The 144,179-nt window shown below is 34.6% G+C and overlaps 1 long non-coding RNA gene across 1 annotated transcript; it reads right to left on the bottom strand.

Moving 5' to 3' along the window:
- Positions 1-64,486: 64,486 nt before the first annotated feature.
- Positions 64,487-127,814, bottom strand: LOC118200360 (uncharacterized). Its single transcript, XR_015041531.1, has 3 exons — positions 125,684-127,814; positions 64,888-65,211; positions 64,487-64,770 (listed from the first exon to the last, which is right to left on the bottom strand). It is a non-coding gene; the product is annotated as an uncharacterized LOC118200360 (long non-coding RNA).
- Positions 127,815-144,179: the final 16,365 nt, after the last annotated feature.

Raw genomic sequence — 144,179 nt, 5'->3', positions numbered from 1 at the left:
TAATAAATAATATTTTGTTGATAAATATTGTTTGATGTTTTGGATAAATATTTTGTCGAGTGTTGTTGTTACAAAACATAAATGTTTTGTAGTTTTAAATGTGTAATTATTCTAATATCCTTTAAGAATCAGTGTCATAAATTACATGTATTTTAAACTGTGAAATTTTATTAGATTTAGATTTTAATAGGATCCATAATGACTAAGGTTACGTATTCACGTAATTTGATAATTTCTAACTAACTGCTTACCCTTAAAAATTATCTCTACATATTAAAGCGAGTTATTGCCTTTCGTTAATACTCACTGTAGTCGCAAGATAAAACACAAAAATGTAACATATTCTTTGCATCTAGTGAGACTTAAAATAATACAAAACAACTTATCACCTCTGGTGCTTTAAATGGCTTATTGGAACCTAAAAGTATATTAACTGGGTTACAACCCCTGGAACTCTACACAAAGCTATGACACTAAACTGCATCAAACAGAGCCTGATTAACTTTCAACACTTGCCAACCGTGCCTACACCAGGCCTTTCAGGTTTGTTCTAATCAGCAGGTCTCTCTCTAAACAAGCAGCGGCGGTGATAACATCAGTCCTTTGTTATGAATCATGCTGATTACGATCTGACTTCTCATTTTAACCTATGCCGTTTGACATAAAATCTACTTGCTATTTACTAAACCTCTGGACCAGCGATTCTCAGCCTTTTGACTAACGTGTATCATCTAAACAAAAATTGAAAACCTGTAGTACCACCACCACAAAGTACTACTACTACCACCACCACCACTCTCGAACAAAGCTCAGATCGCATAAATTTACGAGTGTTAGAGAAAAAAACTCAATCAGGATTTTGGGGTTTTAATTTTTAAAATAAATAGTTAAAAATACTTTGCTTCTTTGTGTACCACCTATTTTCTTCTTACGTACCACCAGTGGTACGCATACCACCGGTTGAGAACCTCTGCTCTAGACTGACCAAGTATGTGACAAAATGAGACAAAAAAAAAAATTAACATAAAGCTAACTATTAGTAAAACGTAAATGTCACTTATCTTCTTTCAAATGTGTCCTACCTATTACAAGTGTAAAATATTTAATGCTACTTAATATACTGTATGTAGTTTATTTTATTCTCAAACTTATTAATAATTATGTTAATTAATTCATGTTTAGTAATAATTTATATTACTTAGGAATCTATTTTATTTTTAGGATGATATTACAAGAGTGAAATTCAGGCATAGAATAATATTTTTAATTGAATTTATTCTGTTCCCATTTGCTTATAGATCCTTAATTTTTTTCATTAATGGTCCTTAAAAGTACTTAATTTCCATGTGTGCAAACTTTGTATACCATTCAATTTCAGTAATATGTTTTTGTATTGTGTTCATTACTTTTGCTTGTAATAAGTCTAAGAATGAATCAGTTTGATGCCAACGAGGTAGGTAAGAGTCATGCAGGAATAGTTAAACTATTACTGAATAATTCTAATATTCAGGCAAATACAATAAACAATTGTGGTTGGACCCCACTTTATTGGGCAAAACAGAATGGTCATTGCTAATAAATAATTCATAATTAAAGTTTTACACAGTATGAAATACTAGATAATCGAACAAATTAAGACATTCAGATTTTGGGCCTCCAGGTGTCCATATTCAGATAGAGGACTACGTTACTCAAAAGTTGATGGTTCTAGGTACCGTTGTTTTTTCACAATGCGAGAAACATACAGATTCTTCATTAATTTCTTTAATATATTACAGGGTGATAATATTTGGTGGCAATAAGTCAGACTTATGATGAAAATATTAACACTGCCATTTAAGTGTGAATTAAGTGTAACGTACCGAACTGAATGCATAAAGTAATTCAAATTAATGATATGGCGTCGTTTACAGCTCTATTTACTATTTAAAACTATGATTATTATTAACTTACTTATCAAAAAATTCTCACTCATTAAGTGTCATTCGACTAGTTTTGATAATGAGAAATTAAGGCCAACAGCCTGTTTCACAACTGATACTCTAACTCATACTGAATTTTTTACCACTAATATTTATGTTATAAAAAGAGACACATCACTTGATGGTGTAATTAATGTAGACTCGGGTGAATACTCGTAGTTCAATTTAGACTGGATTCTATTGCAGGCAAACGGGCTAGCTGGGATTCGGCAAACCGACTAGTTGGGAAACCCATTTGAACAGCAAAATGGCTAAACAGTTAAAAGTAGCACATGTTTAGAATTCCCTGTATACAGTCTCCATGGCTGGGAATAAATATATTTTATTTCATACTTTAAAAATACAGATACTTAAACCACGCATCTTTGTTATGTCTTCATTTTTAGTTCCCTGCAAATGAATCTTGACAGTTTTATTGTTGTCCTTGGTACTCCTTAGGCCTCAATTCAATCATAAATAATTAGAGATGGTGAATGTGCAGCTCACTCGGCGAAGTTGTAGACGGAATGTCAGTTTGTGTTCGCTTCCCAGAAAAATAAAAATCGCACACTATTTAAACTATACAATTTAGATCTCTTATCTTTTATATATTCAGCGTATAATACCATCATTTTTTTCTTACGTCTTGCATGTAAACAATTAGCGTATTTCTCGCGTAAATCCCTTTTCTCCCTTGCGTATATTTCCTCTTTGATCTTAAGCGCCAGATTGTTAAATTTTTAAAAATATTCGCGTGATTTTTCTCCTTTCTCAATGCGTTCAGAAAACGAACTCCCTTAAATTCTAAAATGAATTTGTTCATATAGTGATTGTTTTCATCTTACTAACAGAAAAACTCTCGCAAAATACTTGCGAAGATACCGCCGAAACGTTCCTATCTAACTGTTGAATTTTATGTTAGTCTAATTCAATAACCGACGAGACAGAGCGAAGCAAACACCAACTGACATTCAGTTTACCATTTCGCTGAGCCAGCTGCATAGGTATTTTGAGGAATAACAACGGCGAGATCTATGTTACAGGGATGTAGACATGAAGATATCATATTAGTTAAACTAATGTTAGTATTACTACTCATTCTTGTTGGAATAAAGATTACTTAAAAAAAGTAATATTGTGATAGTTACATGTAGGTCATTCAAAGAATACTTTTCTTTTCTGATGTTCTTGCTGTAAACCACGTCCTTTGGAAATTAAGGTATTCGCATAATTTTTCCCTCTCGATTTACTTACGAAACATTTACTACAAAAAGGGGGGAAGTGCGTAAGGAAATACGGTGTTCCATTTAACGGCCGACATCTCTCACTTTAATATCTTCTAGCCCACCAGCGGCCGAGCGGTAAAATCGCTGAACACTGGTAGTTCGATCCGAGGTTCGAATCCCGCGAACGGGCTGGCTGCATGAGCGTTTTCGAGGTTATTCCCATGTGTAACCTGTATAAGAGCCAGTTTCCCTTAAAAAGTCCTCCACGAAAGCATCAGTCCTCTTAGGCAGATAGTCCTCGAGGCTTTACCATAATCACACACACACACACATCATCTTCTAAACAAGGGTTTAATTTGCTACCAGAAAACGTTTTGACTGAATGAACGCTGAAGTTAAACTCTGAAACTTTAAGCTTGGCTTAGAGCATTTGTTATTCCATTTCTCAATACCTCATCATTTTATTCAGACTCTTAGGAACAGATTGACCAAGTTCTACTCTATACAAATTTTTACTTTAGCTTTCTTCTAATTGCATGAAACATTACTCATATTGATTGCATAAATAGTATTAGTTTTATGTATGAGATATAATTTTGGGCCAAAGCGTATTTTGTTTGCCTATCACATTTCTATCACTATTGTGGTTTACTGCCCTCTAGAACATCGGTACATTTTTAGTTCAAACTTTAAAGCCTGGGTTAGCAGAGAATGATATATTTCTTTGCAACAAAAATGGTCAACATCCATATATATATATATAATTCTAAAGAGAAACAATCTACCTATCTATAAAACTCTTGCCACAATTATATGCCTCTTATAACACAGTATTAATAAAATGTAGAATAATTTGGTTTGTTTGGTTACTGGAAAATATACAAGGGCTGTCTGCATGAGGGAGGCCTTCGTGGAGGTCTTTCTAAGGAAAATTGCTCGTATACAAATTACACATGTGGAAAACTACAAAAACGAACATGCAGCCACCGAACTACCAGCGTTCGGCGATTTTGCAGCTCTGCCGCTGGTAGCCTCCCCAAAAAATTAAGTAGAATGAAAAGGTACTACATGCGGTAAATTTGAAATGAAAGAGCATTTGGGCTCACGGCATACCTTAGAATTTCCAATAGACAGTCTAGCGCGCTGAAGATAAAAATGTTTTATTCTTTATAGTGTTGTCATTGCTCGCTTTGAAATCGTTGAGTTTGTTAAAAGTTTTACAAAATAAGAAATAGACGATAACACAAATTCCGAATTCAGCTTCTAAGTGCCCACTGTTCGGTTCGAGAATTACGTTATTCAAAATTGGATGGCTGTGGGCACCGTCGTTGTTTCACAATGCGAGAAACATACATACGTTCAAGTAGATAATTTATTATTTAATTTCTTTAAATATAGTGCAGGGAGATGGTATTTGGTGGCAACAATTCGAGAAGTGAACCAACATTTATAGTGAATCAACGCAAAATGCCAAAACGAAATTGACGGTCCTTCTAGGTGGCAAGAATTTGAATAGTAATTCAGTCTTTTGCTATGATTCAACGGAAAATCCTCTTTTGAGACTGATAGCCCTTCTTAGCTAACGCCATTTGGGTTAATATTTCGTAGTTTTTTAAAGAAAAGTGTAAAATATAAGAGAAAAGACAATTTTAAAATCCTTTCTTTTATATTTTCAGAGAAATCGGCATGGAACAGAGCAGTTATAAGCAAATGAACCTTAAAATATCTTCTGAAGATTATTTCAGCCGCGAAGTATCTTCATCATTTTGTCTCTTTCACCACGATTCTCGAGATTCGTATCTAGTTAGCTATAGGGCATTTTCTCCCTCATTCCTGCATGCCTTCGTGGTGTAGCGCTATGAGGGCACTGCTTATTTTTCATGTCTTCTGCTCCTAAATAACCTAATTTCTCTTCAGTGGCGCCCGAACGAAAAGGTGGAGGATGATGATTCTTCATTACCAGAATTTGGCGATTGGGTCCGCTAATCACCAGTCACTGTTTAAAAGGGGATTTTATAAATTAACGATTTCAAAGCGAGAATTGGCAACGTTGTACAGAGAAAACCTTTTTATCTCCAGCGCGTATCAGATCCTGCGTATCAGAAATTCTAAAGATACACTCAATAAAAAATTATTTTGCGATATTGGTCTTAAAATGAATTTTATGGTTTAAGTGCGTAGAACACGATATTCAATAAATAAAAGTAACACACAAAATTTAAAAAAAAAAAAAAAAAAAAAAAAAAAACGCCCCTTTGGAAGTAATTTAAAATCTGGAAACTTTCAGATGTTCTTAATTTCTTTAAATATAACACAGGGCGATAATATATTTTGACAAGACATTAGACCAACGCTGAAAATATTGACACATTGTGTGGCTTACCGAATTGAATGCATAAATTAATTCAAATTAATGATATGGCATCTTTTATGGCACTGGTTACTGTTTAAAGCTATGATTATTATTAAGTTACTTAACAAAACATTCTCCTACATAAAGTGTATTGCGAAGTAATTCGACTGGTTTTGATATTGAGAAATTAAGGCCGATACCCTGTTTTACAACTGATAGTCTAAAACATGCTGAATTTTTTACTACTAATATTTATGTTATAAAAAGAGATATATCACTTGATGGCATAGTTGGTGATACGTTACGTAAGGCGTTACGTTCGAACAATGGCTAGCTCAGAAGGGATTCGTAAGTCATCTACCCGATGAATTAACAGCTATCTTGTCATAAATGGAGTACTTCATTTAAACTTAAGCAAAAAGATTTATTTACACATAAAGACAAGTTAAAAGAATAAAAAATATTTATCTAGCTACAATATCTATCTAATCACATCATGCAAACATCGTCCTTAGCTAACTAAACCGGAACTGTTCGTTTTCCTCTGGCGTCCCATGACGTCAGTCTCTATCTGGCTTTTTATTCGCTGGCGTAGTGATGCCATTCCCAACAGTTGGTGTAATCGACTCCTTAATCAAGGGGAAGTTCGAATAAGCAAAAATTGTGCATACGTTTTATACATGTTTGTATCTGCGCATTATTTTCTTGCAAATAAACTATGAAAGTTTTGAAAGAAAAAAATGGTGTAAATCTTATTAGTATTTCTAGTGCGAAATGGGAGAATTGTAATGTTTCAGACCCATATCCTCCCCTCGGAAACCTTTCTTTACCACTACAGCCTTCCCTCCCTCACAAACGATGCAACACATGTTTATCCTCCCATAGCTATAAATTTCCAGGGCAGTGAAAGACATTCTGCAGGGAGAACTCCACAAGGAGATTGTGGGCGAATTCCTTGGTAAAAATGATTTTACAACTCTCTCGCTTTTAATTGCTATGCAACAACTGATAATTTATTTATAATTTTTTAACACTGTAATGGATTTTTGATTAACACACTTAAAGATTGATTTGATTAACACACTCAGCGTAACACTATTCCAAATAAAGCATTTTCCCAGAGCGCCAGAATCTCCAGAGCTCCTAGAGACATTTGTCATTCAAAAAAAAAAAAAAAAAAAAAAAAAATGTGAGATAATTATCTTTCGATCTGTGCTAACAAATTCGACTCTTTGAAAGCAAAGTGTTGCAGCGGCCGGAATTAAATATTTTTATCTTCTACGTGCCAGCGTGTTGCCATTCAGTAAAGCTTAAGATACTTTCAAATTTGTTCAGGAAGGTTATCGAGTAATAAATGAAGCGGTTTAAAAGCAATTAACAGAGTTCTTAAGAACAGTTTTGTGTACTTTTTAATGTGATTGAATTAAATACGTTTTAAAATCTTGACATGTCTAATTAGAAATATTCAATATTTGTATAAAATTACACTTCACCGACTCATTAAAATCATCATATACTTTTTTTATGATTACTGTTTTAGGCTGCTGGTTACATGAGTGGTTAGTTTTTAAAGAAATGATCTAGCGAATATAATAATGTGCATTGTGCGAATGTAATATAGTGCTAACACTCTATCAGAAAACTTAGATATGCTGTTTTTATGTATTCTCTTCCTAGAGAAATTTTAATGGCAATTTGCAGTATTTGAAACTGGCTAAAATGACCTGCACCAGGTAAGCCTTTAGTTTTTACGTATAAATATAAACTCACGTATTTACCATCAGTTTCCAATAAACCAAATTCCAGATCCGGGCTTTCAGGTGCTAAGCTTCCGGTGGAAGACTACGTTATTCAAAATTTGATGCCTTTAGATACCGTTGTTTTTTCTGAATGCCAGAAACACGTGGTGGAAACAGTTTAAAAAATGTAAAACACATGTAGTGATTTTGTTCGTGATTTTACGCGAATTTTAAGCCCTTTTTATTTCATTTACAGACACATACATGTTCTGAGAGCATTTGGGCAAATGTTCCTTTGTGTTGAGACATTTAAAAACAGTATATCTTTAAAATATTCGATAGACAGCCACCCAGCTGGAGATTTGTTTTTCGTACATTGTTACCGCTGCTCGCTTTGGAAGCATTGAGTTTGTTAGTCCAAAATTCATTAAAGTTTTACAAAATATTAAATAGACTATAAAACAAATTCCAAATTCGGGCTACCACGGCAACCGTAATTGAATCATGAGAGGTAGTCAACTATTTGTTGCCAAGACACACTAGAAATTTGTTTGGTAACAAAAAATACTAAACAAACTGTTTCTGTTTTAGCGATTTTACATTTTTAGTGAATTTTTAAGCGTGTTTTTAATTTACGCAAACATAAGCATTTCAGATCATTTGGGCTAACGTCCCTTTAGGTGGTGGGGTGTATACGGCCAACTAGCGGCTGAGCGGTGAAGTCGCTGAACACTGGTAGTTCGGTCTCAGGTCTTAATCCCGTGAACATGCTAACTGCATGGTCGTTTTCGGGGTTTTCACCTTGCGTAACGTGTAAACGAGCCATTTCCCTTTGGAAAGTCCTCCACGAAGGCATCCTTCCCCTGAGGCAGATAGCCCTCCAGTTCTTTGCTGTAACCTAATAAACCAACCAAAAAAACCAAAGGAATTTTTCCAAGAACAAATAAAGGCAAAATAATTAGACCGCTTGGCTTAATAATGAGACCAAATTAATGACCGCATGTAGAGTCATTAGGTGTGCAGGGCTCTAATATTGGATGGTTACAATTTGAAAAGTGAAAGGACATAGTGAATCAAAGTAAAATTCCAAAACAAAATTAATATTTCTTCTGGGAAATTACCCCTTTGGAATAATTTTGTTAGCGATTATAGACGCTTTTTACAAGAAATATAGTGGACTGTATTTTAAAAATTAGCGATTTTTTTATTTAATTTTATTTACCTTCATTTAGAAAACACTCACTGCACTTTTTTAACTCTATTCTCTTAAACCGTTAGATTGCAGAATCTAAAAAGTCATCTGCGATTATTTATTTTATTTTTATTCAATTTTAATCAATCATCATTATTTTATGATTGTAACACGATGAGAAGCTTTTCTTATAATTAGCAAACAGAAACAAGACAAAAAATTCAGGAATCTTTTGTACAATTGGAGATTTATTTCTGAAATCTGTAGTTGCTTAAATTGATGCCTCATTCTCTGAATAAATGTTGATAAGTTTCACGTTTCGCTGTGTTGCTCAGATAATTGCTCGTTTTATAGCATCAGCTCGCCTCCGAACACGCTGTTATATTCATGCAGGTGGCTTTTCAATATTTTCTCTTCATGTTCTGAAATTAGAATAACATAAGCACTCTCGAATTTGTTGTTTATTTTCGACTCGTCCCTACAAGGCCATGGAGTATTTGTTCGTTTGTTTGATTATATGATTACGGCAAAGCCTCGTGTGCTGTCTGCCTAAGGGGAGGGAAGCCTTCTAGAGGACTTCCTAAGGGAAACCGATTCCTATACACGTTACACATTGGGAACACCACGAAAACGCTCATGCCCGTTCTCGGGATTCGAACTTCGGACCGAACTACGAGCGTTCGGAGACTTTACCGCTCGGCCGCTGGCGAGCCATTGGATACTTGATTACGGCATTAATGTTTGGTTCTGCGCATGCTCGGCGCCATTGCTGTCTCTGGTTCTGCGAGCTCTTCAATTTATCATTATTTTTTGGTAATTACATAGTGTATTTGAAATTTTGCGTTATATTTTACATTAAAATGCGATCTGAAGTTGTTTCAGAGATGTAGTGTGTATTTATAACATTTATTTGAAGAGCTACAAGCATATTCATCGGGTTTAGCATAAGCGGAATGGTTTGTTTATGTTTTGATTTGAAGTCATTTGGCCTAAAAGCTGTGCGTGTTGGTTCTCCTCGAAGCGATTCGGTATGTATTTGGTTTTGCTTCGTTATTTTACACATTAAACTGATTTATATAAATTTCACAGGAATTTGTGAATCATTTTGTTTCGTTGCATATGATAGTGAGAAATTCCACATTGCTCAATGTTTTGAAGTGATATTGATGAATGCGTGTGTAAACTGTTTTGGCAAATCTTTCTTGAATAACTTTCTGTCTATTTATGTGCGTTATTTGGAGGAAAACATGATAATTATTTATATCTGATATGTATACATGAGTACGATTGAGTACTGAAATTATTACCGTACTTTTAAAGAACGAATATTTATTTGTGTTTTAACAGTGCTTAAACTTATTTTTACACCCTATACACAGATTTACACTCTGTTATAACCTTATTATATTGTTTTGAAACTAAGAAACAGATATACGTCTAAAAACTACTTCATTGTGAAAAAGAATTTTATGAGTATTAGGAATGTGTTGGAGTATTTTCACATTCTATGCACGGATTTATATATTGAATATTACCGTTGAAATGGTTACCGTACTTTTAAAGAACGAATATTTATTTGTGTTTTAACAGTGCTTAAACTTAGGTTCACACCCTATGCACAGATTTAATTTCTGTTATTACCTTATTATATTGTTTTGAAATTAAGAAACAGACATACATCTGAAAACTGTGCTTCATTGTGAGTAAGCTTTTTATGAGTGGTTTCTGTGTATTAGGAATGTATTGGAGTATTTTCACATCCTATGCACGGATTTATATATTGAAAATTACTTATATATACTGCACTAAAATTTTGGGGCAGAGCTAGATTTTGAATACCGTGTCATTGTGCATACATTTTCTAAGAGTATTCTCAGTTTATTTAGGAGCCCACCAGCGGCCGAGCGGTAAAGACGCTGAACACTGGTAGTTCGGTCTGAGGTTCGAATCCCGCGAACGGGCTGGCTGCATGGGCGTTTTCGTGGTTTTCCCCATGTGTAACGTGTATACGAGCCAGTTTCCCTTAGAAAGTCCTCCACGAAAGGCACCCCTCCCTTTAGGCAGATAGCCCTCGTGTGCTTTGCCATAATTAAATACACCAACACCTCAGTTTATTTAGAGCAGATCTCTTAAACTGTAGGTCGCAACCTGCAGCAGGAAGTCGCCAAAATTTTAGTAGTTTTGATATTTCTTTAACTTATAATAATAATTTTACGATTAACAAATATTTTTACACAATATACCATACAGACATACAGACAAAATCGAAAAACGAAAACGTTTTGACGCATTCTTTTTACAATATAAACGTTCATTTTACTTGTTTTGCACGTGACGCTGTCATTTCGTCTTTTACTTGTTTAAAATGTTCACATTGTTCTATGTTTTAAAATTAGATTTAAAGTTAATGACTTAAAATTGCAATAGGGCTTGCGCAATGCTTATGGTGTTGCGAAAAACTCTCTGTGGAAAAAAAGGGGTCGCAACTGAAAAAAGTCTAAGAAGCCTGATTTAAAGTGTCTAAAGTCATTTAAAAAGTGTGCTGGGGTATTTTTACACACAATTTGCACAGAAACACTAAAGCAAGCGCTTCAACTCGCCAATGAAAGAAAAAAAAAAGAAAAAAAAAAAGAAACACATGTATGTTACTTTACTATATTTTCTGTATTGGGAGGTAGCATGCAACTTTTATAAGATGTAATCCTCGCATGTAATGAGTTTGGGTAAAAAGGATACGTTATAAATATAAGATAAACATATAGCTGCTCTTCTTATTTATATCAGATGAATAGGTAGGTTTGCAGTTCCTTTTATTTAACTTCATCCATCGTAATAGATTTATTGCAGTATTTGCCTACAGAATTTTTTTTAAAGTAATAGTTGAATTTTTAATTACTAAATGTCCTATTCCCAATTGCGTTTTAGTCCAAAGGGCCTTTGTCCTTGAAGCTTGTTTTCGTTTTGCGATTTTGCGTTGGTTCAGTATCAATGTCCGTTTCACTTTTCAAACTGTTGCCATCAAACTTTACAGTCCTGCATTATATTTAAAGAAACCAAACAATGAAGAATCTGCATAAATGTTTTTCGCACTGTGAATAAACAACAGTACCTAGAGCCATCGAATTCTAAAGAACCAAACATGGGCACTTGGAAGCTCAAATTTTGAATTTGTGTATATGAGCCAGTTTCCCTTAGAAAGTCCTCCACGAAGGCATCCCTCCCATTAGGCAGATAGTCCTAGTGTGCTTTGCCATAATTAAATACACCAACACCAAATTTTGAATTTCGATTTCGTTTTATAATCTATTGCAAATTTTTAAAACTTTAATGAATTTTTTATGAACAAAATCGACGCCTTCAAAGCGAGCGATGGCAACACTCTGCCCCCCAAAAAATCCTTTTTATCTCCAGCCCGCGAGACTGTGTATCGGAAATTCTAACGATATGCTATTTCGCATTTTTTTAAATATTCATTGATATTGTTGTTGAATTGAATTTTATGTGGTTCAAGTGTGAACAAGTGTGTTTTGTTTATTAAATAAAGGTAACACACAAAACGTTTGAAAAACACCCTTCTGGGCGTAATATAAAATCTGAAAGCTTTCAGATTTCATTTTTCTTTTTTCTAATCGAATGTAGTAACAATAATTATGGTGTTAATTTGTCCCTACACAAAAATATGTGGAAAAGAAATAATTTTCGAATCTTGCACGCTTTCTTAGATACTTCTTTCTTCGGGAAAGACTTTAAACTGAATGCGTTTCTAAAGAAGCTTCGTTCTAGTTGCTTTAAGCTCCTACGATTGGAAACAATTGACGTATGGTACAGTGCGCTGGTGGCCAGAAGGAGATTTTCTTACAAACTCGTGTGGTAGTCAACGTGGGAACGCGATTAGTTCCAAATTATTTTCACTTAAAATGTGAACAATACACATGCAAGAAAGTAGGAATTTCCGGAGGACATCGATTTCAATGCAAGATGCTATGTGATTTGGTTTGGTTTGGTTTGGTTTATGCGATTAAGCATAGAGGTCTATATCTGCCTAACTGGAAGGATGCCTTCGTGGAAGACTTTCTAAGGGAAATTGCCTCATATAACACCATGCCAGCGTCCATGCAGACAGCCCGTTCGCGAGATTCGAACCTCGGACGAACTACCAGTGTTCATCGACTTTACGGCTCAGCCGCTGGGGGCCGCATCATGCTAGATAAAAAGTGTAGATGCGTTAGCGAAGTTATTAAGGTTTACTTTTTCCAGTGTCAACAAAGGCATATATAGATCCAAAACCAAAGATCTGAAGGTACAGGCGTTTGCATAGAAACATTTGTATTTTTATTTATGCTTCGAACAAATTTTAATAGTTAACAGAAACAGGCTAGATTGTAATTTTTTTTTTCCAAGTTATGTCCCACTTCCAAAATTTTCATAACTCATTTATTTTCAGATTTCCAAATATTAAATGGGCAATAAATCATATTGTAAATTCGGGCTTTCAATTGCTCATATTCGGGTGGAGGACTATTTTTTTCAACATTTGCTGGCTTTAGGTACTGTTGGTTTATCATAATGAGAGAAAAGCATGGTGAAAGCTATTTTAAAAGTGACAAAACGCTTTTAGTGATTTTTTTTTGCGTGATCTTGAATGATCATTTTTGTAATTTGTTAGTGGTATTTAGGCATGTCTTTCATTTACACTCTCATACATAACATCGAGAGCATTTGCGGTAATGTCGGTTTGGGTTGAAAATGTTTAAAAACAGCATATCTTGATAATTTCCGATATCTAGTCTCTCACACTTGAGATATATTTCTTTTTTTTTTTTTTTTTTTTTCTTTCCCCGTACTGTGTTACCACTGCTCACTTAGGAATCGCTGAGTTTTTTAATCAAAAATTCGTTAAAACTTTACAAAATATGACATAGACCAAAAAAATCCTGATCCGTGCTTTCAGGTGCTCATAATCGGGTGGAGGGCAATGTTATTCAAAATATGATTTCTTTAGCAACATGCTGGAACCTGGACTCTCTCCAATAAGCACCGAGTGTGCTATAGTTTACACAACAAAGGCATACAGGAAAGAGGAAGTAAATAACTTATATAATCTCCTTTTAAAGAGTGACTGGTGATTAGCGGACTCAATCGCCAAATTCTGTTGGTGAAAAATCATCATCCTCCACCTTTTAGTTCGGGCGCCACTGTAGAGACGTTAGGTTATTTAGAATCAGAAGACATGAAAAATAAGCAGTACCCTCGCCAGTACTCGAACTTGGACCTCTCGAATGCCACGCGTGCTAGCGTTACACCACGAAGGCATGCAGGAAGGACGGAGAAAATACCCTATAGCTAACTAGATAAAAATCTCGAGAATCGTGGTGGAAGAGACAAAATGATGAAGATACTTCGCGGCTGAAATAATCTTCAGAAGATATTTTAAGGTTCATTTGCTTATAACTGCTCTGTTCCATGCCGATTTCTCTGAAAATATAAAAGAAAGGATTTTAAAATGGTCTTTTTCTCTTATATTTTACACTTTTCTTTAAAAAACTATGTAATATTAGCCCAAAAGGCGTTAGCTAAGAAGGGCTATTAGTCTCAAAACAGAATTTTGCGTTGCCAGAACACAGTGCCAGAAACATACATACATTCATGCAGATTCTTCATTATTTAATTTTTCCAAATATAATGCAGGGCGCTAATATTTGGTGGCAACAATTTGAAAAGAGATTCGGACTTTTATAGTGAACCAACACTTCTGGGCTCTAACAGCCTTTGAGCTGAAAAGGGGAAGAAAAATTCTTTATGTACCATTATTGACAGCAAATGGTGTCAAAAATGTATTTACTCTTCTTTATTATTAAAATTATTTTATTTTTGAGTTTTACGATGTTGCTTAAAATGCATTATAGAATCTTAACCCTTGTTTTCTGTAGAAAGGTACAGGGAGTTCCAAAATTCGCTTTCATCAAATTCACAAAAATTTTGAAATTACAAAATGGATATAAATGGCAAATCATTTCATTTAATGACCCCCTATAACTGTTTTATTTGGTATCGATTTACCGAAGAATTTTTATGATTGAGCATTTTTTCGCAACGCGTAGATTTGATTGCGAGTCCATTTTGTCCGAACTCGAAGGAGACTGGCGGCTACTTCGTTTCTTATAGTGAACGCTTGCTTTAGTTTCTCGAAATTAAGTTACCAATCGGAAACTTATTGTCTTGTTAAATTCACCAACATTTGGGGAGGTAATCTTTAAAAGCTTCAACAGTTTTTCTGTAGGAATGCGTTGCGAAGTAAAGCTCAATCATAAAAATTTGTCTTGCAGCAAATCAATGGATTTTTAAAGGTTCTAAGGTATTTCTTCCACCTTCTTAGCATGCCTTCGTGGTACGTTCACACTTCGTCAGCGCGTTCGGCGAGTATTCGAGGAGTCCGAGGTTCGATTCCCAGCGAAGGCATTGCACATTGTTCACGACTTCTGCTCCGAAACAACCTGATATCTCTACAGGGTAATGACATAATGTACAACTGAAGTTTCATCCATTAAAACGTTTTGCCTTTAATAGCCATTTCGGAGTTTAGAAAATTTTTGAAAATTACTAGCAGCTTTTCTGCCAGCCTTCGTCTGGCTTTTAATTGTACCGGAAAAATGGCTGAAGGGAACACCAAACGTTAAATTTAAAAACTGCGTAGAATTTTACTCTGCAGAACAACTTCATAAAAAAAAGTTATTACGTATAACAAAATTACAGTGAATTAAGCTATATCCCTTAATGCAAATATTAATTATCCTATTAAAAAAATTAATCAACTTTCCGTTGAAGAAGAAGAAAAAAAAAAAAAACATGCAAAACATTTCAATATCTTACAAACAGTGAAATAAGCAAAAAATAACATGAAAAAAACTCAAGAAACATAAAATTCCGCGCAGAATTTTACTCTACAGAACAACTTTATCAAAAAATCAATAAAAATGTATTTTATATACATATATAAAAATAACAATGAAATATGCCAATCTCTTAAAAACAGTAACATAAGAAATACGATGAAAAATTGTTGCCAAACCCATATTTCTAAAAGAATGAAACTATTCAAAATGATGCGATTTCATCAAAAATCTATCAACAACAATAAAACGGGAAAATTGTTGCCAAAATCACATTTTTAAAGATGTGAGAAGTGTACTCGGAAGCTTCATTTAAAAATTTTTTTAAAAATACAAAATATTATCATTTTTCCAAAATTCTTTTTGTAAAAGCAGTCGCAAGGATGAAAGTTTAACGTGCCCAAAAATCAAAGAAAAATAAAGTGTACATTTTTAGACATATTTTTAGAAAAAATCCCGTTGAAAAGGTGTTAAGCTCTGTTAAATAAATTCATATTTAATCGATTTATTGAAACGCGAAATTTATTTTAATTTCGTAAAATAGCTATGTGCCTACATTTCATGACGATTTGAAAATGGAGTGCGTAGAGTAAAATCTCGCTTTCCTATAGCCCATTATGTCTCAAAATGACGCGATTTCGTCACAAAACATAAAATAAATATTAAAAAAAAAAAAATTCGAATTCGAATTTTGAAAAAAAAGCGCTTCGAGGTGCACTGGCTTTTGTCTACATCAGTGTTTCTTAACCTTTCTAGCGAGTCGCACCCCATTGAATCTGAAAATATATCTCCGCACCCCATTGAAATAAGTGTTTTAATTTTTTAGTCTAGAAAAATACATTTTTTGCGAAACTTATTGTTTATTGAAAAACATTGTACATTTTATATAAATACAAAATAAAATTTAGTTTAATTAGAGCTGTTATGCCTTAATTTAAAAAGATGCTTTGATCATCAGATTTAATTGTACAGAAGGCTGAAAATGTAAACACAGTGCAGTAAAAAATTATTATTAGAATTGTGGCAAAATATGCCACCTAGAGGAAGAATATGCCTTCATGGAGGGTTTTTTGATAAAAGCTGGCTCGTATTCTCACGTCACTTGTGAGGAAAATCACGCAAACTTTCATGATGTCAGCCCATTCGCTTTGTGTTAACGAAGAGTTTGAGTCAAAACTATTAATCGGAAACTAACTTACGTTTGTGTAAAATGCAGTAAATGCCCCTTAATATTATCATTTGGATATTGTCATCGAATTGCACAACTCCCTCCAGTTTGTATACGAAAACAAGGAAAATTCGTCGCTTATTGTGATCAACAGTTCTGTTAATACGATCTAAATATTACAAATACATTTTTTTTAAACAAAGGTTCTTTTAAATATTAATATGGTTTATCAGTAGAGTTTATGTATGGACATGGAGCAAGTGGAATAGCGACACATTTTATAGGACATTAGGTGACTAGATATTGATAGATATAGATTTGTAGGACATTAGACTAACATATAATATAACATCTTTCATGTATTTGGAAAAGAAAAAGATTGGTAATGTAATTCTATAAAAATACTGAATGTTTTTAATTAGACATAGCGTTAATTAAATGTATTTTATAGTCAATCCCATTAACAGTAAAAAAAGGAACTTTGTATTATATCTATAGAATAACTGGAAAAATGGGCAACGCTCTCGCCGAGAATCGAACGCCGGACCTTCCGAATAACGCGTCGAACATACTTCCACTTAGAGCACGAAGGAACGCGCAGAGAATGGAGAAAAAACTTAAATGCTTTTAAATAGTTTAATTTGTTAATTAATAAGAGATTGAAAAAATAATCCTCGGAAATCGTAACTCCGAAAATCGTAATATCTTACGTTTTTCCGAGTGATGACATATTCGAATGAAAAATTAAACAATGTAAGATTGTGTTTCGAGGCTAAAAGCCCTTTTGGGCAAGGAAAAAAGAAATAAAGAAAGAAAAAAAAAATTTGAAAGCTTTCAGATTTTACATTACGCACAAAGGGGCGTTTTTTTTTTTTTTTTTTTTTTTTTAACGTTTTGTGTGTTACCTTTATTTATTAAATATCATGTTCTTCGTCCTTAAACAATAAAATTCAATTCAACAGCAATATCGCAAAATATTTAAAAGAGCACATCTTTCGAATTTCCGACACCCAGTCTCGCGCGATGAAGATAAAAGTAGTTTTTCTTTTTCGTACAGTGATGCCATTGCTCGCTTTAAAATCTTTGATTTGCTTAATCAAATCAAAAATCTTGAATGATAGCGATAGCCCTTTTCGCTTGGTTAGATTTTCTTCAATTGCCAAGGCTGTCTTAATGTCAATATAAAATAATATTGAATCGCAATATAACCCCAACAGCTTAGAAAATTTACTAGGCCTAATTTGCGTGTTGTCCCTGGGTCAACAAATATTGGTATTAAGAAAGGTCATTGGCTCAGCACTTTCTTTGTTGAAACCTCTTTTTAAGTCCTTTAATTTCTTTAGTCACCCATTCCTTATTAGATTCCAATTCCTTATTCCAATCTGCCCATCAGCGGCCGAACGGTGAAGACCTGTTAGACCTGAACCATACCTGAACCATAGACGGAGCATTGCAATTCAAAATGGGTGAAAAGGCGGCACAGGAATGAGTGGAATGGAACTGAACCCAGACTTTGGCGTACTATCTCGCCATGGCTGGCGATTTCCCCCCCCCTCTTTTCTCTCAGTTCGAAATGCGAACTTGGAAAGATGTCATTTCGCAGAAGCTGGCGTGGAATTTGCAGAAGAGGTTAGATCGATAAACACCAGCCAAAATTAATAATTTCCCTAAAATTGGACACTTTATTTTAAAATTTAAGCCAGACAAATAGTCATACGAGCTTAGCAGCACAAAAGTAGACAAAGAGAAAAAAGTCAAAAACAGAATGAGACGAAGCAGTGTACAATAAATACAACATATCGGAAAAATGGTAATAGGAATAAATAAAGTACAAATAAAATAAATATAAAAAAAGAGTTTTTTTCATTTAAAAATAAATAAATAAATAAAAAGTGATTTAGGCAAAGTATTAATACATACTAAAGATAGATGAATAAATAGATAGATGGATGAAATAGAATGAGATAGATGGATGAAAAATAAAATAATTAAAAATAAATAAATTCATATATATATATATATATATATATATATATATATAAATAAATTCATATATATATATATATATATATATATATATACTTATTGTAATGCATAAACAAAGAGCAAAGATAATTTGAGAAATGATTCTGAGTGAAAAGGGGATTAAAATAAAACAGGAAGATTATAAGCCTAAAAGGAAAAAAAGGGGCAGGGAAAAAATAAATAAATAAAAAAGAAGGTTTTTTAGTACTTAAGACAGAATAAAAAATAAAATAAAAAAAAAATAGATAACATAAGAAAAATGAGTGAAAACAGAAAAAAGTACAAAAAGGAAATTTAATATTTATACGAAAAGGAAATTTAATGTTAATACGGTGTATTACAGAGAACTATATTAAATTAAATGTGAGAAAGAAATTAAATGAACTAAAAATGAATGTCAGTATAGCAGATATAAGTTAAAAAGGAAGAGAGAGAGAGAGAGGTAAATCACTAAATTATGAAGCAAAAAAGTGGTAAATTAAGACTTCCTTTTAGCAAAAAGTATATATATATATATATTATGCACGTTGCACAATGTAGTCGCACTTATTTTAAATAATTTTAAAAGGTAAAATTTAAATAATGTTCATTATTTTTAAAAAGAAACTTAAAACTATTAAAGTTTTGAAATTTAACTGCTATATAATTACTATTTTCTTAATACTCAACAAATTCTTAATATTTGAATAAATGCCGGAAACATGATATAAGAAAGAAAATACGTGATTGAAAGTAAACATATTTGTTATATTTGGATGCAAGAAAAGGGGATAAAATAAAGTCATTCATGTCCCCTTCCAAAAAAACATAATTTTATGCAGTTCTTACACAGTGTTACATCAACATTACCAAGTATTAAATACATGCATTACTACTTCGCACACGTCCGCTTGAGCAAACGCATACAAAGAATATATAAACAAACGTATTCAAAGCAGTCTGTTGGCGTATAAAAAATGTCGCCAAAGCAGAATACTAGACTAATTAAAATTATATTGTATTACTAAAATTTAAAAATTTTTTTCAGAAAACAGTTATTAGAAACATACATATATATTAAGATACTTTTATTTAAATGTTATTTCAAGTATGCATATATTATATAAAATTAGAAAATCTATTTTTTATTAGAAAAAGGCAAGTAGAGTGGATAATAAAACCTCTACATTTTATAAAAGTTAGGTTTTAAAACATTAGAAAAAGCTCTCCTGTGAAATGTTACTCCTCCACCTTTCACGTATCTGGAATTACATCCATATGCGGAGCACGAAAGTACCATTTTTGAAGTCCGAAACAATGCGCGTACACGCAAAACACTTGCTTCTCACAAATTCTCCATAGAACTGTAATGGTAAGGAAGATGCGCGGGAAATACGATCTGGGAGATGTTCCAAATGTCACGTGGTTCGCATTCCTGTTCCCCTTCAGGGTTGCCGTTTCTCTCTCTAGTACATTACAGCTCTATGCTTTGAACACTGGTAGTTCGGTTCGAGGTTCGAATCCCGCGAACGGGCTGGCTGCATGGGCGTTTTCGTGGTGTGTAACGTGTATACGAGCCAGTTTCCCTTAGAAAGTCCTCCACGAAGGCATCCCTTCCCTTAGGCAGATAGTCCTAGTGTGCTTTGCCGTAATCTCAATAAACCAAACCAAAACCTTATTCCAATCTAATGTGATCCTCATTATGTTTTTCCCAAGTCCTATATAAGTATTCATTTCTATAAAATAAAAGTGTTTTTGTATATATTTTCTTAAATTTCGTTACTGTCATGCATGAATTAACATTGTGCGATATCGGTATCGGTAATGTAATGCCGCGATATTGCGAAGCTTCTTCTGCTTAAAATTACATTAATGTAAATTTTGAATGAACCCCTGATCATTCGGGGGCGGGGGTAACTGAATTACAGGGGCCAAATGGCGCTGTGCGTCTGAATTTCTTTGAGTTAATTTAGTGCTTTTGAGTCTACAACAACGTTGAAGGATAATTTTTTAAGTGGAAACTATGACTGGATTTATACGTGTTTCCTTCATTGCCGTGTATTGTTTGCGTCGTCAATAAATTGGATAAAATATCGTGGATTGAATTGATCTTGTCTGTTAGATAAGAGACTTTAATTGTTTTATTTGTTTTGAATATTGAATTGAATCTAAGCGGAACTGGATTTAGATGCAATTCTAAGTTACGTCAGAGTGTAAAATTTGTATCTGATTATAGTTTTTACGCTAACGAAAGTGAGAATTATGAGTAACGCGAAAATTTCAACACCACCTGCCAAAATACCACCAGCGGCTGAGCAGTAAACTAACTCAGCACTGGTAATTTCTCCGAGATTCGAATCCCGTGAAATCGTGGTTTGCCCCCATGCCGTGCCCCATGCCACGTTTATATATGATCCAGTTTTCCGTAGATAGTCTGTCCATGAAGGCATCCCTCCCCTTACGAAGGTAGCCCTCAAATGCTTTGCCGTAGTCAAATAAACAAAACAAAAACTTCCAAAGTACTTGTCTTAAAGTACCTATGGTTGAGAATTGGCTAGAAGAAGGAAAAGAGACAAGACTAGTACAGGCTGAATCAAATGCGAACTGAGGACCCACAAAACAGATTTAACAAAGTTTGGTGCTGTTTACTTATTACACAGAAAGGGCAGTATGCCCCAATGGAGGTGGCTCTTATCCATGTTACACACGGGAAAAAACCACGAAAACGCCCATGGAGCCCGCCCGTTTGCCGGGACTCGAACAACCAGTTTTCAGCGTCTTTTGCTACGCCGCCGCTGGTGGACCAAAAGCGTGGTACTTCTTTAAAGAATAAGAAAACTCTTAACAAATCGGGCGTTGGAATAGAATAAAAACTGGTTTTGTGAAAGTGCACAACAATTATGAGTTTGCTTTCAAATTTCTGCATTTATTGCTTGCCATATCATCATTTGAGTGAAAACATTTTGCTTTTGGTTTATAACGTGAGCAAGATAATAAGTTTTGAATGGGTCATATTTCTGCGCATGTTCAAGTTTTACTCTTGAAAGTTGAATTTCGACTGGGATGAGTTTAGAGAATACTAACCTAGATAAGGCCTTAATTTAGAAGTCAATAAGTACCCAATATAAGTTAAAATTAGGTTTTGGCTAACTTTGCATAAAGAATTTTTCTTAACACGTTGAGTGCCACGTCAGCCATCTGTGGCTGACACTAGATTTTCCGTTTAGGCCGCGTCAGCCATCTGTGGCTGATACTAGATTTTCCGTTTAGGCCGCGTCAGCCATCTGTGGCTGATACTAGATTTTCCGTTTAGGCCGCGTCAGCCGTCCGTGGCTGACACTAAATTTTCCGTTTAGGCCGCGTCAGCCATCCGTGGCTGCACTAAACTTTCCGTTTAGGTCGCGTCAGCCATTTGTGGCTGACACTAGATTTTTTCGTTTAGGCCGCGTCGACCGCCGCTGGCTGACAGCGTGTAACATGATATATAACTATAAAATTTACACTGTTTTATGAAATGACACAAAATTTATTTAAAATTTACTTAATTTTGATTCATTATTTGATTTTGATTCGTTGGATTTCATTGAAACACGGAAAATATAAAAACGGTTCTCCATTACAGCTATTACAAAATGTGACAACACTCTTTTAGTCTTTTTTTCTAGCCATTACTCTATCAGCTTCTGTTGCATTTTTATCATAACATAATTTACAATATTTTCGTACTTCAGAGGCTTTTCCCAGTTTTCTTCGGAGTTTATGTGGTGGTTTTCTAGATATCCTTGCATTTTTTGTTCGACGGAATATCTTCTTTTTCACAACTGCCGCGATACGAATCACTGGCCCTACAATACCAGCGCTTTTAAGCGAAGCGCGTGGCCTGAACGGGATGCATGTAAGCAAAATGTACACTGCTAGGACAACGGCTTGAGTTTGGCCAATGACAATCCAGATAATGGTCACCATTAACTCCGCCCACATGAGTGATGTCACATTTCTGACGTTACATTCTGCTGTTCGGCGTTACGAAGTGAAAAGTTTCAATGAAAAACATTTTCAATCTGCAATGTAAATTTGCTCTAGTGATGCTATTTTTAAAATTTTTCTTTAAAGTACTATTTCTTACTGTTCCAGAAGGAATATAAATTTATGTCACAAACTTTACAAAATTTCTTTCTATATGCATGCATGTGTATACACACACATGCATATATTTTCAATATATAATCATATATGAATTATATGTATCATTATATGTGTGTGTATGTATATAAATATGAGTGAGTGTGTATGCATTTATTCATTTTTCAGGATGTCAGATTTCTAGCGAATAATCTTTTTCACATCTAGCTAGGGGGAAAAAAAAAAAAGCTTTTTTTTCTCTTAATAAAAACCTTTTCTTTTTTTATTAAGAGAAAGCTTTTTTCACTTAATTTTTCACATCTTTACATTCAGTTTTTTTAAATAATTAAGATGAATGTATTCATATTTAATATTTCTTCACAATTTGATTTATCACTTAAAAATACATTTATTTAATTTTGGATAAAGTGGGATGTGAATTCCAGCACCATTTTTAATAGTAGAATAATTTCTCTAAAGAAGCTTTTGTTTGTTTTTATTTTTTAATTCCTTTAAAAGAAAATTACTTAATAATATTAGAAATAATTAATCTATTACTTCTTACACACGTCTTAAATATGTTAATGGAAATTTTCATTCAATAGCTTTATAAATTTATTTTATGCAGTATTTTAATTTAATAAGAACTAGTATTGATAAATGAATTTCCATTGATTTCCTTATACATTTAGTTTAAAATTCAGTTTTCAGTGCATAAGTTATTCTCCTTTTATGGTCCTCTACGCACAGCCCAAAAGCGGCTGACTGAAACGCTGATAGTTCGATTTGAGTTTGATTCCAGGTGGATAAAAGACATCTCTCCCGCACAGACCCTGCATGCTTTCCATAATCAAATAAAGCAAACCAAACCAACCCTTCAAGCAAAACAGCACCTCAATAGAAATTCTTCTTATCTGTCAAGCAAATGACATTCACTAATATAATAAATTGTCATCATACACACTAAATCAAACTCGAAAGTTTTATTAATTATGCTTACAGAAACAAAGTACTTAATACCAGATTTTGTTGATTAATTTGCATTTTTAAAAATAGTTGAATAAATTTCTTAACTTTAATAAATAGAGCGAACCCTCTCTAAAATGACCACCAGCAGTTCTACATGGTTTTAATTTTGTGTAGAGCTTGTCGTCTCAAAGAGAAGATGTTCAGTACCAGAATTTTTTGCATATTGAGGAGAAGTGTCAGTTTCAGAGGTGATCACAAAGAAGAGGTTTGCCATGTTAAAATGTTAATCTGTTCCTAACTTTTTCGCAGGGTTTGGTTTATGTGATTATGGCGATGCCTCGAGAGCTATCTGCCTAAGGAGAGGGATGCTTTTGTGGAGGACTTTCTAAGTGAACTTGTTTGTATACACGTTACACATGGGGAAAACCATGAAAACGTCCATGCAACTAGCCTGTTCGCTGGATTCGAACCGCAGACTGAACTACCAGTGTTCAGCGACTTTACTGCTCGCCGCTGGTGGGCACCTTTTTTGCAGGAAAGGAAGTGTTTTCTAAATGTAGGACATAACATATCAGTCTAAATGGTTCACATTAAGATTTGATCTAGGAAATGAATAATTTTGAAGCTGAAATTAAAATTATATAAATTTGAATGCCATGCATGCATGTAATGTGAATCTCAAATTTAGTTTCCTGCGATGTGATTTTTGTAATGTAAAGATATTGGTATATTGATATATATAAATATATATATAAATTTTAAATATAGCATGAAGTTACTGAAAAATAATAGATATATGAGAAAATAAATGTATGTTTTATTCACATATTATGGAATATTCATTCCTGACTTAAGGGAACATGAAGTTACACAATTTCAAATACACTAGAAAAATGTATGATAGTCACAAGTTTGATAAAAGATTCTTTGCTCAAATGATAAAAGGCTTTGGGACTTTGAAGAACATAGATGCTAATTAGAAATGCGTGCTAAATACGAGACCATTGCCATCCACATAAATGCACTGCATTAATTTTAATACTGTTTAGGTTCTTCCGCATTATCCCTTTGATCGGCCAAGTAGCATGATTTAGTGCCAATTATGGATGACTGTACCCTTTAGTAATTCCATAGAAATGATTGGTGCTTGGGTACCATAGCTCAAATTTCCACATCGTTGCTATTAAACTAAAATTCATCATCACACACTTTAACTAATAAACGAAAATTCTTCTGCTTTAGTATTGAAATCATACATATCAAAGGTTAGCCTAAGTTTCATATACTATTCCTGAATATGTACCTTTACAGTTACTTAGATTGCTCAAAGTGTTACAGCGGTAGCCATTAATAGCTAGACACATAGCACAATAGCAAGCAGTTATTTGTACAATGTTTAGTCGATGTGTCTGAGGGGACTTCATAATTTTTTGATGAAGGACCTGTAGCCTCACCGATTTACTATACTATACAACATCCCTCCAAATTCCTTTTGGTTCACTGTCATGTACCATATATATGTGAGAGTACCAACATGTTCAGAAAATATCATACTACATATTATAAAGATAATTCAACTTTGAAACCTATATATAGATATCATCTGTTAGAGTCTGTATGTATTTTTCTCTCATATCCTGTATGTGAAGTTGTACTTTTCATTAGTCCCACCTTTTAATTAACGTAGAGGTATTACTGTACAGAATATATATGAAACTGAACTGATAAATTTTCATATCTATCTCTTTCATTTGTTTGCTTTTCGTATATTTTTTAATAGTTTTATTTTTTATGTTGCTTTACATGACGTCAATTTAAACATAAGAAAGCAGAGAACAAAAGAAATCACACTGAAACTAAATTTAAAATTAGTCTGAAGATTACTGATGTAAAATAAATAGTGGCTAATTTATCAAAATTACATAAAAAGGTAAATGAATAATTAGCATTTTAATAACTAGTAAAAATTTTATATTCCTAACAGTAAAAATGCACATATTACAATGTTATTCATTTATTACTCACAACCAACTCAGCAGAACTCGTCAAATTTTTAAAATGTGCCAAACTCTGCAACCATGCTCATAACAATCCTTTAATAGGGCAATGTCGCCGTTTTCGTATACATTATTTGGGTTGTATTCCAAGTTTCAACATTTTTTATGAACAAGTTGTGATGTTTTTTGCCTTAATTTTAAAATATGCGCTTTGGAATTTGCCAACAGTGGAAAAAACTGCGATGAAAATTCTACAGGAATACAAAATTTTGCCAACAAATTTCTAAAAGGTACAAAAAGGAAATACATTTGGTAGATACCCAATGCTGAGGTTTGTGCGATGCCGAGTGTCTGAAATTCTTTAATGCTTTTTCAAGCAAAAATAAATCGCTCATGGAAAAGAATAGGGCAAAAAATTACAGAAAGATTTGGAGATGAACGTGTTTTAATTTTAATGTATTATGTAATCCTTATTTAATAATTAATAATTGAAATTTATATTTCAAATTGCTAAAATATGTTTTCTTTTCATAATTTGATAATGTTAGCCAACTTTTGGGTATCTGTTTAAGAAAAGTTGTGAAAACCATCAACTTGCACCCAATGAGTAACTTTTACCTTTTCATGTGTTAAATCCAAATTGAGCCAAGGTGGTTGTGTTAATATGTACCATTAATTTTACAGGTAGTATATTGTATTCTTTTATATACTGCAATATTTAGTTTGTACTGAAATTATGTAGTGACAATAATTTTACTTAAGATAGAAATTTTTCAATATTACAAGTTTACATTTTGGTTATTTTTTATTATGAACGATACAAAAAGTTGCGTAATCGGATTCGTAGATGAGCTCAAAATAGGATCACCAGTAGTCGAGCCCACCAGCGGCCGAGAGGTAAAGTCGCTGAACACTGGTAGTTCGGTTCCGAGGTTCGAATCCCGCGAACGGGCTGGCTGCATGGGCGTTTTCGTGATTTTCCCCATGTGTAACGGGTTAAGTACGAGCCAGTTTCTCTTAGAAAATCCTCCAGGAAGGGATCGTTCCCTTCCGTGTAGGGCGGAATACGTTGATAATAATAAGAGCTCAAAATGGCGGTCACGCGTCGTGTTGCACAGTTCACTTCGGGGAATGAATGACTGGCACAATAGCATGTGAACAGGCATCTTCTTATGCAGCGTTAGTGAACGCTTGTGTGCCTCATGGTGCAGTCATTGCTGGGGCAGTGCCCATTAATTAGTGCTACAACATCTTGTTGCTTTTTTAACAGTGTTTTTACTTACTTGTACGAAGTAAAAAGGAAGTATTGTAATCGCGAAAAGTTTCAGGCAGCATATTTCAACGAAAATATCCATTTTCACCGCTATCGAATGCAATTTAACGATGTTTTTGCGTGCTATCTGTACGTAAGGACAGAATAAAAGACTCTTTTCCTCCAAAAAAATTATAAAACTGCCCTAAAATGAATTCTGAAGAGAATTTTTCGTGGCATCTGTACGAACGTATGTACATACGTATCTCGCATAAGTCAAAAACGAGTAGCCTCAGAACGTTGAAATTTTGTATATAGGACTGTTATAAGATGTAGATGTGCACCTCGTGTTTTGGTTGCCATCGGCCGTGCCAAACGTATATAAATATATTTATATATATATCCACTCTGTTACCCGGCTCAGTGATCTGAGTTTCTTTACTCTTATATGTTTGTAAATTGTACATTTTTTGCTTTAAAAATGATTGAATTATGTGGTTTTTATCTTCCGGTTAAGGTTTTTATGCCTTTAGTAAATCTGTATGCAATATTTTTAGAATTATCAACAATTTTCGAGGAAATAAGTGTTTAAGATTTACTTCGTAATTTTTAATACAGATATTATGAGTTTTTATGTATTTTTTCCTTGTCGCGAAGGGAGAATTAAATTAATTGAATGAGAAATACTAATCGTCTGTGAAAACTGTTTCTTTTTTGTTTTGTTTGCTTAATTTCTTTTATACATCATTCTAGCTTTATTATAGTATTTGAATAGAACATGTGGCAACGATTAGATAATTCTATTCTTTAAAAATTTTGTGCATTCTGAGTTATAACATGAACGAAATATAATATTGTTAAGTGAATCTAGCGCCAGAGTGTCGCTATGGTAAACAAATACTAGAGTGAATTTTAAAGAATGCATTTATTCTATTGTGGTTTATGCAGTGTCGGCGAAGTAGATTTAATTCAATCCAATCAATTTAAGTGAAATGCAAGAAAAAATGCGTCTAATTTAATATTCCGTACAAGGAAGTCATGTGGTGTACACATCAGATTTTTTATCTATGTTTTTAGCGACGCAACAATAATCAACGCCTTAGCAATCTAACTGCACTCTTCTGCACACATGAGTATTCATGAACACATCATTCAGCATTCAAGATGTACCTGTATTTACCTACACTAACATTGTGCTCCAGCTATCATGTGACTTCATGTACTGCATTTGTGTTAAACTACTTTTCTGCCACTCTCTTTTTCACCCACGCTTTTCATGCCAGAATTTAACGAGCGTTTATACAGATTGAATGAGAAAGAAGTGAAATTGATGAGAAGGTTTCGCAAGTTAGTTTTAAAGCATGTTCTGCCTGCCTACTTGAGACCACGCTGTACCGGGATTTATTAGCGATTTGATTCTGTGGCTTTGAGTGCTTTTAGCCACTAGACTTGTCTCGCCGGTTTCCTACAAACCAGAGCCTTTTCTGCGCGTTACTTTATACTGTGAGCCGTTAGGCTAATCTATTACATTTGAGTTAGTTCAACATTACGTATTTAAGTTAACCCAGAAGTTGTGGCTTGTGTAAACCTAAGCTGGGTCATTGTAACTTCTTTTGTGTTCAAATAAAAAGGTCTTATAGACCCTTCCTCTGACATTCTGTAATCACAAGACTCGAAGATAATTTTTCTATAGTCTTTTTTTATTCCTTGTACGAAGTAAAAAGGAAGTATTCTAATCGCTAAAAATTTCGGGTATCGTATTTCAACGAAAATATCCATTTTGACTGCTTTCGAAGGCAATTTAACGATGTTTTTGCATGACATCTGTACGTAAAGACAGAATAAAAGACTCTTTTCCACCAAGAAAATTATAAAACTGATTTAAGATGAACTCTGAAGAGATTTGTTTCGTGGCATCTGTACGTATCTCGTATAAATCAAAAACGAGCAGCCTCAGAAGGTTGAAATTTTGTACATAGGACTGCTATAACATGTAGATGTGCACCTCCCATTTCGGTTGCAGCCGGCAGCATCCAGTTATATATATTAACTGTATATATATCCACTTTGTTAGTCGGCTCAGTTTCTTTATTCTTATATGTTTCTAAATTGTGGATTTTTTGCTTTAAAAATTACGAAATTATGTGGTTCTGGTTACGATTTTTATGACTTTAGTTAACTTGCATGCAATACTTGTGTAATTATCAACAATTTAAAAGTTTTTTGAAGTGCGACTAAGCCTCGCTTCTGATTACCATGGCAGCCATGTTTGTTTTCATTTGAAACATAGAATAGCCGATTTGTTGCCAATCTAGAGAAATTAAGCCTCGCAACAACAAAGTAACGTCTTCTTTTATTATTGCGAATTAAATTATGCTTAATTCATTCTGGAATTATCATTTAAATTATTACCTTGTTTTTGCGTAGAAACTGTAAATTTTAATTTAAAAATTGTTTTAACTGTACTTGGAGTTTTATGTTTGTTTATATCTTTCAAATTTTAATTTTCAAATTTAGTAGCGCATGCGCATTAGTAAGCGGCTCCGAATGGTTTGCGAAACACTGTTTCTTTTTTTGTTTGTTTAATTTCATTTATACATCGTTGTAGATTGATTATAGTATTTGAATAGAACTTGCGGTGACTTCAGATGGTATAATTTTTCTGCACTCTGAGTTATAAAATGAATGAGATGATGTGGTCTCTGTGCTATCGGCGAAGTAGATTTAATTAAAAAATTCGTTAACCATTAATTCAATATGTTTAAATGAAATGCAGGAAAATTAGGTTTAATTTAATATTCTGTACAAGGAAGTCATGTGGTGTACACATCAGTTTTTTTTATTCTTGTATGTTGGTAAATTGTGAATTTTTTGCTTTAATTAAATATAATGCAGGGCTCTAATATTTGGTGGCAATAGTTTAAAAAGTAAACTGATATTTATAGTGAATGAACGCAACATGCCAAAACGAAAGTAATAGTCGTTCTCGGCCCATTTTGGACTAATAAAACATTTCGTTGCTGATTATAGACACTTGTTACAAGAATTTCAGTGGACTGTATTTTAAGAAGAGCTCATTTCATTTACTTTCATTTAAAAAACACTCACAGCACTTTTTAACTCTATTCTCTCAAACCGTTAGAATCCAAAATCTAAAAATAAAAATCTGATGTGTACACCACATCACTTCCTTGTACGGAATATTAAAGTATACACATTTTTTCTTGCATTTCATTTAAACTCATTGGATTGAATTAAATCTACTTCGCCGACAGCGCATAAACCACAATAGAATAAATGCATGCTTTAAAATTCACTCTAGTATTTGTTTACCATAGCGACACTCTGGCGCTAGATTCACTTAACAGTATTATATTTCGTTCATATTATAACTCATAATGCACAAAATTTATGTCATTTAAAGAATAGAATTATCTAATCGTTGCCACATGTTCTATTCAAATAGTATAATAAAGCTAGAACGGTGTATAAAAGAAATTAAGCAAACAAAACAAAAAAGAAACAGTTTTTCACAGACGATTGAGTATTTCTCATTCGATTAATTCAGTTCTCACTTTGCGACAAGGCAAAAATACATAAAAACTCAAAATATCTATATTAAAAATTACGAAGTAAATCTTAAATACTTATTTCCTCGAAACATTTACAGAAAGGATTAAGCATGATTTAATTGGCAATAATAAATGGAAGCGTTATCTTTGCTGTTGCGAAGCTAAGTTTCTCTAGATTGGCAACAAATCCACTAGTCTCCTGTTTCAAATGTAAACATCAATGGCCGCCATTAAAAACAGGCTTAGCGGCAATTAAACAACTTTAAAATTGCTGATAATTCTAAACGTATTGCACACAGATTTACCAAAGGCATAAAATCCTCGTTCTGAGGCTACTCGTTTTTGAGTTATGCGAGATACGTACGCATGTACGTTCGTACAGACCATAGACCTGTTATATACTAGACGGAGCATCGCCATTCAAAACCGGGTGAAATGCACAAAACAGATTTAACAAAGTTTGGTGCTGTTTACTTATTACACAGAAAGGGCAGTATGCCCCAATGGAGGTGGCTCTTATCCACGTTACACACGGGAAAAAACCACGAAAACGCCCATGGAGCCCGCCCGTTTGCCGGGACTCGAACAACCAGTTTTCAGCGTCTTTTGCTACGCCGCCGCTGGTGGACCAAAAGCGTGGTACTTCTTTAAAGAATAAGAAAACTCTTAACAAATCGGGCGTTGGAATAGAATAAAAACTGGTTTTGTGAAAGTGCACAACAATTATGAGTTTGCTTTCAAATTTCTGCATTTATTGCTTGCCATATCATCATTTGAGTGAAAACATTTTGCTTTTGGTTTATAACGTGAGCAAGATAATAAGTTTTGAATGGGTCATATTTCTGCGCATGTTCAAGTTTTACTCTTGAAAGTTGAATTTCGACTGGGATGAGTTTAGAGAATACTAACCTAGATAAGGCCTTAATTTAGAAGTCAATAAGTACCCAATATTACTTTGTATTACTTTGGGTTTCATGCAAGTTTTGGATATCTACTTTTAAAGCTTGTTGTTGCTTATGTGTTACTTCTCCTTTATACATATACATTATAGACTCTCTGGATAAAAAGCTACCGTTTTAGTACCATCGGTGAACTTTAGATTCTTGGAAGCATTTCTAGTTTAACATTTTGCTACACGCATCTATATTCATGAGATGTGAATCTCATATTCATGAGATGATTCATGAGACACATGAAAAATTCATGAGACACACTACGTGCAGCACAAAATTTATATAATTTAAAGAATTATCCAATCGTTGCCCCATGTTCTATTCAAATACTATAATAAAGCTAGAACGATGTATAAAAGAAATTAAGCAAACAAAAAAGAAACAGTTTTTCACAGACAATTGAGTATTTCTTATTCAATTAATTCAGTTTTCACTTCGCGACAAGGCAAAAATACATAAAAACTCAAAATATCTGTATTAAAAATTACGAAGTAAATCTTAAACAGTTATTTCCTCGAAAAATTGTTGATAATTCTAAAATATTGCATACAGATTTATTAAAGGCATAAAATCCTTAACCGGAAGATGAAAACCACATAATTCAATCATTTTTAAAGCAAAAAATGTACAATTTACAAACATATAAGAGTAAAGAAACTGAGATCTCTGAGCCAGGTAACAGAGTGGATATATATATAAATATATTTATGTACGTTTGGTGCGGCCGATTGCAACCAAAATACGAGGTGCACATCTACATGTTATAGCAGTCCTATATACAAAATTTCAACGTTCTGAGGCTACTCGTTTTTGAGTTATGCGAGATGCGCATGTACGTACATACGTTCGTACAGATGCCACGAAAAATTATCTTCAGAATTTATTTTAAAGCAGTTTTATAATTTTTTTGGAGGAAAAGAGTATTTTATTTTGTCCTTACATAGAGATATCGCTGAAATACATCGTTAAATTGCATTCGAAAGAGATCAAAATGGGATATTTTCTTTGAAATATGCGTCCTGAAACTTTTCGCGATTACAATACTTCCTTTTTACTTCGTACAAGGAAGAAAAAATGCACTTCAGTTCCTCTTCGACTAACTTCTTGGAGAGGTTATTCAGCCAACAGATTGCAAGTGTTTCTCGTGCCTTCAAGGCACTGCAGTTACAAACGCTCATGCCTTATACTGGATTCGAACATGAGCCAAACGGCATCGCAGACATCGTTCGCTAACCTCCATACATCGAAGCAGCTAAGTGTTACGTAACGTACTAAAGAAAATTTCACAACAGATCTATGAAGATGTTTCCCACTTCGATCCAAATCAAGAGCAAGCCAAACGGCTTTTATATGCGGAGGTAGCTCGGTATACCTCATTAATTCGTTCCAGATCTTCGGATTTATATAAAATTAGAAACTGGACGTGTATCAAACGAAGGTTAAGCATTGTATTTCTTTTACAAATACAGATTATGTCAACTGAAAGATTCAAGTATGAAAAAACTTGATTACAATCATGATGTAAAGCTACATTACATACTTTGCATCTGTAAACAGTCTGGCTATGATACTCTTTACAACAAAGACTTTTGGTATCAACGGACTTTACGATAAAATCTCTACTATCTCCATGCAATGGTTTTTGAATGCTGAATTTACTAGGTCTTCCTGTTGCTGATCTATTTCTGGCTAATTCTACAATCTCAATAGGAGTTTTCAAAAGGAATAATGCATTCTCCAATAATCTTCATAATATTCCCTACACAAAACCATCTGCTGGTATAAAATGTCTTAGATAGTTATATTTATATACCCATTTATTTTGACCGTTGCGTCAACGCAACACCAGCGGCTAATGGGTTAATTCCGTTCAAAATGAAAATTTTTAAATGTATTCTTTCACATACTTAGGCCTCTAAAATATCGCAGAAAAAGGAAATATATACATTTATACTTATATTTACGTCATAGTCACCAAGTGTTTACCTCCAATCGTCAAAGCGTATTGATCTCGATAAGAAGTCACTGAAGTCCGGCTCATAAATTATTCACGTTTTTTGCTGTACTTCATGTAAACATATTTCTTTGAATTATTCTGACTTAATTAACCGATTCCTCAAGGCATGTAGGAAACGACATAAAAAAACTGAAAATTTTGAACTTAAATATTATTGTTGTACGAGAGTCAAACTTCTTATTTTATTTTTCCATAACGAGTAGTAAATATTCCCATATGTATGTTCAGGAACCAGGACATCGCAATAAAAGTTGTATTTCGTTATTTTACCGAAAATTAACTTTTTATTAAGGTGCACAACTAGATCATATAGTAGTCGCATATACAAAATTTCCCCGTTCTAGTTCCCAAAATTTCCCCATTCCATCACTTTTGAGTTATTCAAGATGCATACATACCTACGTAAATGAACGTACAGATGTCACGAAGAAAAAAGAAAAATCCATTTTGAATCCATTTTACAATGCATTTGGAAAAAGCAGTCCTTTATTCTGTCCGAACGTCCAAATTTATTGGGGAATGTGAAAATGGATATTTCTGTTGAAGTATTTTCGACCCGAAATTTTTCGCGATTACAATACTTCCTATACTTCGCTCAAGGAAGAAAAAGGGAAAATGATTAATCCTGTCCTAAAAGAAAATTCCATTTTAATTGTTCTAACAATATTAAAATACAAATGCGGTGGGTGAAATTTAATCTGTACACGAATGAAAATTTACTAGATTTATTTAACTTCTTCTGTTGTAAAGACATTAAGTTATTTCAAAGGGAAGGAGATATGAAAAATGAGCAATGCCCTTGCCTGGACTCGAACCACCTCTCGAATACGCGTTGAGCGTGCTGACCACTAACTAAGAAGGTGGGCGAAATACCTTATATACTCCCCCTTTTAAAGGGCGACTGGGATTTAGGGGACCCAATCGCCAAATCCTGGTGACGAAGAATTATCCTCTGCCACCTTTTTTTGGTTCGGGCGCCAATGTAGAGAAGTTAGGATTTTTTGAAAACAGGAGAGATGAAAATGAGCAATGCCCTCGCCGGGACTCGAACCACGGACCTCTCGAACTGTGCGCCGAGTGTGTTGACCACAACACCACGAAGGCATGCTAAGTAGGCAATGAGAAATACATTATACGCCGAGTTGCAGAATGTGGTAAATCTACAATTTACAAAAACTAGAAAATACTGTGTGACTTAGCTTTTAAAAATGACAGCTTCAAAACTAATAAGTTTAAAAAATAAAATAAAATAAATATTTTTAAATACCATCTTTGGGCTCGCTAAAAGGTGCTATTTATCAAATGCTGGAGACACTGCAGAAAATTATGATACATTTTGAAAGATATTACCTGATCATTTAAAAATGGATCTAAGAACACATGCTAGCAATTGTAAAGAAAGAGGCTAATCTATAAACAATACATCCATCAAAACCATGCAACGACAGAGCAAAGTTCCTAAAATGACCTCATTGACAAAAAGTTTTGTTACTACATCTCATTTGAGGCTTTGTTACTTATGGTATGCCTTTGTTTAGTAATTTATGCCTCTAATTACTTAGTTGCTATACTATGTCTCTAGGTTTTACTCCAAATGATCACGGAAAATCATACATAGTTTATTCTTGTTTTCTGTGATGCATACATGCATGCCATACACTTAAGCATACACATGTATCCATAAATATATAAAGAAAAAATAATTAAACTTTTGAAAACACCATGTGATTGAAATGATTCTTTGATTTTCGATTTCGGCTCTTTCTTTTTTCATTATTTTTTTAAATTTATCATCATCAGCAGCCATGAGAAATTTTGACACTAAATGCATCATTCATGTACATGCATTCCCTGCAATCTTCACATATTGTGAAAATGCAGTTGCTTATAAGTTTTTTGGATTGCGGCTGGTTCTTTATATAATGCAGGCCTGTCAATGGCCGTTTTTTATAAGTTTTTTTGGATTGCGGCTGGTTTTTTATATAATGCAGGCCTGTCAGTGGTCGTTTTTTATAAGTTTTCTTTGGATTGCGGCTGGTTCTTTATATAATGCAGGCCTGTCAGTGGCCGTTTTTTATAAGTTTTTTGGATTGCGGCTGGTTTTTTATATAATGCAGGCCTGTCAGTGGTCGTTTTTTATAAGTTTTTTTTTGGATTGCGGCTGGTTCTTTATATAATGCAGGCCTGTCAGTGGCCGTTTTTTATAAGTTTTTTTGGATTGCGGCTGGTTCTTTATATAATGCAGGCCTGTCAATGGCCGTTTTTTATAAGTTTTTTTGGATTGCGGTTGGTTCTTTATATAATGCAGGCCTGTCAATGGCCGTTTTTTATAAGTTTTTTGGATAGCGGTTGGTTCTTTATATAATGCAGGCCTGTCAGTGGCCGTTTTTTGTAAATTTTTTGGATTGTGGCTGGTTCTTTATATAATGCAGGCCTGTCAGTGGCCGTTTTTTGTAAGTTTTTTGGATTGCGGCTGGTTCTTTATATAATGCAGGCCTGTTAGTGGCCGTTTTTTGTAAGTTTTTTGGATTGCGGCTGGTTCTTTATATAATGCAGGCCTGTCAATGGCCGTTTTTTGTAAGTTTTTTGGATTGCGGCTGGTTCTTTATATAATGCAAACCTGTTAGTGGCCGTTTTTTGTAAGTTTTTTGGATTGCGGCTGTTTCTTTATATAATGCAGGCCTGTCAGTGGCCGAGTGGGTAATACTGCTGTGCACTGATTGGTAGTTCGACCCGAGTTTGGATTGGGATTACTTAGGTTACGGCAAAGCACTCGATGGCTATGCTACTAAAAAAGATACGCTTTCATGGAGCCCTAAGGGACACCGGCATGTATTCATAGTTACACTTGGAAAAAAGCACGAAAATTCTCGGGCAACCAGCCTGTTTGCTATCTGAATCTCGTTTGAACTCTCAGTGTTCAGCTATATGAACGCTTTGCCATCGGTGGGCGACGTGCGTTTGAATTCCGTCAAATGAGCTCCCGGCATGCATATTTTTGTGTCTCTCCGCATGAGTAGCTTGGATTCGAGTTTATTTCTCTTAGGATATTTCCCAAGAAGGCGCTCGTTCCCTTAAAATGTAACTTTCGAATGCTATACCATATTCGATTAAGTATAAACTTCTAAATTTTGAAATAAGTAAGAAAACTTAGTCTCATATCCTAAATGTCGTCTCTATTTTAAAACAGTTATTGAATATTAATACATAAAATTGAATAGATATGCACTCAGATACAAGAGAATGGGGTTTAATAAGCTAAAGTAAAACTACATATAGTTTCGTTCGTTATCTTAATGTACACGAGGAGTATTTTTTAAATTTGCCTCTTGCTTTTCATTTTCTTAGAGGTTCCTGTATTGCTTATCAGATGATCTTGCATCATATTGATGTTGATGATTTTCAGAAGATTTCTCTTTTAGCATTATCGGATACATTTTACTTCTATGGTGACAGTGATGGAGGACGGGGACACCTGATGTTTAACAAAGGTAAGCAGGTAGTCCACGCCCTCCACTGTCTTTGTATCTAACAAAGATGTCCCACGCCCTCCACTATCTTGAACCGGCAGCTCCCGACTTCCAGGACAACATAACAATAATAATAATTTTTAATGCATGAGATAGGTTCCCTCAAAAATACATTAATACACTGGATACACTATAAAGTTACATGAATACATTAGTTATGTACTTGACAGCTTGATTGCGGTAAGACGTACATTAGACCTGTTTACATTCATTATTTGGGGCTTGCGTTATTTGAGTACACACATAATAGATACATAATTATGTTAAGAATACCGTTATACATTTAAATACTAGATATATACTTGAATACTTGATTGCAATAAAAACATAATAAATACATAATTATGTTATGAATACCGTTTATACATTTAAATGCTAGTTATATACTTGAATACTTGATCGCAATAGAAACATTTGATTAGTTGATTACATTATCCTATATAGAATAGTTATGAGTACTTAGTATGGTTGTTGACACTTATATATATATATACAGTAATTTCTTGGATACTTAAAGTTCGTATGTATGGTAGTTTACACTGAATACATAAATTCATGTAAGCTTGAATATTTATATACCTCCCTGCTTGATTACTTAATTAATTAATTATTTTTACTGCTGCAATTCTGGCACTAGTGGCACTCGTTGGCACTGTCGCTGGTGGAGTGAAGCATATATTTGCTCGTACAAACGCCATAGAAATGTTTCTTCTATAGAGACATTAAACTTAAATGAGTGACACTCGAAACAATCTGTTAACGGCCAATGAGTGCAGCAAAGAGATCAGGACATATCATAAAAAATGGCGATAACAGTAGAATATGTAAATATTTGGGAATCAAAAGCATGATTCATATTACATACACACATTTTAATCCATTATTGATAACAAATGAGATGCCTTAAAAATTTAGGAAAAAAGGACTTTAATAAGAGGAAAAAAAATCCTTCATGTTTTTCACTAAAGCAAAGTGGGGGAAAAAAGTTTTCGGATCTTGCGTTACGGCCAAAGGGCCCCCCCCCTTTTTTTTTTTTTTTTTTTTTAACGTTTTGTGTTTTAACTTTATTTATTAAATATCATGTTCTTCGCATTTAAACCATAAAATTCAGTTCAACAGCAATAACACAAAATAATTTTAAAATGAGCATGTCTTTAAAATTTCCGATACACAGTCTCGTGCGGCGGAGAAAAAAAAAAAAAAAGTTTTTTTTTTTTTTTTTTTTTCCTTCCCGTACAGAGTTGCCATTCCTCTCTTTGAAATTGTTAAGTTTCTTAATCAAAACTTCTTTAATGTTTGACAAAATATGGAACAGGTAATAAAACAAATTCCAAATTAGGGCTTCCAGATGCTCATAATCGCTAGAGGATTACGTTATTCAAAATTCGATGGCTCTAGGTACCATTGTTTTATCACAATGCGAGAAACATACTTACATTTATGTAGCTTCTTCATTATTTAATTTCTTTAAATATAATACAGGGCTGTAATAGTTGGTGGCAACAGTTTGAAAAGTGAACGGACATTTATCGTGAATCAACGCAAAATCCCAAAACGAAATTAATAGCCCTTCTGTGCTATCGCCCTTTGGGGGGGGGAGGGAAAGACTTCATAAAACTTTAATAGAGCCAATCATGTCTAACCTTTTAGCATGAGATGTCGTCGTAGATGTAAGACCATATAAATTTATACATATATCATACAGATTGCATAAGAGATATTCGTTACATAATAACGAGTATAAACATTACGTACTGAGTATTTTGCTTTCATACTTTATATGTTATGTCTGAATTCAGTAGTTAAATTTTCCTATCTTATTATCTTGGCCCCCAAGGCGTGGGCTGTAGGTCACAGTTTTATCAGTTATTATCTGGGTTTACATATAAAACCTGAGAAACATATAAAACCTTAGTCGGAAATCTGAACTGTCAGACCGTATTGTGTTGGATACTATTTTTCATTTATTTAAGGAGTCATAAAGCGAATAAAAAATCTTAGAAATCTCATTTTTGCTCATACTGAAAAAATTTTAAAAATCGGGAAGAGCAATGAATAGAGAAATACTCGGTAATAACTCAAAATGTGACAAAAAAAAATCTTATGAAAAGCTATTTATCTATTACTGGATATTGTGTCATGATATAAATTCCAGCACTGGAGCATTAATATAAGTATATTAATACGGTATCTAAAATATTTCTAATCAGATAGCTGAAATGGAAAATATAATTATTTACCAATTAATGAGGAAATATGTAAAATTTTAATAAGAACTTTGATGGAAATGTAAATTTAATGAGTTAATCGAAAGTCATCTATGAATTATAGAATCACTCGAAGCAGAAGACGTGGAAAATGTACCATACCCTTATCGGGACTCGAACCTCTGAAATATGCTTCCACTATGCTTCCTATTACACCCCGACGTATGCGGGAAAGAGGGAGAAAATACCCTATAGAATAGCTAAAAGTCTTTCTCCGTGGTCAGTGATTTGATGTATTCTAACAAGAGCATGCTATCGTCAAGAGTCTAAATTAAATTCTTTTTAATGGGAATTAGATTTGTAAACAAGTAATTTCACGTAGAACCCAAAATATCACTTGAATTTCTGCTGGAAATAAAAACTTTTCTTCTAGTAGGTACCTCTAATGTTTCTATTACAACTAATTAATAAACAAGTAAATGAAAATTCAAAGGAAAAAACGGAGTTTTACTCGCAAATGTTAAAACCCTGGGCACTGTAAAAACTTACTTTTGGATTTAATTCTTAACTATTCATCGAAAGTCATTTTATTAACAGGCATCAGAAATTTCAATGTTACAAATTCCGTTTGCGAATGTACAAAAACGTTGGCGCTTCTTGGCGTCTTTCAAAACAACTTTTTTGGGCAGGGTATCGGATATATACCTTAGCTCATGCAGTATGGCAGTTCTTTTCGTCCAAGCAGGCGGGCTCACTATTTTAGATCCGATCCCTATCAGGCTGGATGTTAGGTAGCAGTGGGAGTTCTCAATTACTCACAGGGCCCAGATTTACCATTTATCAGAGAGGATTTGGCCCCGAGATTATAATGTCGCACTGTTGAATCGGAGCTGCGCCTGTACATCCTCCACCCCCTTGCAGCTAGTTTGATTCGCTTCCCTGCCATAGTTTCGTTTCTCTTTTTTCTTCGGCTCCTGCCTATATAACTGCCTTTTTTTCCCCTTCCCACCCATTTTATATTCTTCTAACATCATGGATTTCTTAAGTTTCGTTCAGACGGTGGTGTAAAGGGCAAAAGTGGTTAAAGCCGAGCTCCGTTGCCAAGGCAACCAGTCTGTGCTACGTCACAAAATCTAGTTCAGGGCTCGTGGCATAGGGTTCAAAGTTTTCAACTTTACGCCGAGTTTGGGATAAGCGTCGACCCATCAGAACGGAGCTAAAACGAAGCGGCGTTCTACAGAAGATTTCGCTGTCACAAAACAAGCAGAGCGAACGCAGGAAGTCAATCGAGCAGGAGAACAGCGCCGAAAAGTTGTAGACACATCTACGCATGCGCAAATGTAGCTTCTGCCATTGGCCACGGCTTACACCCCGTTCTCGCAAGTGTGAACGGAATTTCCGTATTTTATGTCCTTATGACTACGCCTTTATGCCCTTTACGCCGCTGACTGAAACGCAGCCTTTATACACCATATGTGCTCTTGGTGGTAAAGAATGGTTTCTGGGAAAAGATTCGTGAATTACTTGCCTTAGAATCCGCAGGTGGGATTGATGTAGGGACCCAAACCTCAACCAGCTTAGTTAAGTGATAAATTCTTTACAGAAGGAAAAGATGATGCCATACATTACGTAAAACATGTGTTTACTTGGGATAAACTAGCGCTTTCGGTAGAAATTTGAATTCAATTTCTAGCACCTGCCACGTAAATGAAATTTCTTTCCAAGAAAAGAAAAGAAATTTGTTCGCTTCTCCCCATTTGAATGGCAAACGAGATGTAGGATATAATTTCCAATATCATTCGTTTTTATTTTAACGAGAGCAAAGTATCACACCTTGCTTGTAACTGTGAGATATGGTTAGGATCTGTGGATTCAGATGACTGGAGAAAAGAATATTGACTGCAACGGATCAGTAGATCCAGTCCGAAGAACAAATTCCATTGCGTATTTTAAACGTGAATGATCCATAGAGAATTGAGATAATGCTTCGTAATATTCTTTCAAATATTTCCTAGTATTCATTATGTTATTTTCCCTTCCCTTCCTTTTTTTTGCAAGGTTTTTTGATTGAGAACGGAAAATAAAAATTTCAACTGGTAAGTATAGTTATGTGGTGTTCATCCTCCAAGGAGAGATTTTCACACTCGGTTTGTTTTTCCCTAAATATTTTTCTTTTTATCGATTTTATTTCAAATCTGATTTATATTTCAATTACAAGGATTAACTTCATACTGCTTATTTGTTTTAATCCCTTATTTTTACATAATAGTGTAAATATATTTCTGTTTTGAAATATTGCACACTTTAGATATTTTTCCTCCCAGAATTCTTTAAATGTCAACTTCAAAATATTGAGTATAACACTTGAAAAAGTTCTTTAAACGTCTTCAAAACTGCAAAATTTTCAATATTGGATTTCTATAGAAACACTCTGTACAAATAATTACGAGCATCAAGACTAAGAGAATTAAAGCTGTCAACAATTATGAACAAGTCTTAGTAAACGCCTAGCATGTTAATATATGGTGTGCTATTTATCCTGGAATTTATAAGCAACTAATTATTCCCTGGCTGTGTTATTATTGCACATACAAATTGCTAACTAATCCTCCTAAAGCAGTACGTGAATGATGCACAAATGCACGTAATCTGCCTTGTATGGAAAATGTGCGTTGGAGAAGGGTTTTGGTTTGGTTTAGATCATTAGGGCAAAGCACACGAGGGCTAGCTGCCTAAGGGAAGGGGATGCGTTTGTGGAGGACTTTCTAAAGGAAATAGCTCATATACACGTTACACATGGGAAAAACCAGGAAAACGCCCATGCAGCCACCCCATTCATCAGGATTCTTACCCAGGACCGAGCTATCAGTGTTTAGCGACTTTACCACTCGGGCGCTGGTAGACCATTGGGTGAAAGAAGAGTAATGTCAGAAAATGTTTTTCTTTGTGCTCTTAATAATCTTGTAAACATTCTTAGTAATTTTTCTAAATGTACCTTTCATTAACAGTTCGAAAGGGAAAAGTTAATCATGTTTATTATGTAAATTATTACATTTAATAACAATATTTCATTTTGATATTTCCGATCCACACAGCTTAACGATGAGCTGTATTCTCTTTTTCGAACTGATATTCGTAACTTCGTGGATTTCTATTTGTACTGCTGCCACCAATTTTAAAAAAGCTGTAACGTCTGAACACCCGTGTTGGGTGAAAGAAAAGAACTGTTGTCTTAAAAATTATTTTAAAACTTAATAAAAAATTCTAGATTAGTAACAATTAACATAATCAACCATGACAGCCAATATTCACACAATGGCCGCTGGATGCAGCCACGACTCAGGATTGCGTCTTCTTAGTCTTTTATTACATAAAAAGATTACGCAAAAGATCCTCTATTTCGTTTTATTCAACACATTGTCGGAAAAATACCTGGAATGAGGTAATTACTGTCCCTTATGTCCGGAAACCATACCAGGGGATTTCCGCTACACCTTTCCTCAAAGTTCTCTGTCAATTAGTCTCTGAACAAAACAGAAGTTCTTCTCATTAAGCACCTGTGTGTCCGAGGTGTGCATATGTCGTCACACTTTCCTCAACTTTTTCTTTTGCTAATAATAGATATTTTGTTTATCCTAATTTGATTGTGTAGTAGGTGCGTGTATAAAAGCCCTTTCTCGTACGCATGCGGCAATTATATATTTTCCTTTTTTCACTTTCTTACTTCAGTTTTCAAAATTCGTATAAAGTTTGTCCTTAATATTTCCGTACATTTCTAGACTTCCATAATTTTAATTTATGCTTTTGTGTTCACTGTTATTTTACAAAAATCATAGTTTGAAGCATTTTTATTATGTGTCAATTTACACTTCGAGTAACAGCAACTAATGTGATATTGATTATCCAAGCCAAGGAATCGCGCAAGAAGACCCTCCCATTTTTAACATATGTGAAATAAAAATTTTCCATCTAAAATGTTGTACAGCAGTTATAAAAACTTAACAAGTAGATTTGCGTATTTGAAGCAATACTTTAAAGCCAAAATTGTATTCAATTTCTACTGAAATCAAAATAAATATTCGGAAAATAATAGGTCTAATCTTTAAACTCGGCGTTATCAGTACAGCCGACATTGGAGCGATTAGTCAAACTTCGCTTAACCCGAAATGCTGGAGAAAAATAATATTGAATCATCCTGAAAACCAATCATTTGCTCTTCTTTTTCTTTCCCAACTTTTTATTCTTTTGAAATAAATGCTTAACTTATTCGGATGAGCAGTGTGACTATAGGTTATGTAAAAGCACAAAACGTTTATTTGTTTATTAGGAAATAACTCATGGAAGAGTAATAAGCTCACCAAACAGTGGCGTAACATGTCAACTAATAAGTGTAGTAAGAAAGAGATCAAAGACATACAAACCCTATTTTAGATTGTGTTACGTAACATTTGAATGTATTGTAATACATACAATTTGCTTAGCATTTATTCTTGTTTTGATGGGGGACCATTGCTTGTTTACATTTGAAACAGCAGGATAGTGGATTTGTTGCCAATCTAGAAAAACGTAGCTTCGTAACAACAAAGATAACGCCTTCATTTATTATTGCGAATTAAATCATGCTTAATCCTTTCTGGAATGTTTTCGAGGAAATAAGTGTTTAAGATTTACTTCGTAATTTTTAATACAGATATTGAGTTTTTATGTATTTTTGCCTTGTCGCGAAGTAAGAACTGAATTAATTGAATGAGAAATACTAAATCGTTGGGAAAAACTGCTTCTTTTTTGTTTTGTTTGCTTAATTTTTTTTATACATCGTTCTAGCTTTATTATAGTATTTGAATAGAACATATGGCAACGATTAGATAATTCTTTAAGTAATATAAATTTTGGGCATTCTGAGTTATAACATGAACGAAATATAATACTGTTAAGTGAACCCAGCGCCAGAATGTCGCTTTGGTAAACAAATAAAGTGAATTTTAAAGAATGCATTTATTCTATTGTGGTTTATGCGCTGTCGGCGAAGTAGGTTTAATTCAATCCAATAAGTTTAAACGAAATGCAAGACAAAATGCGTATAATTTAATATTCCGTACAAGGAAGTCATGTGGTGTACACATCAGATTTTTTTCTAAAGGCATACTTTAATGCTCATAAGACTTTCACACTTCATATTTGATTCCCATAACGGCAGATAAACAAACTTATCTTCCGGTTGAGGTTTTTATGCCTTTAGTAAATCTGTATGCAATATTTTTACAATTATCAACAATTACAGCAGAGTAGTGGATTTGTTGCCGATCTAGAGAAACGTAGCGTCGCAACAACAAAGATAACGCCTTCATTTATTATTGCGAATTAAATCATGCTTAATCCTTTCTGGAATATTTTCGAGGAAATAAGTGTTTAAGATTTACTTCGTAATTTTTAATACAGATATTGAGTTTTTATGTATTTTTGCCTTGTCGAGAAGTGAGAACTGAATTAATTGAATGAGAAATACTCAATCGTCTGTGAAAAACTGTTTCCTTTTTGGTTTGTTTGCTTAATTTCTTTTATAATTCGTTCTAGCTTTATTATAGTATTTGAATAGAACATGTGGCAACGATTAGATAATTCTTAAATGATATAAATTTTGTGCATTCTGAGTTATAATATGAACGAAATATAATACTGTTAAGTGAACCTAGCGCCAGAGTGTCTCTGTTCTCGGAATAGACAGGGTGAAATGTTACTATAAATAGCTCATTCTCCTTCTGGATAAATGAGGTTCGATAATAAGCGCTTACAAAAGATTCACTTAACCGAGCGGTTTTTAGAATGAGAAATTTAAAGAACGAGTACAAAAGCAAAGAAAAAAAAGATTTTAAAAAAGTCAGGATAAATAGATAGTCAGATGCACTTGAACTATGAAAGTGTGGGACAAATGGATGCAGTGCAAACTTGCATAATATTTAAACATGATGCTTTGAACACCATAATGAAGACCGAAGGAAATATTTAAATATAATATCAAAGAGCATTCATTTTCGACCAACGAAGAAAATAATATTTCATAAAAGAATGCCTTTTTCTTAACCAGTTAACTGTGGCGCCCTCGTTTAAGAGTGTACACCGTTTTGTGTCGCCGGATTCGAGCCATGACGAGTCTATTCGTCCATCACAGAGTAAGTTGCGCTGGTAAGATATTGGATGAAAAAGATGGGTTTTTTTTATAAAATTGAAAATTACTAATATTTACTTATTGGGTTAACATAAGCATATATTACATACATATTAAACTAAAAACGCAATCAATTAAATTAAATATTATACATAAAGTAAGAATTTAAATTCCTGCTGTGGCGATATTCAGCGAAACAGGGAAATACACAATGGGACTTCGCAAATCCAGTAACGCGATTCCGTCCTGATCTTACGTTTGTACCTTCGCGTAGGGAATTTTTTTCCCCGATCTTCCGGGTATATAATCCGAAACACGACTCCCGCCTAATTGGTTTAATCCCGCCTAAATGGCGAATTTGTGTCGATTTACTTCTTTCAGTTGGATACGTCGCAAAGTGTCTTCCATAAATTTGAGCAAAAAGTTCATATACGCGGTAATGTTCCATTATTATTTTTTTTTATATAATATGAATGTATTCAGACACATAATGTCTAAGAAATGGAGAAATATCTTATTGTAGTACTTTATGACTCGTTTTCTTGCTATGGAGTAAGCTACGATATTCGCTCATATCCGTTCCACCCATTTTTTTTATTATAATCAATCACTAGCTCCATTCTCTTTGTTATTATTTTACTTTTCTTTGTTTCTATTACGTTGTCATTATGTACAATACTTACTAAATAAATCTCCCTCTTATCTTTCCATTTCATTACACACATGACGAGTATACTCGTCAATCACAGTTAACTGGTTAAGGAATTTATAAAAAACTAATTATTCAGGACAATGGAAAAAGAATAGTTTCCCTGTTGGACACTGAAATGATGCTAAGCAAGACTAAAACTTGATTCACGTTTCTTGTTAAAGGAAAAAGTATTTCGATTGCAATTTTTCCCGTGCTACTAATACATTGTTCATTAAATATTTATTTACGCGCAGCTTTGGATGTAACGCAATAAAATTTTTACCCTGCTTGTTGTCCGCGGTCAAATTTGACTAATAATCGCGAACAACTTAATTGTCCCACAAAATGAAGTATCCATCATCGAGACGAAAGCGTTTTCTTTATAAAAGTGATATGTAAGAGCAGGGGAAAAAATTCTGCAGAAACTTAAAAACATGTGTAATGGATAAAAAGAAGACGTGCTGCCTAAAGAAAGAAATGAAGTCAAAAAATAGCCTAAAGCTTTGAACCACTGGACATGGGCCGCGAAGTCCGAGGCGTCTAGTGATCTCCCTGCTGGCCGAAGTTAAGAGGGACAGGTAAATCCCCAAATCTGTTTTAAGAGGTCTCGAAGGGCTTAGACAAGATCGGCTGACATCTGGGTTATAAGGCCACCGCAGAGCAGTCACATGACCCATTTGGGTTGTCTGCTCTTTAAAGATCCTTAAGGTGGTTCACACTGGTCCTGCGATTCTCCTCTGCAACTGCCGGTGCCTTATTACAATAGATTCCGATTTTCTAGATCTCGAACATTTTATCAGTTGAATGCGTCTTTCTCTCTTTGCTCCAAGTCATGGAAAGGTAACCGAAATTAATTGGGCTAAAGAATACCGAGCCATTCACTTGCTAAACATAATGAAAGTTTCTTCTGGGCAGCCAGTTTTAATGCAACTAAAGCCACTGCAATTTAGTTTTCTTTCTTAGTTTCGCAAATTCCTGTAGAGATAGCGAAATTCTTCAAGGCCTATTTCTACTTGGAAAGTTCAAAGCTTTTTCTAGTCAGGACGAATACGTTTTCATCCCCCATATACGTTTTTAAACAAAAGAATTACTTCTTTTTTATCTTTTTTTTATTGTACCTTTATCAGAAATTGCTTTTTTATTTTTTTTACTGTAGCTTTATTTGAAAATTTTTCCTTTCATTTTTTATTTACTTCTATTTGAGCTTTTAAGCAGCTTGCACTTTCAGACAAATTTCGAACAGATACCGAAATAGTTCGTGTAAAATTACCCTTTGAATTATTTGAACGTTACTTGTTTAGTTGCTTGTTAGTTAGTGGTCCTAGTGCTGATAAGGACCTCGTCTTTCTGAGACTCCTTTGCTTTATTTTTCTTTTTTTCCCCCTTCTCTAGGAATTTCGTTCTGCTGAGGAGGAGGCACCTTTAGCTGCCATCGAAATCTGTCGAGTGTTTTAATATACTTACGCTAAATACAAGGTTGTTATTGCGATTTTAATTGTCACTGTCACATTGGCGTGTTTCTCTTCTATTTTAAATATAGATTTCATTGTGGGAAGTAGCAGAAGGAGGAGAGAAAATGTAGCACGAGCGCTATCGGCAGGCATTTTTGGTAGAGGAGGGTTTTCAGAGCCAGACGATTTTGATTGGTCCCTTATTATTTTTAAGGGTATTTGGACAAATGAAAAATTAAGTCCAGCTATTAGACAAACCTCTGCCTTCGGTGTCTTCCATCTAACTGAGCTGAATTCTCGTGAACACGGTACTGTACTATATGTAATTTTGTAATTACTCTCTACAGTTGTTTGCACACGATACTTTGCTATATGTAATTACTTATCACTAATATTTATCACTACTTTCTGATATTCAAAGCAAACTGTACAAGGCTATTTGTGCATACATTATAATCAGAAAGTAGTGATAAATATTAGTGGTAAGTAATTACATCTAATGTATGCACAAATAGCCTTGTACAGTTTACTTTGAATATTATATCTAATCACTGCACTTGATTATACACAGTTTGTACTAATGTCAGCTTTACTTATCCACTACTATTATACCTAATCAAGTACTTATGTTTAATGATCCACCATTACATTATGCAATCATGTTCTGTAACTTCTGAATGCACATTGTAGCGCGAAAGTGCAAAGACGTTTATGTATACAAAAATTGTGACTCTGTAACATTTTAAAGCGGGGCGCAAATATTCGCTATTGACATGAAGGCGAGGTTCAGAGCCATACTTTTAGAGGGTTGGTAGAGCCGAAGAGGGAGAAGGGGTTTACTATGTCACATGATTATCTACATGGACCTACTAACCAGTGGGTCTATGATTATCTACTGCTGATAATCATAGACCCACTAGACTAACCCAGTGGGTTTATGATTATCTACTGCTAGGAATTACAATTTTTTCTAAGTAAGAGTATTAAATTTAAAATAAAATCAATAATAAGAAATTACTGTTAAAAATGAAAGCTGTAAGGCATATTATGAAAATATGTTTCCAGAGAATGCTAAATAAAGTAAAATTAAATAAAATTCTTCATAATCATTAGTTTAATGCCCTTAGAATTTCTCCTGGCCTTCTGGCGTTATTAATTTCATTATAATCGTAGCTAAGTAAAGGAATACTCTCATTCTCAACCTTGTGGATGTTCTTAAAGACTTTTCTGGCAATTTTGGCTATAAACGTTTTAATTTCTAGAACTTTAAGCTCATTGTGAATATCTGCATTCCTGATAAACTGCATTTCTGCATGTAATATCTGCATTTCTGATTCATTAATTAAAAATTTTGAATTCCAAAATCTTGTTCGATAACATAAATATTGGTTATAACTTTGTTTAAGAGAAAAAAGATCGTTCTGACATCTATGAATTGCACAACGATATCAAGTAAAATGTGAGGTCATTTTTCATTTTATGAAATTTAAGTTTGAAACATAAATATAGATGCAGTTTTTCTCTTTTAAATTTAAAGTTTAGTTTAAAAAAGGAGTTTTCGACCTTTAAATATAAAATTATTTTCATAAATAAAAGGTAATTTTCTTCTTTTAAAGACTAGTTTATGTTTATAGAACATTGTAAAATCATATTTCTTGAGGTGATTTTTGGGCTTTGTAACGAACAGTTAAACTTTTGTAATAAATTAAGAGGTCTTTTATGACTGTTCTAAGTTAAGGTTTTGTACCGCATAAAGATGGTGTTTTCGACTTGTTATTATTTTCTTTTGATATAAATAAAGGTAATTTGATTTTTTTTGAAGCCATTTGTCATCAAAACATGACAAAGCAAAATAAAAAATAAGAAATGGGATAAGCCAGAAGTTAAAATCAGTTTTAAGATGAAATCCAGTTATTCTTTCTCGCATACAATCTCGTTACATGCTTAGGTTGCAACATTTTACCCAGGTTGTGAAGGTAGAGCATACATCAAAGAAAATTTTATATCTTTTAAAATATCATAGAACACAAAACGACCCCGAAGAGCTTTTCTTCTGCTTCGAAGCTAGTCGTTTTAACTAGTGCAACAATGCCTGTTTCATCTTTTCCATGTACTATCAACGCATTTCAAGAGAGTTTATCGCTATGCTGCTAGTGTGTGAAAGTGAAGTATATCTTTAACCAAATTTTTTCCAGTAGCGGGGAGTTGAGTGTAAAATGTCTAAAAAAATATCAGGTTTATAATCTGAAACTCTCTCTTTTAATTCCTTTAACCTTAAAAACTTCTCCTTTCTCTATGGTACTCGTTTTATTTACTTTCGATACAATCTCAGGTGTAAGTTATTCGATTGCGTGCGATTTTGAAACGCTTGCGTGTAAAGAGTGACCTTTTCACTGTCGTTTAAATTAGACATTTCTGAGGACGGATTTCATTTGTTAGTCCAAATCAGATAAATGATTATCTACTAGACGTTGTTCGTGCTCAAAATGTTCATGCTAACGTGTTCCATTGAATAACAAGGATAGTGCAGTTATTGCTGCTGGAATAATAAAACTTAAAAACCCTTCGCTCCTTTGAATCCGAAGTTGACGCTTTTTGTACAATGGAATTTTTCTCTTTCGCTAACTGGCGCAGTTCTTTTTTATAAGGCGCAAAATTCTGTTTCTCGTTTTCAGTCAAAGGAAAATTCCCTTGCAATCAATTCATAACTTATTCACGGACAGCTTTAATTAGAGGATTTGTATAGTTTCGAAGAATATTTGCTTTCCTTTTAACTTTTAGATAATAGCTCTAATTCATGTAAGTGTTGATCTGCACACGTTGGCATATTGACGGAGAAGGATATCCTATATCTTAAGTCACTGGTACTATATATTTGAAATAAATTTTGCGAAAGTAGTTGCCTTGAATAAAGCACAGTGCGAGTGATTTGGAGAATGAAATCTGCATTTAAAGGGATCTGGCAGTAAATTATTCACCTTGGGGCAACAAAAGTTATCCAGATTTAAAATTTATGATATGGCCAATTGTTCTAAAACTTTACATTTTTCAGATCCTTTTACAAATACTCTATGATAGCGATCTAATAAATAACGTAGAATGGCTTGAAGGTTTTCGTAAGGAAATTCCCTAGAATTCCATAGCATTCCAAGTATAGTGCGTTCCACCCATGAAAAACGGTTTTCTGCTTTGTGCTGAGCTTTTCTCATTTTTCTTATTTGTAAAGTTGGTTTTATGCATGGCTGTATGAAACTTTTTATTAAATTACTGAGTAATTACTTTCTCTTTTATTTGATTTTCTTTTTATTCCTTTGATTTGTGTTTTATTTATTTATAATTTATTTATTTATTTATTTTAATTGCTACCAAAACGTTTTAAGATTTTGCACGTAAACTAGAAAACAGAACGATATTTATGTAAATAACCGAAAATGCGTATTATTGTGAGGTGAGGTCATATTTGAAAATAAAAAAGTAATTTTGAATTTTTTACTTCTCTCAGTTTTTTAAAAATAGTGAAGTTATTGCAACAAAGAGTGCTATGATAGAATGAGCAAATTTTTATTACATTTCAAGAAGTATAGTTAAGGTTTCTTTTAATTTATCAATTTAAAAAAAAAAAAAAAAAAAAAAAAAAAAAAAAACATCAGGTAGAGCACGAGAATGTAAAACAAAAAAACTATCAAGGAAATGGTTTAAACTACGAAGCATTACCAAATTAGAAATAAACTGATGGTAATAAATAAATAATATTTTTCATTTTTGGAGATATGCTGCAGAAAATACTTTGTAAAATGCTACCCTTTGAAGGAAACAATCAAAAAGATAAAATTTTAATGAGCAAGTCTACAAGCCAAAAAGATAAGATAAGCGTTTAAAAGTGTCTGTGAGAATGAGTTTTTGTAAAAATTATTGAAATATGTTGGGCAATTTAAATGATATTTTGTAAAACATCAAGAATACTACCTGATACATAAATTTATGAAAACATTAATCAGGTGAAACGCTCAAAAAGTAACAGCCTAAAAGGAGAAGTTCCTGCGTTGAGAATTTTCTAGAAGTTTCTTACAAAAGAAACTCGAATATACGTTTACCCACGGGCAAACCCGAGTTGTAAGCTCCAGATGCAGCCAACTGCCTTTTCTGTAATCGGAATTCGACACTAGGACATGATAGTAATTGCTGGGTAGCTTCAGTTGCTTCATCAGTATGCGTGTGAGGGGGGAGGCTTTATTAATGAGCAGGTTAATTAAGAAAGTGAAAGGGTTCCCTGTGATAATACAATAACATTAAAATTAGTTTAATGACTGTTTAACTAATGACAAACAACTCTAGACTGCATTAACAATGAAAACTGCATATTTTCCTATAATTTTACTTATTATAGGCTATGCTTTTGGAAATGATAATATTTATATTAAGAGCGCAAGACTAATATTGATTAAATGACTATACTTCTCTCTCTGTTTATTTATTTTTCTAATTATGGTAAATGTTTTTATCGTTCGTACGCTGACTTTTTTCACTATGTCTTGTAAAATTGCTTTATTTTGAGCAATTGTTTTTTAGTGAACTAAAATTATTTTAGTAACGCAAGTGACAAACTTATCTCGCATTCATTCACTAAAGATAAATTGAAAAATGTCATTTGTATAATGAGTGTAAAACTTAAATGTAAGAAATAAAATACCCTGCCATATTTTTCAGGTTTTTTCTGAAGTTCTTCTTGAAGTGCAATCAGAATTGTCTAAAAAACGCAGAGAATCCCAAACACATGCGGCGATTTCAGGTAAAGATTTTACCTCTTTTCTCTTACTATGACTAGAAACTCAGTGCAATAATAAAAAATGTAAGATTGTAAGGTAGGAATGCATACAATTCCACTATTGCCAAGTAAATAATAATGATAGGTTTATATCGAAATGCTTCTCAGTGAAATTCGTCTCAACGAATGTTCCATTAATGATATTTCGATTCGCTGAAATTGGGGTTAAGTGTCGCTCATTTCCGTGTTGTTGTCTCGTACTTCGGGGGTCTATCTCTACTTGTACAAGTCTAACATTTACTCGTAAGAGTGAAATAACAGGGAAAGAAACGGCGAACACAGGATTGGATGCTGTCATCATGCTTATTCCCGCTACTTTCTTACGCCTAGGGCTGCGCGGAAGAAAAGAGTCCGCCCACCCAAGAAGATGGATGAGCAGACGCTAGGTTTCCCAGTAGGGCTGTGAAGCTTCGAGATAAGAGCTCTGTTGCGGCTAAAGAGGTTATCTTCTGAGAACTGAGATTCTGGTATCACTGGTTTAAACGGGAGGATTCCTAGAAAAAAGATCCCCGCCTGAAGCGAAGTCCCGCCTAGCTACGAAAGCAATGTTGCGGCTACGCGGGATTTTTTCAAACCTCACCGAAAATATCTCGGGTCCCGGGTAGAGACAACCAATCAGACGAAAGTTCTGCTTCTGAAGGATCACGTGACCCCGCTTTGAGCGATAATCGATTACTGTTTGGCGTTCAAATCTTTGTAGTAAGTGAGAATGGTAACCTAGCTACATGTGTTTCCTGGAATTGCGCTGGTTCTGAGAATGGTTCCTTTCGACGTCAAGTCCCGCGTTGCCGAAACATAATGTGATGCGAAGTAGGGAGAAATTTGTTGCAGCCCCCTCCGAGAGTCTTTTCTCACTTATTCGACCGACGATCCAAATTTCCCAGGGCGTTCATCGGCACCCTAGTATCCTTGATTAGTAAACGTAAATTTTAGAGAGGTCCCGCAGGTAGAGCCTAAGCTGTCAGCAGCGGGGCTGTTTATTTATGCGTTTCTTCCCCTTATTGGCGTCTGTGTCCTTACGAGCCACAAGGGAACAAAAGGCGGGAGAGAAATTGTTGGCGACCAAACTGGGAGTGGGAAGGGATGGGAAGTGCCTTTGTATGCTGATGTGTCGTGCGGTTTGCGCAAACGCTCGCATGCCATTGAAAGTGTCGAAAAGAAACACAACTTGGGATCGAACTCTTCATTACAGATGCCAACGTCGTGCCGAGAAGACTTCCCCAAAGAATCCAGTAAGTAAAGAACAACTATCGCTCTACTCGTACGAAAAAAACACAATGATGTTTAACATTTTTCTCCTTATCGTATTTCGGCAGTTGCTATATTGAGTACGCTCTGCCTATCTGGCCTCTTCTTCTCTTTCCTTCCCTTCTGGCCCCTTTTTTTATCTCCTTGACGGGCGCTCTACGATAAATATGTGCCGAATGGAGACGTGAGTATTTACAAAAGCAGACCCGCCATGCTAAGAATTGATAGAGGAGGGACAAGAAGGAAAAAAAAAGAAACTTGGAGAAAGATAGAAGAGTGTAAACGAGTTGCGAGTTAACAAGAAAAACGCCTCCAGCTTGGGGGCTATTGTAAAGGCTGCAGTTAACAATAGCTGTAAACAAATCTGGATGTATAATGAAGAGATTTTTCGGACTCATATTGCTTACTTATTTTACTTATTATTTCAATTTAACCAAGAATTTATTTAGTACTGTGTAGTGCTTTATAGCAAAGACTTTGCTTACAGTGAAAAATTTTAGTTCGCGGTCTTATGACTCCTTCACTCGCTACTGGCCTCCTCGCATCACATAGTGGTACTCTGCAACTTTAAGGAAGACTCAGGTGTTAGAAACACTTGTGAGCAGGCACCTGGGTTATAAAACCACATCCTGTGTAGAACTCGTACGAAAAAGGCATATCTTTTCTAACCTAACGTGACAAAGTTCGTAATTGAGATAAAAATCCCGTGAAAGAAAGTTTAAGGAAATAAATTTTCTAGCATGATTTATTAATTGTACAGTACCCGAATTGTGTTTCTGAAGAATAAGGACATTATTATCTCTTCAAATTCACCTTTTTGAGCTTCTACAGTCCTATTTTACGTTTTATTTAGCAGTTTTATAAAACTTAGGACTTATTTTGCATCAACCCTCACGTGACCTAGCACTCATCTCCTCGCTCACTGATGCCTCTCTCTCATCTCAACTGTTGCTGCGATGAATGATACTTGCCTCTTGGACTGCTACTGACATGCCATTTAATTGCATTAAAAATTACTATTTACTGAGTTTATCTCATGACATCGATCTCGCTTTCGGGCGTGGTGTATTTTTTAATACACCTCTTATTTTATTATGATTACTAAGGGCCTTTGGTAAAATGTTTAACTACTGGTTAGAACTCTTAGAAGTTGATGCCAGAAGAAAAGATACGATGCTAGATCCTCTGATGCTTCGATTTTCAAAGCTGAAAATTCACTATTCTCAATTGAAATGGATTCTTCTTTTTATCTATCCATATACCCAGATTGATTTTTAAAGCAAAAGTGGACGATGTACTCACCATGTTTTCTTTTTATTTCTTTGTCGTTCGCAACAAGTACAGAGTATTCTGATTTCATTAGTTCAGTAATAAATCTACATCATATTTCTGAAGCGAGAATATGTTTCACTTTATTTCTTAAGAAAATTTAAATAATCGCCACCATGAACCAACTCCTTTTGAAGCACATATTTTTTTAAAGTCTTTTCGCAATTTTCTTTCTTATCAAAGGCTTTCAGAAATCACTTTTTTAGCCATAAAATGTTTCAAAATGCAAGACATCATGTTTTAATTTTAATTTTTTATTTTTGGTTTGACGTTGAATTCAAGAGAAAACTTATTATGCATTTAAAGTAAGCGAAATTAGTTTTATTGGTCACATCGACTCATTTTATGATTTCAATTTCAAATCTTTTTAACAAATGAATTAGTATTTCCATATGTTTGGCTATTTTGGAGAACATGATTTACATGTAGTTATCATATTTTCTCATGTACATTTACTTTCTGTTCTTTTGCCGTTACTTTAAAATTTTCTTTTGCTCCATCTTGCTAGGTTATTTCTAAATGCTAAAGCGACAGTTAAATGCTAAATGTTAAAATGCTAAGCAACAGTTATTTCAAAATGCTAAAGTGACAGTTAAATGCTAAATGTTAAAATGCTAAAGCAACAGTTATTTCAAAATGCTAAAGTGACAGTTAAATGCTAAATGTTAAAATGCTAAAGCAACAGTTATTTCAAAATGCTAAAGTGACAGTTAAATGCTAAATGTTAAAATGCTAAAGCAACAGTTATTTCAAAATGCTAAAGTGACAGTTAAATGCTAAATGTTAAAATGCTAAAGCAACAGTTATTTCAAAATGCTAGAGTGACAGTTAAATGCTAAACGTTAAATTGCTAAAGCAACAGTTATTTCAAAATGCTAAAGTGACAGTTTCAAAATGTTAAAGTGACATTATGTGGCGTACATTTATCAGAATATTTCTATATAGCATGAGCCCATTGCAATAAAAAAATTAGAATACATTTTAGTATAAATCCAGATAAAAAGCATATATTTCCACCTATTTAATGATTTTAAGAAGCTGTATTTATGACAAAAAGATTAAATCATGATGGGCTAGCTAAAAAATGCCTTTCCGATCCAATAGCTGCTCAAGAATTTCTCAGCCGTTATTTACCTGGATCTTGTAAATCTTTATTCCATCTACAAACCATTAAAATTAAAAAAGAATCATTTGTTTAGGAAGATTTAAAACAAAAATTTAGTGATTTAGTGTTCTCTATGAAGACGAGAAATATTCAGAAAGCTTATTTGTTTATGCCTTGATAGAAGCCGAAATTAGCCCAAAGTATTGGATAGCGTATAAGTTATGGAAATACAACTTCCTCTTACTTAAAAGGCATAAAACAGAAGAAAAATCAAAATTATCAATAGTAATTCCGGTGGTGGTGTCTCATGGAAATAAACCCTTTAATGTACCAAGAAATCTATGGGATTTGTTTAGAGAACCTAGTCTTGCTAAAGAGTTTATGGGTGGAGATTTACTTTATAAGAGAATCCAGTAATAGTCCTTTATAAAAAAAACTTTCCTTGTTTTCTCTGAATCAACATATTAAGTATTTTTTCTTCTAAACAACATATTAAGTCTTTTTCTCCTCTTTTTCGGTAGTAAAGCGATCTTTTCCTATTGCAATCGGATAAAAAGTATATTCAAGCGTTATCAATTATATACAGGGGTTGGACAAAAATATGGAAACTCCTTTAAAAAAAACATGTTTCTTTGCTTAATATGGTGTAGGAAACCCGTTGGCATCCAAAACAGCTTGCAGTCTTCTCGGAATGGATAAATACAGTTCCTGTATGTTTGCCAAGGGAATATTATACCATTCTTCCTGCAAAACGGTGGCAAGTTCAGATAACGATGTTGGCGGTGGTAACGAGAACGCACTTTCCGTTCCAATGTAGACCACAAAGGTTCGATAATATTCAGGTCTGGTGACTGTGGTGGCCAGGGGAGATGGGACAACTCATCCTCGTGCTCAGAAAACCAGTCCTGGACAATGTGAGCTGTGTGAACTGGGGCTTTGTCGTCTTGGAAGACACCATCACCATCGGGGAACAAAGTTTGTACCATGGGATGAACTTGATCGGCCAAAATGTTCACATAAGTCTTGGCAGTCATGTGCCCTGACACAGTTATCATGGGGCTAGCAGAGAACCACGATATGGCTGACCAAACCATAACAGAACCCCCGCCATGTTTCACTCTTGGCAACAAGCAGTCTGTATTATTATAGGCTTGAGATGGCGTTCTCCAGACGTAAACTCGGCCAGAAGTGGGAAACAATGTGAAAGAAGACTCGTCAGACCCTATTACTCGCTTCCACTGCTCTATAGTCCAGGCTTTATGACTTAAACACCACCTTTTCCTGTTACGGGCATTAGCATCACTGATGAGTGGCTTCTCAATTGCAGCACGGCCAGCAATTCCCTGTTTATGAAGCTCCCTTCTAATTGTTTTGGTACTCACAGGGTTCGGTAACACAACATTCATTTCACCAGTAACTTTTGAAGCTGTGGTCTTCTTATTTTTCGTCACAATTGCCCTTAATGATCGTCTGTCACGATCACTCAGGACACACTTTCGTCCGCGCTGTGATTTAGCAGATGATGTTTTTCCGCTTTTCAAATATGCGGAATAAATCTTCGATACAGTACCTCTTGAAACACTAAACACCTCGGCTACCTTGCTTACGGAAGCACCTACCATACGTGCTCCAACAATTTGCCCACGTTTGAAGTCTGTTAACTCTGACATAATGCAATGACAACCTCACATAACAGTACTCCGACAACAACTGAACTGTTTAGCACATTTACGAAGTTGTATAGGTGGCGTCAGTAGTCAAAAACGCCACCTACATATTTCATTAAAATCAATCTTTCTTCTCAAACATGCATTTCACAAGGTGTTTCCATATTTTTGTCCATCCACTGTATGTGTATTTTTCACTTGCCATATAATTTTCATACGTAGTCTTACGCCAAGAAACATGTTTCGGCGTTACGCGATTATTATTATTTTGTTTATTTTGAACATTATTATTATTTTGTTCTGATTAGCTTTACATCTGATTTTATAATTTTGTTTACGGTTCCTACAGAGATATTTAAATATATTGCAATAGCTCTTTGGGGGGGGGGATTTTCCTTTCAAACATGAGTACGTATAAGAGCAATACGTACCTTTGTTGGGTATGCATATTTTGCCTTCTACCCAGTTATATGCAAACGTTGACGTTTCGTATTAATTGCGTCACTCATTTTACGTGTAGAACTTTAAAATCGTGATTTTCACATCTTTTTTTAATAGTTGAATAAAAGTATTCCTCTTCGGACAGCGCAAAAATTCTTTCAATCGCGTAGTGAAATCCTCACAATTGCTTGGATTTGATCTAATTACGCAATGAAAAGTTTCAGAAGAAATCGGGGATGCTTTAATTATTTTGTACAGAAAATTGCGTGGCAAACTATTTTCAACCATCTTGCTTAAATCTTTAAGCACGTGAAAGGTCATGTTGATATGACAGAAATATAACTGGATGCCCTTTGGTCCAACCTAGAAGCCACTCCTTCGATGGCTACACAGATGTGCACTTGCAAAATATGCTAACCGTCAGACCACGAAAATATGCAGAAAGGAGGGAGAAAATATCTTATAAGTTTCCTTTTTTTTTCGAACTTATGCTATATGCAATTCAAGAGGAAAATTACAATAATTTTAAAAGCAGCATGTGTTTAGAATACCTGATGCAGTGTTAAGTGCTGGTACACATTATTTTTTTTTTGAAGTATTTTCTCCGTTTGTCCTGTATTTTATTGCTTCCAGAAGCTTTACTGATTCCGCTTGGAATAGTATAAGTGGAACTTTTTTTCAGAAGCTTTTCATGCATGATGATGCTTAACCCTTTGCGGCACAGTGTGTCCGGTCTGGGCACATCTAAAATTTTCCTTCTGTACGCACAGAAAAATTGAATGAAAAAGAATTTATAGGTTACTCTGAACCTTCTTTATTTAAAGTAGATGGCAGTTCAACACAAACCAGTCCATATATTTTAGCCATGTTTAGTTTTTTAAGAACCTCATTTTTCAAAGAAATTTTCCAGATTTATTTTAGGGTATAAAAAGAATTCTTTGAAAAGAAATTTCTATGTTATTTTTTTGCCTGTATGCTAATCTCCTTATTCTATATTAGTTTTAAATTTTTACCTTGAAATCTTTTCTAAAATCAAACGGCGAACCCTAAGTGTACCCAGACCGGGCTCACCGATAATGTAGGACAACTGAGAGTCTGTATTCTTTGTTTCTCCGCATCTCATCGGTCAGTTCATTGACAACAGTGCTCGTTTCAGCACTCTTTTCGAAGCTCTATTCAATCAGTGTATGATGTTGCGTGGCCCCAACTGGTCAGCAACAGTAGTAGTGACTGCTATAACTGCAAATTATACAAACTCGTAAGAAGGGTTTAAATCCCTTTTTATTTCACTTTAGAAATCACAGTTGCGTTCACTTGACGCTCACAAACTACGCCGACCCGGCGGTGTAACAAAATAGAAAAATGCAACTAAAAATAAATGACAGGATGAATAAATAACGAGGTCACTACCCACGAGGCTCTATAATCGTAACTAACTTAACCGCGTTCTAAGATACAGCTGAGATTCAGCAAACGTTCTGATTAAGAAGTTGAAAGATTCAGCGAACTGCCGAAACAGGCACACAGGCCGAAACGCGCGGTTCTTAAATTTCTACCTAGCAACCTTCACGCTCGTGATTCAAGAAGCACACTTACAATCTCGTTTCCCTTCTATTTAACTCAATTTAATTTACTTCTGCTAAAATTTGAATACTCTGTGCGTTTCTACTACGATTTACATACTCTGGCATTGGCAGTTCTAGGGGAAAGTAAAGGCTTGACAGGAAAGATAGCTTAAAATAAATGTTAGTTAAAATAAATATAAACCCTACAAGTGTGCCACTTTGGGCACATCCACAAAATTAAAGGATAAGTGCTATCTTCACAAAATTTTACTTGTCTACTCCTCTAAGCCTAATTAGACTGCCTACCTTTTTTTTTTTTAAATCAAAACTCCAACTTTAGAAGGTAACGTGCTTGGAAAGGGTTAAGTATTTTAGAGAGTTAACCATTTTCATTCTGCCTCCTTCGATTTCGAATCCTGGAAGTCTTGCTACGTTTTACGAGGGTCTGTGGATAATTAGGGCGTGGGTTTTTTTTCAGAAATTATTAACTTTTACTGTTTTCGTAGAGAATTGCAATTTTCTACTTTGTTGCTTACATTTCTTTGTAACTCGGCTCTCGAACAATCACTCATAACAAAAGTCATCAGTCAAAAGTTCATCGTCCATGAAAGCTATGCATTTAGAGTGTTAAGGCCATTTGTGCTTAGTGATTTTGTCAAAAGTTCATCGTCCATGAAAGCTATGCATTTAGAGTGTTAAGGCCATTTGTGCTTAGTGATTTTGTCAAATTCCAGATTCTAAAAATCTGCACTTAGGCATGAGGCCTGTGGACAGACTCTGACATTTTCAGTCATACCGTGGTTGTTAGTTATAATTACACTGCGTTTGTTAGTGAAGTAATCTTGAAAACTTTCATAATTGTTTTTTTTTTGGACAGTTTATATTTTTTAATGTTCCTAGAACCTCCGGCCAGCAGCACGAATCGAAGGTTTTTTGGATGTGTAGGCACATCAAAGCCGATTCTGCACTTTATTTTTTCATCTGCTGTAGAACTTCATTGATTGCAGGTACAGTGCTTTTATTGGAGAACAAACGGTATTGGTGTGGGCTTGCTGTGTTGGGCTTTCAAATATGATGCCTGAACTGGTACTTGATATCCAGATTAGGCTTGTCATTTCGTATTTAATTTTAACTGCTACTTCTCCTGGCATTAAAAAAAATTAGGCATGGAAAGATATATTCAGTGGATTAGCTGTTTCTAGAATATTTGTTAAATTCTAAATAACGTTCGAAAATCCTGCGAAAGACCTAAGGAATGCAAATTCCCCTCCCCCCCCCCACTCACAAGAAAGGACTTAATAAGCATTTTAAATACCGAACTAAAACAAACTGATAACGATACAAAATGTTCATTTCCTAAAACTTGAATAACTTGCGTCTGCTGTGCCTTATGTTGGAGTAATATTAGTAGAGCGAGTTTGACATGGATTTGCAATGGGGAATTCTACTTTGACTCGAATTCTTTTTGCTTTTCATTTAATGTTTCAGTTTGTAATTTTGTTTTTGTTGTTTTACATTTATTATTTCTTCATGAAACTGGTTCAGGAAATCCTACTGGTCTAAGAAGAGATGTAGATAAGGTTGCATTTCATCCTTAATTTAGAATTAAGGATGTATTTGGGTTGATGGTTGTATTTTTATTTTATATATTTATTTATTTTTATTGCTTGGAAACGCCTTATGTATTTTATGAATGTAGAAAATTTTATTCTTCCCAAGCTCCTCTTTTCTTAAAAAGCAAAAATTTCCGCCATAACATCAGATTCAGGGCTTAATTTCTAAAAGTAGAAGTACCGGAGCCCTATAGAAGACCGGCAGGAAAGAGAAACCAAGAGTAAATAAAGGAATAAAATGACTATTAAAATCATTAACAATTTAAAAACTGAATAGTTAATTAATAATTATGTAATTGTAGAATGGATGTTAACAATGAATATTTATTAATAATTATTTAATTGATAATTATTATTGAATTCATAGTTAATTTAATATTGTTTATTAATTGAATAATTAAGGATTAAAGTAATTAAATAAAACGCAAAGAGGTATATTAGAATTTAATGATCAATTTGTAATATAATTTTGCTAAAAAAATTTTTCGAGATCCCATTTCTACTGAAATTGTTGTTCAGTTATATAAAAGAAGTGAAGCCTTCTTATTTAGGGCTGCGGTGCACTCCGGCTAAAATTAGAATTTATCCCCAAAACTAAGAAGTATCGGAGCTGACCTCCGATGGGCTCCGGCACAATTTGAACTCTGAACAGTTTTGAACAGAGATCTGTGTGAATAGCTTATCCAAGCACCTTGAATGGAATGAGAGATCCCATTCAAGTTCTTTTGTGTCGCAAACTGTGTTTACTGTGTATTTTGGTTCTCCAAAAACCAGATGTTGTATCTGCTCAGTTTAGCTTTTGTTTGGAATGTATAATCCGGTAATTTAATTTTGGGAGGGGGGAGATGTGCCTCCTAACATTCAAAATTTAGATGATTTTTAAAGAGTAAGAATGCTTTACTTTAGTTAAAAGGTGTAGAAATTCTGAAAAAAATCATAAAAAAATTTCATTCATAGAAATCCGCAGAGTTCTTTAAATCTTATTTTTATGCAATGGAAGTTCGGTATAGAGGTGACGTAACTTTCATAAAAAACAAAGCTGATAAGATAAAGTTCATTGTATTTTTATATATATTTCTGAATATCATGATTTGCACGAACGTCAGTAATTATCAGATAACATTAGACAGCGGATGCTCTTAATAAATGTTTCGTAATAAATGGAAGACCTCAATATGCTTACAAAGGTAATTTGTTTTAATCATTAAATTTCCTTAACCCCTTGGCCTACACGATATCTGCCAATTACGCGAGCTATAGTAAACAAGAAAGTCGGTCCTGCGCCGTGCCTTTCAACTGTTGAGCCGTATATCCGAAATACCTTTCATGGGCTAATCTTTGGAATATGGTAACAGGTAGTTTGGCGACATTTTGGTAAGGCGATAAAGGTTACTAGCTAGGACTTTAGCAGTGTACATGGATAAAGTAAAGAGTATGCGTAATGCCATTTTTGTGCAATTCTGGGATATTTTTTTAAGTGAAAATAGGTCGACGTCTACATGGATGATACCGTGTATGTGCAATTCTTAAAAACGCGGCAAGCAGTGGGCGATTCTGCACTTTCTCCCAATTTCGCACCTAATCTTCGTCATGATTAAGCACTTTTGTTCCATAAAAGTTCTAGTATAAGTGTAATTCGGCTAGCAGATTGTTGGAAAAAAAAATGTTGAGTTTAAAAAAAAATTGCCTTTACTTCGTGAAAACAAAATGGCGTCCAAACAAAAACTAGCAGTTGCTGTAGCAGGGTTGGTCGCCAAAGTTTCGCCAAAAAATCTCCAAGTTACCATAATTCAAAGATTAACCCTTTCATGATATATATATATTTTCGTGTAACGAAAGGAATTGTGAAATAACAAACAATGTTTAGGTACAAATAATCATTTTAAGAAGTCTAGGGTGTAATCATAATCAATTGATCAGTTGAGAAAAATAATTGCATGATGGTATGAGAGTTTGGCATGATGGGTATAAGAGTTTAATTCTTTATACGAAATTATACCTGAAACGTGTGAACGTAACGGAGCTATACGAGGAAGTAACAGATCATCCAGTTTCGTCAGAAACAATTGAAAAAAAAAAAAATACGTTGCAATGAAATGAAAAATATTCGATGTAGAATAACTCCAATTGCTTGGCATTTTACACACAAATTCCTCACCACGAGTCAGACTCGTCGCTTTTGCTTATGGCAAAATTCTTTATCACGAATCAGCCTCGTGATAGGCTGTTATAGGCCAGAGGGTTAACAATATACAAAAGAGCTGGATTTTTGTGAAGAATGAATTGAATTATAGGAAAAATTTAAATATTTCGAGTTCATAAAATTAATTTATAATTATTTTCATAAATAAAGCAAGTTAATATATTCTACAAAAATGAAGAGGTTAGAGGCAAAAGTCTAAAATTTTTAAACGACGATAAATTTAACTGATGACTTGATTTTTAAACACCACAAAAATATCTTGATGAACTGATTTTTAAACGGCTAAAAAATATCTTGATGAACTGACTTGTAAACGCCGAGATGAACTGATTTTTAAACGCCGAGATGAAGTGACTTTTAAACGCCGAGATGAACTGATCTTTAAACGGCAAAAAAATATCTTGATGAAGTGACTTTTAAACGCCGAGATGAACTGATTTTTAAACGCCGAGATGAACTGACTTTTAAACGCCGTGATGACCTGATTTTTAAACGCCACAAAAATATCTTGATGAACTGACTTTTAAACGCCTAGATGAACTGACTTTTAAACGCCTAGATGAACTGACTTTTAAACGCCGAGATGAAATGACTTTTAAACGCCGAGATAACTGATCTTTAAACGGCAAAAAAATATCTTGATGAAGTGACTTTTGAACGCCGAGATGAACTGAGTTTTAAACGGCAAAAAAATATCTTGATGAACTGACTTTTAAACGCCGAGATGAACTGATTTTTAAACGCCAAAAAATATATTGATGAACTGACTTTTAAACGCCGAGATGAACTGAGTTTTAAACGGCAAAAAAATATATTGATGAACTGACTTTTAAACGCTGTGATGAACTGATTTTTAAACGGCAAAAAAATATATTGATGAACTGACTTTTAAACGGCGAGATGAACTCATTTTAATACCAAAAATTATCTTAAAGAACTATTTTTTAAACGCTGAGATGAACTGATTTTTAGACGGGAAAAAATATCTTGATGAATATTTAAACACAAACAATAAAGACTCACAAAACCGAAAAACAAATTTATTTTTACTTGTACAAACCAGGTTACTACAACATTTGTAGTAGAAATAAACTTCAAAATAAAGTCTAAAGCTTGCGAGCCTTATCTGTGGAGATGGAAAAATTTTGCAAAAGCCCCTTCCCGGGTGGCACCACTTTCCTCTTAAATTAATCTCCTTCTCTCTTTTTCGGGGCTATTTCGTGTGCCACCCGGATGTTTTCTTCTTTCGTTTCCTGCCTTCGTTCTTCTAGTTAGGGGCTCCTTTTCTTTTCTCAGCTTCCTCTTTCGTTGAACCTGTAACTTACAACAATTTTCATTATTATAACCCATGCCCTCGTATATTTTTATTACCTACTTTTTATCACGCATTATTTTACATCTAACAGTTATAATACAACATCTCTTACTTACCGAAGTCAGAACTTGAGACCTTTCTGTAGAAGCGAAGTGTCTTGCCAACCTGTCTCTGGGGCCCCGGAAGAAATTGATTCTCTTACATACTTCAGCTTAAACCGCTTCATTGTCCTTATCTTTCGTATTTTCCCTCAATCACGTGTCTAATTCTTCTTTTTTTTCTTCCGGTTCCCGTCGTTACTTTGAACAACAGTACGTCCTATAAAAGAACGAACATGTCCTCTTCTATACAGGTGAAATCTACCCTACCCTAACGAGGTTCCCGCTTCAAGAGCTCTGCATATAAAGTAAGTCCTTTTTTTCCTTCCACTCTTCAGCAATCTGAAAAAAAAATGTTATTAGTGGTTAAAGTTATAAACGAATATCTAGATTGTGAAAACCGGACCTTCTTCCCCTCCGTACTTTAACGCTCAAAAGTACGCAGCTAACATGTTCCGCAAAGCACTAATACCGAAATCTCAATGTATAACCATGTTTAATTTAGATTTTGAGCATTGTCATTTATCCTAAGCTGTCAAATAAAAGACAAAACTCGCACTTCATTCGTACGCACATAGACGTGGTATTTCAGTAACTTCAAACCGCAATCATTCAATTAATAGACAGATGCATCAAAGATGTACGGTGTTAACAATTTAATCCGAAGAACATTTGCTTTCATTGTCGAAGCGATTGAAAAAGATTTGGTGACACCGAAAATTCCAATCAACTGTCCTATCGCTGCATGAAGTTTGACGTTGTGCTTGAAAAACCGATAGTTTGCATCTCACTCTCTCCATCTTCTATAACTACCCCTTTAACATGGTACCCTCATCATACTCAGTACAGTCAAGAGGAATGGGAGCTTGCACTGTTTATTAACGACTCCAAGTAAAAACCTGAATTGCAGCTCTAGGCAACTGGAAAGAACCAGAAACACTCAACTTGCCTTACCTTGTTCATACAAATCCAGGGAAGCCGTTGTATGGTTTGCAGTGGAATCATCAAACATATTTCTTTCATACATCAAATATATGAACGACGTCTTGGAATCATATGTAAGGCTTTTTAGGGATGCTATTGGCTCAGAGTTTTGGTAATGACTAATAATGCTGTTCTCAGAATTTTCGGAAACGGAAGATATCTCTCCAGTGGACTGAACAGTCTATTCAACACACTTCAGTTTAACTAAGCATGCATTGGATAACAAAACTGCACCGACCCCGATGTCTGTCAGGATCTAAATAGTGCACATTCTGAAGACCGGCGTGGAATTCCAAAGCAATTCACTAAACTGTCTGAAGATCCCATATCCTGTCCGAAGTCACCATACCACATATTGAATAAAGATTTCTCTGTCGGTTCCTATAAATACGACTAAAAATTTAATGTTTTGAGATTGATCAATTGGCAAACATGGTGATTTAAATCAAGTACTATAAAATCCCTCATAACTGCCAATATCAAAATAAAGGTACTTTCGAAGATCTAAATTTAAATCCGAAATTTAGGCCTGTGAGATAAAAAATATATGAAATGGGATAAGAAGAAAATAAGCTGGCTACTAATATATAAAAGAATGGGCTAAGAAACATGGAAAACATCTGTGTTGCGTTTCTGTCGCCCACCATAACAAGTCTATCCAACCAATGAATTATCCAGATTACAAAGGAACGAGCGACCAATTCCATTTTTGCTCCTTGATGTACGAACTCTGAAGGAAGAAATTTTATCTCAACTGTAATAAAAGACCTTTGTAATTTACTCCGCATAGACAAAACCCAAACGACTCCTTTACACCCACAGCCATGGTAGAGAGGTTTGACCGAACTACCTTTAGTAACCACTCGCTAATTGTTTCCAGAAATCAACAGTACTGGGACCACACGTTAACTCTGCTTATACTGGCCCACCGTAGTGCTATCCCGATCTCAGACGCTCTTCGGTCGTCACCTTCGTCAGCTTAGTGATTTATTGTTTGATTGCCCTTCGTATCGCCTGAGGTGCCATTCTCCAGACATGGTTTCAAATGATGCTCAATTTTTCTCGACAGCAAGTGACGGAGAAGATAAAGGCCCAGTTCGACACGAGAGCTACAGGACATCAATTTAACAAAAATGACAGAGTGTGGTTATGGAATCCAATTGAAGGAAAGGAGTTTCTCCTAAACTACAGTCACCCTCGGACGATCCTTACACAATCCTGAACAGGTAAACAAGTAAAAGTGCATGGGAGCACCAACAATTTCACCACCGAATCAAACAGGTATTGCCCAAATACACTAACCAGCTAGAGTATGAAATACTTGAACTATTTCTAAGTAATACTGAAGTTATACATCGGAGTTGTTAATTTAAACATAAGAAGATAATAACATAAAATTACATACAAAGTTACACAAACTGTTTAGAATACTCTTTAAACTATTTGATTACGTAAATATAGTAGAGCTGATATTTTGAAGATCGTTGTACTGGAAATTTTACATTTTTATGGAAGTATACAAACAAACGCGATTTGATTTTGCTAATATATTGGGAGTCTGATTCTTGTTATGTGACATTTGTTACAGGTAAGTAATTAGATCTGAGCTCAAATCTTTCAAAGTTTATAAATAAAGCTCATGGTCTCAGCTCAGTAAGTTAGGTATTTTGGAGCAATATGGAAATTATTAATGTATCGCGGAGTCAATTATTCGTGAGTGACTTAGACATTGCTCTTTCGTTTCGGCTTTATCGTTTTCGGACTTAACTTGTGACTCGGCATAGGTCCAGTCCTAAAGCACCGAGCTTTCTTGCGTACCTTCATGATTTTTGGATATAGGTTGTGTTGAGCTATCACCAGTCTTCTAAACTTTTTTTTTCCAATGGCAGATTATGAACAGTAACAGGAAAAAAAAACAAGAACATACAATACAGCAGCACAATGGAAAAAAAAAACAGCTGTAACAGAGTCCATTAATCTAACATATCTCTTGCCTCCCCGTAACGCTCGGCGAAAAAAGTCTTGCGCAGAGTAGGACAATGAGATAGATCTGCGGCATCCATCATCTCTCCAAAGCTGCACAGAGTGCATATCGGAGAAGGAACAATTTTGAAACGCAGTCATGTCCGGTGGCTAGGCGGAATTCAACGACGGGGCGGAATTCAACGACGGCTATACGCCTTGAGCCATTACACAAATTCGGGATAACATTCTTCCAAGACTTATGAGAAACACGATTGTAGAGATCTTCCTGAGCACGTACTTTGATAGATCTTTTAATCTTTTAATAAGGTCCCTAATAGCATGGAAAGGCAAAGGACGAGAAATATTCTGCATGATTAAAGCACCCTTTTTTGCCGAGAAGTCGGCTTTCTTGTTACCTGGAATCCCACAGTGGGTAGGAACCCACTGCAGGACTATAATTTTCTCAAGCGAAGCAGGGCTTGTAGATAATGTCGACAATCCAATATATCCTGTGATATAGGATTTTCATCTGAAACGATAACCAACAGAGCAGCTCGGGAATCACCGAGTATAACAACTCTTGTGAATTTTTCCAAGTGGCATGGTAGCTGGTACAGAGCTGTGCGAATCGCAGAAATTTCACTGTCAAACGCAGTACCTGGTCCCATAGGGATGTAAAAAGAGAAAATTTCCAGTCTTTTAAGGGGACTCTTACACCTTAAAACCCACAAGATCTTCGATTATCTAACTGTTGCAAGAATGGGGATAACTTATTTATTTTAAAAGCAATTACTTCCAACTTTGTACAGCTGACTACATAATATAGCTGCTCTCTGAAATAGTAATGAGAAAGTTTGTGTTGCCACAAATATTTTTATAATTTAATACGCTTTGTGACACAATTTTTCGTCATGTTTCCACCTTGCGCGCACAGTTTAAAACATTCTGTTGCATATTTTAATTCCATATTTAATATATAGCTTTTATAACATTTGGAAATTACTATGAACCAAAAATTCTAAGAATATCATATTAAATTTTTATTTTTTTGGAGTCGAGTTTATAAAATGTATTTTATTAAAAAAATTGTAATGTTTTCGTCCATAAAATTTTTTAATATTAAAATATTCATCAGATTTTTGGTTCCGTTAGAAAATAGTGTCCATATAAAGAATTCCATCCAATTTCAAGTATGTACCATTAGCCATTTTTAAAATATCATGCGCACGAGGTGAAAACATGGCGAAAACTTTTGTCACAAAGCGGATTAAATTACGAAAATATTTGTGGCAACACAAACTTTCTGGTTATAGCTCCCAAAGCAGTTATATTACGTAGTCAGCTGTAAAAAGTTGGAAGTAATTGTTTTTAAAATAAATCAAATATTCCAATTCTTGCAGCAATCACATATTCCAAGATCATGAGGGGTTTAAGGTGTATGAGCCCCCTTAAAGTTAGAATTTAGATTGGTGGGTTTCCGAATGTGTGAGACGGCAGAAGCATAGATAATGGTCTGCATCTCCTTTGTCTCTACACACGCCATTTTCGCTATTGGAGAGGTTCCTTTTCAGAAAATAATCTGGATATGGGACATGACCGGTGAGATAATAAGTTAGGAATGACTTGCAGCTTCTAATTTCTATGCCGATGTTTGGGAACAACCAAGCTGAACGGCGACGTAGTTCGGATCCATATGTCATCAGATTCTAAGTATAAATCGTTCATTACGAGAGGCTTGTCCCTTTCTATGGCCATAGCGTATATAATGTAAATAGATCATGGTCCTTCGGTTATATGAATTTGTAAATGTGTGCATTTATTTATTGACTTGGTGTTTGATTTGTTGTACGTTATTTACTGAAATTATTATTTTAGTATCGCGTTGGTGTTCAGTTATTGATTTTCCTTAGTTGTAATTATGGCTACTTGTCCGGGAGTCTCACTGCCCGGGATATGCAGTCTTTCGGAAGGGGAAATCCTATGAATTTTGTACATATGGTAAATAATTTTAATGAACCTATGCGTAAATTGTAGTACTTCCTGTAAAATGTAGCATGAAAGGCCTCAGAGGGCGAAACATCGTCGTTCGGCTGTCTTTCCAAACTGGCGAAATAGCGCGAAGGTGGGATATTGTCGTCAAGCTTAGCGACATTTTGGTCCGATTTTTGTGTAACTGTAACTGAACTCTTAACTGTCTAAACCTTCCAGCAATTTCAAGAAATCGAAGGTACTGGAAATTTTTCGGCGGGCAGAGGAAAACTATATAAAACTGGAGAAAGCATTAGTTCTTCAATATAATTTAGAGTTTTGTTCAGATCACTCTGCGAGCTTGTAATATTAGCAGTCATAAAAGTGGCTTGCAATCTCAATGATAATAATGGATTTACCTTTTGTAATATTATTTTATTATTTAAATTTTATTCCGCTAAATCAGCAGGAAAAGCTGAAGTTCCAGTAAATTGCTTTTGAAAAAATTAATTTCAACAAGCTATCATCGGTGCGCACATAATAATATAAAGAAGAGTGTCCTTTTGTTTGTAATTCACACAAATCTATAATTTTATTCAGTATTTCGTATTTCTACATGGCTGAATTTAGTTGGTCAACATGTTTGATAAGCGAGAGCTGTCAGGCCAGTCAAGGACATGTTGAAGACATTGTTGGAAAGTCATGCTGTATGTGGCCGAGCATTGCCCTATCGAAAAACAGAACCTGGACCATCAGCTAGCACAGGCAGTACGATCGACTGCAAAATTTAATCAACATATCTTTGAGCAGTCAGAATACCTCGCAGCATGACTAATGGTGAACGGCTGTCTTATCTGATCGCTTCTCAAACTATCACACCCTATGTTCTGCTCGGTTATAAATGGTGCATTAGATCACTCATCTCTCCGTCTTCGGACACATACACAGCAGTCATCAGTCATTGACAAAAAGTGGGATTCATCACTGAATATCACTTTCTCCGATCGGCCACTGTCCAGCTTCAGCGACATCGGCACTATGTAAGACGATATTGCTTATGGTGGACTGTCAATGGTAAGCATCTTAATAGACGTAAAGATCGTAACACGTTGAGCGCGGTGCCGAATTTGTTGCCCTTTCCGTTCAGCCGGCAGCAAGCTAAGCCGTATTTTTGTTTAGAATGTCTCAATACATTTCATTAAAACTAAATTTTATCACATTTCATTAAGACTATATTTATTTTTTAACTTTAATACTGTCGGTCCCGCGGGCCGTCGCCAGTCAAACGAAAATTCCAGTTCCGGTCCCCAGGGACCGACGCCGGCCACGCGGAAAGTTCACTGCCAGTCCCCAGGGACCGGCGCCGCACCTCAGCGTGTTAACCCCAGCGTTCTAGTCTCCTGGTAATTGTATCCCTGGATATCCCAGAATCCCTGCGAGTTTCCAAATGGCATTTAATCACTGATAGCATAACATAGCAACGACCACATCACTCTGACCAATATTCAGATCCGTTTATTCAGCCAACCTGCCTCTTTTAGCCCTATGATGCGACCCTTCTCAAAGTCTGACAAATGTTTGTAACGTCGTCGAGTACGTCTCAAAGGCATCTTTCATTGCAATGCCACATTACAAATTTATTACAATCTCTATCCAAGACGTCAGCATAGCAGAGATTGTAAATGCTCGTCCCTCATCACACCTACCCTTTAACATTCTACCAGCTGTAAACTTCAGACGCGCACTGTATCGCTCCTCAATTCTGAATGATGCTGCAAGTTTAATCATTTACTTAACTTAACAAACCACATTTGCATGCTGTGTTTGGAAGTTCTGGCTCTGTTTTCCCTCGATTGCTTTTATTTTTTCCAACAGTTTTATGTTTACAATGTTCCCACTGAATATAAAGACATCGCTATGTGATTTCTTTTAAAAGAGATGACACATATTTTCATGAACCAGATTTCTGAACCAGAAACTATGGAAGTTTCCTGAATCGTAGCTCTCGAAATAACAAACAGGGGGGGGGAACATACAGAAACTGAGGAAAACTTAATCAAGCCGTGCGACCTGAAAATTGATAGACTGAGGATGGGGTGGAGTTCTTGGTGCATAACCTGAAAGATTATATATGCCGAATAGACGTAGAGACACTAGGTAAATTTGAAGTAGGAAAGAAGTGAAAAATGAGCAGTGCCCTAGCGGGGACTCGAGCCACGGACCTCTCATACGCGCCGAGTGCGCTGGCCATTACGCCACGAAGGAATAGAAATGCGATTGTGCATGGAAGATGTATATTATTGTTATTATATACTTTTAATTTTTTCCTGGTTCTTTTTTGCATAACTCCATAGAGCTAATGTTAATTTTGACCCCTAGAAAATGTTGTTATCAATAAGTGACTAATTTAATAACTATATAAAATTGTTCCTTAGCACTCTTGGATTAAATTATTATAACTAAATTTTCTTAGTTCTTTGTTTGTCTGTAATTCTCAATTTATTGTTTTTCTGCTTTTTTCCTGTGTATCATAACTCTTTTCCTTTTCTAATGCATTACTACTACTGGTATCTGTCTTTTTGAACTTCTTAATTGACTGTAAAATTGTTCTGCCGCATATTCCCATATATTGCGGGAAGCCGACTTTACAGGTATTTTTACAGGATTTATTCATAGTATTGGAAATTCATAATTTAGTTTTTCACTCTTATATTCGGTTTTTCACCTTGTATTGTAATCTACTATAAATATTTTTGCTACATGTACTGATTTTAATTTTTCATATATTCATTAAACTTTGATGATTAGGTATATCTATAAATTTTTACTATACTTAACATACGAAATATTATAACAACATTTACATCAACAACATTTTAAGTGGTTTTTTTTTTTTTTTTTCCATATGATGTATATTTATTATAATTGCACTATATATAATATATTTTTGTTCCATGTACTTTATATTTTCGTCTTTCATATTTATTAATTGCTGGTGTTGCTGATTACGTATCTCTTGAGTTCTTATATTGTTTTGTATCATTCTCTTCTTATTGCACCTTTGATCCGCTCCAGCAATGCTTGTTTTATTACTGATATACCTAATTTTGTTATATGGCTACAACGTTGCCATTTTACTATTTTATGTTTTTAAGTCTTCTCGGTTCGTTCAATATGTAGGTATTACTTATTTTAATTTCTTCTTCTTGCCATTTTATTTTATATTGTACCTTGGATACTTAATACTGTGACATGTTTGAATATCAGATATCGTATTGAATACTATATTGTAAATGTAATGTATTCTCTTTGTTAGTTTAGATTTTATATTTATTTTACTTCTATTATTTTTAATTTCTTTTATTTCCTTATATTTAATCATGTATTTATTCTCAAGTCATATTCATTGTGCTATTGCTGTGCAGTTTTAAGCCCTTGTATTATTTGTCTTTAATAAATGCCCGGACTTTGGTTTAGTTTGTCTGGAGGGCGCTTTTGGTCTGTTGGACTGCCTTCTGGATGGTCCGGGTTCTGGGCTTCGGTTCCGGGTGCGGGGCGCCCGTGTGATCTCATCTTTCGGCTCTAGACATTGGTGGGCACGGTGCTTATACCGATTAACCATTATGATAAAGGGACAGTGACCGTGCCCTCCGTAACCTGTAACCTATATACTTTCCCCTTTTAAAGGGCGACTGGAGATTAAGGGACCCAATCGCCAGATCCTGGTGGCGGAGAATCATCATCCACCACCTTTTTTAATTCGGGCGCCACTGCAGTGACAATAGGTAAGTTTTGAAAGTAGGAGAGATGAAAAATGAGCGATGCCCTCGCCGGGGCTCGAACCACGGACCTTTCGAATACGCGCCGAAGAATTGAGGAATGAAATGGTATAAAACGTGCACCAGTTTCATTATTAGACAATACAGACCAAGGAACGATGAGCGGTATGGTCATGGGTATCAAAATGTTGTACAAAAGACGAAGGCCATTTGGCTTATTCTTTATTTCAAGATGATGACAGTCGTAGAATAAATTTAGTTGTATGTGCACTGCTTGTTGATATATCTTTGCGGATCAGACGTTTAAAACGGAATTAGATATAACTAGCTTGCAAATGAAAATGAAGCAGCAAAGTAGACTGGAACTTAAACATACCTACTACGCCGTCTCAGATTTGGTCGGAAAACAATAATTGCAAATTTCCATTAATTTATCCAAAAATTTAAAAAATAAATAAAACAAATGCAAGCATAAACATAAATAAGAATCTCATCCTCCTCCTTTAGAGGCTGCAGCAGAGTTGATCGGCACAAGCCTTTTGTTGTTGTTATCAGATGTAAAAAAACAACTGCAAACGAAAAGTTACGGACGCCTTTAAAATCACTGAAATGAACTACAAGTTCTCCAGATGAATGAATACGATAATTTTAAAGAATAACAGCTATTTTATTCAGTTAAAATACAGCCTTAAATTAGCATTGCTAACATAAACATCATCAAAATAAGAGAACAATGCGTTCTAAACATTGCGTAAAAAGGGAGGAGGAAAAAAAAAAAAAAAAAAAAAAAGAATATTTTTCTTAACAATAGTCTTTGCCATTCAACCACAAGAAAAGTAATAATAAAAGTAAGTTGAAAATCATAGGTGAAGTAGTAATTAAGTTTAAATAAGTTAAGTTCTGAAGTTGCACAATTTCGCTCTTTAGGAGGAATTCTGTATCAACCGACAGACTCGTTTCGACAATGTTTGTCATGGACATAACTTGGCAAACTGCCAGTTTTCGAAAGGCCTGCCATTCGACGCCCTATAAGATCTTTAATGCGTGTGTGCGACTTACCTAATTTGCTGATTTAAATGCAATGTGGTATACTTATTAATAATTTTAATTTAATCTTTAGTGATATCTGTAACTGTGTAATTTATAATACATGGAAGTTACATGAATCTCTCGAGATTTGTAATTAACAGAGTGAAAGTATTCATAAACATTTGCATTCTTGAAATAAATAAAATATGATTCTTTAGAAATAAAATATTTTTCTTATACCATCTATCACATACTTTTGTATGGAATAATTGTTTGCACGCCCATTTCCAACCAAGTTAATATTAACCCTTTGACAACTAACGGAACATGTATGTCCCACTGAAAGTTTAAAAATGACTGCTGACATGAAAAGTACTTAGAATCTTCTCACTGTTGGGGATCCTCTTCCAATAGATGGAAAATCGAGACGACGCCGCACAAATGAGCGTAGCGAAAAGAACAAATATGAGCTGCCCAATGTTGGTTTTTGCAAAGAATGATTTTTACCCTGTACCTTACAATGTAAATCTATTTCATATAATAATGTTTTCCAGAATAATAGGTGTGCTTACAGTAAGTTGAACGCTACGTGTGGGACATTAACTACGGCTGTGACGGTAACCGGAAAAATGCTCACAGAATCATTCTCACAGGTATAAATGCTCACAGGAAAAAAGCTCACACAGAAATATGCCCACATAGAAAAGAAGCTCACAGGGAAAAGTGCTCACTTAGAAATATGCTCACAAGGAAAAAAAGCTCACATAGATGTATGCTTACACGGAAATAAGCCTACTGATAAATAAAATACGTAGAAATATCGTTAGATTAATCAATCAATAAGTAATCGATTTGAATATCGTACATCTACGTGAATTGCTCATAGAAAAAATATTTAAATTACCAAAATATCTATGGTATATATATATATATCAAAATCTGTATAACTTAGGTGTATATAAGATTATCTGTTGCTATATAAGATTATCAGTTGCTATATAAGATTAAGAAATGGGCCGTTTTGAATTAGGAAAAGGAGAAAAATTAAACAGAATATAAGTGAAAAATTATTACAATTTTAATTGTTAAAAAAATAAAATATTAGTAAATATAAGTTACACATTAAATTAGCATTGCTAACATAAACATCATCAAAATAAGAGAACACTGCGTTCTAAACATTGCGTAAAAAGGAAAAAAAAAAAGAATATTTTTCTTAACAATAATCTTTGCCATTCAACCACAAGAAAAGTAATTATAAAAGTAAGTTGAAAATCATAAGTGAAGTAGTAATTAAGTTTAAATAAGTTAAATAGTAGTTAAGTTCTGAAGGTGCACAATTTCGCTCTTTAGAAGGAATTCTGTATCAACCGACAGACTCGTTTCGACAATGTTTGTCTTATTTAGAAGAGTAAGCAAACATAAATAATTATTTTATTTAAATTACGAAAGTACCTTATTATATATAAATCACAAATATATATTTCAAAAGTTATGAATACATAAACGTGCTGAATATTAGCTAATATATGTCAATATTTAATTTTATCATCGATTTCATCATATTTTTTTACATGGTTCGCGATTAGCAAATATAAATTTTCATATTCCCCCCCTTTTTTTTTTTTTTTTTTTTACTTCAGTACGCCGTGTATTCACAAAAGCTAATAATAAACGTTGACAGACTAAATCTTTTATGAGTCCGTCAAATAAAAACCACATACTGGGATGGATACAATTAAATAATGAATTTAGTACCTTATGAAAGCTTTCGTAACAATTTTTGGTTTTAGGAGATTTTCCGAAGGCTGCATCATAATGAATCCACGCTTCGATTGAAAACTGTGGTCTTCTAGAACTTTTTTGGCTCCAAACTTAAATAACTACATTCAAACACCAATTTCTATAGATACATATCAAAACTATGCAAAAATAGAGTAAAAAAAAAAACAAAAATTAATTGTTGGCGGTTAAAGGAATAAAAATGTCGTACAGGGGCAGTAGTATAAAATATTATAGTACATGCAAAAGTTTACTATAGTTTTCATTCTTTTATATACCGCCCCTGAAAAGGTTTATGTGAGCATTTGTCCAATAATTTTTTCAAATCATCAAATAATTTTTCTTTAAACAATTCAAGTATATGTACGATGTTCAAGATTGATTAATGTAAGGATATTTATTTCTACGTATTTTATTTATCAGTGGGCTTATTTCCATGTGAGCATATATCCGTGTGAGCATATTTCTAAGTGAGCATTTTTCATTGTGAGCTTTTTTCTACGTAGCCATATTTCTGTGTGGGCTTTTTTCCTGGGAGCATTTATATCTGTGAGCATTTTTCCTGTGGGCTTTTTTTCCTGTGGGAGTTTTGCTGGGACATACATGTCCCCAGCCTTTGGCTTCAAAACTATTTGTCAAAAAAATCCTAAATGCTAAATTTACCTTATTTATCACATATTTTGTCCACTTGGATAGAAAACGAGATAAAAACAATTTTTTTTTAAATGTGTAGTCAAAGTAAGAGAAACACCCAGCAAATAAATTCTGACATGCTTAAACTGAAATTATATTGATTGAGTGAATCTTGGTTAATCAATGCTTAGTTTTCTTTTACATGAAATATTATGAAGCAAATTTTTATTTTTTGTAGGTTGTACTAATACTGTCTCATTTGAGGACTTAGTACAGCTTCTCTAACGGCAGGAAACAGAGATCAGCAAATGTGACGGAAATGGTGACCATGACCTTTACCTTTACCTTCTATCAACGAAGTAAGATTGGAGAGCGATATGTTCGTGACGCGTCTCGCGTTCGAATTTCGAGTGGCAAGCTGTGACCCAGATAAAGCGGAACTTGAAAATAAATTTCAGTAGTTACTGTTGCCAAAGTTTTATTCTAATTTTTCATTATTTCTTTCCAGAGTGTCAGAACTGTTGGATTACACAGCAGACGAACTGACGGGTAAAAGTGTGTACGCACTTTGTCATGGACAGAATGCACAAAGATGAAGGAAATGTCACATTGAAAGTGGTGAATAAAAGGTTTTTCTTGACTCGAATCCATTATTTCTTTACAGAAAAATATACGTAGAAAGCTATAGATTTTTGCGTATTATCAGTTCATTTGTAATTGTATTAAAATATATTTTCGAAATCTTTCTCATTACTTTAATAGAATACAAAATGAATGAAGTCAAGTTAAAACTAATACAACAAACAACGGTTGTAATAGCGGATGCCTTCTGACCCTGCATAATTCTTTTTCACATATCTATAAGTTCGTGCGCATTAAGAGTGTGCGTGGAATTCACTATGACGCATTTACTAAAACAATACAATTTTCAACCTGTTGAAACTTGTCATCGTTTCATTAACATATTATTCAGTTCATCACCAACTTTCGTAAATATCGAACGCATTTTAGTACCCCTAGTTGATGAATATAGATAATCAGTACAAACCTGCCGTGCTACATTTTTTATTTTCGTGTGGTGAATCGGCCAGGTTTGCAGCGATAAAAATTAATAGTGTGCATGGTGAACATGCTATTAGTGTAAGGGCTGTCCAGAAATGGTTTAAAAAAATTTAAAGTTGGAAAAAGCAGCATTAGTGATGAACCTCGTTCAGGACTTTTTGAACTCTTAGAACCAAATCAAACGATTCATTCAGTAGTTTATAGTGAACGACTTTGCCGTCTAAATTCAGAATGGATCAAGAAACGCCCACGATGGGTGAATATCAAGAAAGTGTTGTTTCATCGTGATAACGCTAGTCCGCATACGGCTCGAACAACGTTTCAAAAAAAAGAGTGAATTTAATTGGGAGCTTTTGCCACATCCTGCTTACTCCCCAGATATTGCCCCAAGTGATTTTTCACTTATTTCGTGCCTTACAAAATTTTTTACGGGGAAAAAAATTAAATTCTAAACAGGATGTACACAATGAAATTTCAAGTTTTTTTGTATCAAAACAGCAATGGCTGTCTTTCTACAGCAATGGCATAAAAAAGCTGCCTGTAAGATGGCGAGACACTGTAGATAATGGAGGAAAATGTATAATTGATTAAAATGTTAAATTGTGTTTTTTTTTGCCAAAAAATGCGCACAAATTTATGGACAAACCCAATATATTTTTTGTTAAGCTACTGCATATCTTTCTTGAACAATCCATATAAAAAAAATTGCTGATATTTTGAAATGAACACGTATGTTGTCAGGGTGTTTCCTTGAACTATAGTCAAAATCTGGCCGAATGTCTAAAGCAAATTTTCAGTAAAACATTATATACTAACTATTATTACATCATAAGTATTATACACTAACTTAAATTGTAATAATTTTTAATAATAGAGTAAAGCATTATTATCTGGGTACTAAAAGAAACTTAGATATAAATATCATAAAATATGCAAAAAATAAAAAGAAATTTCGGTCTTTCAACTGAGTCTCATGAAAAATATCTCACGAGACAGCTAAAGTGTTTAAGATCTGCAATAAAAATGAAGTGCTTTGATAATTTTGTTGTTGTTAACTACTGAATACAATCTAAGTACAATTTTAAAAGTTTCATAACCTAAGATTACAAAAATAATCTAGAGGAGCGATTCTCAAGCGGTGGTATGCAAGAGAAAAATAGGTTAAGTATTTTTATCTACTAAATTACAAAATCTCGTGAAGATTTGATAGACATTTCCTATGATCTGAAGATTTCAAAAATAGCACACATTTTAACTTTTGGCTGAACCGAAAAAAATAATTTATAAGCATTTCAAATAAAGCTATTAAATTTTTATTCCCTTTTTGCACAGCCTATTTATGTGAACGAGGATTTTCTTCCATGTTATATTTAAAAAATAAATACGGAACAAAATCAAAAGCGGATCCTAGTTTATGGTTAAAACTAAGTGAAATAACAAACATAAAGAAATTGAACTCTCTTTTTTTGATTAGGCCCAAATTTCACAGTGAATTTTAGAATTAAATTATCATAACTTGAATTTTGAGAGTAAAAATGGTAATCACTTTTTAATCTAATATTTTTTTATTCAAATTTAATATAAATAGCCAATAGGTTGTACAAATGGCAAATTATTTTTTTTAATATTTCTATTCAGAAATTGAAAAATAATCATTGCTAAATGTATTAGTGGTACTAAAGTTTTTAGTTTTTGTTTAGATGGTACACGTTAGTCAAAAGGTTGAGAACCGCTAATCTAAATTATGATTTCAAGGACAAAAATACGAAATACAGCAGTGCAAAGCAATATCTGAACTACTCACTTTATGAGTTAAAAATTTCAAATGAGATATAAAACAGCACGATATTTTGATTCCAGGCATGACGACAGCAAGTACGTGGTGTAACTGCTACAAACTGTTATCAGTATCTTTACATGGAGTTACTGCCTCAACTGTGGGAGAAAACTTTTCACAAAAAATTTAAGTTTTCCAAAATAAAATCTTCCACACTATAGTTAACTATTCTTGATACATGAGAAATTCCCAGATACACACGAAACAAATAGTCCAAACTCTGAATATATTCTAATGTATTTCTGAATCCCTACAGGGCCCAACTTCTTCAAAATGAAGAAATACTCGACAATGACACGAATTATCGAGTATGATTCTACAATCGAAAATACCGTCAAAAGAGTGACAACTACTCACCATAATGCCCACAAGTCATTTTGTATATATCTGTATATTTTTCATTCTACTCTAGAATCAGTTTATTCTAAACCGTATTGATTCAGCATTTATCATACTATCATGTCAGTGAGATCTTGATGCGGACTTAACAGCGCAGCAGGAAGAGGAGCACTTCTCTAGTAGGTCACGAGTTCTGTACTTGGTCTCGAGAACTTTGTGTTTCTACTATTATTCTGGACGTATTTTTGTATTTTATCTAATGACATAATTTTCATTTATTTATATTCTGCGTCTATGTTTTATTATATATATATATGTGATGTACCAGCTTTAGTCCGGAGCGCCGTAGCCCTGCGGAAAACCGTCAACAGAGAGGAACAAAAGTAAATAAATAAATATATTAAAATAATTATAATAATTAAAAATTATCAGATTAATTTATGATTACTTAATTAAAATTTATCAATTGTTATTTAATTAAATAAAAAATATTTAATTAAATACTAAGTTAATTAAATAATTAAAATAAAAAGTAAAGAGATAAAACTAAAATTAAATAAGCGATTTTTAATAGAATATTATTGTAAAAAAGAAAATTTTCGAGATCAAATTTCTACTAAAATTGTTATTCAGTTGCATAAAAGAAGTGCCGGAGCCTTTATATTTAGAGTTCCCGTGCGCTCCGCCTACAATTATGATTTATCTTAGAAACTAAGAAGTACACGAGTCGGGCTCCGGCGCAATTTCAGCTCTGATTATACCCACAAGTGGAGTACTACCACAATTCACTTTCACGCCAACAAGGCAGCACTAACAATGTCAAGATCTTATCCTGTGCATTACGTTCCTTCACTTTGTCACTCTTATGACATTCTATTTTTGTCCATTTGGATGACTGTACGATTGCGCTTAATTTTTAAATAACCTAAAAGGCCCCAATATGTCTTATACCGCTTTGCCTTTTGAGCCCAAAGGGATTTGAATCCCGAAGGACTATTAGTTTCGTTTTGGCATTTTGCGTCGGACTCATAAATGTCGGTTCACTTTTCAAACTGTTGCCACAAAATGTTAGAGTCTTGCATTATATTTGAAGAAATTAAATAATGAAAAATCTGCATAAATGTATGTATATTTCTCGTATTGTGATAAAACAACGGTACATAGAGTCATCGAATTTTGAATAACGTAATCCTCCAACGAATATGAGCATGTGGAAGATCGAATTTGAAATTTGAAATTTGTTTTATGATCGATTTCCTATTTTTTAAAACTTTGACGAATTTTTGATTAACAAACTCAAGGATTTCAAAGCGAGCAATGGCAATGTTGTGCAGAAAAAACATTTTTATCTCCAGCGCGTGAGTCTCTGTATCGGAAATTCTAAAGATATGCTCGTTTTAAAACTATTTTGCGATATTGCTGTTGCACTGGATCTTATGGTTTAAGTGCGAGGAACATGATATTTAATAAAGAAAGGTAACACACAAAATGTTAAAAAACGCCCCTTTGGACGTAATTTAAAATCTGAAACATTTCAGATTTTGTTTTTATTTTTATTTTTTTTATTTATTTATTTATTTATTTATTTATTTTTGGCAGACAAATTGTACAGAGACAAACATCGTGTTTACTTCGAGACTCGGCTACAAGTCTACCTGCAGGGTAATCAGCAACCATTTATTTATTTATTTCCAAGCTGTAGATTTCGTGATATAAAGTATCAAGGACTTTTTCTGTTATTAGACTAATAATCAGTATTCGGAAAAATAATAACTTCATTTTTCGATGTCACATGATAAATATGTCACACTCGAGAATATAAAAAGATTTTTCCGTTTAAACGTTTCCTGTTCATTATACATGTCTGCAGTGTTTCCCGTGCACTTGATTTACACTTATTCTCACTCAATCAATTCACGTTTTTGCAGTACACAACAAAAAATATGTAAACACAAAATACACAGCACAAATTATACCAAAAGTCAAAACATCTTCAGTAAAAATAATAAAACACAGGTAAACTTAAAAATACTAATAAATACATTTAAAAAATTTTTTTTTCACAATTACAATTAGTTTCAGTCTGAAAACAAGCAACCCATCCAAAGGGCACGAATATAAAATTTTCAGTTCACAAAAATTTAACGTTAACTTCTGTTCCCACTGGACAAAAAGACATTGAAATTTGCAGCACTAGCTAAATTAATTCACTATACTACTAAGCGTTTCAAATGTAACTGAATAGCCACCACGCTAGGGTTTAACGCCAATTTGATATTCATCATTACGATATTAACTAAAGGCACAAAAGCTTAACCCTAATGAAAGAACAACAAATTTCAATCATTTAAAAAAAATCTAAATTAACCAACATATAAGAATAAAACATATAAGAATATACATATAAGAATAAACATATAAGAATAAAAAACAGAGCTCACCCATCCGAATAACAGGGTGAGTACACGTATAATATTGTAATATCTTGTTATTTAATAAATAAATATAATTATTGTTGAAGTGGCAATTTTACTAAGAAGATTGTCTGTTATGTAAATTCCTGCAAAATACATTACAGTCTTAATTAATTGGAGGTCCCACCGAGATCCTGGAAATTAGGAGTGCAATTATCAATTTCGATGGTGCTGGTCTCCTAATCCCAGAAATTTACTGAATTTTTTAGAACAAGTTTGCTAATACCAATTGCCGAGTTTGTTTATTTCAAGGAGAAATGGATATAAGAAGTCTGCCGTTTTAAAGCCAGATTTGAAGCAGATCATTCAATGGTTATCTTCTGTGCTTCTATAACTTGCGTCCGAGCAAAAATCTGTCAAAACAGGATACTGCTGATCTCTGAAGATAAGATTAACTTTTGGTTTTCTTAAAAAAGCTTTTATTGAATTTTAATACTTTATTTCATAATTATAGTTTATCGTGTAAGATTTTGTTTAAAATAACTGACCCCAAATTTATTCAGCTTAAATTTATAATTGATATTTGTGGTAAAGAAGTATTTTAAAATTATTATTTATGCTTTACTTTTATTTGTATTGAATTTTTATGTTGATAATTGATATGTCTAAGCCATCCCGGCGTTTATATATATATATATATATATATAAAAGAACTGCTAGCTGAATTTTGAATTTGTCGCCAAGCAGGCGCGTGGAAAATAAGTAGAAACGTCAAACTGACGTAGTGTGATTTGATTATACTGCAGAATTGCCAAAAGGTTTTTTCTTAGTTCTCGCCATCCAGGCGTGTGATAGATAGTAACGTCATTCCGACGTATTATAGATTGTATATTCTAAAAGTTGTATTGCCAAACTGGCAAAAATTGTCTTTGTTATCGCCAACCAGGCGTGGAGATAGATAGTAAAGTCGTCAAACTGACGTGGGTAAAATTCCATTGTATTGCCTAACTGGCAAAGGTGTTTATATAGTTATAGCTAACGAGGCTTGTGAATAGTGAGTTAAAACGTCAACCCGACGTAGTATTATAGTATTTTTTGCCAACCTGGCAAAGTTGTTTAAATAATTCTCTCCAATTGGTTAGTGTGAATTTCGTATTTGAGAAATTAAGTCTCGCCAGAACTTATACATTTTTAGTACAAGTACGATCTTTTAGATTCCATTTCAAAAGGAAGCCTAATAAAGGTAACTTGTGTCAACATGTCATTCTTAGCTAGGAGTAAAAAACAGGATTTAAAAGTACTAGCAGAAGAGTTGGGTTTAACCGTGAAACCTAAATTTAAGATTGCTCAGTTGCATAAACTGATTACTGAAAGTCCCGATTATGATGAGGAGTTTACTCGAGAAGTACTGGCTTCAATTAGAGAAGAAAGGGAACGAAAAGAAGAATGTGAAAAAGAAGAAAGAGAAAGAGAAAAAGAACGCTAAAGAGAAGAAAGAAAATAATAGAAGAACGCGAAAGGGAAGAAAGAGAAAGGGAACGCGAAAGAGAAGAAAGAGAAAGAAAAGAAGAGCGTGAAAGAGAGGAGCGAATTAGAGCCTTTGAGCTACAGAAACTTCAGTTGGAAGCAATGGCTGCAACAGCACAGCCGGTAGAAACTACGCAGTTACCTGAGCAGCCTTTAAAAATCAGAATTCACGATGTCATGCCACGTTTCAACCCTAAAGAAGATAAATAGGTTTATTTCTGGTGTTATTTCAGCATCAAGCTAAAATAATGAATATATCTGCTGAAAATCAAGTGACTCAACTTATTTCATTGCTGCCTCCCGACATTGTTCAGCTTATTGCTAGAGAACCAGAAGAGGACGCGAAAAAGTATGAATATGTACAAACTTTACTGTTAAAACGATTTAAATTGAGTGCGGACAAATTTCGACAACTATTTAATAAATACCAAAAATCTACTGAAAGTACTTCGTATGATTTCTACTATGAATTAAAGAATTATTTAGAAGGATGGCTTAACGGATTAAACATTAAAACTTTTGAACGGCTAAAAGATCTCATGCTGGTTGATCAAATAAAAAATCGTACTTCTCCTCATTTCAAAGAACATTTTATGGATCAATGGACAACCATCATTTCACCTACTGAAATGGTTAAGAAAATTGAAGATTTTGAAGATGTGAGAAAAACAATAAAACCAAATTTTTTGCCAGTCAAACTGAGAGATTTAACAAAGGATCAGTTAAACCTAGTTCCGATAAATTTGCGAAAAAAAATAGAACATCCGCCTCATTTTAAGCATTCTGATAAATGGGATGATTCAAAATACCAGAAAGATCATCGGCATAGAAACCAGTTCCAAAACAAAAACCAAGAAAATTTATATGACAAAAGATATCGACCACGTTGTTTCGAGTGTGGGTCATACGAACATTTTAAGCCTCAGTGTCCTCCCTTAAAACCAAATGAAAAGATAAATTGCGTATTTTCGAATCATGATTTATTAAAGACGTATACAATTAACGGTTTAGTTAATTGGTATGAAATGACTATTCTTCGAGACACAGGAGCCACAGTAGATGTTATTTCTCGAAAATACGTAGATAAAGCAAAAATGATTGGAGAACATGTCTGGGTACAATATCTCTTAAATGACCATTTTAGTGTGTCTACCGTTAGCTGAAGTTGAAATTAATTGTGAACTTGGTCATATAAAAACAAAGGCAGCTGTTGTTACAAATGATCCTGGCAGATATGTATTGCGTAAGAAAACTGCTCAGTTGTTCAAAGATAAACAGTTCTTAAATTTAGAAAGGATAAATGCGGTTTTGACACGATGTCAAGTAAAAAGATCTCGTGAAGAAGATCGAAATAGAGAAAACGAAATGGAGAAACTAGAAGTAAATTAAGAAAGTGATTAATGTTAATTCAAAGGAATTAATTGAATCTCAGCATGAAAGCAGAGATCTAGCGTCATTGCTTAACGAAGCTAAAAATGAAAATTCCAGCAAGACAAATGCTTTCAAAGTAAAAGAAAACGGATCGTTGGTGAAAAGGAAAATAGATAAAAATGGAAATGAAAGGGAATTAATTGTTATTCCTGAAAAATATAGGGATCAAATGCAGAACTACACAACTTTGATTCAGAACCAAACAAATAATAGTGCTAAAGCTCAGGGTAATTTGGTCAATACTCACCCTCTTAAGAGTCAAGCCTCTGTCAATGGTTCACAGAAATCAGGCAAACAATCTAAGCGTTCATCTACTAATGAGAAAATTGAAGTTATTAATATGAAAGCTGACTCACCTTGTTCACCTGGTGAACCACCTTTTATGGATAGTGTGTATGATTATTCCTCTACAAGTTCATCAGTTCCTTCTTCCCCAAAAAGTAAAGATGTGTTTGACAGTTCGTTAGCAGCAGATCGAAGAAATTCTTATAAAAGAACTCATGAAGATGCTTCTAAAGCTGAGAAATTAAAAATACATTCAGAATACAAGCTCGCGTCAGAAAACTTAGCAAAGAGGCATAAACATGATAAAATGTACTCAAAGTTGCCCCATTCAATGAGAATGCAAGTAACAGATAAGAACAAAGGTTCATCTCGCAACAAGCAAAGACTATCTGAAAAGAAAGAACTGACAAAATTAAACGATTCTCAGTTAAAAGCTCTAGATGAATTGCCAAGTTCTGGAGTTGATATACAAGTCAAGGAGAAGTTTTCAAACAGACAAGAGCGAGTTGTTGAAGTAGTAAAACTGCCGCAAAAGCCTCTATTACACTCACCTGATTTCAATAAGGAGTTCGGTTTGCAAATTGATGTTTCGGACTCTGGTATAGGTGTCATTTTAGCTCAAAAAGATGAACGAGACAATGAACATCCAGTATTATACCTCAGTAAGAAGTTTACAGAAACTGAAAAAAGGTGCTCTACCACAGAAAAGGAATGCGCCGCCATAATATTTGCTGTAAAGAAACTTCAATGTTATTTAGACGGGCATACTAAATTCCTCATCATGACCGATCATAATGCCTTAGTTTGGCTCAAAAATAATGTGAGTCTAAATCCACGACTTATGAGATGGGCACTAGTACTGCAACCCTACAATTACTCGATCGTTCATCGAAGTGGTAAAAACCATAAAAATGTAGACGCATTAAGTCGTACTCCCTGGCCTGATTAAATAATTTGTTTCTCTATATAGATAAAAAATATTTTGTTCCTTCCTCTCTTCCTCAGTGTATGTTATTATGTTACATCTTGTATTTCAATTCTGTATTGTGCTGATATTGTTGTTTTGGGAAAAAAAAAAAAAAGACCGTAAACTTTAATTTATAAAAATATAAATTAAAGTTTATCTGGAGGGAGGAGAGGTTGTAATATCTTGTTATTTAATAAATAAATATAATTATTGTTGAAGTGGCAACGCCGTATTTGTATAAAAACGTCAGCAACGTGAGATATTGTTTTAAAAGATAGAATTCTGAAGATTTTTACAGCTAGGAGTAGTATAAAAATTTTGTCACTTAAGAATTGTATAACATTTGTTTATCACCGTGAACAAGAAATAAAATTTATGTTCTACTAAGAAGATTGTCTGTTTTGTAAATTCCTGCAAAATACATTACAATATATATATAAAAAAGACAGAGCAGATATAAAATTCTGTATTCGTTTATAAAGCAAATATAAAATTAAAATTTAATTACGAAATTTTAATTGCAAAGAAATAAAAATAATAATAATTATTATTGCTGCGACCTAATTTACAATATCATTTAAATTCTAAGAGCACATGTAAATTAATTGCACTTACCTAAAACCATGAAAAAATATATTATTCCAAACAATTTTTATTATTCATAAAAATTGCGTAAGTGAGTAATTGTTGAGCAGGCTGGAGACAGACTTGTCAAGGGGAAGTTGCCCCCATTACTCAATTCAATTCTCATTACTCAGTTCAATGACTCAATTCGTGTTTCCTCGTACAGTGGAGCCTCGAGATGCTAATTTAATTCGTTTCAGCATTGAGCTCGTATGGCGAATTTCTCTTATCTGAAAACAAACTTCTCCATTTAAAATAACGGAAATCCATTTAATCCGTTCCACACCCCCAAAAATATGAACATCCATTTTTCTAATATATAACACTGGTAAATAATATAACCGTCGTTTACCTTTATGATAGCTTCCGACCTTAACTGCTTCTCATTAAAGACACACCAGCAAAAGCTTCTAGGAGTTTTGGATGGTGCTAGGAAGTAATGGTATCTTCCTTGACTACATCAAGTTTCTTAATTCGTTCCTGCTTTCTCAGAATAGTGCAGATCGTCGATGTCGAAAGGCCGTAAGTCTTCGCCAATTCTCTCACCCTACGCTACGTTTAATTAACGATTTCTTCCTTTCTTAATTTCAACGGCCATGGCTTCCTTACTTTTCTTTGCAGCACTACCCAAGGCAGTCTTGGGAGGCATCGCGAAATAATTATTTTCACGTTAAATGTCACGTTAAACAATTAATTCACAAGCGCACAAACACGTAGATCAACGAACATCGAGTGATCTGGCGAGGGGATTACCCGAGTCGAGACGGATCGGGAAATGGCACCACGCATGCCCACAGCCTGTCTCATTGCTCGTTACTGGAGTCAATGCTCGTATTTAGAGACAAATGTTTCGCTCATACTTTCCTCGTATCCCTAATTTCCCGCATATACAGGTGCTCGAGGTTCCACTGTATATACTACATACACTGGCGCAAAAGTACCTTCATGGTTTTAATTTCAATAATTCTTTCTGGCATTAATTAATATTTATTGAGTTTCTCGTTTTTTAGGTTAAAAGAAATATTTGGAAGTTTCGATATAGAGCGAAATGGATAAACATCATAGCAATTTTGTTTGGAAAACTGAATAAGCATTATTTCTATGCAGAAAAACTTTCGTCGATATTGTAATGTCAAATATGCTCCTTCTAGCCATACGATATTACAACTAGTAGTCAAATCTGAATAGACAGCATCAATATGCGATGAGGGATGTTACACCACCCTTTATCATTGAGTTAATTGGTACAGCGCCACGTCCACCTTTATCTTGAGTTTGGCTATTAGAACAATGGGAAATTACATAACATATTTAACAATGGTATTAAGGAGTGCGCAGCCAAGAACATACAATACTCATTGGTAATACATATAAATCATAGGTAAAGGTTCAGTTGGCCTGTATATATACCACAAGACAATGACATATTCGTGTATGGTATGATAGATTCACATAAAGCTGCGCCATATATATCTGCGCATTAGGATATAAATTACTATATTGCAAATATCTAGCGGTAATTAACACAGACAGAGGAAAGTGGACAATGATTCTGACATTACAACGTTCATATTGACAACACTAATTAGCTCGGCATAGGGAAGTGAATAATACTGTACCTTGATAAATCACATTCACTGCAATTAATATTAAGAAACATATGATATATAATAATTATGGTTGAGGAATTGTGCTGAGATTACATTGAACACAAACATTGCACTACAGATACGCACTAATATTAAGAGTACTGGTATAAAATATTGCCAAAACAATGCGGCATAGGTCATAACTCATACATGCAAGTACATTTGTGAGAACTGTTTGTTACACATGCATTACATAGTATGTAGTACACGTGCAATTCCATTAATATAAGGGTTCAAGTAGCTAATGATAAAAAGTAATGTTTATTTATGTGCATATTGATGCGATTTCGTTCCAAGATTCCGTTATCGTGATTACACTTGTGATAACCAATTTCTATGTTGACATACACAAAACTTTTATGTTGATATACACAAAACATTTATGCAATAACAACAACAACAACAACAACAAAAAAAAAAAAAAAAAAAAAAAGGTTGCTATTAATAGTTATAAGATGCATGAAATTTGACATTAAATGTGTACTAAAAACATAAAAGGGGGTAACTTGCCTTGCGGTTGTTACCACATCGCAGACTTACAAGTATAAATGCTAGGACAACAGAAATCGTATTTAACATACACATATATATGGCAGTTAATGGAGTGATTATAATATCAATAGATAGCAAGTAGTAGTTATTAAATATCATTACAGTCACATAAATATTGTGGCAGCTAATATTTATGTTGAAATGCACCAAACACAATATAAAATTTTGTAGATAGAAAGTATTGACATTCACACTACTTCCCCAGTGGAGCGGTGTTTTGGTACACCAGGGTACCTGGGCCGAAGGCCCTACCCCTTGTAGAATATTTTAGACATTACGAACAAAATTACAAAAAATTAACCTGACATGAAATAATATATATATATATATTTATATTTTTAGTTTTTTAATTTTTTTAAATTTTTTTTCCATAACAATTGAATTGCATAACTAATCCAAGCTGAATTCTACTTATAGCTGTTAAGAGCAGAAAGCCGCTGAGCTGTGTGTCCTGAAAGATAAGGTGTTAGTGGCACAAAGAGTGCAAAAGTGTTACATGCCCTTGATCAAAATGGAGAGGTTGCAGGTAAACAAATAAAAGATATATATATATATATAACAGTGCAATACAGTATTAAAAAGTAATTATAGAATAATGCTATACAGTAGATAAAAGTAAGTGAAGGTGCTCAAAAACAAAACACATAAATATGATATCAGAAATGCATTACTATGCTATGCGCTTACATTATCCATTCGTTGAGAATGGCCAGTGGTCTGTCTTTATTGTCAAGATCATACTGGTCGTAGTTAGGAATTTTTATGGCTGGGTTGTTAATTGCTAGCTGCCTGCTATGAAATCTCTTGGCAATTCTATAGTAAAAAGATTTGAGGGGGAGTACGCCCAGTTCCTGGTGTATTCTGTTATTACGTACATACCATGGTGCGTCTACAATTTGACGCAGCATACAATTTTGAGCAACTTGAAGTTTGCCTCTGTATCTATTACATGAGTATGCCCAAACAGGGCATGCATAGTATAGTAATGGACGCAAAATGGATTTATAAATGAGTAGCTTATTATCTATTGATAAAACAGTGTTTCGAGCAATTAAGGGGAAGAGTTTAGCTTTACGTGCTCGAAACTTGTTGATAATATTTGTAATGTGTGTGTTCCATGACAAAGTTTTACTGAGGGTCACCCCAAGGTAAGGGACTTGCTTGGCCCAGGGAATAGAATTGCCATACATCACCAGATTTTTCTTAAATTTCTCCTTACGAGTAAGGAGAATGGCTTGTGTTTTGTTTATATTGACTTGTGCATTTGCTGTGATTTTCCATTTTACTAGCCAAGCCTCTAATGCTTGTATGTAATTTTGTAAGTGTTGGATAGCTGAACCAGCAAATGCACATTGTGTGAGGATTGCTGTGTCATCTGCATACATAGCCAGTGTTGTGTCGTGTGTTGTAGGGATGTCGTTCACGTAAATATTAAAGTAGGTGGGCCCTAAAACGGATCCCTGAGGTACCCCAGCCCTTATGGGATGCACAGTAGAATTTGTTCCTGAGACGTGAACGACGAAGTTTCTACCTGTTAGGTAGGACTTGGTGATGTTTGTGATGTAATCTGGGAAGCTTAGATTGTGTATTTTGTAGACAAGTGCCTCCAGCCAGACCCTATCAAAGGCCTTGACTATGTCAATAAACAGTTCTCCCGTAACTTTTTTCTTGTGGAAGCCATCTGAGATCATCTCCACCACTAGGTACAGTTGATTCGTCGTTCCCAAGCCTTTTCGGAATCCAAATTGACTTGGGATGAGGATGCTGTTGCTGTTTATGTGGCAGTTGATTCTCTGAAGAAGGGTTGTTTCAAAGAGTTTACTCAGAGATGATAAGAGACTTATCGACCGATAAGTAGTTCGACATTCACAGTAGAAACACTGATGTTAATATTTGTAAGATTCATGCAATTTGACATTAGATGTGTACTATATACATTAGAGGGTGAGTTTGCCTGAGTAATCCAGCTATGCAACTTAGGCCACATCTCAGACTTACTAGTATAAATGCTAGGACAAAGGTACATCCTATTTAACACATACATATGCAAGGCAGTTAATATTGTGATTATAATAACAATAGATAGCATTTAGTGGTTATAAAATATCGTTAGGACACCGTCACATAACTACATTGTAGCAACTAATATTTATGCGAAAAGGGAGTATTGACATTCACAGTAGAAACATTGATTTAGTACTTAAAATGTGCTTGACATTAAATGTTTACTATATACCGGGTGGCCATAATTAAACTGGCAGTGCTCACAGTGTTCTGTAGCGCGATCTATTTGCGAGAATGACGCCACATTTTGTAGGAAGATTAAACAAGACGGGGGACGAAGGATTCCGCGAAAAACAAATTAGTTCCAAAAGTCACGGCTATGGGAATATTTGGCTCTGTGTAATAGAAAATAGAGTGTTAACAAATGCAAATTAATACGGAATAAAATTGCCTTTTATTATGGATATGCCTTACTGTACGGTATGGAAAATCTTACGAAAGATTATCAACTTCTATTCGTACAAGATCAGCCGTGTACAGGAGTTACTGTACCCCGACCATGATAAGCGATTGACTTTTGCTCTCAACTTTCTTGCCAGAATGGAGGTGGATGATGCTTGGCCGTGGAAAATCTTATGGGGAGAATAGGCCCACTTTTACCGGAATGGAACTGTGAATACCCAGAACTGCAGAATTTGGGATGACAAATCACCACATGCAGTCACAGCAATTCCCTTACTTGTGGGTAATTCCCTTACTTGTGTGTACAATTCCCTTACTTGTGGGTAATTCCCTTACTTGTGTGTACAATTCCCTTACTTGTGGGTAATTCCCTTACTTGTGTGTACAATTCCTTTACTTGTGGATAATTCCCTTACTTACAAAGGTAACTTGTGGGTTCACAGCGGAATTTATCGTAGGTCCATTCTTCTATGAGAACATTACCCCGACAGGACCGGAAACCTGTTCTGTTACCGGAGAGAAATATCGCCACATGTTGAACAGCTTTGTTATTCCGACACTTCAGCAAAGACAATGCATGGGGGGAATCATTTTCATGTAAATTGGAGCCCCTTCACACGTTGCTCTACGGGTGCAACAGACGCTACGACACAAATTCACAACAGACAGAGTCATTAGCCGCTACTTTCCAACTGCATGGCCACCTCGGTCGCCTGATCTTACCCCATGTGACTTCTGGTTATGGGGTTATCTTAAGTCCAAGGTCTATCAAGGAGTGGTCCAGGACCTGGCTACGTTGAAGGATAACATATCACGGACTGTACGGGAGATTCCTGCAGACATGTTACTTTCTGTTGTTGTGCACAGAATGCAATATGTGGTCCACAACAACGGCAGCCACATTGAACCTCATTTAAATGCAAAATAAAAGGTAGTTTCCGTGTTGATTTGCATTTGTTAACACTCTATTTTCTATTACACAGCGCCAAATATTTCCCTAGCGGTGACTTTTGGAACTAATTTTTTTTTCGCGGAATCCTTTGTCCCCCGTCTTGTTTAATCTTCCTACAAAATGTGACGTCATTCTCGCAAATAGATCGCGCTACAGAACACTGTGAGCACTGTCAGTTTAATTATGGCCACCAGTTGCATTAAAAGGAGAATTTGCCTAAGTAATCAAATTGCAGAAGTAAAAATTACATTGTCACATCGTAGCTGTGACCAAAAATTCATGATTATAAATATATACTGTATAACAACAGATACAGGTTATTACTATTACATTGTCACATCATCTCTATGACAACTGAAGTTCATTATGATAAATATATACTACAGTATAACAACAGATACAGACAAATATTAATAGGATTAGTTATGATAGACTACTATATGAGATATTACCTATGCGATGCGGCTTAGGCCACATATCAGACTTACAGGTATAAATGCTAAGACAGTTATATATCATATTTAGCACGCAAGGCATTTAATGTACAGATTAACGGGAGATAGCAAGTAGTGGTTATTTAAAACATTATGACACTGTCACATAGTTGTCACATAGTGACACGCTGCAAATAAAATTTATATTCACATAAACTAAGCATAATATACATTTATTAAAAAGGCAGCAATGATAGGAGGACGATTGAGAACAGCAAGAATCATTCTGCTAATAAAGAGCTGGTTGTTTGTTACCATGAAAGGGTACATCATTTTTCGTAAATAAAAACTTCAAGAATGACGCTTTCTATTATGAGTTTCAAAATATAAATTTACTTAACTTTCGATACTCTTCTTTAATTTAAAACTGTGGAGCTACTTTTGGGTCATCCTGTATATATATATATATATATATATATTACATATTAACCTTCGTTATATGTTTATATACGTTTAGTATTATTTTTACTCTATTTTTTTATCATTCTTTGATTAAACCATCGATTTATATATTGGTTATTTTATACTACTTCTTTTATTATTTCGCGTTCAAATTTCTTTTTAAAAGGCGCTCTTTTAAGTTTTTATTCGCAAAACATTTTTCCTTATATGGTAATTTTCCGTTTCGCCGGCGCAATTGGCGACAACACACAGTATACACATAAAAATGTTAACAAATGTTAGTTCTAAGAAATTTTTATTTCGAAGGCATAAACATTTTAATATCGTTTAAAATTTTGTAAAAATACATTAATTTAAGAATATGCTATGTTTTCATGGTACTAAATCCCGATTCGCCGTTTTATATCACGTGATCCGAAGTGATCTCATCTCACGTAAACTACGCTACAGAAACCTAATTCTCTCCAAGTTAAATCTGAATTTGGGTTACAAGTTTAAATGCAAGAATTATATCAATTCGTAAGACGTAAACAACGTAGCTTACTCAGAAATTATGTAAAACTGCAGTGCTTTACTTTGCTAGTGCATTCTCATTAGAACTGTTCTTTCTGTCTGAATTGAATCTTTCTGTCTGAATTGAGGATGAATTTAACCCTTGACTTTGCCTTTTCCATATTTTCGAGTGAACGGTGTGATTGCATCCTAATTGACTTAATTACTGCGAATGGCCTTAGGGCATAAAATTGAACTATCTGGTAAAAATTCTATGTAATTGTATGACAGTATCTAATTAGAAATGGATGCGACTTGTTTTGAAAATGATGCGTAAAAGGTTACCAGCGAGGAAATTCCGTTTGGCATCGGTTGTACCATATTTGGCGACTTACCGCTTGCGCCGGCAAAATAGAAAAGTATCCATTATATTTATACCCATAAACTTCATTATCTTCGTATTTTACCCAAATGTCCAAATTTTTCTTATTTCAACTGTCTATGCTTATTACGTTATTATTATTTATAATCTTCATAATTTCTTTCATAACATTCTTTCTTTTTCCAAATTTCGATTTAACTCCTTACACATGCAATACGTATAATAAATCCATACGTATACCTAATTTCCTGAAATTTCAACAACGATAATAAATCCAATAGTATAATAAAAACACTTATGTATCTTATCACACTAATCTAGTTATCTGAACACTATCTAAAATCCTGCAATTTAACGTTTAAGTTATAAACTCAGTAACAAGGGAGGTAATTGCTAACGAGGTTAAAATACGAAAATAAATATAACGAGGCTAAAATATAGGCTAAACCTAATCTTTAACAGTTTAAGTTGAATCCTAATCTCATCTTAAATATGAATGTCTTCGTTCAAGGGCTTACGTGTGAGCTCATTTTTCTTCTTTATATCTGCTTCAATTCCATGTTTTAATCCATCTTTTTTTTATTTTTTATTTTTTATCTTCCTTCTCCCTTGAATATCCTGAGTCATTTTCGATGTTTTCAATTACTCCAACATCCTTATGTATTTAACTGGTCTTCTTTTATTTTAAACAAGTCTATTTTCATTTGATTTGGGTTATTTCTAGTCTCCCAATTTAATACATTGGTTTAATCCAGTATTCAATACCTCGACTACACATTTCGAAATCCTTTTCTCCCATAAGATTTCTGCCACTTTATCGAATTCATTAATTATCGCAAAAATGTCGTCCTTTGAAGCTGGAACAAGTTAAAAATATAAAAGCTCATAATAACTTGACAATAAATTACAATTTTTTTTTTTAAAAATACAGTACAAATCCAGTCCAACTTTTACAATAATCAGTTAATTTTTGTTCCAAGAACCATATGATTAATAATTTCGAAAAAAATTCTCTGCAGGCATGTATAAAATACACAATAGTGAGTCCAAAGGACTATTGTTTTCCATTGTCCAAAGGACTATTGTCCCTGAAGGACTATTGTTTTCATTTTGTCATTTTGTGTTGGTTCACTATAAATGTCCGTTTCACTTTTCTAACTGTTGCCACTAAATGTTGAGAGTCCTGCATTATATTTGAAGAAATTAAAAAATGAAAAATCTGCATAAATGTACGTATATTTCTCGCATTGTGATAAAACAACGGTACATAAAGCCATCGAATTTTGAATGACGTAATCCTCCTACGAATATGGGCGCGTGGAAGCCCAAATTTGGATTTGTTTTATTATCGATTTCATATTTTGTAAAACTTTAATGAATTTTTGATGAATAAACTCAAGAATTTCAAAAGAGCCATGGCAACACTGTACGGAAAAAAACATTTTTATCTCCAGGGCGCGAGACTCTGTATCGGAAATTTTAACCCTTTGCAATAAACGCGCTTTTCTGTTCACACTGTCCATTCTGAAGGTTCAGTCTCTTCTGTACAATCACTTTGGCTTCCAGATTCACTATCGATTATTCGGATTTTTGTCTTCCTGCTCCCCTAACGTCGTCACTATCTTTATCACTTCCGTCTTCGTTCTCATGGGCAAGCTGTCTATGTAGTGATGTAATTTCGTTCGTTATTGCCGAAAAATTAAACTCGTCTTCGCTAGAAGTAACTTCTTCGTTGTGTTCCATACTTATTGGGCTCAGTATCTTTGAAAGAAATACTGCGATTGGCAAGAAGGTTGAGTTCGAACTGATGTCGAAGACAGAGTCCTACCCGCGGTCGCAAGTATTTTTGAGATAAGACATTTAATCGCGTAAGCATTGCGAAGACAACCTTTATTTGAGATAAGACATCCTTATAGCTATTCAGACATCTCGTAATATGATCTACAAAAGGCCAAGTAGATCTCTCAAGCGATATTCCTTAGGTCAAACACAAATAAACACATCGATTTGAATGGTGCCTCTCAGGCACCGCTCGAGTTATCGAATCACATGCAGTGGTACCTGAGAGGCACCGCTCGAGTGCAAAGGGGTAAAGATATGCTCAATTTAAGACTATTTATTATTAAGACTCTTGAACTGAATTTTATGGTTTAAGTGCGAAGAACATGACGTTTAATAAATAAAGGTAACAGACAAAATGTTAAAAAAAAAAAAGTCCCTTTAAACGGAATTTAAAATCTGAAACCTTTCAGATTTTTTTAAAAAATTATTTTAACTTATTTTAGTTAAATCAAATGCAGTTATGCTCTTTAAATTCTTTAAGTCCGTTTTCTTTCTTTTCAGCAACGACTGGGACCATATGACCCGTTCATAGTATTGCAACAAGTATGGTTTGGTTTGGTTTGGTTACCTCGGGAGTGGGGACCGACATTTCAGACATTATCGTTTGTTTAAGATGCGGCAGGGGTAGCGTCCGGTAACAGTGTCGCTGTTGCCCAGTGGGTGCCGCGAGGGTTGCGTCCGCGTGGATTCTCTCCGGAGTATGTATTCCGATTCCTCAAAGGCTAAAGTGCTGGTGCGGGAGTCCATCTCTGCTGTTCTGCTTCTAAACCTAATCGACTCTACAAATCGAGCATTAAACTAAACAAACTGAAAGAAAATCTCATACAAAATGGTAGCCAACTCTGCTGAAGATCGATTATCAATAAAATAATCAGTTAATAAATTTTAAATTCCGTTAAAGAGATTATTGTCTAAATTTCTCTTTGAAAATGTAGCAATTTCTCTTTGAAAATGTAGCAAAAAATATTGTACACTGGAATCCATTTACATTTTATGCTTGTGGATTTTAGGTTTCTCGTTTAAAAAACATTTTGAGTTAAAATTACGGTTTAAAATTGTAAAATTTTGAAATTATTAATGATTTTGTTCATTAGCATGAAATTTCCCAAGATTATTTTTCACCTTACGGATGTTTAAACGAGGAAAATATTTTAGAAGGAAAATTATGCTTTCCTTTGATGTCGTGATTCGTTAAGAATGGCTACAATGTTTCAACAGGTATTGAAGTGATTCAACAATACTTTGCAAATGTATTTCTAGCTTATTTAACCATTAAATTTGGTTACGTTAAGAAAACGAATATAGGGCGAAAACGCACTCTTTTCCTTGTTTTCAACCATTCGCCCTTTTCATCAAATGAAACACAGGCAGCTTGTTTGCTTAGCTTTCTTGCGAAACGCATGAACTGTAAACGCATTATAATAAATGACAAAAAAACATAATCATTTCAAATCAAGCCCTACAAGTGTTTAACCGGAAAACCTGATGCTTGATCTAAACCCGACAAATTTAATTTTGAACAATAACGAAGCACATTTGTACTAATAAAAATCTGTCTATTTGTTTGTGACATCATCTTCGAAACGGCGGGGAGTTGAGTTTCGAGAAAAGTACTCCCGAATTCCAAAAATTCGTTGGAAGCCATTTCGATCATTCTCATCTTTGTAGGGATTGAATCAGCGGATAAATTAATTAAAAGCTCTCATTTTCGCACTCATTTATCCGAGTGGCAACGGTCTCGTGCGCTGAAGATAAAATTCTGCTTTATTTCGGAAAGTGTTGCCACTGCTCGCGTTCAAATTGTAGAGTTTGTTAAATAAAAATTTGTATATTCTACAAAATATGAAATAAAAATAGAATTTCCAAACATTAAATATATTATTATAGAAGGTCTTTTTCTAACGTCGAAGAAAGCATGTGAACTGTATGTCGAAAATGTTTTCTTGTCAGCATTTTAAATAAATAGTTGCTGTTGGCAGCTTTTTTTTGTTTCGGGTTAGGATAATTGACACGGTACGTTATTGCCACTTTAATTCTTTTATCGATATTGAGAAAAAGTTTAGCACATTAGATTTAGCTATCTAATGTTATATTCCATTAGATTTAAATCATGATGTCATACGTACATCTATTAACCTGTGTCAATTTTTTTTTTTTTATTTTGGTTTGGCAACAAAACATTATTTAGAAATGGGTTGTTGCTTTTGAAGAATAAGCGGATTTCATTCATACTGAGATGTTTTTAAACATTTTCTTTTCATGTACACATAGAAATGGGCCGCTAGTGTTGTTATACCCCAATGTGATTTCATTTTAAGTCCTTTTCGTTGTTACATATTAAGCATTTTAACTACTTTGTGTAAGGTTCCCTATTTTCATACTCTAACGCTAAGCATATTTTATAATTAAACGTATCAAAAGCAATTGTCCACCAAAGCTGAAGGAATTAATTTGAAATGAGTACTTTCGCCTTTTCTCTCTTTGTAATGTGAGTCAGTTTTCTTCCGTACGTCTTCCATAACAGCATCTTTTGTCTTTCTATTGTGCTTTGCTATAGTGTAATAAATCCAATACACCCTTCATAAGCAAAGATGTAAGTAAATAGTGACCCATTAAAACAACCCTTGCCGAAGGCGGTCTTGAGGAACCTGATTTTGCGAATACGCGTTATTTTAGTTGTTTCTCTTTAATTTGGCCAACGCAAAAATTTCAGTTACACGTTATTCACTGTTACAACAGCTCTCTTTAATAAATGGAAAAAAAAATAAATAAATAAAAAAATAAAATAAATCATTCTTTAACGAAGAAAAACATTGCTTAGAACTGCAAAACCCGAGCTTTAACCCTTTCGGTCCCACAGGGACATATAGATCCCAACGCACACCAAAATATGTACACCGGGTCATCTACGTTCTGTTTTACGCGGAAAACAGCGGGTGTTTCAACTACTGGTGACGTTTTCGAAATGTTTTCAAAAGAAAGCAGAGACACCTCTGCGCGAGTCAGTATGTTTGTAAACAGCAACGGAGCTGCATATGACCTACTTTTTATCCTGTATTTGTGCATATATTGCAATTCTTGTGTCATTTTTTTGGAACGATTTCCTCGGGAAAGTTGGTCGTCTCTTTGAGTGACATGTTGTGACATTTATTTATTTTTGATTTACCACATAATTGGATGTGTCCCAGAGGCTATGTGCCTAAGAGACATGTGTCCAGACTTTCATTTTGTAATACATAAAACCTCTATTTTGCCATTGGGACATATATAGCCCAGTTAAAAATCCCACTGGGATACATTTGTCCCATCCTTATTTGCACCTGAAATGTAAATATTTTCACTTTTTTGAAATATTTTACCATATTTATTGTTAAAAATCCATATTTCCAAATAATCTAAAACCAAAGAAAAAACATTGGGTCCCAAAGGGTTAAGGTTCTCTAAATTTCCGATAATATTCCAGGACATGGTATTGAAGCTTTCAGGTTTGGTTTGGTTTATTTAATTATGGCAAAGCACACTAGGCCTATTTGCTTAAGGGGAGGGATGCTTTCGTGTAGGACTTTCTAAGGGGAAAATGGGTCGTATACACGTTACACATGGGGAAAACCACGAAAACGCCCATGCAGCCAGCCCGTTTGCGGGATTCGAACCTCGGACTGAATTACCAGCGTTCAGATACTTTACCGCTCGGCCGCTGGTGGGCCCACCGAAGCTCTCGGAACAATGCGCCTAAATGCAGAGGTTTTATTCCTTCCACCAGACGCCAATCCAACCAATGAATCGAGGAGCCGTAAAAGAATTTAACGTTTACTATGTTTATAAAACACTAGACGAAGGAAAACATGACACACTAATGACATTTGGAAGAAATTCATCACTGCGTACAGAGGCGTAGCTAGGGTTTCCGGCGCCCGGGTACAACTAAAGATTAGGCGCCCCTTTTTCTGCGCCAAGAAGGGAAAACATTTCATTCGAAAATTTCGTAACATCAATTTCGCACCCCCTGAATGCTGCGCCCGGGTACAGATCCCCCTTGCCCCACCCTAACTACGGCACTGACTGCATAGAAATGATTAAACTCGCACGAGAACATGCTAATTCGTCAACAATCAATGATTACTGGCATCACTTCTGCTTAGAAGTCGCCAACAATTTTAGGGAATTTCCATCGACTGAGCTAAAGAAATCGTACAACCTGCAAAAGCAATAGAGTGCAAAGAATTTTCAAATATGGAAAAAGGAGAAACCAAAGAATGAGCCGAGAAGGACGATCGTGAAATAACAAATTAAGAACTAGATGATCTTATAACAGCAGCCAGATGAAAGAAGATAAAGAGCCTTACAAGAAGTTAAATGAATTTTAAAAAAGTAACAGGCTGATTTTTTGAATAGAGATTGACCCAAATAAAGAAAAAAAGAGATTACTTTTTTTCTTTATTTGGGTCAGAGTAGAGAGTAGTCATTAGGTTATTTCGAAGCATGAAATATCAAAAATGTGCAATGCCTTCGTCGGCTCTCGAATCTGGACTTCTCGAATGCGCACCCAGTGTTCTACCGTTACTCCACGAAGGCATGCTGGAAGTACTATGATATTACTTTTTTAGTCTCTTTTTGTCAGCGTCTCATTTGCCCCATAATGGGTATATCACGCGTGTTTAACCTTTTTTTTTATTTTTCCGCTAATGGGTAAATTACATGAGAAGCTTGCTGGAATACTCCTTATATATTCCCACTTTTAAAGGACGACTGGGTATTAGGGTACCCAGTCGCCAAATCCTGCTGTTGACGAATTATCGTCAACCACCTTTTAGTTCGTGCAAGAGGTCATTAGGTTGTCATGATGTGAAAAATGTGCAATGCCCTCGCCGGGATTCGAACCACCTTAGAATACGTGAAACCTTAGAATACGTGCCGAATGCGCTACCATTGTAAGGATCCTAAGTTTTACTAACGTTTATTTTATTTTAAATCTTTACTATCACTTCTTATTTTCTACTTCCGGCCAGAATTAAAAGCTTTTAACTTATTTATGCAAATTTGTCTTGCTAACGCCAAGTACTTAAGTTGTGGCTTTTTGCCAAGCAAGAGAGAGGAAGGAGTTATTAGAAGCAGGCCGCTTGCCATAATAGTTTTACTCGGTTGCTGGTTGCCTTCAAGGCCAGAGGTTTAATCCTCTTGATAATTTTTTTAAACATATCGTAGTTTTAGCAGCTCTCTGTACTACATACGGCTTTTTGTTAATTTACGGCCAATCTTAAAGTAGGCACTTGTATATTAATCCAAAGTTAGTTTAGTTAGAGTTTTAGTTAGTATTTTTATATTCTTACGTTCAGACCACAAGTGGTTGGTCTCTGTATTCCGAAGTTCCGGAAAGCTCTGTAAAGATAGAAAAATAAAGAGTTTCGTATACCCTTCCTGTGTGTATTGTCTACTTCACAATTTATCGAACATAGCTTGAGTAAGCTCCCTGATACCATTACATCCCTAAGGCATGTTGAAAGGAAGGAGAGAGAGAGAGAGAAAATATCTTAAACTTCATGAGAGATATTAAAAATCTTCGCACTTCTTACTGCGAAATGCTTAATGAGATGCGTTAGACATTTTTTTTTAATGGTGGGCTGTAGCCGTTTATAAAGGAACGTCTCAATTCTAACCGAAATCCTCTCGGGTTGTCGTAGGAATTCGCGAAAACTTCTTGGTAAATTTGTGTAGCAAACTTTTACTAGCGCCATTTTAGTTTTTTTACATGATTGTATGCCATTCGTCGCTATTTTAGTTTCTTGCATAGTAGTCTAGCATTGAGTACAAAGGTACTTCCATTACGAAAACCTACTGACGCGGAAAAGCAATTGATAAATGAATGGTCTCCAGTCTTCGACTGTGAAGCTGTCAATATTCATTCGGATTTTGATCGTTCATATGCAGGTGATTTATAAATAGTGATATTTAATGTTTAAAAATTATTCACATAAGAGCAAATATAATGATTGGATTTTAAAATTGGACCTGTTATTAAGTCCTAGTGGCACTTGTTTCCGAGATTGTCTGTTTTTAAATAGCTTTCAGGAAATAAATGCTTTTAGGACATTTACAGAAAAATTTTTTTAATGAAAATTATAAAACATTGACAAGTTTTCTGTCCAAGTTAATGTATGGAAATTAAAAATTTTCTTATATTTATGCAATTATTTTATAATTTTAATCTTACTCATATTTCAGCTTGCTCAACGTTGTGCATGTATTTTAGCAATTATTATTGATGACAATTTTCCATGGATGTTAAGTTTTGCTTTCAGCTGTATTACCATATAAAGATCTTTTCCACTTTACGAGTCATCGATTTTTAATCTCAAGCAAAGTATTGCGCTTTGAACTAGAAATACATTTTAGGGACTTATTCTTTAATCACCTGCCATTTAATGAAAAAAACTTCGCTAAAGAATTTGAAAGTTTACAATTTTGGGATTCCATATACCGTGTATAAGTCGACAATCTTAAGGAAAAAAAATCAAACTTTGAAGAAAGGGTTCGACTTACACGTGGTAGACCTTTATCATTAAATATATTATTCATATACTTTTATTTATTCTTTATCTCTTAGTTGTTAGCCCAGAAGGGCTATTAATTTCGTTTTGCCATTTTGCGTCGAAAACTTTTGAAAAATGTCGTTTCACTTTTCAGATTGTTGCCACCCTATATTATCACCCTGTGTTATATTTAAAGAAATTAAATATTGAAGAATCTGCATAAATATATGTATGTTTCTCGCATTGTGATAAAACAAAGGTACCCAGAGCCATCCAATTTTGAATAACTTAATCTTTCACCCAATAAGGGGCACCTTTAAACCCTAATTTGGAATCTGAAATTTGTTTTATTATGGATTTCATATTTTGTAACACTTCAATAATTTTTTGATTAACAAACTCAAAGATTTCAAAGCGAGCCATAGCAACGTTGTAAAGGAAAAAAAAAAAAAAAAAAAAAAAAAAAAAAAAAAAAAACATTTTTATCTCCGGCGCTCGAGACTGTATTGGAAATTCTAAAGATACGCTCATTTAAAAATTATTTTGCGATATTGCTGTTGAACTGAATTTTATAATTGAAGTGCGAAGAAATCGGATATGATCGCGCCAGTGACGTCGCTTTCAATTCACACTCCAGAAGACTGTGGTTCGAACCCATCGGGGTGCATCCTTGTACCGATTGTCTTTACAAACAGAGTAGACAAAATACAGATCGTGCACAATCGTGTCGCTAAACGCATCAACTAAATGCGGCCTGAGCTTGGTGGGCGAATTGGTGTGCGAAATGGTGTATGAAACGTCACACTTTCACCTGAGACAGCTATAAAAGTGATATCTCCTCGTGGTTGTATGTTGAAGCTCATGGTCATGGAGCGATTTTCAAAAAATGATTATTGTGAGATGGTTCTACTTACGGCGAATGTGAGCGCAAGGCACGATCGGCAGCTCGGTTGCATCGGCAACGTTTTCCTGCAGGACCGCGTCCTTCATAGAAAACCACCCTACAGGTTGTGAAACGTTTAAGGGGGATAGGCTGCGTGACCAGCCGACTTCGGTTTGCGAAATAGGGAAGCTAACTCTGCTGTTTTCCACCACGGTATTAAAAGCTATACCATCTAGTAGCGCAAAGCCACTTTACCTCGACATTCCTTTTATGATTATAGATGCAGCCGTTCGGCAATTATACGGGTGGTACCGAACTTTCGTGGGCACCCTGTATATATATATATATATATATATATATATATGTATATAAGAAAAATAAAGAATATTTAAAGATTAAATTTGCAACGTAAATTTCCCTTCTCTATTCTGAAAATAGTAACCCCTCTCTGCATTGCGTCATTTCGAGACTATTCTATGTCATACGACTCTTACGTAATTATGGCGATGTAGATTGATCTAAAACTCAAGCAGCCACTAGTAATTTTAGAGCAATATTAACTTGTCCAATCACAATGTATTGAGAGCCAAAACTAACTCAGTTTGACTTCAGATTTCAACCTGAACACGACGCACTTTCTTTCCACGATTTGGCCTAGCTACACTGCTGTCCGTCTGCTCTGCTTTCTTGCTACAAAATTATCAAAAATATAAGCCTTTTGGAAGAGGCACATTTAATGTGCCGACTTGTGTGTAGCCGCAACACGTTGCCGAAAATAAAACTGAAGATTTAATCTTTCTTCGCTTCCAATTTCCTAGTCATTATGGATCAACACTACTAAGCCATCAAAATTCCTGCTTCTGAATATATTACAACTGTACTGGTCATTGCTTCCGAGTTAAAATTTATTACATGTACATATCGCCGATGTATACTTGAGCCATGAGTTATCAATTAAGTCAGGACTTTATAATTGTATTTAAACTTTCATTTGCACTTTAGTTCTCTTTACAGGTAATGTTAAGCATAATTACATAATATTGTTGCGTGAGTTCAGGTTCGTAATAGATTGAAAGCACGCAGAATTGATGATAGCCTGATGAAATTTATTTGACCAAAAGTGACGCGAAGCTAAACCGAAGATATATCTCAACACTCCGAACTCACGCTGAACTAATAACTGATGTCACCAGCGGCCGAGTGGTAAAATCCCTGAACACTGGCCGTTTGGGTAAATCTTTGGATTATGGTAACTTGGCGATTTTTCGGCTAAAATTTGGCTTCCAACCCTGCTACAGCAACCTGCTAGTTTTGTTTTGGTCGCCATTTTGTTTTCACGAAGTAAAAGCTTTTTTTTTTTTTTTTTTTTTTTTACTCAACATTTTTTTCCAACAATCTGCTAGCCGAATTACGCTTATGCTAGAACTTTTATGGAACAAAACTGCTTAATCATGACGAAGATTAGGTGCGAAATTGGGGCAAAGTGCAGAATCGCCCACTGCTTGCCGCTTTTTTAATAATTGCACATACACGTAATCATCCATGTACACGTCGACCTATTTTCACTTAAAAAAACATCCCAGAATTGCACAAAAATGGCATTGCGCACACTCTTGACTTTATCCATGTACAGTGCTAAAGTCCTAGCTAGTAACCTTTATCGCCTTACCAAAATGTCGCCAAACTACCTGTTACCATATTCCAAAGATTAGCCGTATTTTGATCGGAGGTTGGAATCCCGCGAACGTGCTAGCTGCACAGACATTTTCGTAGTTTTCGCCATGTGTAACTGGTTAATACGAGCCAGTTTACCTTAGAAAGTTATCCACGAAGACATCTCTTTCTTCCGTGCAGGGAGAGATGTTCTTAGGGGGGAACACGTAAATAATAATAGAAAAGGATTACAAAAATATTAAATATCTTAACGAACACAATAATAATCTCAGAATTTCATTGCTTGTGCCATTGAAGATAGCAAAGATAAATCTTCTAAATAAATTATTTGAAATCGGCAGATTAAATTAATAGGTTTGGCTATTTTTTGAAAATGCAGAATCATCAAACCAAATATTCAAATTATTAAAGTATATGTTAATAAATGCAAAAATTTGGTATTCAATATTCCAAACCAACATTGAAAAATTCAAAATTACCAACTAAATATTTTAGCGATTTTTTAAAAAATTCTCGTTACAAGTTCCTAAATTTAAAATTTCAGAGTAGGAATAGTAAAAAATAATTTAGGGGGGTCATTCCTTATTCCGAAATTTTTTTTCTGCTTTATACTATTACCAATGAATCAATTCTTTTAATAGTTAAATATTCTCATATTCATATAATTAACAGAACAGTGAAAAAAGAAATACATAGGAGGAGAAACAGGAGTAACAGATAAATCTGATGATTGATTCATTAATTTTTAGTCCAAAGGGGCGATTTGCCTAGAAAGACTATTAATTTCATTTTGGCATTTTGCGTTGTCTCACTTTTTAGATTGTTGCCACCCAATAATATAGCCCTGTATTATATTTAAAGACACTAAATAATGAATCTGCATGAATGTATGTATGTTTCTCGCATTGGGATAAAACAACGGTACATAGAGACATCAAAATTTGAATAACGTAATCTTCCATAGAATATGGGCATGTGGAAGACCAAATTTGAATTTGAAATTTGTTTCATTATCGATTTTATATTTTGACAGACATTTAAGAATTTTTTTTTAACATACTAAAGGTTTCAAAGCGAAGAATGACAACACTGTACGAAAATAAAAAACATTTTTATCTCCTACGCGCGAGACTCTGTATCGGAAATTCTAAAGGATATGTTCATTTTAAAATTATTTTGCGATATTGCTGTGTGACTGAATTTTATCAGTTAAGTGAGAAGAATATGATATTTAATAAATAAAGGTAACACACAAAATATTAGAAAAACGTTCCTTCGCACGCAATTTAAAATCTGAAACCCTTCAGATTTTTTTGCTATTTTTTTAAAAATGTTTTTCTTTGTTCAAAGTCCACATTTTCCCAATGCTATACACCGCGAAAATGACATCCGTCCTAGTTCGTGCCGTACGGAATTGAACGTTATTTCTGCGGAAATCAGTTACATTGGCATACAAGGCCTGTACATATTATTTTCTTTTGTTACAAGATATTTTGAATAGCACAATATTACATATGAACACTCTTATAACATAAATCAATACTATATATAAATGAAATTATATTGTTTGTATACACATATATGCTTTTGGCAGTGCATTAAGTGAGTACTACATTTGGTGTATAAATAAGTCAAATGGGATACATTTAATACGGTTGCATTTTCAGAAAGTTAACTTATTTTTCTCAAAGAAATTCGAAATCAAATGCATTTAGAACAAAAATAGGTAGTCTGCTCTTTCGCTTAATTTTCATTCCATTTACCAAATTGCAATTTTTATCTTCTTGCTGCTATATCTGTGAGCACCATAAGAATATTTTATTTGCTTTTAGCTTAATGTTTACGTTGTTTCCGGAATTTTCCTTTTATATATGCATATGTTTGCAATAACAAAACAGACACTAAAACTTCATTAACGACTCGCGATCGACGGGTACTAAATTTATAGCTCATATGATGTTTTACTCAAGTCAACTATACTAATTAAAACTCATACGAAAAGTTTGTTTCTTAAGACAAATTATATAAGAGAGTATTTAAAATTTGGGAATAAGTACCTTTTCATCCAATTTCCTACACCATATTTATCTGTTACTCCTGTTTTTTACATCATTGTATGAAGTAAAAAGGAAGTATTGTAATTGCGAACAGTTTCAGGTAGCATATTTCAAAGAAAATATCTATTTTGACCTCTTTACAATGCAATTTAACGATGTTTTTGCGTGATATTTGTACGTAGCGACAGAATAAAAGATTCTTTTCCTCCAAAAAATTATAAAACTGCTTTAAAATTTCTGAATTCTGAAGAGAACGTTTCATGGTGTCTACACGTACGTACGTATATACGTATCTCGCATAACTCAAAAACGAGTACCTCAGAACGTTGAAAAAACGGCGGCACCAAAGTATATAAATATGTATATATATATATATATATATGTATATCCACTCTGTTACCCGGCTCAGTTCAGTTTCTTTACTCTTATATGTTTGTAAATTGGGCGTTTTTTACTGTAAAAATCATTGAATTATGTTGTTCTTATCTTCCGATTAAGGTTTTTATGCCTTTAGGAAAACTGCCAGCAATATTTGTAGAATTATCACACTTTAAAAGCAATATTTCTAGAATTATCACACTTTAAAATCACTTTAAAGTGCGATTAAGACTGATTTTCAAATAATAACATGGCGGACATATATGTTTACATTTGAAATAGCAGAATAGTCGATTTGTTGCCAATCTAGAGAAACTTAGCTTCGCAACAACAAAGATAACGCCTTCATTTTATTATTAAGAATTAAATCACGCTTAACCCTTTCTGGAATTTTTCGAGGAAATAAGTGTTTAAGATTTACTTCAAAATTTTTAAGATAAATATTTTATGTATTTTTACTTTGTCGCAAAGTGAGAAATGAATTAATTGAATGAGAAATACTGAATCGTCTGTGATTAACTGTTTCTTTTTTGTTTTGTTTACTTAATTTCTTTTATACATCGTTTTAGATTTATTATAGTATTTGAATAGAACATGTGGTAACGATTAGATAATTCTTCAAATGATATAAATTTTGTGCATTCTGGGTTATAATATGAACGAAATATAATACTGTTAAGGAATCTAGCGCCAGAGTGTCGCTATGGTAAACAAATACTAGAGTGAATTTTAAAAAATGCATTTATTCTATTGTGGTTTATGCGCTATCGACGAAGTACATTTATTTCATTCCAATAAGTTTAAATGAAATGCAAGAAAAAATGAGTATAATTTAATATACCATACAAAGAAGTCATGTGGTGTACACATCAGTTTTTTTTTTTTTTTTTTTTTTTTTTTGTAAATACAGTGCTTTTTACTTCTTTGCACGAAGTAAAAAGGAAGTATTGTAATCGCGAAAAATTTCGGGTATCATATTTCAACGAAAATACCCATTTTGACGGCTATCAAATGCAATTTAACGATGTTTTTGCGTGACATCTGCACGTAAGAACAGAATAAAGGACTCTTTTCGCCAAAAAAAAGTTCTAAAACTGATTTTAAATGAATTCTGAAGAGAATTTTTCGTGGCTTCTCTGCGTACATGCAGTATGTATGTATCTTTCATAACTCAAAAACGATTAGTTTCAGGACGTTGAAATATTGTATATAGAACTGATATAACATGTAGATGTGCACCTCCTATTTTGGTTACAATCGACCGCACCAAAGGTATATAAATATATGCATATATGCACTCTGTTTCTCTGCTCAGTGATCTCAGTTTCTTTATTCCAATAGGTTTCTGAATTGTGATAACTATTTTAAAAATGATTGAATTATGTCGTTCTTATCTTTCTATTAAGGTTTTTATGCCTTTAGTAAATCTGCATGCAATATTTGTTGTCAATAATTTAAAAGTTTTTTAAGTGGGGCTAAGCCTAATTATTTTTATAATAGCGGCTATATTTGTTTACATTTGAAACTTAGCAGAATAGTGGATTTGTTGCCAATCTAGAGAAATAAACTTCGTAAGAGCAAAGATAGCGCTTTCTTTTATTATTGCGAATTAAATCATGCTTAATCTTCTCTGTAATTTATTCGAGGATTAGTGTTTAAGATTTACTTCGTAATTTGTAATATAGATATTTTGAGATTTTGTGCATTTTTGCCTTATCGCGAAGGGAGAACTGAATTAAATGAATGAGAAATAGAGACTCATCTGTGTAAAACTGTTTCTTTTTTGTTTGCTTAATTTCTTTTATACATCGTTTTAGATTTATTATAGGAGTTGAATAGAACATGTGGCAAAGATTACATAATTCTTAAGATCATATAAATGTTGTGCAAATGAATGAAATGTACCGCCAGTGTCGCTATGGTAAACAAATATAGTAAATTTTAAAAAGTGCATTTATTCTATTGTGATTTATGCGCTAACGACGAAGCAGATGTAATTTAATTCAATAAGTTTAAATGAAATGGAAAAAAAAATCGTATAGTTTAATATTCCGCACAAGAAAGTCATGTGGTGTACACATCACATTTTTTAATTACATGCTAGAATTTAAATAACCAAAATATTATTTAGGGACCATTACTTCAAAGATCTATAATTTTATCACAAAGATAAAAGTGCAAAGCTTGATTTTCCGAAATAGAATAAATCAAGCATATCTCTTTTGAACGAAGATTTATTATATATATATGTTACCGTGAAAGACCGAAATTGGAGAATGTCGACTTTCACCGGAGAATGCCAACATTCACCATATGCGTTGGTGAAAGATCGAATATTGCACTACATTCTTATACATCCGGACCCTCACCGGTGTATGTCGACAATCACAGATATGCTCTGGTGTAGGTCGAAAAGAGAGGAGTATATGTACATGCTGTCATAGCAAAAGGAAGTGTTCCACAAATAAATGCAGTTGTAAAAGCAAGGAGCTCTAGTGCAATTCAAAGTGTCATAATAGTTTATGTTGTTGCAATAAATAAGATTGGAATCACATAATTTATTAAGTTTTTAACTTCTATTATTTTCCTTTCTCATTTTGAATGTACTGTGTGTTTTAAATTCTTATATTCTTAAGTTCTTATTTTAAGTTTCAAGTGCTGTTTTTCGAGACTGAATTACGGAGAAAAAAATATAATATTCTTGTATGTTCAACATTCACCATTGGCACATGGTGAATGTCGCCGTTCACCGGTGTAAATCAGAAATAAGAGTGTTTGGAAAATATTTCGGACATATACCAAGCGACTATGTAAATATCGACATTCTCCAGGTTTCGGTGTTTCACCGTAACATATATATATACACAAGGATCTGCTCGTAAGCGTATGTTTCCTGTTTCACAGATTTCTTTCTAATTATGTACAAGCCCGCGCGAAGCCTATTTGGTGCCGTCGTGGAAATGTCTTGCGACGCCTTAATGCAGTGACGATATTAAAGGATTAGGTTAGGTTATTTAGTTACGGCAAAGCCTCGAGGGCTATCTACCTAAGGGGAAGGATGCCTTCGTGGAGGACTTTCTAAGCAGAACTGTCTCGTATCCTGGTTACACATGGAGAAAACCACGGAAACACCCACGCAGCCATCCCGTTCGCGGGATTCGAACCTCGGACCGAACTACCAGTGTTCAGCGACTTTACCGCTCGGCCTCTGGTGGGCCCGGTATTAAAGGGAAATTGCTTATATTTAACACTTAAAATGAAAGCATTATTAATATAATATGAAAAAAAAAATACATTTTATCTTTTAATTTGTCTAAATATGCAAACATTTTGTGCTTTATTAAAACCCACACTCAAACATATTTATTGAAGAATTTACACTAGGTTATAAAAAGCCGGACAACCGGTATAGAGGTTAACGTTGCTGACTGCCGTGCCGAAGGGGCCGGGCTTGAAACCCGGAGAAGACATGGATGTTTTTAGTTTCCATGCGACACGGGCGCGCTCTAAATTTATGACGAGCCCAAAAGTCTTCTCGAGAGGTTGGGGGTAAGGGAAGACGGTTACGAGAGGTTCGAATAACACAAGAACACGTTCAAATAACACAAGAAATTTCCTGCTCAGACAGGCAGAGAAACGGACTGCTTGTTTGAATGATTACCCAACGCCATTTTGACTCGGCGCCGTCCTGCGCCGCACGACCCTGCAGCTATTGTCGGAGCGGGCCTGATCGTGGCCTTCGAGAACTTGTTTCCCTAAGGTCACGGCCTGATTATGTAAAGCATCTATTCCCCGAAAACGATCCCCTTTCAGTTTTTATAACTGAGGTCTACGGATAGAACGAGTCACTGTCATAAAGCTATCGCAGAGCCACTTGATTTACTCGTATGGAAAGAATACTGCTTGGTATACAAATTTCATAACGAGTTGCCTCATGGCTAAGCGTTAATTTGGCTAAGTGGATCGCTGCAGTCAGTCAAATCTTTAAAACACTAAGTCACAACCTATTGTGAATTTTCGAAAGCTTTTGACCAAAGTGTGGGTTTACGCTTTCCTCGGCAAATAAATGCTTGGTTGAAAGTAAAATTTAAAGTGAACGTTTAGCAATAAACCTCAATTATAGCTGTATTCAGAGTTTTAGCACATTTTTCAGACGATTTTGCTTTGCTGTAAAAAAAAAAGAATCTTCTGCTTGTGATTATATTTTTTAACTGAAACTATAGTTTTGAAGGTAGAAATTATCGTCTGCTTGTTGACAGTTGTTGTCATGCAAAAAAAAAAAAAAAAAAAAAAAAAAAATGTCACTTTTAAAGAAGCAATTGACAGAAGATTATGTTTGTGTTCTTTCCAAAGAAAATTATTCCTGTCTAGTTATTAAAAAACATTGTGAAAGCCATGGCTTTTCGATAGCTAAAGCTTCGAAAGGTAATGTCAGCAACAAAAGAGAAAAATGTCAAAATGTGTCAAATGCTTCAAGTGGGAAAATTGCTCTAAATACCTATCCAAGGGAAAAAAAAGGAATGTTTCGAATGTTTCAAAACAAAGATCTTTAATGTTAAAAGGAAATCCTCCAAGTTAACCCTTTGCGGGACAGTGTCTCCGGTTTGGACACATCTAAAAATTTCCTTCTGTACGCACAGGAAAAAAATGAATGAAAAAAAATTTATAAGTTACTATAAGTTACTCTGAACCTTCTTTATTTATAGTAGATGGTAGCTCAACACAAACCAGTCCATATATTTTAGCCATGTTTAATTATTAAGACCCTCATTTTACAAAGAAATCTTCCAGATTTTTTTAGGGTATAAAAGGAATTGTTTGAAAAGAAATTTTTATGTTATTTTTTGGCTGTATGCTAATCTCCTTATTTTATATTAGTGTTAAATTTTTACCTTTAAATTTTGCCTAAAATCAAACGGCGAACCCCAGGTGTGCCTAGCACGGGCTCACGAATCACCTAGGACAACTTAGAGTCTGTATTCTTTGTTTCTCCGCATCTCATCGGTCAGTTCATTGACAACACTGCTCGTTTCAGCACTCTTTTCGAAGCTCTATTCAATCAGTGTGCCCACTTTGGGCACATTCACAGAATTAAAACGATAACTGCTATCTTCACAAAATTTTACTTGTGTACTTCTCTAGGCCTAATTATACTGCCTACCTTTTTTTTAAATCAAAATGCCGACTTTAAAAGGTAGCTTGCCGGAAAGGGTTAAAGGACAGTTGCCAAATCACTAAAATGCTCGGTGTCAACTTTAAACAAGTGATTAATGCTAATTTGAATCTTGAAAAGGCGAAAAAACATAATGTGCATAGTCTTTCTCCACCACATATCGCCAAACTCAGACCCCGCTGCAGAATTCTTTATGCTAAATATCTATCCGGACAAAAATGAAGAAGCATTATCATAACAGACGAAGTTTTAGTACGCTTAAATGACTGCACTAAAAAAAATCCATTTATTGTCATCAAAGATAAGAAAAACTCTTAAAACATGATTCAAGGAATTTAAAGAAAGTTTTTGTAAGGAATTTACGATTGTTGTTGAATTTTCATATAACGGCAAATTAAAAATAAAGAGAGGAGAGAAAAATGTTAAGATCAACTCCACATATTATCAAAAACATATTTTATACCCAATTTTCAAATATGAAATACCTGCTCTTTACACACAGTGCGATCCGTTAGTAGAACTGCAGCAAGACAAAGCAAGTAGTCACATGTCAAATTCTAGTGCTAATTTCTTGGGAAAACAATGGAACAAGAAATGGGTATCAAGGCCAAATCCCTTCACTCCTATCCGTACTAAATCTCCTAATCTATCACCAATGTATTTTTGTGCTTTTGGATTTTAAAAAAGCAGGTTGTCCAAACATCAACCTACAACCTCTGTCGCGCCACTATCGAACTCCATGAGAGGTAAGTTTCTCTGTTACGGAATGGCAACAAGAGAGATTGTTGTTCAGAAAAAGATGGATGATCGAACTGCGTTGTAAGGATCATTTTTGTGGATGTTGCGTATTGTAAAATGAACCTATTACACTGTGCTAAATAGTATTAAAATACTATATGTTAAAAGATCTTTCATCTGATCTAAATTTTAATAAACCGTTCATTATTTTCTCTTAAACTCACAATGTTCACGACAACCTCCTTAGTCTTTGGAAAGCTGTTCGAAAGCAATATCTCTTCCAATACTACAAAAGGCTTTATTGTCTTGGAAATTACGATGTACGAAGATAGCGAAGAATAAGTATTATGTAACAAAACATATAAAACATAAAAATGTTGGGTAAAATATTTTTGTAATTACAATGAAAATCGTCTAAAATTGTGCGAAAAGCATCTTATTATATTAGTTTGCTTTCAATATAGGGTGCAGGAACTGCTCTAAAAGCTGTAACTCGGTTTTATGAAATGGACAAATTAATAATATCAGGTTGTAAGCGAAAATTTAGGCACAACTCAATTCTTTAATTTTATTTAATGAAATATTTCAATTCTTAAGCACACAGAGATTGCCATTACATGCAGCCTTTCGGCACGAACCAGTAAAACGCTTGATTCAGCAACAATCGAAGGAGGTACCTGATAAATTTTGGACAAACCTTATTTCAAGTTTATCCAAATGCCCAGAACGGATGGAACCACTCTTCACAGTGCTGAATCAGAGCGTTTTTTCCCTTACCAGATCTGTATGAATTTTCGCCAACCACATCATCGCCATCTACCTTTATTTGTATTCATTAAGCACTCGTAAATGTAACTGCATTTATTGACGCATCAGATCTATTTTATAGCTAATTCTTCGTTAATTTTGGTATTTCGTAAATTATTTTAATTTACTATTTTCGGTTTAATCCTCAGCCCTCTGTCTCCAATTCGCTTTTCGCAACTCCTGACAGGAATTTCGCCAAATCCTTTTTTAAATTCAATTAGTGTTTTATAATTCCAATGAATGACAGCCGATTAGAAACAACATACACCCTCAGATGTTAACATAGAAATTTCTCGGAAATTCTAAATAAGTGCGCAAATTCTCACGATTGGTTGATCGATTGATTTTTAGTTCCTGGCACAAAACCCAACGAGGTTATCTGCGCCAAACAAAAGGTAAGAACAATGAATACAAGGTAGTTATAAGTTTCGGACGAACAATCACTATACATTTGAGGTGAGGTAAGAACAGATCACAGTTTATAACTTCAATAAAAGTCAGTGCCCTTTAAAAACTGGAACAATTTGTGATGATGGCTTTTCTCTATTTTGGTTTAAATCCAATTTTAATCATTTAAAATGTTTTTGGAGAAGATAATTAAAACTACGACATTCTAATAAAATATGGCGAACTGTCAGATCTTCATGACAGTTTGTGCAGCGAGTCAAAATAACTTATTTCCTTTGCTGTGGACGGCCAGCAATCAATTGTGGGTTCAACATTTCGGAACTTATTATCATTTATTGATCGTCCTAATGCCTCTGCTATTTATTAAGAATTTTATGTTTAATCATCGTACTGATATCTGTAAGTGGAATCTGGAGATTAGATACTGTAGTATCAGTTTTAGCTGTAATGTCCGAAGTTCATTCGCTTTTATGCCAACCCGGCCAAGGATCCAGGAATGAGAAATCTGATATCCTCAATATTTTAAAGTCTGGTTAAGCTTCAGAATCCTGGTAATGCTGGGATGTGAGTTAGGCTTTTTGAATGAAGTTAGGACATTCAAGGAATGTGTATAGATAATGAAATTCTTATAACGATGTTCTGACAGAAACGTTAGAGCATTCAAGGAATGTGTACAGATAATGAAATTCTTGTGACGATGTTCTGACAGAAACGTTAAAGATACTGATAAAGTGTATAAGTTTAGAGGTAAAGACAGAGCAAGCCGGATATAATCGAAACCCCAAGAATAGTTTTTTTACTACTACAAAGGCTGCACTAACGTGATCTCGGCATTTTGAGCCATCTGTATAGAGAAGGATATAATTTCTGTATTACTGTCTATGTTAAGCAGAGATCTGCCCGTCAGCGACATCACTTGTACTAGATTTATCTCAGTGTTGGAAGGTAGCTAGAGACTGAATTTTCCTGTCTTCCCATAATGACATCTCAAAGGGATTCTCCAGCTGTGTAATAGTCATATTATACTGTTCTAGTAAGGTGCTAACTCTTAAACGAAACAATGGGATACATGATGGGCGTGCCTGGTTTAAACAACAGCATGAATCATTGAGTAAGCAAATTCTCACGGAAGAGCTAGATATTAATAATAGCCCTGGTTATTCCTGGAAATTGCCCACCAGCGGCCGAGCGGTAACGTCGCTGAACACTGGTAGTTCGGTCCGAGGTTCGAATCCCACGAACGGGCTGGCTGCATGGGTGTTTTCGTGGTTTTCCCAATGTGTAACTTGGATACGAGACAGTTTCCCTTAAAAAGACCTCCACGGGGCATCCTTCCCTTTCCGTGTAGTGCCTAAGGGCGGAGCACGTAATAAGTAAAAAAAAAAATGCACTACATAAACCTGCAAGTGAAAGAAACCAGTTTGAGGTATTGCTAAGTCCCATTGAGTAGCGACGTACACTACTAACAAAAAATTAAAGGATGACCCTCTTTTTACAAACAAATCACAGTTACTGAATATGAAGTCTCAAAGTAATCAAAAATAGGTTTTTTCCCTAGATATAACATCAGTGATCTCATAATACGTTAAATATCGGAGTTTAAAATTATGATTCTGGAACGAGAATCCCATTTCATATGCTTTTGCTTCTCTCTTAACGACGTCGTAATTGCAGAAGAAGTTGGAACTCTATCTCAGCCTCTTGGCTCCCTAGTGACAGAGCGTTAAAGTCACCGAAAACTGGTAGTTCTATCCACGTTTAAATCCTAGCGAACGGGCTGGTTGCATGAAAGGTTTCGTGGTTGTTCTTCTGTATTAATGTAGATAAGAGCTAGTTTCACTTAAAACATACCTGCACGAAGGTACTCCAGCCCAGACAGCGATAACCCTCGAATGGCTTTCTCTTAATCAATTAACATAACCTAATTTACATCAGCTTCTTGGTTTACAAGGATCCATGATTGGCGAGATCTGGAAATTCATGAATCATACAAGCAAGTAACGAATTCGTTTGGCGTGACTGAAAGTATTTGCATTCGTGGTGTATTTTCTAAGGGAGTTAGCTCGTATTTATACGTTACACATGGTAAAATCCAAGAAAACGCCTAAACGCAGCCAGCCCGTTTGCGGGATTAGAACGTCGAACCTAACTACCAGTGTTCAGCGACTTTACCACTCGGCCGCTGGTGGGCCCAGACATCGATCTTAATTCGGCACATTGAAGCAAAGCAAGAAAACCTGAAAAAGGAGATTCAGGGCTGCATGAAATTGTACAAAATCGCCATTTGTATACATGTAGACCTACATTTTTTTAAAGAAGGAAACCGGGCCAGTAAAGATTCTATATGTTATACGTAGTAGAGTGGAATCAATTCGCTTCTAAGACGAATCAATATTCTGTTTCGAGCCCGACGTTTATCGTATCTTCATATCGTTTTCCTCCTCGAAAAGACACACATCAGCAGCTTAAGCGTTGTTAGCACAGCTACTTTCTTAATGGGACTGCAAGTTGTAGAAAGGGTGAGAGATGAAATGGTGAAGGAAATACTTCGGATTTTATAACTGAGTTTCAGGCGAATATAAATAATAATGGACCTCAGGCGATCTTTGCAACGAAAAACGTTGCATAATGAATATTTTTGCATTAACTCAGCAAACTAGACTTAACACTAGTAAGAAAAAGAAAATGACACATGTTTAATTTTCAGATAAAACCGACATTTTTCACTATAAAAATAAAACTACTTTTTCCGTTTAAAATCGCGGAAAATTTCTGGAATGAAAAGATGCGCGTCATTCTGTAAGGCACTGAAATTCCGTAAACGAAGCATGAATTTATTTAAAAAAAATTTCTTAAACCTATGAACCTATTCGCTATTGTTCTAGATACCTATAAAATACCAACTAAGTGTCTTATCATAACTGTAGTAATCTTAAGGAATAATAATTACGAACTTGGTGGTTACAGAACACTGGAGGAAGATCGTTGTATACCAGGGTTTTTTAAACTTTTTTCAGTCGCGACCCCTTTTTACCACAGAGATTTTTTCGCGACCCATTTTGTGGGACCCCATAAGTATTGCGCAAATCCAACACACGCGTGAGTGAAACTGTCAACGTTTTCTCTTGTACTGTAATATACTATTGCAGTTTTAAGTCATTAACTTTCATTTCTAATTTTAAGAAATAGAACAATGTGAAACTTTTAAATAAGTAACAGACGAAATGACCACATCACATGCAAAGCAAGAAAAAGGAACGTTTATAAAAAGAATGCGTCGAAGCGTTTTCGTTTTTTTCTTTGTCTGTATTGTCTTATCTTTATCTATTTTCAGATACATTGTGTCAAAATATTTGGTAATTGTAAAATTATCATAATAAGTTAAAGTAATATCAAAACTGCTGAAAGTTTGGCGACCCACATATTAAGAAACGGTTGGACCAAAGGACCTCTTTTATACGGTTGGACCAAAGGGGCTTCCCAGTCTGGTGGTATCGGTAGCGGCAGGCCCATCCCTAGGCCATTGTCTGCCCGCGTACTTTTCGAAGATTGTCGCCCCCCAAACTAAAAAAAAAAATGCTCAATGATGAATTAAATTTTTATTTCATATTCATTAAGTACTTACATGTGACAAATTGTATGAAAAGTACTGGTACTATTCAGTTTTGAGGACCGTAAAAAATCGCCAAACTATTGTTGATACCAGTGCTGCCAAAAATAATTGTGGCAACCCTAACGCAAGAAAGGAAGTATAATAGTAAACTATTTAAAGATTATTGTTTTAATTTATATGAAAGGTTAATTTCATATAATACCTTTTTATTATTATAATTTATATAAAAAAAGGCTAAACATAACTGATTGGAAGCATAAGAGTAAATAACTATTTCAGATCATCATTATAATGTATATAAAAATAGCTAAACATAACTGAATGGATGCCTGCATCGCTATTTCGCTACCGAGTTATCGCTAAAGATAATTTCATCTCGTTAGTTGTTCAAACATAATTTTCTATAATGAATGATGCCTTTTCTTTAAAAAAATTCTATTGCAGACTTTTCGTCATGGGCAATTTCGAAATTGTTAAATTCATACGATATCAAAAAAGGATTTAAAAATTTAACTAGTATTTCAATGGCGACTTAAGAAGTATAGAACTTATGCAATCTGAAATCAGCGTGTATGCTAGATTTCGCGCACTTTAAATGGGACGTTTGGTAGATTTGGCGCTTTTGCGTGTACATTTTTGCTGCAATTTTTCACGGTCCTCAAAACGGAATAGTACCAAAGTACTTACATATACATATGAATTTAAAATATTTAGTCGCAGTACCGCGAGAGTCCAGCTGCCGTGTAGTTTTACGCCCTACACCCCCGCTAAGAGCGGCCCTGGGTAGCGGCCATAGCTTGCCATTTGATCCGAATTCCGTGTAGTCCCACGTTATCAGCAGCGATGAAACGGCCATTCCATTGTTTAACACCGTCTTTCCTTCAGTGCAGAGCTGCCCGCATAGAACTGGCAGGAACACTTTGACGACAAGTCAAATCTTCAGGCCAACACAGCCGCATTTCTGGTGCCTGATCGCCAGGAATGGTGATCGCGGTCGACCAGTTCAGCCATGAGTTTTCAGAGATGGCGGCAGTGTAATGAATTTTCTTAAGCTTTCGACGGGAGCTAATTATCTGACAGATCCACATCCCGCCCAATACCGAAGTTATAATTTGGGGTACGGCTTCGTTGTGCGTTTACCTTAGATCGCCGTAGCAGCTGTACATAAACATACCTATAAAACTCAAAGAAAGAATTGTATTTACTTGAGCAAAATTCACATGCGTCAAAAAATTCGATTGAGCCGTTTTAGTTTACCTTCATTTTCAATTAAGGAATTAAATTATATTGAATTTTAATAAACTTTCATTCTAAAAGTACAAATGTCACGTAACTTATTTTGGTAAATTAAACGTGAAATTGCACGAACTATAAAAACACCATTAAATATTGTTTTAAAAGAAGGTCACCCTCCTTTTCTCGTAAATTAAATACAACTTACATCCTATTTAATTATTCTAATGATATTATGAAATAATTTCTAACAAGGAAGGTTTTCTAATCTTGATTTCTCAATTTTTCTGAAAAAATGTTTATGATTTATATGTAACAGTAAAAAAACTACCTGCTCATATTCTATTGATGAACAAAAAATTACAAAGAATAACGAGATTTGAAGACGCAGCGCTCTTTTATTTTATTCTCTTCTAATAAATTTTAAAATTTTCAAAACGTAGGTTTGAAAAATCATCCTTAAGTTGATCGATTCACGCAGGATAAAAAAAAAAAAAAAAAAGTTTTCAGATTTTAAATTAGGTCCAAAGGGGACTTTAAGGTTTTGTGTGTTACCTTTATTTATTAAATATCATGTTCTACGTACTCAAACTACAGAATTCAGTTCAACAGCAATATAGCAAAATAATTTTAAAATGAGTCTATCTTTAGAATTTCCGATATAGAGTCTCGCACGCTGGAAATAATTTTTTTTTTCGTACAGTGTAGCCATTGCTCGCTTTCAAATCGTTTAGTTTTTTTTAATCAAAAACTCTTTGGAAATGTTACAAAATCTGAAATCGATAGTAAAACAAATTTCAAATTTAAATTAGGACTTCCGCATGCCCATATTCTATGGAAGATTACGTTACTCAAATTTGGATGGCTCTAGGTATTGTTGTTTTATCACAGTGCGAGAAACATGCCTTCACTTATGCAGATTCTTCATTATTTCATTTCTTTACATATAAGACAGGGTGATAATATAGGGTGGCAACGATTTGAAAAGTGACACAGCCTTTTAAAGTTTTCGACGCGAAATGCCAAAACGAAATTAATAGTCCTTGAGGGCAAATTGCCCCGTTGGACCAAAAAACAGATTTATTTTGGCGGTCAGTTCATACAAAATAAAAGATTTAATAGAAGTGATGAAAATTTAATCCTTGAAATATTAAGTCAAAATACTAGAAAATCTGGAATCATTTTACTGTGGAAAAGATGACTCATATTTTGTCATTTTAGCACTACCACTACGATTCGTAATGTTAAATATTCTAATGATGGATCGAATGTATAGCTCAAAAGAAAATGCAATAAAAAATTTATCAAAATAGCAATCTGTTTTACATCGGTTGACACCGGTTGGTAGTTAGTGAACTGAATGAAATTACAAAAGTTTCAAAAATCAACGCCACCAGCAGTCGAGACATTTGATGAGACATTTTTATGTTTGGCAGTGAGAGACATTTGCCCGGTGAGTAATGTAAATACTAGCCATCTCCTTTAAGAATTATTTTTTTTAAAAGGCTACAATTTTTTTCACTTATATAATTTTATTTTGAACACATTGCACGCTACAATTTGAATTTTTAAAATAGTTTCTTTTATTATGTCTCAGAATTTCACTACTTTTTCCCTTATAATCGCGTAATACAGAATTAAAGCTGTCATGCTTTTAGCCCGAAAGAGCTCTTAATCTCCAAACTGTATTTTGCGTAGAATCACCAAAATCGTTAAATCACTTTTCAAATTGTTGCCACCAAATATTACTGTCCAGTATTGTATATAAGGGGTTCATACACCTTAAACCCCTTAACACCCTTCGAATATGTGATTGCAAGAATTGGGATATTTTATTTATTTTAAAATCAATTACTTCCAACTTTTTACAGCTGACTACATAATATAGCTGCTTTGGAAACTAGTAACCAGAAAGTTTGTGTTGCCACAAATATTTTTGTAATTTAATCCGCTTTGTGACAAAATTTTTCGTCACGTTTCCACCTTGCGCGCACGATATTTTAAAAATGGCTAATGGTACATACTCGAAATCGGATGGAATTCTTTGTATGAGCCCTATTTTTTAACTGAACCAAAAATCCGATGAATATTTTAATATTAAAAAATTTTATAGACGAAAACATTACAGATTTTTTTAATAAAATACATTTTATAAACTCGACTCCCAATAAAATAAAAATTTAACATGAAATTCTTAGAATTTTTGATTCACAGTAGTTTTCAAATGTTATAAAAGCTATATATTAAATATGGAATTAAATTATGCAATATAATGTTTTAAACTGTGCGCGCAAGGTCGAAACATGACGAAAAAGTTGGTTACAAAGCGGATTAAATTATGAAAATATTTGTGGCAACACCATCTTTCTGATTACTATTTCAGAAAGCAGCTATATTATGTTGTCAACTATAAAAAGTTGGAAGTAATTGCTTTTAAAACAAATAAGTTATCCCAATTCTTGCAACAGTCACATATTCGAAGATGTTATGGGTTTTAAGGTGTACGAGTCCCCTTAAAGAAATTAAATAATGAACAATCTGCATGAATGTACGTATGTTTCTTGCATTGGGAAAAAAAACAACGATACCTAGAGCCGTTCAGTTCTGAATAGCGTAGTTCTCCACCCGAACATGAGCATCTGGAAACCCAAGTTATTTTTTTAATTTCGAATTTGTTTTATAATCCATTTTATATTTTGTAAAGAATTTTTTATTTAAAAAGTCAACAATTTTATAGCGAGCAGTGGCAACACTACGGAATAAAACATTTTTGTGTTCAGTGCGCGAGACTGTCTAACGGTTTGGTTTGGTTTATTTAATTACGGCAAAGCACACTAGGGCTATCTGCCAAAGGGGAGGGATGCCTTCGTGGAGGACTTTCTAAGGGAAACTGGCTCGTATACACGTTACACATGGAGAAAACCACGAAAACGCCCATGCAGCCACACCGTTCGCGAGATTCGAACCTCGGACGGAACTACAAGTGTTCAGAGACTTTACCGTTCGGCCTCTAGTGGGCCCTGTCTAAGGGAAATTCTACAGATATGCTGCTTTTAAATATTATTAGCCCAAACGTGTAGGTGTATGTAAATGAAGAAAAGCCCCTTCGGACGTAATATAAAATCTAAAGGCTTTTAGACATTTTTTCCCAAATTCATTATTTGACAAAACAACTGCCGATTCCCTTTTAAATTTGCCACCCGAGTTATTTTCAGAACCAATCACTCCGGTTGATTTGGCGAGAATGGGTCCTATAGCTTCGTCAACTGCAGTTCCCCTTAGACTGTCATATTCTTTTAAAGTCTCAGCAATAAGATTTCTCTTTCTAATATACCGTATTTGCAAGCAGAAGACCGACAAGCAGATGTTCAGTCGTTAGAGCTTGTTTTCCTCGAACAGGACATGAGGAAGCCACTTGCCCAGTTCCCATATTATCTCAAGTTTATAAAGATCGAATGGTTTCGTCAGATACTACAAATCTGTATTCAAGCTCCTGGCATTTTTAATTGGGATTTTACTTGATTTTGTCAGCTGGACTTTACCGAAGACCAACACAAAGTTTGTCTTCAAGACTCTCGTGTCCAGATGAAAATCAGCTGAATCACGTTTCAGCAGTCTATTATCTCTCTAACGTCTCTCGAAGTACGCATTATATTCTTTTAACGGCCTCTGCAGCTTTACTTCCGAATTTGTACTTGTAAAGCAAAATAGGCTTCAAAATCTCCTTTTCCAACGACGTATTTTTTCGAAGACTGCGATTCCTAACAAAACCGATAGCGAAACGTGCGATACACTGAATCTCTACTAAATAAGGTTTGAAAGGAGTATAAACGTATGACGTCATCAGAATCAGTTTGATCACACTAAGCACAGAAAGTAACTGTTCTTAAAAACCGCACGAACTTTCTTGGTTACTTGCTATAATTTATAATTATGTAAAGAAAAATATTAAGTTCCTTCATTTACATTGAATAAACACTTATTTTTCCTATTCAAAAGGCAATGCAGTTGTCTGGATTGGTTGTCATATTAAATTCGAATGTTATAACTTTATATTTCTCTAGGAATGTTACACATGAAATAATTTATAAATTATTGATAGTGTGTTTTTCTTATTAATTTGTTTTTCCTTCAGTTACAAGTTTTATATTCCAAGAATTTAAAATAAAAACTGAAAATTGAGATCTTTTATCATTTTGCTAAAACTGCCCATTTGTTAAGAGATTCAGTTCTAGTTTATATTTAAATACATTAAAGGATTAGGCAATTTTTTTATTAGTTAATTCAGACATCCATGTCCAGATTTTAAATGTAATTCGGGAAATAATCCCACAAAATAATATCTATTCTAGTAATAGTTTTTATTTTATTCGATATCTAATATACGTATAAAACTATTTACAATTTAACGAAAGCAGTATAAATAATTCATGGCTTTATAGCCATGAATAATAATACGGACAATAACTTAACTGTTAAAATTATTTTAAATAAGTACTATTCTATATTATGAGTGCTAGATTTTAAGTTTATAAATTTTCACACCCAGTGATTGGCTTCTCAATCTTTCCTATGAATAAACATTAAAAAATTTTAAATCTAGATCGTTGCATGACGGTAGGAAGAAAAATCTATTGAGATGATCTAGTTATTAATTTTCAAATATAAAACTCCTAACTTATCTAGAAATAAATTATATTAAATTGCATTTTACTTGATGTAAATTTTTCACTCTAAAGTCATAGCACATTCGGAACTTGAATATTAACGCAACCACCTTGGCGCAATTTGGAAATATTTTTACACATAAGAAAGTAAAACACATGGGGTGAAAGTTCGTGGTTTTCACACCTTATTAATAGAAAAATTCGAATAAAATCCATAATGATCATAAGTCGATAAACATTATCAATGTATACATTATCATTATCTTCTACATCATATTATCTTCGAGATACATTATCATATAAAAAAATTAAAAATATATTTACGGGTGCCCCTTAGCGATTTTTGGCGGAACATGGACACCGAGTTTGTGCAATTCTTGGACTTATTATTTTAGATTTGTATAGCTGCAATTTTTGCGCCAAAAATCGCTACTACACAAATCCAAGATAAGAACCAATTCAGAAGTCAAACAACAAAAATCAACAAATTGATTTTTGTTGTTTGACTTCTGAATTGGTATTTATTCGGCGTGTTATTGTGTCCAAAATAAGAAGTCAAAGAATTGCAAACTTGGTATCCATGTACAAATCAACCTATTTTCACTGAAAAAACATCAGAGCGTTGCGCACCCGTTGACTTTGTCTATGTACACATCGATTTATATTCACTTAAAAAGTCAAAGGACCAGCCAACAAAAAATATATAATCTCAATAAACTACATTTTAAATCAAACAATGAAATAACATAAAAAAGGAAATTCATCTTAGCACTACATGAAGGAAATATCCACTTACCTTATTTACGTGTTTTCTGCCAAACAAAATTCTTTAGCAGCGTCCAAAAACTTTCTTCTTATCTGAACTAGAATCTGTACTGGCTAAAAAAATAGCACAAGTAAATTAAACGAGATTCTTGCATGAAGAATGTTTGTTCAGTTTTTTCTTATTTTTTATTCACATCACATACAAAAACACATTATACTGAAAACTCCAAGTGCAATTAATCCGAGAAACAAGAAATAAAAAGCTAGCCTAGTAAGCCAAAACTACGTTACATAAAATTCTAAAGATTCGTTTACATAAACATTTACCTCAAGGCTTGCCGGGAAAGAATTCAGACGACCGTTAATCACGCCGCCTGATTACATGATCCCTTTATTTTTAACAACTTCTCGCCCTCCATGAATCACAGGCGTTCATCAAACTTGTATATAAACAGTATACACGCGTACAAAAAAAAAAAAAAAAAAAAAAAAAAAAAAAAAAAAACACGAGTTCCAGACACAAGGGAGAATTTAAATGGAACATTAGGCAATTTAAATATAACATTATCCAAATTCAAAAAAGCAATATTCACCTTTTTTAGAAGATTATTCAATGACCCCGTAAGAGAATACTCACAAACAATGTACTCACAAAACATATTTGTAAACACTGAAGATGAAACTTTAGTTCTGAAGTTCTAAACTGTGCAAAAGTTGTACACGACATCTGATAACCGATGACTCTGTTTTTACCTAGCAAGCCCTATTCGAGATACAAAACGTCGAAAGGCAAGCAAAAAATGAATCTGCCGTCGTATTACTAACCACTTCCCAGATGAGCAATGGTTATCAGTAGAATATATTGTTGTTTTTATTCTTTCGTTTAGGAGGAAAAAGTTGAACAGCTTTTACCCAAAACTGTTCAGCACGATTATATTCATCAGCAGTAAGAAGACCCATTGTACTAGTTTTCCTTCAAAGAACATCAACAAACCGTAATACCCAAGAAGTCACCTTCAGTAGTTTGCGTAAGTAGTTTGCGTAACAGATAATTGATGTTAATAAGCAATTAACTTATTAACATCAATTATCTGTTTGGAAACAATTGCGGAACTACTACTTACAACACAAGCTTTATATTCAGCTTCAATCTCCTGGTCTATTGAGTCATATTCAAATCTCTTCGGCTGGAGCCAAGTATTCTACTGGTACAATAACCATTTTGGGTCCTGCCACCATTTTTTGCAGATAGCAAATCTTTACTAGTTAATTCTCCTGTTAACAAGTCCGCAGGGTTATCTTTACCTATACAATGTCTCCATGCACTGGGATCTGTAGTTTTTTGAATTTCTAATACTCTGTTTGAAACAAATTGCTTCCACTTAGATGCCATGCCTTTTATCCAGAGTAGCACAATTGTTGAATCACTCCACAGAATAATCTTTCTAAATTTTTAGGAAGATTTTTACAATATTTGTCTGTTCTTGCTGCAATTTCTGCACCCATTAATTCTAGTCGAGGCAACGTCACGTTTTTAATTGGCGCTACTCGTGGTTTAGAAACCATGAAGCTAATTTTAAAAGTGCCATGCGGTGTCTTGTACTTAAAGTATGCAACCGCTCCAAAAGCTTTTAATGAAGCATCAGAGAACATAACCACTTGTGACAAAGGCTCTTGCCAACGGGCGCAAATCTTGACTCCTAACCACCTTGAATTTCGTGGGCGTGCTTTGATTTCAAGAAAAGGGAAATTAGTAACAACAACCTCGCATAAAATATTTGAAATTTTAAGCAAGAATTATTTACTCAACAGAAAACAAAAAGAAATTTCGTAATGTTTAGCCCGAAAGGTGTTAACCCAGAAGGGCTATTTTCGTTTTACTGTTTTGCGTCGATTCACTCACTGCGTTGATTCACTTTTCGAACTGTTGCCACCAAATATTATCGCCCTGTATTATATTTAAAGAAATTAAATAATGAAGCATCTACGTAAATGTATGTATGTTTTTCGCATTGTAGCAACGGTACCTAGAGCCATAAAATTTTGAATTTCGTAATCCTCCAGCGAATATGGCCATCTGGAAGCCCTAATTCGGAATTTGTTTTATTATCTCTTTCATATTTTGCCACATTAAAAGTTGTTGATTAAGAAACTCTGATTTCAAAGCGAGGAATCGAAGAATGGAAGTACTGCGGAAAAAACATCTCCAGCGCCCGAGACTGTGTATCGAAAATTCTAAAGACAGGCTCATTTTAAACTTATTTTGCGATATTACTATTAAACTGAATTTTATCGTTTAAGTTCGAAAAACATGATATTTAATGAATAAAGGTAACACACAAAACATAAAAAAACTTCCCTCTGTGCGTAAATGTAAAATCTGAAAAAAGCTTTCAGATTTTTTTCTTTTTTAAAATATGATTTTAATATTCCTGAAGAATAAAAGAATAAAAATAATTATTTTTACCTTAAAACACATTTTTTTTTTCAGAATTGCAATGCAATGCAAGATCCATTTGCTCTCCTAGAAATAGTAAGTGTTTGCAGAATTCCTTTAAAAAAATAAATTTTATAAATATTTTCTGAATTTTATTTGCAGGAGAGTGAGTGAGTGAGTGAGAAATTATGGCGCAAAAACCAAAGATGATTATAGCACGCCAAACATGAGATGGGATGATTACAACTGATGATTTAAAATTCAATAAATAAACAAGCAGACAAATCTACCAAACCCAGAGGATGGAGTCATATAAAAACAAATTAAAAGCACATATTAAAATTCAAGACACAGTCTTCAAAACAAATTAAATTTGGTAATAAAAGCCAGTCTCTTTCAAATAATAAAACAAACCACAATTGACCTCTCTTCCGATTAAACGGTCGAGAGGCAAGTCACAGCTATTAAAATATTTCTGGCGAAGCCTATTAAAACATTGACACTCAATTAAAATATGACGAACAGATAAACAAACATTACAGTTAAAACAAACAGGCTCATTTTCAGCTTTTAAAAGGTAGCTATGTGTCACTCTTGTGTGACCAATTCTGAGGCGAGCCAAAAGAACTTCCTCCTTACGATTTTTGGTTAATTCCCAGTGCTCAATTCTAGGTTTTACATGTCTTAATTTATTATGAAGCTGAACATCCCAAAGTTGCTGCTATTTTTTTCGGATCTTTTGTTTCACAACACAACAGATGTCTGCAAAAGGGATGAGACGACTGGACAGTTCAACAGCACATTTTGCTGTGATATCTGCCAGCTCATTCCCTTTTATTCCCACATGCCCGGGAACCCAGCAGTACAGGATTTCATATCCACGATTCATTAAGTTTATATGTATTTTGAGAATATCCACTATTACTGGATTTTGAGTATTAGGAAAAGCTTCTATTGATTTAAGAGCACTATACGAATCTGTATAAATTATAAACTTTTTGTAGCAGAGCCTTGAGATGTATAAAAGACTATAATATATCGCAGTTAATTCGGATGTTAAGACAGAGAAAGCATTGTGCAAGCGTCTGCCCTCCATGTGGTCTTTAATTACATATGCCATCCCCACATGATCTTTTGACTTGGACCCATCTGTATAAACTGGAAGATAACTGCTATATTTGTTCCTGTGCTCAGCGAAGAGTTGTCTGTAAATAATCTCGTTAGTGCTTGCCTTCACATGATACTTAAAAACATCAAGAAGCTGAATCTGTGCATTTTCCCAAGGTGGGATTTCAAAATTCTGTACTGCTTGGGGGTGCATATCAGAGAGGGAAAGTTCCTCAATGACAGGGCGAACTCTTAAAAGAAATGTAGGAACACAAGATGGACGTGTTTCAAATAAAGCGTTACACACATCATCAAGTAAGTACAGCTTATTGGGATGTTCAGGTTGGGATAGAATATTAAAATATTGCAGAAGGGACAATTGTTCACGCCTCAGATGAAGTGATGGTTCATTACAGTCAACATACAAGCTCTGGACAGGAGAAGTCCTGAAAGCTCCTGAACAGATCCGTAGAGCTTGATGATGAACAGGATCCAGTTTTAACAATACTGATGACCGGGCGGATCCGTAAACAACTGAGCCATAGTCCAGTCTAGAGCGAATTAGAGCTCTGTAAATGCGAAGCATGGAGCAACGCTCTGCACCCCAGGAGGTGTTCGCCAAGACTTTTAGAATATTTAAAACTTTGGTACACTTTTTTCTCAAGTTTAAGACATGAGGAAGGAAAGTCAATTTTCGGTCGAACATCACCCCTAAAAATTTTACTTCTGATGCAACTGGAATTACAGACCCATTGAGGTATAATTCAGGCTCAGGATGCAGACCTCGCTTTTTACAAAAATGCATGCACTTCTTCTGTTTTGAAATGCATGCACAGTCTTCTGTTTTGAAAACGTAAATCCTTGTCTTTTTGCCCATTCCTGGATCCTGTTCAAAGCGATCTGGAGCTGCCTCTCTACATGTCTCATATCCGCACCCCGACAGCTAATTTGTAGATCATCAACATATAAAGATCCTGAAATGGTGGGAGGAAGTTCTTTTGATACAGAATTTATTTTTAGGCTGAACAGAGTTACACTGAGCACACAGCCTTGAGGCACACCCTCTTCCTGTTCAAAAATATCTGAAAAAACAGAGCCAATCCTTACTTGAAAAATCCTAGTATTCAAGAAATTCTGAATGAAAATTGGTAGGTTGCCGCGCAAGCCACTCTCGTGAAGATCCCGAAGTATACCGTATCTCCATGCTTTATCATAAGCTTTCTCAATATCAAAGAATGCCGAGACTAGGTGACTTCTTCTTACAAAAGCTTTTCGAATGGATGTCTCTAAGAGGAGCATATTATCTACGGTAGTCCTCCCCTTTCGAAAACCACTTTGATAAGGCGATATAATATTATTCTTTTCCAAGAAGTAGACTAGGCGGCTGTTTACCATTTTTTCAAACAGCTTGCATAGGCAACTCGTAAGGGCAATTGGCCGATAGTTGGATTGATTCCTTGGATCTTTCCCTGGCTTGGCAATAGGAATTACAACAGCTCTCTTCCATGCACTGGGAAAAGTATGCTCCTTCCACACTCTATTGTAAAGCGTGAGAAGGGCATTCAGTGACTTATAGGACAGATGCTTTAGCATATCGTAATTCACGCCATCGAGACCCGGAGACGACCTATGTGTCTGTAACAAAGCTCTCTTTAACTCTAGCACAGTAAAATCTCTATTATAAGGCTCAAATTTGGAAGAGTTGAAAGCGATGGGATTTTTCTCAGAGCGTTGCTTGATAGAGAGAAATGCAGGTGAGTAATTTCGGCTGGAAGAAACGGCAGCAAATGTCTCACCAATAATATTAGCAATTTCTTCTATGGAGCTAATCACTCGGCCATCTTTTTCCAAAAAGGAAAGTGAGTGGTCTTTATATATTCCGCATGCTTTTCGAACTCTTTCCCAAACCCGCTTACTCGGCGTAGAGGATGTTATTGACGACACATATGAAATCCAGGAATCCCTCTGGCTCTGCCTTCTTACTTTTCGTGCATTTGCTTTGGCTCTTTTAAAGGCTATGAGGTTTCGCAGGGTAGGATATCTACGAAAAATACCCCATGCTTTTTTCTGTTTTTTCAGTGCTTCATGACAGTTGCGATTCCACCATGGTCTCGTATATTTAAACATTTTTCCTGATGTTCTAGGAATCGAAAGCATAGCTGCCTGAATAATAATATTAGTAACAGCTTCAACAGCGTCATCGATATGCACACCTTCTACCATTTCCTCTGTCAGCTCTGCAACGGAAGAGAAGAGTTCCCAGTCTGCCCTGTCCAGGATAAAACGAGGGACTCTCGACACGGGGTTTGCTCCTCTTCGTGCAAGAGACACAAAAATAGGATAATGATCGCTGTTGTACAGGTCATTTCCGACACTAAAACTGCAAAATGGCAACAGAGATGGTGAACATATGGCAAGATCGAGAGCGTGGAATGTCCTTGAAGGCTCATGGAAGTACGTATCTTGCCCATTATTCAGGAGACAAAGGCTGTGATCTTCGATCATCTGCTCAATTTGTCTTCCTCGGCAATTTGTATCTTTACTTCCCCAGAGTGGACTATGGCCGTTAAAATCTCCTATTATGATAAAAGGCTCAGGCAGCTGCTCTATTAGATTATTTAAATCTTGCTGATAAATGTGCTCATTTGGAGGCAAATACAAAGAAACAAATGAAACAACCATATCAAGATTTATTTGAGTAGCGACAACTTGGAGGGATGTCGTCAAAGGAAGTACATTCGAGGGATAATCCAGTGAGGAGAGGAGACCTACACCTCCACTGGCACGCTCACCTGCAAGGTTATCCTTCCTGACGAAAGAAAACCTCCGAAGTTTTGCATGATGTTCGGGTTTCAAATTTGTTTCCTGTATTGCTAAGCACACAGGATGATACACATTTATTATAGATTTGATGTCCAGCAAATTTCGGTGGAAACCGCGACAGTTCCATGAGACGAGGGTGGCCATTATGACTGATTTTTGTTCTTTCTGTGCTCTTGTTTGGTTTTTCGTGGAAGTAGATGTCTGGGAACTTCTAAACCCTCTTCTACTTCCATACCGTCTGAATCCGCAGATTCAGAAATCATATCGTCAAGAGAGCTATTGCTAGGACTTCTATTTTTATTAATTATTTTGTGACTTTCAGTTTTAGGTTTACTTTGAATGACTGTTTCTTTTTTTGTATTAAATGAGTTGCATTTTCCGTTTTCTTGGTGGATGTGGTTGGTTGGGTTTTATTTGGTTTAGTGTGCGTGCCTATTGATGTTTGGGTGGCAATGCTACGTGTTGTTTTAACTGCACTGGCATAAGATTTGTTTGATTGGAGCTGTGTGCTTTGAACTAGTTTTCTGGCTTCAGCATACGAGATGTTCCTGGTAACTTTAAGAGTCTGTACTTCTTTTTCGGATTTCAATTTTGGGCAGAGGCGTGAAAATGCTGGGTGCTGACCCTTGCAATTTATACACGAAGGCGCAGCGGTACAATTTTCAGAATCGTGGCCAATCTGTGAGCATCGGGCGCATGTGAGGCTGCCACGACAAGACGTCTTAGAATGGCCGAAACGCTGGCATTGGAAGCATCGCATAGGGTTGGGAATATAAGGTCTTACAGGAAAATTTAAATATCCGGCCTTAATATTCTTAGGCAGATCAGGCGTGTTGAAGGTAAGGATCACGTGTTTCGTATCGATCAACTTACCTTCCTTACGCATCTTGATCCGCCTAGCACCGCATACATTTTGGTCGGATAGCTCGGAAACGATCTCTTCTTCAGGAACGTACAGAAGGTCGAATTCCGATATTACGCCACGACAATAATTCAGTGTCTTATGTGCTGTTACAGTGACATTCGCTTGCCCAAGTTTAGTTATTTGAAGTAAAGAAGCAGACTGGATGGCTGAGATTGTATCAATAAGCAAGTCTCCGGAGCGGAGACGCTTTATATTTCTCGGCTCACCAATACAAGACTGGATGTATTTGTTTATTACAAAAGGAGACATCTTATGCATTTCGCCAGAAGGACTAGAGATGACTAGGAAACGGGGACTATTATTATGATTTTTTTCATTTGTATCTGTTCGTAATTTTTTTGCAGTAGACTTTTCAGAACTAGGTTGAGTGACTGGTTTAGCAGTAGTCGTTTCAGTACTAGGTTGAGTGACTGGTTTAGCAGTAGGCATTTCAGAACTAGATTGAGTGACTGGATTGACTTGAGTGACTGGAGTGACCTCGAAATCTTTTATTAAGTATATATGTGAGTTAGCCATAGTGAAAGAAAAAATGATTCGGGTCCGACGGCCCCGCCCACCACGGAGCCCAACAAGGGAACACAGATTCCTGTGTTAGGGCTAGCTGGACCTATACGCAAACTGAAGCCCCACAGTCGGCTTTCCCGAAAGCAGGTACTCCCGAGAGCTTGACCCCAAGCCACTGACACAAGGACTAGTGACCAGCCGATTGACACCCGTGAGGACGACTAAGGTGCCTCCCGTTTAGCTGAAGCAGAGGCCAAAGCAGTGTGTTGGGGACAGTACCTCGCCCCTCAACTACCAGGACCCTCCTTTCCAGCGACACGGGTCTCCACGCACTGCAAACACGTGGACAGTTTTCTCGCCACTCGAAAACTAGAAACAAGGTCTGTTCCAGCCTCTCGTGACGAGCCCCAAACTCCGTAGAGAGAAACCACAAGGGAGAAGGGAAGGGAAAAAGTACCAGCCAAGAGGAGAGGAGACGGAAAAGAGGATAGATCACTGGGGCTCCAGGATCGTGACACCCGTCTCACCAAGAAGATGATCCCCTGAAGGGCTAGGGTACCTCGGGATTGCCACACCCGTACTCACAAAAGTGAGCCCCCTGAGGGATTATTTGCAGGAGAATTATTTAACTTAAGATAAATCTCTCTAACATGAATTAGCAAAATACACTTCTGGCTGAAGCAAATTATTACAAGAAAAGAATATGGTATTTAATCATTAAAATTATTGTATTTAATCATTAAATACAACTGAAAAATGCTCTGTTGAAATTACTGTGTTGAAAGATAAAATTTTACTATTCCTTTGTTATGCAAGCCGCGTATATGATGAAATTTTGTATCAATACTAAATTTTTCAGATTCTACAATTTTATTGTTGATTCATTATCTTTGGAAAACTTTAGGAGTTTGGGGTAGATTAAAATCTTCTGTTAATTTTAATAGCCATAACAATTCTTGCGATAGTGCAACATATTCAGCTTCTGCCGAGGGTAATGAGACGCATTTTTTTTTAAACCACGAAATACAATTTTTGCCTAACAAAATTACACTTCCTGATGGGGATATTTTCTATCTTCAGTATCTTGTCCCCAATCAGCATCTGAATAAACTGTAAGATTAGGTTCTTCATTCGACGAAATTTGCACAGATAAATGCTTTGTCGTGTTTAAATAGCTCATGATTCTTTTTACAGCATTCCAGTCTTTTTGACGTGATTATTACACTTTCTGCTAAGTATGTAAGTTGAAACTGTGATATCTAGTCTTGTGAAAGACGATATATAAAAAAGACTTCCAATAAGCTTCAAATTTCTCATTTGAAATTAGGAAATTTTCTTCCTGATTTAGACTATAATAATTTGTTTCCATTGGTGTAGTGTAGCGAGTTTCGCTTCTTCAAGTTGAAATTGCTCGACTAGTTGATTTATTTTGTTTTTCGGAGATAAGAGATAACTTCCATCTTCCTTTCGATTTATTTCCATGCCTAAGAAATATTTAGCTTCACCAAGATGTGTTATTTGATAACGTTTCATTAAATCGTTAATTACTTGAAGAATGAGTGCTTCTTCTGTAGAACTTATTAGAAAATCAAGATATACAATTCAATTGATTCTTCGATGACGATCCTCTTTTGTGAAAAGACACGGATCTGCTTTAGTTTCACTGAACCCAAGATTCTTCAATGTAATTTGAATTTCTGCATTCTAGCCCCTAGCTGCTTATTTGAGACCATAAATCGACTTCTGCCATTTACAAACTTTATGTCTTTCTTCCGGAACTACGAATCCGTCTGGTTGTTCCATATATATTTCTTCATTTAAGTTGCCATTCAAAAACGCTGTTTTAATATCTAGTTGATGTACCTTGGCATTATTATATGCTGCCCATGCTTAGAAAAATCGAATTCTAGTGTGTTTTGCTACTGGTGAAAACGTTTCATCATAATCACTGCCGTATTTTTTCAGTAAATCCTTTGGCTACTAATCGTGTTTTGTATTTTATATTTTTACAAGTTTCAACATATTTGGTTTTAAACACCCATTTGCTGTCTACTACATGTTTTTCTGGTGGTAAATCTGTATAAATTTCGTTTTCTTTTAGAGAGTTTATTTCTTTTCCCGTCGCCTTGATCCAAGCTTCTTGTTCACATTTTGGTAAGTTTAGAATTTCTTCAAAGCTTTCTGGATCTTTATTTTGAGATAATGTCGATTCTTCGTCTTCTGCTTTGCAGAAGAATCTTTCCGGTGGAACCCCTTTGGTTGATCTACTAGAAACCCTTCGTTCCACATTTTCTTTACATTAACTCTTCAGATCATTTTGAATCTTCAGTAAAGTCATCACAAATAGACATTTCTTCATAATTTTTTTCATCGTTTTGAGAGTTGTCGAGATGAATTAATTCCAAATCTTCAGCATTAGTTTCTACATGTTTGTCAAATATAGGTAAGTTTTCTGAAAATTTAACAGTTCTACTTACTATTATTTTCCTTCCAATTACATAAATCCTGTTATCCTTTGCTTCATAAAAATCGTATCCTACGAATATTCCTTCTTGCGCTTTGTTGGCGAATTTCCGCCTTTTTGTTTGTTCACATAATAATAGGCTGTGATAAGGTTACATAAAAGAAGAAGAGACAGAAGATTTATATGGACAAGGATGTCTCGTGAGAATAAGCTGAAAATTATTATTTTTTTTAAACTTACGAATACGTTTTCAATAGTTGTTAAAATAGTCTTTATTAAATTAATTAAATCGTTGGCAATGTTAAAAACGCAAGCTCGAGAGCCATGAATTGCTCTCGCACGTAAAATGTATAGAATTTGATTTTTGAGTTAGATAGGTTTTTCTCTGCAGAATTGTATGTAGCCATTTTTTTTGCGTTCAATAAAATTTTTATGCTATGTTTTGTTTTGAACCTGATGTCACAACCCAGGTTTTGCATAGCGGTTTCGGCCACTAAACCACAACAGTAAATATTAAAAGTTGGTGGCAGCTTTTAGGGATTGTTCCTGAGAGTAAATTTAGGAACGGACTTTTTCGCCTGTGAACTCGAGTTTTATGTAAACAGTCAAGACTTTCTTCTCCTCAAGAAGATCTAATTTTGCGTGCAAGGACAGTTCGCGTGGTGAAGCCTCTTCAGTGACAAGTGACAGTGTGTCAGAAGGGAACGTCGGCGGAAGCGTGATCTAGTGCCGCAAAATAGTGAAATTTCCCGGAAGAATATCCAAGTAGTGCCAGGAGAGTCAATCTTTTTAAACAGCTTCCATTTAGCATTCCAGCTTTAAAACAGCTTCCATTTTAGCAGAGAAAGGCGTCTTCAAAATTGGTGAGTACCATTTTTGTGATTTTGGAGAAGTTATGCCAGTTATTCGAAACTAGGCTTATTTTGGATATAGAGCAGGAAAAGGTTGCCTCTTAATTAGCATTTTTTCATATACGCTTTGTTTGTAGGCATAGGTATTATCATTAAGCGTTGTAAGGCAATTTTTGTTCAGAATTGTTAGGGAATTATTCAGTTTTGGAGAGATAAACCTGTTGTTTTTGTGTTACTGTTTTTCGGGGTAGGTTATTTTTCTTTAATTTTCCATAATGGGTGAGTTTATGAGGAAATTTACTAAAACTCTGCTACTGGAGTTAGCGGAGGAGTTTGAAACAAATGTGACTCAGGCAAATAGAGTAAGAGAAATTAGGCAGGCTATTCTAAATGCCAAGGACTATGAAGAAGCTGCGAAAGAATACGCGGCAAGAATTTGGGCTGCGGCTGAGCAGAGAAAAGCAGAAGAAAAAGCCGAGCAAGAGAGAGCAGAACGGGAACGGGAACGTGAACAAGAGAGAGCAGAACGGGAACGTGAACAAGAGAGATCAGAGCGAGTTTTTGAATTGGAAAAGTTAAAACTGATGAATGTGGAATGAATGATGACTAATAGCCTAGCTTCCACAGTTTTGAAAGTTGAACAATCTAGAGAAAAAAAGGTTAATTTGAAAGACCTAGTACCGCGTTTTGAACCGAGTAATATAGATATTTCATTATTCTTTATGATATTTGAGAAACAAGCTCAAAAAGAGAACGTTAATGAGATTGATTGGGTCTCGCAATTAATTCCTTTATTACCTTACGATGTATCCCAGTTAATAGTGAAAGAACCAGCGGATAAAGAAGATGATTATCAGCATGTTAAGAAATTACTCATGCAGAGATTCAAGCTTAGTTCTTGGGCACTAAAAACAAAATTTGAAGAACATTCTAGAAAAAACGGAATGTTATGGGTGGATTTAGTGTATGAATTGAGAGCGTATTTAGAGAGTTGGTTGGATTCAGTAGAAGTTCAAGATTTTGAAAGTCTTAAGGAACTTATGCTCACTGAAATTAAGCGGCGAGTCCCTCTAGAAATAAGAGAGTACTATTTAGACAATTGGGAAGAATTTAAAACAGCTTCCATTTTAGCAGAGAAATGCGACAAGTATGAGGCTTTGCGAAGAGATACGAGGAAGTTAGAACAGAGAGCGGGGTTAAAGAAACCATTTGAGAAAGATAGAGAGCGGTATGTAAATTCTAACTGTAGTTATAATCAGAAAAGTAGTGGTCATCAAAGAATTAAATCAGAGGAGCATAGAAAAGTGGAGGCTCCTAAAAAAAGCAAGTTTTCAATGAAGCAGGTTTCGAGAAAAAGCGGAAAAGGAGGTGTTACCAATGTGGAAAGGACGTACATATCCGACCTAACTGTCCTTCGCTGGAAAAGAATAAGGCTAATCTGGTGAATAATCTAGGAACAGAGAGTTTAGGAAAATGTTTTGAGCCGTATTTCAAGAAAGCGTTAATTAATGGGATAGAGAGAGAATATCTGAGAGATACTGGAGCTGGTATAGATCTGCGTAATAGTACTTGGATTGATACTAATGACTTATTAGGGGAAACTGTATGGATGAAACAGCCTTTGGACACAGAATGTAAATGTTTACCTTTGGCGAAAGTCACCATTGAAGGTGATTTTGGTGTGATCACTACAAAGGCAGCGGTTACTCTGGTAGAGTTAGATAAAGAGTACTATTTGTTAGGGAATAAAACTGCACAGTTGATTGAGGAAATTAGGAAACGACCAGTTCTCTTGAATGTTGTGGAGACTCGTAGTCAGACGCATGCGCGCAGGAGTTTAGAGAGAGAGAGAGACTGCAGAAGACTGATTTCAGATTGGAAGAAGAGATAGAAATTGAAATGGTTGTGAATAATGAGCTTTCGGAAGTAAGGAAATTAACTAGTAATACAGAGGAGGCCATTAAAATTCCAGACATCAGTATAGAAGAAAGGGCTATCCTTGTGGATGTTTCGCCAGCAGAATTCTCGGAAGCACAAGCAACAGAAACTCATGATAATGTTCAACACCAAACAAAATTTATTATATCGCATACTGAAGGAACACAAGATCTGCAGAATTCGATATTCGAAAAACCCACAACCCACTTCTATCAAGACGTTTTCTTCTGAGAAATTGCTTCCAAATAACCTTGCTGTAAAAATGATGTTCAATTATAATGCTGAATAAAATGCATATGCTATATGGCGTACAATGTATAAGGAGACATTACCAGCCATTGGCGAGTTTTCTTTGGATGAACTGACAAATCATAATGTCAGGAAAAAGAAATTGGGACCTCATCCAAATATAGTTGTAAATGTTGAAGAGTGTCCTATCTCAGTGATTAATTATTCGACATCAGATCTACGGACAGCAGGAACTTTAGCATATGAAGTATATGGAGGAGCCAATCCTTTTTGTTCTGTAAACTGTTGTTTGAAAAATGATTTTTGTAGCGTTTTGAAATTATATTTTTGTAGATTTAAATTTGTTTGCATTGTGTGTTTCTTATTCAAAATGGTTAGAATCAAATGTTTTGTGTTACGTATTAGCATTTTGTAAACTGAAAAGGTACTTTCAGATTCAAAATTTAAATCTTTTTGTTGTATTTATGCAATTTTGTTATCTAGAAATAAGTGCAGGGTAATGTAACTGGCTTCTCTGTTATCATTTAAATGGTTACCACTTGTGTTTTGAAAGCAGTGAAATGTATTTAGAATTTTTCCTTCCATAGTCAAAAATTTCTTTATGAGGGGAGGAGCTGTGATAAGGTTACATAAAAGAAGAAGAGACTGAAGATTTATATGGACAAGGATGTCTCGTGAGAACAAGCTGAAAATTATTTTTTTTTAAACTTACGAATACGTTTTCAATAGTTGTTAAAATAGTCTTTATTAAATTAATTAAATCGTTGGCAATGTTAAAAACGCAAGCTCGAGAGCCACGAATTGCTCTCGCACGTAAAATGTATAGAATTTGATTTTTGAGTTAGATAGGTTTTTCTCTGCAGAATTGTATGTAGCCATTTTTTTTTGCGTTCAATAAAATTTTTATGCCGTGTTTTGTTTTGAACCTGATGTCACAACCCAGGTTTTGCATAGCGGTTTCGGCCACAAGGCTTTACAGCCAAATACTCTTCAGTAACTTAAGTTTGGTTTTCTACCATTCCACAGTTCATACAGTGTTTTATCTGTGGCTTTAGTTGGCAACCTATTTTGGAGATAGGTGGCAGTGGCTGCTCTTTCAGCCTAGAATCCTTTTGGTAATTTGGAATTTATTATCATAGCTTTAGTCATTTCTATTATAGAGCAATTTTCCATCTTGAGACGCCGTTTTGTGCCGGACAATAAGGAAGTTAAGTTTGATCAAAAATACCAAGTTTATTTAAGTAATTTTCAGTAGTTTCATTACAGTAGTCTCAGATGTAATAATTTTTATCTTCTTTCTAAATTTATTTGTTGTCGATGCTTTATACTATCTAAGGTCTGTCGAATACTTCATCCTTTGAAATAATAAAATAAATTTGAGTATAACGCGAATAGTCATCAATGAAGGTTACGAAATCGTTTTTTCCACCTGAGCTGTTAACTTCAATTGGCCCACACACATCTATGTGCACTAAATCTAGTGGATTTTTAGATAAGGTTTATCTGTTAGTTTCGCTTTTATACAAATAGAACTTTCAACACCATGAGTGTATTTATTAAGTTTAATACCGTCTGCCAAATCATTTTTCTCGAGTGTTTTTATCGCATCTATATTTCTGTGGCCTAATGTTTGATGCCATTTCAGTATGCAGTTTGTGTTACAGCATGAAATGCCATTAGCTATGTATCCTCGTCAATTGAGCTCGCTGTCAATTTATATAAATCTTGTTGAGCATTGCCGTGGGCTATGAGTACATTGTTATGCTTTATGTAACTAACTAACTAGGATTTTTACCGCAGCTCGTGAACCCAATCACATTCTGGGAACGGGAAAAATCCCGAAAGCGTCACCCACCGATGACTTGAAACACTCCTGCTGGGCCCAGGCTCCCACACCCCCGAGACACCAACAAATTTATGGTACCCTCTATTAATCGCTCAACGATTAAAAGCCCACCGCTAAACACGGGCCGGTCAAGACCACCATCCCGGCCGGACCGAGACCACGGTGGGGTGGGAGATGGAAACTTAGGGTCGATGACCGGCCGTTAATTTGGGCTACCTGCCAGTCCTACACGGGATGCCCCTCTCCTTAGGCTTTTACATGGAATACCAAGGACAGCAGGGACCAGACGCTCAATGGCCCAGTTTGCTATTTGGCTACCAATACCCTGGTGGAAGGGTCTTACACCTCCCGGCCCATGAAGAGCAAGTATAAACCTACCCCATGGACCATCGGGAACCGCCAAGTTCATAAATTATATACCCCCGTGGCCGAGACTGCCTAGGTACAGATCCTAGCCAGTAGCTTCGCAGAGTTCTCTACGTCGACCCCCGGGGGGATGCTTTATGTAACACTTACTACTATCAAATGTAACAATACAACCTTTATTCGTAACAGATTGAAAAGAAAGTAAATTACAATCTAAACCTGGTACATGCAGTACATTTTTTTATAATTTAGTACATTTTATAATTTTAGTTGGGTAACCTGATGCTTTAAAGTTTGAACTTTAAAATAACCCTCACCAATACCATAAGAATTTAATTTAGTACTATTAGCTACAGTTACAATTTGCTTATTAGAATCATTTAACTGAGAGAAAAAAACTCATCACTCGTCATATGAGTTGAGGCTCCTGAGTCGATAACCCATTCTACGTTCGTGAGTTTTCATGTTTATATTCCACTTTTAGAACTTGATTAAACTGCACTTGTGATTTTCCAGTTTCAATACTTTTAAGATTCTTATTTTCTTTAACTTCTTTTATGTTTTCTACACGTTGTGTATTTGCTATTTGCCCTGCATTACTTTTATAACTTTGAGAATAACTTCTTACCTTACTGTTATTTACATCTGTTTTCGGGGAAGTTCTAGCATTGCGTTTTAAATTAAAACAGTCATTTATCGTATGATTATTTCTATTACGATAAGTACAATATCGTGTAACATAATGCTTTGATTTATTTTCGCTTTTACCTTTCAAAGCAATTGAATCGTATTTTTGAACTTGCTTAGTTTCCACACGCCTACAGTACTCATCTATTAATTTATTTTTAACATTCTATCGACAATTACATAGAATCATCATCAGTCCTCAATCATCAGGCTTACCTATTTAGGCAAGGAGAAACACGAACAATACTTCAACACATTACCTGAAAGAGAAAGTAACTGAATTAGACCTTTAGCCAAGTACCTTTGGCCAGGTAGCTAAGGTGAGAATCGAATACCCCGACCTTTGCTTTCTCTCTCACCAATATATATTTTGGTGCACGTTCGCTTTTATGTTTTTGAGTTTCATTATGAAAAATTACCTAAATTTATGCTAACAGTCCTTCTTCCCTTAGCTTAGATTCTAAGAGCCGTATCACACCTTCAAAACATTTCAAACTGTAGTTATTGTCTCTCATTAAATTGATTGACTGTACTTACAATTTCGCTATTTTTTAAATATATTGTTGAGTGCTGTGATACTTCTTTGGCAATATGAAGCAACTCCAATGTTGGAACACAGAAAAAACTTTATTTAGCACTCAAAATGGCGACATACAAAACAAGAAGAAGAAAGAATACTAACATTTAAAAATAAAATTACATTCTTCATCGAAAGTCGCACGTGGCATTCGAGTCTGGTTTCAAATATTGCCATTCACAAATACATTAATGTTCATCTATTTAAATTATTTAAACTACAAGATTTTAATACTATTTAAAGCTGTTACAGTGCATACGGGTTCGTAATGGGTTGAATGCACACATCTCCGATGAAAGGTTGATAAGATTTATTTTATCGAATGAAACGTTTCAGAAATCTGGAACATTCTACAAAGATAGTCATACAACTCTTCACGATATCACAGAGTACAATCAGTAGTTGCATTTCAAAGTACTATGAATGTTAAACACAATACAATGCAAAGCGCAGTTCAAGAGAAAGCTACCCGGAGCTATCTCAGTACTCCGAACTCACGCTGAGTTAACAGCCAACAACAACATCTTCGGAGAGCAGACGCTCTCTCCGGCAGAAAAACGTTAGCTATCTTACTGCTGGTTTCAACCAAACCACTCTCTTGACTAAAAGAAGGAAGTTATTTAACTCAGAATTTTCGATTACAGCTAGTAATAGATTAGTGACACATAAGAAACAAATAGCGTGATTGTCGATAACGACGATGCAATGCTGCAGAATTTCGAATTCAGCAGAAGAGTTTCGAATTCTAAACTAAACGAAAGCTCAAATGGGAAAGAACTTTTTCCTTTAGCTAAGTGCTACCTTTATCAAATTAAGTGCTACCTTTATTTTTTTTTAACTAAGTGCTACCTTTATCAAGAGTTGCAGATAGATCTGAATCCTCCACAAACTTATGTGCAGCTAACAACTTCATTCACAGCCAGACTAAACAAATCTCTAGATCAACTGTAAACCTCATATTTTTAACTCTAAGCCACTGTAGCTCTAGTCGGCTTTCATTATGTTGGTTTATGAAAGCTCTGATTTCAAAAACAAGCCAGCAGCTCTTCTATCACCAATAACATTTCATTTATCAAGCTTTTAAATTTGGACCATAATAACCTTTGGTAAGCTAGAAATCAAAAAGGAAACTAACAAATTCGTCCCCATGGCTTATATAATAGAAAAATGTTCCAAACTTCGGGCCGAATAAAACCAGAAACATTCTGACAAACCTCTGAATGCCAATGGTCTTGCTGAAAAGAAAGAAGACTTAACAGCGAATCAAAGAAGTATTCGCGTAGAACAAGACTTCACACACTTTTTGAAAGAATAATTAAATTTTAATTCTGAATTATTTTTTATTAAATGGAATATCGTAGAGACGAACGAAACCGAGAAATTTTGAAATGAACTAAAAATAAAAAAAATATTAAATTTTGCACTTTTCGCGTGCAAACAAGAAAGTAATGGTCAAAATTTTATCGGGGCACACAAATATATTTAAAAATAAAAACTCTGTAAAAATTTCTATGATGGTATTTAGAATGGTATTTAGATAGAGAGCAATAAAAAAAATCAGTTTGGAAATAATAGCTGAATTTTTACCACCATTTCTTCGAAATTTTCTTATGGAGAGATAATTTTTTTAACTCACATTGAAATACATTACACTAAAGAAATAAACGAGATTCTCGCATGAAGACCATGTTGTCCAAGTTTTTCTAATTTTAGTTATTAACACATGAACATATTAGACTGAATTATAAACCAA

This window comes from Stegodyphus dumicola, chromosome 6 (genome assembly GCF_044657685.1).
Source record: "Stegodyphus dumicola isolate Sdum_Otavi_A_Nest chromosome 6, ASM4465768v1".
NCBI lineage: Eukaryota > Metazoa > Arthropoda > Arachnida > Araneae > Eresidae > Stegodyphus > Stegodyphus dumicola.
Note: the sequence above shows the minus strand (reverse complement) of the source record. Positions and strands in the feature narration are given on the sequence as shown.